Source organism: Oncorhynchus clarkii, chromosome 31 (assembly GCF_045791955.1).
Source record: "Oncorhynchus clarkii lewisi isolate Uvic-CL-2024 chromosome 31, UVic_Ocla_1.0, whole genome shotgun sequence".
Taxonomy (NCBI): domain Eukaryota; kingdom Metazoa; phylum Chordata; class Actinopteri; order Salmoniformes; family Salmonidae; genus Oncorhynchus; species Oncorhynchus clarkii.
This window is the reverse complement of record NC_092177.1, coordinates 20,556,112-20,700,290: the sequence shown is the minus strand read 5'-3', so window position 1 is coordinate 20,700,290 and position 144,179 is coordinate 20,556,112. Positions and strand designations below refer to the sequence as shown.

General features: G+C 41.5%; 5 protein-coding genes across 10 annotated transcripts; 3 read left to right on the top strand and 2 right to left on the bottom strand.

Moving 5' to 3' along the window:
- Positions 1-49,051: 49,051 nt before the first annotated feature.
- Positions 49,052-54,613, bottom strand: LOC139390589 (protein FAM199X-like). Its single transcript, XM_071137807.1, has 7 exons — positions 54,500-54,613; positions 52,936-53,120; positions 52,599-52,818; positions 52,354-52,506; positions 52,109-52,270; positions 51,696-51,956; positions 49,052-50,483 (listed from the first exon to the last, which is right to left on the bottom strand). The coding sequence occupies exons 2-7, from the start codon at positions 53,103-53,105 to the stop codon at positions 50,307-50,309; spliced, it is 1,143 nt and encodes a 380-aa protein (XP_070993908.1). The 5' UTR covers positions 53,106-53,120; positions 54,500-54,613; the 3' UTR covers positions 49,052-50,306.
- A 3,050-nt stretch (positions 54,614-57,663) lies between these two features.
- Positions 57,664-66,867, top strand: LOC139390550 (COMM domain containing 5). The gene is made up of 7 exons (XM_071137745.1): positions 57,664-57,965; positions 58,093-58,253; positions 58,391-58,419; positions 59,108-59,158; positions 63,242-63,337; positions 63,606-63,681; positions 64,345-66,867. The coding sequence occupies exons 1-7, from the start codon at positions 57,824-57,826 to the stop codon at positions 64,444-64,446; spliced, it is 657 nt and encodes a 218-aa protein (XP_070993846.1). The 5' UTR covers positions 57,664-57,823; the 3' UTR covers positions 64,447-66,867.
- On the top strand, positions 66,092-72,641 carry LOC139390549 (LON peptidase N-terminal domain and RING finger protein 3-like). The gene is made up of 10 exons (XM_071137744.1): positions 66,092-66,867; positions 67,468-67,586; positions 67,695-67,958; positions 68,074-68,296; positions 68,419-68,509; positions 68,837-69,073; positions 69,229-69,387; positions 69,722-69,884; positions 70,007-70,156; positions 70,267-72,641. Exons 1-10 carry the CDS (start codon positions 66,225-66,227, stop codon positions 70,426-70,428), a joined length of 2,211 nt encoding a protein of 736 aa, XP_070993845.1. The 5' UTR covers positions 66,092-66,224; the 3' UTR covers positions 70,429-72,641.
- A 5,464-nt stretch (positions 72,642-78,105) lies between these two features.
- Positions 78,106-105,285, bottom strand: LOC139390953 (CRACD-like protein). 6 transcript variants are annotated; one of them, XR_011629552.1, is made up of 14 exons: positions 101,573-101,823; positions 97,929-97,985; positions 95,432-95,514; positions 92,339-92,513; positions 91,658-91,790; positions 90,362-90,502; positions 89,796-89,861; positions 84,863-85,024; positions 84,465-84,555; positions 82,646-84,295; positions 82,020-82,165; positions 81,634-81,721; positions 81,105-81,326; positions 78,106-78,986 (listed from the first exon to the last, which is right to left on the bottom strand). XR_011629552.1 is itself a non-coding variant. In XM_071138383.1 (13 exons), the coding sequence occupies exons 2-13, from the start codon at positions 97,976-97,978 to the stop codon at positions 81,160-81,162; spliced, it is 2,952 nt and encodes a 983-aa protein (XP_070994484.1). In that variant the 5' UTR covers positions 97,979-97,985; positions 101,573-101,823; the 3' UTR covers positions 80,606-81,159. The 6 variants fall into 6 exon arrangements, 5 of the variants coding, with proteins under 5 accessions (XP_070994484.1, XP_070994486.1, XP_070994488.1 ...); XM_071138383.1 differs by lacking the exon at positions 78,106-78,986 and having other exon boundaries at positions 80,606-81,326; XM_071138385.1 differs by lacking the exon at positions 78,106-78,986 and having other exon boundaries at positions 80,606-81,326; positions 95,432-95,511.
- Positions 105,286-108,042: 2,757 nt separating this feature from the next.
- On the top strand, positions 108,043-116,388 carry LOC139391070 (iduronate 2-sulfatase). Its single transcript, XM_071138565.1, has 9 exons — positions 108,043-108,295; positions 108,606-108,742; positions 108,869-109,046; positions 109,547-109,635; positions 109,926-110,126; positions 110,469-110,639; positions 110,811-110,937; positions 111,272-111,439; positions 112,182-116,388. Exons 1-9 carry the CDS (start codon positions 108,220-108,222, stop codon positions 112,709-112,711), a joined length of 1,677 nt encoding a protein of 558 aa, XP_070994666.1. The 5' UTR covers positions 108,043-108,219; the 3' UTR covers positions 112,712-116,388.
- The last annotated feature ends 27,791 nt before the right edge of the window (positions 116,389-144,179 follow it).

Here is a 144,179-nt window from a genome sequence, read left to right as displayed (position 1 = left end):
ACACATCTCCTCTAACTCTGCACATCTCCTCTAACTCCACACATCTTCGCTAACTCCACACATCTCCTCTAACTCTACACATCTCCTCTAACTCTACACATCTCCTCTAACTCTACACATCTCCTCTAACTCCACACATCTTCGCTAACTCTACACATCTCCTCTAACTCTACACGTCTTCGCTAACTCCACACATCTCCTCTAACTCTACACATCTCCTCTAACTCTACACATCTCCTCTAACTCTACACATCTCCTCTAACTCTACACATCTCCTCTAACTCTACACATCTCCTCTAACTCTACACATCTCCTCTAACTCTACACATCTCCTCTAACTCCACACATCTCCTCTAACTCCACACATCTCCTCTAACTCCACACATCTCCTCTAACTCTACACATCTCCTCTAACTCCACACATCTTCGCTAACTCCACACATCTCCATGGCCAATTACAAGTCATCAAGAGTCAGCTGGGTTACGCTTCGCTCTGACACCAGATAATTAATATTGATTCCTCCCACATATTCAAACACACATAGGAGGTGGTGGAGACAAATCATCCCTTTGATGAATTAAACCTCACCAAGCATTTTGTGTGATTTTATCAATGTCTTTTGGTCTTTGCTGGCTCCCCTCTGCTCCATGCTGAATCCAGGCCATGTGTGCGAGTCATGGCCAGCCAAGCGCCAGTGGTGTTTCTCTGGCTCTGGAGCTCTGGCTATAGACCTAGAGGCCAGTGACTCAGTGGTGTTGAATCACAAAGGCCAGGCTGTGGAAAGCCACAGGCCCCACAAAGACATGCATTCTCTCCTCAGCCCTTTGTGAACCAGGCCCAGTGCATACATCTGTCAGAGAGATCTGTCCTGTTCGTGAACAACGCCCCCCTTCACGATGCATCGGCAGTGGCACAGGGCTCACAGGGAAGCTACCCTAAAGGAGACTGAAAAACAACCTCAATTAGGCACAGAAAAGTCAGGCATTGACATGCAAACACTCAACACACATAAGAACACAAGCAATTAGAGAGTAGCTAGCTTCTATGTAGGGTTGTTGAGTAATGAACACTACACAGTGCATTCAGAAGGTATTCAGACCCATTGACTTTTTCCACGTTTGTTACATTACAGCCTTATTCTAAAACGCATTAAATAAAAAAATGGCTCATCAATCTACACAATACCCCATAATGATAAAGTGAAAACAGGTTTTTAGACATTTTTGCTAATTTAATACAAATTAAAAACAAAAATGCCTTATTTACATTAATATTCAGACCCTTTGCTATGAGACTCGAAATTGAGTTCAGGTGCATCCTGTTTCTATTCATCATCCTTGAGATGTATCTTCAACTTGATTGGAGTCCACCTGTGGTAAATTCAATTGATTGGACATGATTTGGAAAGGCACACACCTTTTTAAATGTGCATATCAGAGCAAAAACCAAGCCATGAGGTTGAAGGAATTGTCCGTAGAGCTCCTGGACAGGATTGTGTCGAGGCAGAAGTTTGGAACCACCAAGATTCTTGCTAGAGCTGGCCGCCCAGCCAAACTGAGCAATCAGGGGAGAAGGGCCTTGGTCAGGGAGGTGACCAAGAACCCAATGGTCCCTCTGACAGAGCTCCAGAGTTCCTCTGTAGGGATGGGAGAACCTTCCAGAAGGACAACCATCTCTGCAGCACTACACCAAGCAGGCCTTTATGGTAGAGTGGCCAGACGGAAGCAACTCTCTCAGTAAAAGGCACATGACAGCCCGCTTGGGAGTTGGCCAAAAGGCACCTAAAGGGCTCTCAGACCAAGAGAAACAAGATTCTCTTGTCTGATGAAACCAATATTCAACTCTTTGGCCTGAATGTCAAGCGTCACGTCTGGAGGAAACCTGGCAACATCCCTACGGTGAAGCATGGTGGTGGCAGCATCATGCTGTGGGGATGTTTTTCAGTGATAGGGACTGGGAGACTAGTCAGGATGGAGGGAAAGATGAACATGGACCTCAAACTGGGGTGAAGGTTCACCCTCCAACAGAAAAATGACCCAAAGCACACAGTTAAGATAATGCAGGAGTGGCTTCGGGACAAGTTTCTGAATGTCCTTGAGTGGCCCAGCCAGAGCCCGGACTTGAACCCGATCTAACATCTCTGGAGAGATCTGAAAATAGCTGTGCCGTGACGCTCCCCATCCAACCCGACAGAGCTTGTGAGGATCTGCAGAGAAGAATGGGAGAAACTCCCCAAATACAGGTGTGCCAAGCTTGTAACATCATACCCACAAAGACTTGAGGCTGTAATCGCTGCCAAAGGTACTTCAACAAAGTACTGAGTAAAGGGTCTGAATACTTACAGTATGTGAATGTAATAAGTCCGTTTTTTTTATTTTTAATATATAAGTAATACTTCTAACAACCTGTTTTTGCTTTGTCATTATGGGGTATTGTGTGTAGATTGATAAGGAAATTGTTTTATTTAATCAATTTTAAAATAAGGCTGAAACGTAATGAAATGTGGAAAAAGTCAAGGGGTGTGAATACTTTCCGAATGCACTGTATATATTTTTTTATGTTTTGTTATACTCTTGTTTTACCAGAAAAGTTGACTGAGAACACATTATCATTTAAACAACGACCTGGGGAATAGTTACAGGGGAGAGGAGGGGTGTGAATTAGCCAATTGTCAGCACACATAGAGCAGTGGTTCCCAAACTGCGGGTACCTCCCCAAGCATTTTTTTATATATATACTCTATATACAGTACCAGTCAAAAGTTTGGACATACCTACTCATTCAAGGGGTTTTCTTTATTTTTACTATTTTCTACATTGTATAATAATAGTGAAGACATCAAAACTATGAAATAACACATATGGAATCAAGTAGTAACCAAAAAAGTGTTGGTTGCTTTTCTTCCACTCTGCGGTCCAACTCATCCAAACCATCTCAATTGGGTCGAGGTCGGGTGATTGTGGAGGCCATCTGATGCAGCATTCTATCTCCTTCTTGGTAAAATAGCCCTTACAAAGCCTGGAGGTGTGTTGGGTCATTGTCCTGTTGAAAAACAAATAAGCGCAAACCAGATGGGATGGCGTATCACTGCAGAATGCTGTGGTAGCCATGCTGGTTAAGTGTGCCTTGAATTCTAAATAAATCTCTGACAGTGTCACCAGCAAAGCACACCCACACCATCACACCTCCTCCTCCATGCTTCAAGGTGGGAACCACACATGCAGAGATCATCCATTCACCTACTCTGCGTCTGCAAAGACCCCTGTTGGAACCAAAAATCTAAAATTTGGACTCATCAGACCGAAGGACAGATTTCCACTGGTCTAATGTCAATTTTTTGTGTTTCTAGGCACAAGAAAGTCTCTTCTTATTATTGGTGTCCTTTAGTATTGGTTTCTTTGCAGCAATTCGACCAGGAAGGCCTGATTCACAGTCTCCTCTGAACAGTTGGTGTTGAGATGTGTGAACTCTGTGAAGCATTTATTTGGGCCACAATTTCTGAGGCTGGTAACTCTAATGAACTTATCCTCTTAAACAGAGGAAACTCTGGGTCTTCCTTTCCTGTGGCGGTCCTCATGAGAGCCAGTTTCATCATAGCGCTTGATGGTTTTTGCGACTGCACTTGAAGAAACTTTAAAAGTTCTTGACATTTTTGGGATTGACTATCCTTCATGTCTTAAAGTAATGATGGACTATCGTTTCTCTTTTCTTATTTTATTTTTTCTTGCCATAATATAGACTTGGTCTTTACCAAATAGAGCTATCTTCTGTATATAGTGTTACTACATATGTTACTACATGATTCCATATGTGTGGAATGTAGAGATAGCAAAAAATAAAGAAATACCCTTGAATGAGCAGGTGTGTCTAAACGTTTGACAGGTACTGTATATATATTTTTTTAAGGAACTCAGTCGGGCTTTAAACTTACTCTTGAAAGTAAAGTTGTAATAGTAGAATGCACAAGGTGCAAATTACGCGCCAAATAAATTGACATTTTGGATATATAACAACAGAATTTATCGAACAAAAGGACCATTTGTGATGTTTAATGGACATATTGGAGTGCCAAAAGAAGAAGATCTTCAAAGGTAAGGCATGCATTATATGTTATTTCTGACTTTTGTGTCGCGCCTGGCGGGTTGAATTATGATTTTCATGTGTTTGTTTGATGAGGTGCTGTCCTCAGATAATAGCATGGTTTGCTTTCGCCGTAAAGCCTTTTTGAAATCTGACACTGTGGCTGGATTAACAAGAAGTTAATCTTTAAACCCATGTATAACACTTGTATGATTTATGAATTATTATCATGAGTATTTCTGTTTTTGAATTTGGCGCTCTGCTATTTCACTGGGTGTTGTCAAATCAATCCCATTAACAGGATTGGCACGCGAAGGGATCACAAAGAAGTTAACAATGTGGTAAGCTATGCATAATTATATATGCATAAAAACCAGTCTGAGATCATAACAATTCCCACTCTCTCTTCACCTGACTCTATGCCTCCAGGATACTTTTCTGCTGGACTCCACAAAAATGAAGGCCCTAAAAAACCTCCTCATGCTTTCGCCCAGTCTTCCCCTTTCCGGCCCCAGGTTCCGAGAGGTGTTCCCAAGCCATGTCATTTTTACTTTGTTCCCCATCTCCTTCATTGACACTTGATAGGCACGTCACCTGATAGGCAAGTGCGTATCCCTAATCAACTCTACATCCTCTTGAGGTAACTCAGCACTGTATATGCTTTCACATCAATGCCTTCAAAATGTTTAGAGTACAATTACCCCAACGTCTATCCTCTTTCATATGATGCATTAACCAATAAAACAGCTAACCGAACCCAACTATGATGTTAAAGTAGCTCCTAGACGCAACCCATCTGCATGTTTACAGTGGAATCTAGTTTCTCTCTTTTTAGTTCCGCTTCCTCTGTCATGGTGTCTTCAAGCTCACCAATTATGCAGCTGGACCTCACTTCTCGTGAAAACTATGCACCCACCGAGGAGAGACATGATGATCTTTACTGCTGCAGGTGCTGTAAGGAATACTGTGTGTGGACCAGACCAACGCTGTCCCAACACCCCCCACCTGGTGTATCTTGATGTACACTCAACTTCCAGAATTCAGCCCGTGCCCTTGGTTATCTCTGCTTTCACCTGAGGATAAACACACTGCAACACATGGATCATTTCCTGACAACATAGACTCTCCTCTTATGGCAAGATCACTCATTTGTGACATTTGAATAACAGCCTCCCCTGTACTCCAATCGGTCTCCCAGTTACCAGCTACCAAGCCATGTGGCATGAGTCCTCATAAACTGATTTCCCAAAAATGCTGCTAAAATAACCCCTGATACTAGTAACATGGACCATGCATATAGCCTCCTTCAATTACAGTCTCTACAGCGACTGCCTTGAGAATAACTACTGCATGTAATCTGTCAAGTGTTCGCCGGCTGAAATTGGGAAAGAGATTAATGAGTTGGAAGAATATCCAACCTAACAAAACTCTGAGTCACAGGTTTCTTGGATGTTTACCATAGTGTCTGAAATGCCACCACTATCTCTTATACTCTCACCATGATCTGGGTATGTGTAATGTTCAATTTAACTTCATTAACTCCCTATATTGTGCACAGTTAGCTGTCCTCCCTCTATTGTAACAACATACAGTGTCTGGGAATGATACTCCTCTATTACTACAACCTTAATTTTTGAGCCCCCACAGATATTCACTGCAGTCACATTCCATCCCACTTAACAGCCCTATGTAAACATTCTGTTTCAAACACCTCCTCCTGCTACAGATACATTTGCACATTTATCATTCCATCTAACCCATAACACACTAGTCACTACTCCTAATGCACTTCTTCAGTTATAAACATACTGAAACATTCTCAAATCAATGAGTTAATATACATCAGTCCCTCCTCTGGAACAATGATCACTCTTATGTTCCACGAAACCTAAAGACATATTGACTTAAAAAGGAAAGAGAAAAAAAGTACATGTAACTTCCCACCACACGTTGATGCGACTAAAACTAGGGAAAAAAACGTCCATACGCCACGTTCTATGCCCATGTTATGCTGGTCACCATGCCCTCTCCTTCGTTTTCATCCTTGGGTGTTATCGCAAAACACAGACTATGAGCCTTGTATGCAATTAATTGTACCGTATCATCCAGCCATCTCTATGTATCGATGTGATTTAACATAAAAAAATGCTGATGACATGGTAAAACAAAAGAGAACAAAAAAATAAAACTTCATGGTTGATCCAAGTTATCATCCAGTGAGTTCTCTAACAATTTCCTTGTCGGAGGACACTTAAAAAATAAGGTTTCTGGAGCCTCCCTCGGCCTAATAACTTTAAGCAGCACCCCCACCCCTTACCATTCGAAAGCAACTCTCATTTTATAAATTATCCAACCCAAATTCAGAACGATAGTCCTTAGTGCTTACTTTGAATCTAGGACTCGAATTCCAGCTTCTCAACTTAGCACACGTCATCCCGGTTAGAATGTACATTTGTAAATGTATCCTTTAACTGCCGTTAAGCACTCTTCTCATTACAGCCCCCCTTTGTCCCTGTCGCAAGTGGCCTGGTAATGAAAGATCAGTATCACAATGCATCCTTAGTCTAAATTGTTCGCAGTGTGTAGACCCCCCTCCTTCGCCCGGCATTTATCATTGTAGCGTGTCTTTTTCAGATATTGATTACAGTTCATCTTCCCAAAGCCACATGCAATTCTTGCCTGTCCCATTTGATGGCCCTTAATAATGTCCCAATTTCAATTTCCAAATAGACACATCCATTTCTCCCACATACACGAACGAGTCTTTCATCTGAGCCGTTCTCTCTCTTCAGGCTCACTCCACTCGCGCTCTCAGTACTCCTGCCCCAGTTTATGGCTTGGACTCAGAAGTGTTAAAAATCACTGTCGCATTGCATGCCTTTGTCACTCTTTCTTCAGCTGGTAAGGGAGGGTTTTGAGGTTCACACACACTGTTTGTGGTTTGTATTCCTACCATGCATTAAGACACGATCTGACATCACCTTCCATGATAACCTCAAAAAAGCACAGATCAGATTAACAGTTTAGTTCAATTTATTTCTGTTTCAGGAAATCCAGACAAGCGTTGACTATATGAGAAATTATTACATTAGCCTTTTTTTAATAACATTATCTCTATGACAAATGTCAAAGAGCATAACAACATATTGTTACTACTAAAACCATTTTCAAAATAAGTTCATACTCCCTTATTCTACCGGCAACCTCTCGGAAGAGTTACCAGATCAGAAAGTTATCACCCTAACCCCTCGCAGAAATCCCACACTCCATGAATCCCAATCTGGTGAAATGTGTATCAAAACAACAAGAACATTTTTTTAAATCAGAAATGCACATCACACTCCATTTGGAGTACCGGTCATCCATTCTTAACCTCTCTAGGTTATGTGGGACGCTAGCGTCCCACCTGGCCAACATCCAGTGAGATTCAAATTCAAATACAGAAATACTCATTATAATAATTCAGAAAACATACAACTATTTTACATAGGTTTAAAGATGAACCTCTTGTGAATCCAACCACGGTGTCAGATTTAAAAAATGCTTTACGGCCAAAGCATACCATACAATTATTTGAGAACATAGCCCAGCAGACAAATCATTACAAACAGTAACCAGCCAAGTAGAAGAGTTACACAAGTCAGAAATAGAGATATTTTAATCACTTACCTTTGATGATCTTCATATGGATGCACTCAGAAGACATTCATTTATTCAATAAATGTTCCTTTTGTTCGATAAAGTCTCTTTATATCCAAAAACCTCAGTTTTGTTCGCGGGTTTTCTTCAGTAATCCACAGGCTCAAACGCAGTCACAACAGGCAGACAAAAATCCAAATAGTATCCGTAAAGTTCGTAGAAACATTTCAAACGATGTTCATAATCAATCCTCAGGTTGATTTTAGCCAAAAATAACCGATAATATTTCAACCGGACAATAACGTCGTCAATATAAAAGGTAAAAAGAAAGGCACTCTCTCGGTCGAGCGCATGAAAAAGCTAGTGGAAGGCATAGGAACTGCAATTTGAGTCCTAAGTTAATGGATACTGTAATGGCATTGAATAGAAAACTAAACCTTTAAAAAAATCCTACTTCCTGAATGGATTTCTCTCAATTCGAATAACTAATCACCTTAGAATTCTTTATAACTCCCTAATGAAACAATAGTATCTCATAATGTACAATTTGAATAGAGACTGGTGTTTCTCAATCATTTTATAATTAAATCCCACTTGTTTTCGATCATTTCTTGTGAGATTGATCAGGCGTCACCAGAAAGTCAGGATACAGGGCATTCGAAACCTATTAAAATATTTATTCTCCCTTTTCATTCCCTGACCTTCTGAAACCATTTAAATACCTTTCAAAACATTTCCATCCTTCTGCCTACACAATTTAAAACTGAATTGAAAAGATCCCATCCAAAATAAAACCCACTGTATCAACACCACTAATGCATATTCATAACCGGTAAATTGTGTGTACGTGCCGGTGTGTGTGTGTGGTAAACCACATGGCAAAAACTAACAAAATTGTCCAGGCCTTATTTAATTTCCTGGAGAAAATGTCAATTTCATCTATATCCACTATAGTACATCTTAATCAGCAACCCAAAGTTGTAACTACAATCAAAACATGATAATAATAAGTCCATTATATTCCCTCAAATCATTCATCTTAATGTACCCCAATGTTTATGTGCGCTTAATTTAGCATGCGCTACCTTCAGACACAATTCACTCCCATATTGAATTATATAATTGGTCTCTCTCTTCCATAACCATGTAAAATGATCCTGATACCGTTACTAGGCCATTGTCCAATCAACATACAGTTGAAGTTGGAAGTTTACATGAACCTCAGCCAAATACATTTAAACTCAGTTTTTCACAATTCCTGACATTTAATACTAGTAAAAAATCCCTGTCTTAGGTCAGTTAGGATCACCACTTTATTTTAAGAATGTGAAATGTCAGAATAATAGTAGAGAGAATGATTTATTTCAGCTTTTATTTCTTTCATCATATTCCCAGTGGGTCAGAAGTTTACATACACTCAATTAGTATTTGGTAGCATTGCCTTTAAATTGTTTAACTTGGGTCAAACGTTTTGGGTAGCCATCCACAAGCTTCCCAAAATAAGTTGGGTGGATTTTGGCCCATTCCTCCTGACAGAGCTAGTGTAACAAAGCTGGATTCATGTTTGCTTGCACACGCATTTTCAGTTCTGCCCACAAACTTTCTATGGGATTGAGGTCAGGGCTTTATGATGGCCACTCCAATACCTTGACTTTATTGTCCTTTAGCCATTTTGCCACAACTTTGGAAGTATGCTTGGGGTCATTGTCTATTTGGAAGACCCATTTGCGACCAAGCTTTAACTTCCTGACTGATGTCTTGAGATGTTGTTTCAATATATCCACATAATTTTCCCATCCTCATAATGTCATCTCTTTTGTGAAGTGCACCAGTCCCTCCTGCAGCAAAGCACCCCCACAACATGATACTGCCACCCTCGTGCTTCACGGTTGGGGTGGTGTTCTTCGGCTTGCAAGCCTCTCCCTTTTTCCTCCAAACATAATGATTGTCATTATGGCCAAACGGTTCTATTTTTGTTTCATCAGACCAGAGGACATTTCTCCAAAAAGTAGAATCTTTGTCCCCATGTGCAGTTTCAAATCGTAGTCTGGCTTTTTTATGTCAGTACTGGACTTGGGCTACAGGGCTTGCATGCCCCTCTCTCTGGAGGCAGCCTAACACAGGGCTTGCATGTCCCTCTCTCTGGAGGCAGCCTAACACAGGGCTTGCATGCCCTTCTCTCTGGAGGCAGCCTAACACAGGGCTTGCACGCCCCTCTCTCTGGAGGCAGCCTAACACAGGGCTTGCATGCCCCTCTTTCTGGAGGCAGCCTAACACAGGGCTTGCATGCCCCTCTCTCTGGAGGCAGCCTAACACAGGGCTTGCATGCCCCTCTCTCTGGAGGCAGCCTAACACAGGGCTTGCATGCCCCTCTCTCTGGAGGTAGCCTAACACAGGGCTTGCAAAATCTAATGATCCTGGGTGTTGTAAGGCATAAAAGGTAGATAGTGGATCTGACAGAAATTAAACTGAAAAATCTTTTGTTTGAGACAACTGAGGGATGATCTGAAATGGGAGTAAACAGTGCTAGACAGACAAGGTTCACCACACTGTAAGCAAGCTGGCTATTCCTTTTGTGTCAATCTTTAATAATATTGTTTTTTGACTGTTTCTTTAAAAAAAGAAAGTCTACTTGTTCTGTCAAAATCCATTAGACTTTCGCTCATGACGTTCCTTGTTTGAGAATTGACCCCATTTCTTCTTGGTCAAAATGTTCTCCAGTCAAGAGACCGGCTGGCCAAAGGGTCATGCTCTGTGTGGATTATCTCATTTCAAGACAAGTATATCCACACAGAAAGAGGAAATGACAAGCCCTGCAATATATCAATAAGTCACATTCATAACACTGCAATTACCATTTTGCCATGATGGGTATTGAACGACAGCTGAGTTGACTGAAAAATAGAAGCCTTTCATTGCAATTCTTGTTGGAATGCTCTTATTTTCATCCAAACCTGACCATAACTTTAGAGGTAGCTCTAACTTGTCTAGATTCCATCACCGTCATCATAGCTGTTTGATTTCTATCAATGTTTTATGGACATCACAATGCCTGGCTGGCTGGTGAGTGCTGTGATGTTGAAACAGGCCCTGAATGCCTACTGTGGATGGAGGGGTATAGAGACTAACTGACAGAGGCAATGATTCACTCCCATAAGTCTGATCAATTAACCCACGGGAGAGAATGTGCTGTGTTCACACAGTAATCCTTATTCAAACACTATGTGCAATTAATTTCATGTCAGAATAAAAATGTATTTGGTTTTTGGCTGCTCCAAAACAAGTAAATAAATGGTTGTTTCTTACAACCGTGGAATTTGCTGTAATCTATTTCCCAAGCAGTGTAATTATGTTTGGTGTGTGTGAGGGGTGAATTCCTGTTTTTTGACAATTGTTTCAACTTAATCTTAACTGAAGACAACAACAACAAATACCTTTCAGGCTGTAACATCCAACATCACAGCTCCCCAATGTCTCTTCATTATGTAGAATAATAGTCTTGGTGGAGTTCCTGTTTTCAGCACATTATCACATTATCCTGATGTGATACAATCATCTGTGAAAAATAGGCTACATCTCAAGACTGTAATTATATAACACCTTTGAAGAATTCACAGTGGGATTCACTGGAGCGCATGAAGTCATCCAGATAAAAAAGAATGCCCATGGTGGATGGTTAAATGCTGACTGAATGGCAGAGGGACATGCTGCTCACAAAGAGCCACAGGGTTTCCATTGTCTCAGGTGAGACCTAAACAACTATCTTGATCAATTATTACCATGTGAATATTTTAGCAAAACACATCTAATTCTTGTAGTAGATTAACGCATAACCATAGAGATGAGACCACGTTCAAATACCTTTCATCTCCTCTATCTTTTCCGTCATTCCAACAAAGGCAACTGTACAGCTCGTCAGTCGTTTCTCTACAACACAGTTGAATAGTTGCTAGTTGTCCCTAGCCCCTTTAATACACAGTGAATAATAAATAACAATAACGATTAAAAATAACATGGCTATTTGTTTTTATTAGGGATCCCCATTAGTTCCTGCCAAGGCAGCAGCTACTCTTCCTGGGGTTAATTAGGGATCCCCATTAGTTCCTTCCAAGGGAGCAGCTACTCTCCTTGGCGTTTATTATGGATCCCCATTAGTTGCTGCCAAGGAAAAAGCTACTCTTCCGGGGGTCCAAACACATTAAGGCACTTAATTCACACATAAAAAAGACAAAACAGTGCATCATATAAAATTATTACCCCACAACATATCTACAATACAAAATGTATAATACCACCATACAACAATATTACAATGTGCGTGTGTGTAGAGTGCGTGTGTCAGCGTGTGTGTACATATGCGTGTGTCTGTATATGTGTGTGTGTGTGTGTCATTTCACTGTCCCCACTGTTCCATAAAGTGTATTTTAATTTGTTTTTAAAATTTGATTCTAATGCTTGCATCAGTTACCTGATGTGGAATATAGGCATAGCTCTATAGTATGTAGTACTGTGCGCCTCCCGCAGTCTGTTCTGGACTTTGGGATAGTGAAGAGACCTCTGGTGGCATGTCTTGTTGGGTATGCATGGGTGTCTGAGCTGTGTGATAGTAGTTTAAACAGACAGCTCGGTATATTCAGCTTGTCAACACTTCTTACAAAATCAACTAGCGATGAACTCAATCTGTCCTCCACTTTGAGCCATGAGAGATTGACATGCATAGCCTTAATGTTAGCTCCCTGTGTACTTTTAAGGGCCAGCCATGCTGCCCTGTTCTGATGGTTATTGTAATTTGTCCTAATCCCTCTTTGTGGCACCTGACCACACGACTGAACAGCAGCCCAGGTGTAACAAAACTAGGGCATGTGGGACCTGCCTTGTTGATAGTGTTGTTAAGAAGGCAGAGTAGTGCTTTATTATGGACGGACTTTTCCTCTCCCCATCTTAGCTGCTGTTGTATCAACATGTTTTCACCATGACAGTTTACAATCCAGGGTTACTCCAAGCAGTTTAGTCACCTTAACTTCCTCAGTTTCCACATTATTCATTACAAGATTTAGTTGAGATTTAGGGTTTAGAGAATGATTTGTCCAAAATACAATGCTTTCAGTTTCAGAAATATTTAAGAATAACTTATTCCTTGCCACCCATTCTGAAACGAACTGCAGCTCTTTGTTAAGTGTTGCAGTCATTTCAGTCGCTGACGTGTAGCTGATGTGTAGAGTGTCGAGTCAGCCGCATAAATAGACACTCTGGCTTTACCCAAAGCCAGTGGCATGTCATTAGTAAAGATTGAAAAAGGTTAGGGGCCTAGACAGCAGCCCTGGGGAATTCCTGATTCTACCTGGATTATGTTGGAGAGGCTTCCATTAAAGAACACCCTCTGTGTTCTGTTAGACAGGTAACTCTTTATCCACAATATAGCAGGGGGTGTAAAGCCATAACACATACATGTTTTCCAACAGCAAACTATGATCGATAATGTCAAAAGCCGCATTGAAGTCTAACAAAACAGACCCCACAATCTTTTATCATCAATTTCTCTCAGCCAATCATAATTTGTGTAAGTGCTGTGCTTGTTGAATGTCCGTCCTTATAAGCGTGCTGAAAGTCTGTTGTCAATATGTTTACTGTAAAATAGCATTGTATCTGGTCAAACACATTTTTCCCCCATATGTTTATTAAGGGTTGGTAACAGGCCTGAGGGTACACACTTTCTAGTAGGTTTAGTTATGGCAAATAGGAGTGGCAATATCATCCGCTATTATCCTCAGTAATTTTCAATCCAAGTTGTCAGACCCCAGTGGCTTGTCATTGATGATAGACAACAATAATTGTATTTCATAATTTGGTCAGTTGTACTTGGATGTGTAGAGTCGGCATTTGTTGCTAATCTTGCCAATGAAAAAAAATACTAAAATAGTTGACAATATCAGAGGATTTTGTGAAGAATGAGCTATCTGATTCAATGAATGATGGAGCTGAGTTTGCCTTTCTGATGATGTGATCAAAACGTATTGATGATTTCATTCCTGTGCTGTTTGTAACTACCCTGGTAGGTTGACTGATAACTTGAACCAGTTTTCAGGCACTGATGAAAGCCAGTCAATATTGAAATGACCCAGAAAATATACCTCTCTGATGATATCGCATACATTATCAAGCATGTCACAGATATTATTCAGATACTGACAATTAGCACTTGGTGGTCTATAGCAGCTTCCCACAAGAATGGGCTTTAGGCGAGGCAGATGAACCTGTAGACATATTACTTCAACAGTATTTAACATGAGATCCTCTCTAAGCTTTACAGGAATGTGGTTCTGAATATACAGTGCCTTCAGAGACTTTTCAGACCCCTTGACTTTTTCCACATTTGTTACTTTACAGCCTTATTATAATTACCCCATAATCAGAGCAAAAACCGAGCAATGAGGTCAAATTAATTGTCCGTAGAGCTCTGAGACAGAATTGTGTCAAGGTGGCCTCCCGAGTGGCACAGTGGTCTAGAGATCCTGGTTCGAGTCCAGGCTCTGTCGCAGCCGGCCTCGAGACCGGCCTCGAGACCCATGCAGTGGAGCACAATTTGCCCAGCGTCGTCAAGGTTAAGGGAGGTTAAGGGAGGGTTTGGCCGGCAGGGATGTTCTTGTCCCATTGCACACTAGCGACTCCTGTGGTGGGCTGGACGCAATGCTTGCTAGCACGGTCGCCAGTTGTACGCTTCTGGGTTAAGCAGGCATTGTATCAAGAAGCAGTGCGGCTTGGCTGGGTTGTGTTTTGGAGGACGCAGGGCTCTCGACCTTCTCCTCTGCTGAGTCCGTACAGGAGTTGCAGCAATGGTACAAGATCATAACTACCATGAAATTGGGGAGAATAAGGGGTATAATTTAAAAATATATATGTCTGCAGCATTAAAGGTCTCCAAGAACACATTGGCCTCCATCATTCATCAATCTAAAAAGTTTGGAACCATCACGACTCTTCCTAGAGCTGGCATCCCGGCCAAACTGAGAAATCGGGGAGGTGACCCGATGGTCCCTCTGCCAGAGCGCCAAAGTTCCTCTGTGGAAATGGGAGAACCTTCCAGAAAGACAACCATCTCTGCAGCACTCCACCAATCAGGCCTTTATGGTAGAGTGGCCAGACGGAAGCCACTCCTCTAAAAAGCATGACAGCCCGCTTGGAGTTTGCCAGAAGGCACCTAAAGGACTCTCCGACCATGAGAAAGAAGATTTTCTGGTCTGATAAAACCAAGATTGAACTCTTTGGCCTGAATGCCAAGCGTCACATCTGGAGGAAACCTGGCACAATCCCTATGGGTGAAGCATGGTGGTGGTAGCATCATGCTGGGGGAGATGTTTTTCAAAACAACCAAAATATGTTTTTTTAAACAACCAAAGATTTCAATACTAAAAGCGTGAATATTCTATTGTTGTCCAACATCAAACTTGTCGTTATGAAAAAGTATAAACACAAAAACTACAGGCTACATGACATCAGCAGCCTGGTGGTCCAAAAATAGTATAACTTGTGTATTTTAACACCAATAAACCCACCTGTTTAAAAAGGAAATTAGTTTACGTCAACAAACCAGGCAACTAAAAGCAACTTTCTCAAGAATATGTTGGTTTGTTTCTAGCTTGTTAGCTAGCTAGCTAATGTTAAGTTAGCTGGCTAGCCAGTTCAACTAATGAGCATATCATATAGCTGACCTGTTTTCACTTTAGCATATTTGTATTCTTTGTATTTACAAGTTAATGGCAAGCCAATTACAGAAAATAGCTTGTGGTTGTGAGTGTGACTAATTAAAAGCAGGGAATTCTACCACAGAATTTTAGAACTTGGCCTAACGTTATATCCAAATCAGGAAGTCCAGTACCCAGTTGCACAGGGCGGGGTCGAGACCCAGGGTCTCGAGCTTGATGACGAGCTTGGAGGGCACTATGGTGTTAAATGCCGAGCTGTAGTCGATGAACAGCATTCTCACATAGGTATTCCTCTTGTCCAGATGGGTTAGGGCAGTGTGCAGTGTGGTTGAGATTGCATCGTCTGTGGACCTATTTGGGCGGTAAGCAAATTGGAGTGGGTCTAGGGTGTCAGGTAGGGTGGAGGTGATATGGTCCTTGACTAGTCTCTCAAAGCACTTCATGATGACGGAAGTGAGTGCAGTAGTCGTTTAGCTCAGTTACCTTAGCTTTCTTGGGAACAGGAACAATGGTGGCCCTCTTGAAGCACGTGGGAACAACAGACTGGGATAGGGATTGATTGAATATGTCCGTAAACACACCAGCCAGCTGGTCTGCGCATGCTCTGAGGGCGCGGCTGGGGATGCCGTCTGGGCCTGCAGCCTTGCGAGGGTTGACACGTTTAAATGTTTTCCTCACGTCGGCTGCAGTGAAGGAGAGTCCGCATGTTTTAGTTGCGGGCCGTGTCAGTGGCACTGTATTGTCCTCAAAGCGGGCAAAAAAGTTATTTAGTCTGCCTGGGAGCAAGACATCCTGATCCGTGACTGGGCTGGTTTTCTTTTTGTAATCCGTGATTGACTGTAGACCCTGCCACATACCTCTTGTGTCTGAGCCGTTGAATTGAGATTCTACTTTGTCTCTATACTGATGCACTATACTGAGCCAGACAGCTAACGTTAGCTAGCTAGCTAAGTATGCTTTAACTTGAAATTAAAACGACTTTCTGACAAAATTATTAACGTATAATATCTGAAAATGTAGCTAACTAGAGTCTAGCTAACTAGACTCTCTTACATGGATGAACTCTTCTGCCTCTGTCACTCATGCCATGGTTTCCCTTAGTATAAAGATGTAATCTGAAAACAGGTGTTTTACACAACACAGTGTGTTCTCTTTTTTTTTTTTGACTCCTTCTGCATATTTGCAATCAAACGCCAGAGTTGTATACATCTCCTTAGCTATCATACTCAAATTCCACTGATTTCAAAACTTGGTCCTACAGAAAGTGGAGAGCAACACTTTTGCAGTTCTACTACGTGATATATATTTTTTTAAAGCCTCATTAGAAAAGGATTACCTACACATACTGACCAGCTCATGTTATAGATAGAAGCGTGCTACATGGCAGACCAATCCGAACTCATCTCTCGGCATGTCCAGCCCACACATTATCTCAGCCAATCATGGCTAGCGGGAAGGTTCCTGTCTTTTTCCGTGGCTAAACCAACTAAGCTCGTAATTTAACAATTTTATTCGTATTTACAGATGGCATACAAGTTTGGCACATGAAAGTTCAAATTTTCCAGAAGGCATTTCTTCCAAAAAAATGCATTTTGATAAAAAAACAAATGTTTAAGTTCAAATGCCTCTCCTGTGAAGTAGTGATGTGCAACATATAACTAGTTTCCTGAAATGAGTCACATACTGTATCATACTAATTTGAGTGTCCCGGATTTACATTTACTATGTTACGTCTGTTCTTTGAGACCAGCCTAATTCTCCAGGCTACAATTGAGAATCCCTAACTTCAAATGGTTGAATTTAATGTCATACTACACTCAGTCTGAAGGATTGGGAGAGTTGTTTATGTACTGTGTGTAGGTACACTGTATCTGAAGGGTTAGGGTTACTATAGTCAGTCGGAAGGAGTGGGAGAACTTTCATATAATGTGTTTAGGTATACTGTATCTGAAGGGTTAGGGTTACTACAGTCAGTCTGAAGGAATGGGAGAGCTTTCCTATAATGTGTGTAGGTATACTGTATCTGAAGGTTTAGGGTAATGGTTACTATAGTCAGTCTGAAGGAATGGGATAGCTTTCCTATAATGTGTGTAGGTATACTGTATCTGAAGGTTTAGGGTAATGGTTACTATAGTCAGTCTGAAGGAATGGGAGAGCTTTCCTATAATGTGTGTAGGTATACTGTATCTGAAGGGTTAGGGTTACTACAGTCAGTCTGAAGGAATGGGAGAGTTGTAATGTGTGTAGGTATACTGTATCTGAAGAACACTTTGACTTGAACTACCTGGAAATCGATATTCCAACATAATAAAATTCCAAAAGGCTTTGATATGCAATCATTGACCTACCTTGCAGCATACTGTATGATGAGGACTGCATCCCAAATGGCACATATAGGTCCAGGTCAAAGGGAGGGCACTCTTTAGGGAATAGGGTGCCAGTTGGGACGGACCAAAGGAGCCTTTTCAAATCCAGCAAGAGTTCACTTTCCTGCTGAACACTGGATTCTGTGTTAATAGAAGTCTTGCAGGGGTGGTGTCCTCTCTGACCTTTAGATGGGAACCTCTCCAATGTACACAGCATAATGAGATATACCTGGGAACATCTGCAGGGCATCCATCACTGACAGCTCAGCCAACTACCGCTAACTGCTCTTACAGCAGGTTGAATACTGGAAACCTCTGTACTCTACTCAACTGTACAGTACAGGTTAAATAAGACAGCTCTCATGTTATTTACAGGTAATTCATTTTTTTCCCACTTCCCGTACATTTCTATTGCTGCTGATCTACAGTTGCCAACGGCAGTGCTCTGGAATAGTAATGATTAATGCCAAGCATGTCCTATGACATTGTGCTGGTAGTTACAGTAAAATCACGCACAAACAAACGTGGAATAATGATACGACATACTGAGGCACATACGTGGTTTCACTTACACATATGCAGTGCATTTGGAAAATATTCAGACCCCTTGACTTTTTCCACATTTTGTTACGTTATAGTCTTATTCTAAAATGGATCCAATAGTTTTTCCCCCTCATCAATCTACACACAAAGCCCCATAATGAGAAAGCAAAAACTGGTTTTATACATTTTTGCGCATATATATATATATATATATATATATATATATATATATATAAAACTGAAATGTCACATTTACATAAGTATTCAGACCCTTTACTCAGTACTTTGTTGAAGCACCTTTGGCAGCGATTACAGCCTCGAGTCTTCTTGGGTATGACGCTACAAGCTTGACACACCTGTGTTTGGGGAGTTTCTCCCATTCTTCAGTGCAGATCCTCTCAAGCTCTGTCAGGTTGGAGAGGGAGCGTTGCTGCATAGCTATTTTCAGGTATATCCAGAGATGTTCGATCGGGTTCAAGTCCGGGCTCTGGCTGGGCCACTCAAGGACATTCAGAGACTTGTCCCGAAGCCACTCCTGCTGTGTGCTTAGGGTCGTTGTCCTGTTGGAAGGTGAACCTTCGACCCAGTCTGAGGTCCTGAGCACTCTGGAGCAGGTTTTCATCAAGGATCTCTCTGTACTTTGCTCTGTTCATCTTTTGCTCGATCCTGACTAGTCTCCCTGTCCCTGTTGCTGAAAAACATCCCCAAAGCATGATGCTGCCACCACCATGCTTCATCGTAGGGATTGTGCCAGGTTTCCTCCAGATTGAACTCTTTGGCCTGAATGCCAAGTGTCACATCTTGGTTTCCTCAGACCAGAGAATCTTCATTCTCATGGTCAGAAAATCCTTTAGTTGCCTTTTGGCAAATTCCAAGCGGGCTGTCGTGTGTTTTTAACTGGGGAGTGGCTTCCATCTGGCCATTCTACCATAAAAGCCTGATTGGTGGAGTAGTGCAGAGTTGGTTGTCCTTCTGGAAGGTTCTCCCATTTCCACAGAGGAACTCTGTAGCTCTGGCAGAGTGTCCATCGGGTTCTTTGTCAACTCCCTAACCAAGGCCCTTCTCCCCTGATTGCTCAGTTTGGCTGGGCTGAAATTTATACAAACCTGTTTTCGCTTTGTCATTATGGGGTATTGTGTGTAGATTGATCAGGAAATGTTTTTATTTAATCAATTTTAGAATAAGGCTGTAACGTAACAAAATGTGGAAAAAGGGAAGGAGTCTGAATACCCTCTGAATGCAATGTATAAGGCAGACTAAGTCACAGACATACATGCACGCAGAGTTCGCACACACATGCACGCTCTCAAACATGCACACACATATGCACACACACACGCATGCACATGCTCACATACGCTCACCCATGCATACACAACAAATATACTACTTAGAGACTTAAAGCAATGGATTATTTCTGACAATGGGGCCATCCAATGGATTCTTCCTGACAATGGGGCCATTCAATGGATTATTTCTGACAATGGGGCCATTCAATGGATTTCTGTCCTCCAGGAAGAAAGTTTGAGTTCATTGAGAGTGAGTTGTGATGCTGGAGTGACGACCATCCTAACTCACCCAGGCATGCTGTTTCAAGTAATGGTGTGCCAGTTGGAGAGGTAGGGCAGGGTGAACTGACAGGTGCCACAACCAGCCATCCACAACTGAACCGCCGGCTAGATTCCGTGCCAATATCACATCCCCTCATGTCCCCCTCCACTCAGCTGCCAATGACAGGGATGTCTCCATAGTGTCTACCTGCAACAGACCCCTTGATCCAGGGTCCAGTTTGACAGTGATGCTGTTACAGAATCCTGACACAGTTCCACACCTCCTCAGTCCTCTGTGGGGTCTAGTCTACATTCTACACCAGAGTCCAGGGAGGGTCACTATCTCCCTTCAGACCGTCCTCCTGTATGGTTGCCACATACACAATGGATCATGTCCCATCACCTCGCTTTACAAGCCACAGTAAACTGCCATCTTTGTGAGAACCTCAACCACCACTGACTTGGATTGCTAATCATACTGTGCAAAACAACGACAAGCAAAGAGACAATAATGTTGTCATGAAACCCCTGGATAACAATATCTCATTCCAAATCACGTTTGTATACTGTAAGCCTGACATTTTCTTCATAGCAGCTTCCAGAAAGATAGCAAGACAGTGAAAACAACACATCTTCTAAATTCCCTCCCAGACATAAGTAAAAAATATTTGTACCATTGGTAGAGCACAGGAAGGACATACATGTCCTGCCCTGCTGAAGAAGCTGGCTTTCCTTTTCCCAATGATTCACTCAGTATCAGTGTTAAGCCTAGTTAGTATGTGTTTTATTACACTATGAGTACAGTCACAGGGACTTGGATATTTCACTCACGGCACAGTAAGGCACAGAACGATTAAAACTCACAATTAGAAATAATTTAGGGCGATGCTTAAACTAATTGCCACAATCTCACAGCTCCTACTTGTGGACAAGATTGCCAACATAACATCACAAATTTGATGGTCATTCCACCGGGAGGAAATCATGAGATGCTCTGCTAACTTACGGAGAAGCAATGTTGACGAAATAATTGGCATGATGATCATAGTCATGACATGAGCCGCTCATAAAACTGTTGGAGATGGTTTCGTTACCCTCTAGTTTGATATAAAACTGTTGGAGATGGTTTCGTTACCCTCTAGTTTGATATAAAACTGTTGGGAGATTGGGCCGTTACCTTCTAGTTTGATATAAAACTGTTGGAGATGGGGTCGTCACCCTCTAGTTTGATAAAAATATGGGGAATCTAAAAAGGGAATAGTGCATTATGGTTGCCTTTCAACTTTGAAACAACTTGGGCTCTGCGGCAGAGGAGAGGACAGCTCAACTGAGGGCTCTTTTGGTTGGAAGTGTTTTAACATTCCCCTCTCCCATCCACCCACCCACAGAGTAGAGGGTCTGCCACCACCTGTTCCCCACCAACACTGCAGCATCAGTCATACATCTTTAATGGGGACACAGTCACACACCCCACATGTGCCACATTTAGGCTACTGTAACATCAGAAGTATGTAACTACTGTAGATTACGTTAGACATTACACAAACTCCACTTATGAAACAATCAAATAGAAAAAACCTAGCGCTCGATAAATAATGATGCAGCATGCAGTCAGCCCTTGATTATTCCACAGTGCATCCCCATAGTTATGAAGAGAAAGATCCAGCTGGCCTCCTCCATCTGTTGAATAGAACCTGTCCATGGGTGTCACTAGCATGTTAGAGACATCACATCAAGTCAAGACAACCTTTAACCGGCACTGAAAATACCCTGGCACAAACAAAAAGGCAAGGGTGACAAGTTCTGAAGTTCTGACTCGTCTTTAGTTGGCTTTGTTGGACTTGTTTAACTTTTTAGCAGAAGTAACATAGAGGGCTTATTCACTTGTTGGGCTGTCCTTATCCTTCAATCAGTGCCCTGCCTCACCCCAGTGCATCATTCCCAATTTGTGGAGCATGACTAACGGCTCCCTGTACCACTGTGCATTTTAGGATTTGGGACAAAGAAAATGTATGATATTAGCATGTTATGGAAATCAACTTTCACCTTACTTGGTGTTATACACACTTTTTGGAATTAAATTTTAATTCAGTTGCTTCATCCTATGCAAAGACGCGTCCCCTATTCCCATCCTCAGCAGGGAAGCATCTTTTCTCTTTGTTCTAACATGCTAGAGAAGGGACGGTGTTTGTGGAGACTCTCTAAATTGTTGATTTGGAGAGAAATTTGACCATCTGGACAAAATGCAGTGGAGAACTTTTAATGAGTACAACGGACTTTCCCATTGATTCGATTACACATACCCTTTCCCTGGAGCATTTCTCATTGACACAGCCAATGGAGGGAAAACCAACATATTTCTCTCTCTCTCTCTCTCTCTCAATTCAAGGGGTTATATTGGCATGGGAAACATGTGTTACTTGCTTTGGCAATGTTGAGGTAGATAATACACAAAAGTGAAATTAACAATAAAAATGAACAGTTAATTAACATTACACAAACAGAAGTTTCAAAACAAAGACATTACAAATGTCATATTACGTATATATACAGAGTTGCAATGATGTACAAATGGTTAAGGGTACACAAGGGAAAATAAATAAGCATAAATATGGGTTGTATTTACAATGGTGTTTGTTCTTCACTGGTTGCCCTTTTCTTGTGGCAACAGGTCACAAATCTTGCTGCTGTGATGGCACACTGTGGAATTTCACCCAGTAGATATGGGAGTTTATCAAAATTGGATTTGTTTATGTCTCTCTAATATGGTCATACGTTGGACAGGAGGTTAGGAAGTGCAGCTCAGTTTCCACCTCCTTTTGTGGGCAGTGAGCACATAGCCTGTCTTCTCTTGAGAGCCATGTCTGCCTACGGCGGCCTTTCTCAATAGCAAGGCTATGCTCACTGAGTCTGTACATAGTCAAAGCTTTCCTTAAGTTTGGGTCAGTCACAGTGGTCAGGTATTCTGCCACTGTGTACTCTCTGTTTAGGGCCAAATAGCATTCTAGTTTGCTCTGTTTTTTTGTTAATTCTTTCCAATGTGTCAAGCTCTGTGGGGTGTGTTTGTGAACAGAGCCCCAGGACCAGCTTGCTTAAGGGACTCTTCTCCAGGTTCATCTCTCTGTAGGTGATGGCTTTGTTATGGAAGGTTTGGGAATCGCTTCCTATTAGGTGGTTGTAGAATTTAATAGATATTTTCTGGATTTTGATAATTTGTGGGTATTGGCCTAATTCTGCTCTGCATGCATTATTTGGTGTTCTACGTTGTACACAGAGGATATTTTTGCAGAATTCTGCATGCAGAGACTCAAATTGGTGTTTGTCCCATTTTGTGAAATCTTGGTTGGTGAGTGGAGCCCAGACCTCACAACCATAAAGGGCAATGGGCTCTATGACTGATTCAAGTATTTTTAGCCAGATCCTAATTGGTATGTTGAATTTTATGTTCTTTTTGATGGCGTAGAATGCCCTTCTTGCCTTGTCTCTCAGATCGTTCACAGCTTTTTGGAAGTTACCTGTGGCGCTGATGTTTAGGCCAAGGTATGTATAGTTTTTTGTGTGCTCTAAGGCAACGGTGTCTAGATGGAATTTGTATTTGTGGTCCTGGCGACTGGACCTTTTTTGGAACACCATTATTTTGGTCTTACTGAGATTTACTGTCAGGGCCCAGGTCTGACAGAATCTTAGCAGAAGATCTAGGTGCTGCTGTAAGCCCTCCTTGGTTGGGGACAGAAGCACCAGATCATCAGCAAACAGTAGACATTTGACTTCGGATTCTAGTAGGGTGAGGCCGGGTGCTGCAGGCTTTTCTAGTGCCCGCGCCAATTTGTTGATATATATGTTGAAGAGGGTGGGGCTTAAGCTGCATCCCAATCTCACCCCACGTGTGAAGAAATGTGTGTTTTTTGCCCATTTTAACCGCACACTTGTTGTTTCTGTACATGGATTTTATAATGTCATATGTTTTACCCCCTACTCCACTTTCCATCAATTTGTATAGCAGACCCTCATGCCAAATTGAGTCGAAGGCTTTTTTGAAATCAACAAAGCATGAGAAGACTTTGCCTTTGTTTTGTTTGGTTGTCAATTAGGGTGTGTAGGGTGAATACATGGTCTGTTGTACGGTAATTTGGTAAAAAGCCAATTTGACATTTGTTCAGTACATTGTTTTCATTGAGGAAATGTACGAGTCTGCTGTTAATGATAGTGCAGAGGATTTTCCCAAGGTTACTGTTGACGCATATTCCACGGTAGTTATTGGGGTCAAATTTGTCTCCACTTCTGTGGATTGGGGTGATCAGTCCTTGGTTCCAAATATTGGGGAAGATGCCAGAGCTAAGGATGATGTTAAAGAGTTTTAGTATAGCCAATTGGAATTTGTTGTCTGTATATTTGATCATTTCATTAAGGATACCATCAACACCACAGGCCTTTAAAAAAATGTTTTTTTATTGATTTTGTCCTGTAACTCGTTCAAGGTCATTGGAGAATCCAGTGGGTTCTGGTAGTCTTTAATAGTTGATTCTAAGATTTGTACTTGATCATGTATATGTTTTTGCTCTTTATTCTTTGTTATAGAGCCAAAAAGATTGGAGAAGTGGTTTACCCATACATCTCCATTTTGGATAGATAATTCTTCGTGTTGTTGTTTGTTTAGTGTTTTCCAATTTTCCCAGAAGTGGTTAGAGTCTATGGATTCTTCAATTACATTGAGCTGATTTCTGACGTGCTGTTCCTTCTTTTTTCGTAGTGTATTTCTGTATTGTTTTAGTGATTCACCATAGTGAAGGTGTAGACTCAAGTTTTCCGGGTCTCTATGTTTTTGGTTGGACAAGTTTCTCAATTTCTTACTTAGATTTTTGCATTATTCATCAAACCATTTGTCATTGTTGTTCCTTTTCTTTGGTTTTCTATTTGAGATTTTTAGATTTGATAGGGAAGCTGAGAGCTCAAATATACTGTTCAGATTTTCTACTGACAAGTATTCACTATTGCAGTGGAACGTTATACCCAGGAAATTGTCTAGAAGGGATTAAATTTGTTGTTGCCTAATTGTTTTTTGGTAGGTTTCCAAACTGCATTCCTTCCATCTATAGCATTTCTTAATGTTACTCAGTTCCTTTGGCTTTGATGCCTCGTGATTGAGTATTGCTCTGTTCAAGTAGACTGTGATTTTGCTGTGGTCTGATAGGGGTGTCAGTGGGTTGACTGTGAACGCTCTGAGAGACTCTGGGTTGAGGTCAGTAATAAAGTAGTCTACAGTACTAATACCAAGAGATGAGCTATAGGTGTACCTACCATAGGAGTCCCCTCGAAGCCTACCATTGACTATGTACATACCCAGCGTGCGACAGAGCTGCAGGAGTTGTGACCCGTTTTTGTTGGTTATGTTGTCATAGTTGTGCCTAGGGGGGCATATATGGGAGGGAATGCTGTCACCTGCAGGCAGGTGTTTGTCCCCCTGTGTGCGGAGGGTGTCAGGTTCTTGTCCGATTCTGCCATTTAGGTCGCCACAGACTAGTACATGTCCCTGGGCCTGGAAATGATTGATTTCCCCCTCCAGGATGGAGAAGCTGTCTTCATTAAAGTATGGGGATTCTAGTGGGGGTATATAGGTAGCACAGAGGAGCACATTTTTCTCTGTTAAGATAATTTCCTTTTGAATTTCTAGCCAAATGTCAAATGTTCATGTTTTGATTAATTTAATGGAGTGAGTTAGGTCTGCTCTATACCAAATTAGCATACCCCCTGAGTCCCTTCCCTGTTTCACACCTGGTAGTTTGGTGGATGGGACTACCAGCTCTCTGTAACCTAGAGGGCAACCAGTGGGTCCGTCTCCTCTATACCAGGTTTCTTGCAGGATGACAATGTCTGTATTACCGATTTCTTTGGTGAAGTCCGGGTTCCTGCTCTTTAGGCCAAAGGCAGATGACCTCAGGCCTTGGATATTCCAGGATGATATAGTGAAGACTTTGTGTTCCATAAAGTGTCCAATGTTGTTGTTGGTCGTGTGGTTTGGCCTCAGGCCAGTAAGTGTGAGCAGAGCCTGCTGAGCATCTGGTATATGCCATTGGCTTGGGCGAGTGTAAGAGTGGGGGTTGAGCCTGTTTGCCCGCTCACTACCTGGGCGTATGTGTGACTTCCATGTTGAGGCCCTCTTTGCGGGGGTGGGGTGCATGGGGTGGGCAGGAGTGGCATAGGTCTGATCTGAGGGGGCCTAAATGGGGTGTGGGCATGGTTGACGTGGGGGGTGTTGATTGGTTGGGGTGCGGGTGTGGATGTGTCTGGGGGTGCTGTGGTCTGGATGTAAGTCCTCTTGGCGTGGGTCCTCTATGTGCAGGTCCAGGGGGGGGTCCTGCAGGTCTTTGAGGTTGTCTCGCTGGTCTGGGTGGGGTGTCTATTGATCTGTTGCTCCTGTATGAAGTGTTGGGGATACTTTTGAGAGCGATGTCCTTTAGAGTCCGGGCAAAGGTGGGCACTGCTGCCTTGTAGAGGTGGACCTGGTCATAGAGGCTGTTCTTGTCCAGGGTGGAGTGGTGGGCCAGGAAAACATTTGGTTTTGAGGCACAGTCACGGGGAATACTTGTGTTTTCCCGCTGTATTGTGGCAGGGTGGAAGTCTTTTCGTGGTAGCAGGGTGGAGATAACCACTTGTGCGTTGGGGAAAGTAGAAGAAGCCTTTTCAATCACTCCCTTCAGTGCTGTGGCCACCCTTTCATGCTGTGCTCTCAGGTCGTTTGTTTTTTTTCTTCTATATATTTCCCATTTGAGTCCATAAGGAGTACAATCTGTGTCTTGTGTTTGTCCTCAGTGGGTGTGGGGGGGTTTGTCAGAAGGGCTATCAGAGTGACTGACAGGGGGGGTGCGAGCCGTTGGACTTGGGGTTTTTCTTTTGTCTGTTCTGCTGTGATGTTGACACTATGGTCAGGGTCTGGTGTGGACTGTTCTGCTGTGGTGTCGAGACTTTTGTCGGGTGCTGAGGTGGGCTGTTCTGCTGGCTTCTCTGTGGGGCTGGCCACCTCTCTAGTGGGTTGTTCTCTGTCACACGCCATCCCCCTCAACCTCTCCTCTAGTGCCATGTTCTTCTCCTGCTCCTGTTGTAGTTGTCTCACCACTGTGCAGCTCTCTCTCTCTCTCTCTCTCGGTTGTGGGTTCGATTGCCATAGGGGACCAGTACGATGAAAATGTATGCACTCACTACTATAAGTCACTCTGGATAATGTAGAGAGAGATACTGAACCGCTTGTTAGATGTGATCTAAAGGAACAAGTTTGAATCTCCAACCTGGCAGGAGAACCAGGGAAGTGAAGGAGCTTCAGATTACTGTCACATCTCAGGAATGATTTCACTTTCACTTTTTAAGAGCAAGAAACAAGTCTAGCTTCATGCTTCATAGTGAATTCGGAACCATAACCAAGAACCTCATGACAACAGGAGGAAGAAACATCTCATGCTCATAGGTGTCTACATATGGAACACAGTGGGCATACATGCAGTAAAGAGGTCAATGGAATGCAGATCAAAGTGGGAAAGCACAAGGACACCATTCCAAATATTTGATCTAACAAAGTGGATATTCGCTAAATCCATCATTATTTATGTATTCTAATAGGTGCACAATTTGGTTACTAAAATCCGATTTGGATATATTTGTCTGTTTTCGTTGCATAATATTTAGATGTTGTCCTTGGTTTGGTTTATAAAAAAAGTTCTGCTAAATGCTACTGTTTTGTATGAGCTGATAGCACATGGTCTCTGGTTGTGAGGCCAGTTGGATGTACTGTCAAAATCTCTAAAACAAAGTTTGAGGCGGCTTATGGTCGAGGAATTAACATTAAATTATCTGGAAACAGCTCTGGTGGACATTCCTGAGTCAGCATGCCAATTGTACACTCCCTCAAAACTTGAGACATCTGTGGCATTGTATTGTGTGACAAAACTTCACATTTTAGAGTGGACTTTTATTGTCCCCAGCACAAGGTGTACCTGTGTAATGATCATGCCGTTTAATAAGCTTCTTGATATGCCACACCTGTCAGGTGGATGGATTATCTTGGCAAAGGAGAAATGCTCACTAACAGTGAGGTAAACAAATACAACATTGCGTACAACATTTGAGAGAAATAAGCTTTTTGTGGGTATAGAACATTTCTGGGATCTTTTATGTCAGCTCATGAAACAAACACTTTACATGTTGCGATTATATTTTTGTTCAGTATAGAAATTGGGGGTGGTAGTTGAAGCCATTTTTAAATGTAATTCAGTTGATTGGTGATGATGACGATGACATGAACATACACTGAACAAAAATATAAACGCAACATGTAAAGTGTTGGTCCCATGTGTGAAATACACATATAAACAATAGCCAAAATGTAGGCTAAATGAGATGGGTGGCAATGAGGTGATTCTGAATCTTTGTGTATGTGGCGTTTCCATTGTTTTGGTCAAATTCCATTGATCTCTTTACTGCATTAATATTTGAAGGAATAAGACAATCATGTGGTGGGTATTTTCTGTCTTTAAAAAAACGCTTACAAAATAGCCTTTAATCTTTCATCTTGTCTTTCCTAGATAAATGCTCTATTGTGTTGCAATGCACTGGTGTGATTTTTTTTTATGGTAAGTCATGACCAATGATCTCCTTGCAACTCTCATCTATGAAATATGAAGGATAGCTTTTTGATCCAGAGAGAGAAAGAGAGAGAGAGTGAGAGGGCGACAGAGAGAGAGAGAGAGAGAGAAAGATAAAAAGAAAGATGGACAGAGAGAGTGAGCGAGAGAAAGAGCGTGAGTGAGAGAAAGAAAGAGCATGTTTAATCAGAGTTCAGCTAGCTGCTCTGTGTGAGGACTGAGTTCTCAACCCGACAATTAGAAGAAACCCTTAATGGTGTGTTCCTCCTGAAGGAGACAAGGGCAGATAAAACACAGCAGCCAGGATGACACACATCAACTGTGCCTGACACATTCACTTCAGCTCAACAAGCCCATCTGTTGTGCTTCTGGGAATGATTTACTAGTGTAAATAATGAAAAGGACAAAAAGTGACATTGTCTTTGAATGCTGAAGAAATAATTGTGTGTTTGTTAGAAAATATGTGTTGGTTTTGACTGGTGTGCTTCAACTGTAAATACCTGAAATGTTTCTGTAATTCTCATGACTTCCCTATAGGCTGTTACAACTATAGATAACAAGTGAAGCAAGGAGGAACCGTAGATCCCGGACAACTAAGAAAGGGCAATACAACCAGTGAGGTGCTTAGATTCATGTTCTGACCTGCAAAGTACAGCTTCCTGTAGTCTGCAAGAAATCCAAATATCAAAACATCCATCAAAAATACTGTCACGACTTGCTCTTTTTGGTTGAGGATCATAGCTCACTCTCTCTCTCCCACCACAGGTTTATGACGGTCATAAATACCTAAAACTCTTTATCCCACTCGGCCAAAATGAAGGTTGAGAATCCCTTTGTTACCACAGAAAAATACTTTGCAGTACGGTAACGTCAAAAGGTTGAATAATTGAACAGTGTTTCTGTATTCCAAGCAGTTGGAGTGGTCCGTGGACACTTAAGGAACAGTCATGTCGAGTTTGTTTCATTTGGTGACCTCATGAAGGACAGGAGACACACATTACTGTTTCTTTGTTTGTATACACTTCTCAAGTATGGGGTTTGCATCTGAATGTTGTATAAAATAAATTATTGAGTATATGAATACTTTTGACATTATGAAATGTGATGTTAGCCTTCTAAATGAGAGTATGGGTTTTCATATAAAAAGTTTGAACTAGTCAGTGACCACACCCCGTGAGCACAGACCTTTACATGGGCGTCATGGAACGCCCCCTTTTCTACTAAAAAGTATAAAACCTACTTCTGACAAAATGTACATTAGACCAAAACATGCCGGTGATGCTGGTGTGTGAAGTGGTTTAAACTACATAGGACAAAACCAGAGAACGTGGAGATCATCCCCACGCTGAAATGGTGAAGAAATCTACAAACTAAAGATCAATGACTCAGGCTGCAGCTGTTTAAATAATTTAGTCTGGTAAATGCATCCGATAAAATAATATTTCCCAATTGGTACTCGGTGACGTATCCATTATATCAACCTACAACTACGACAGACTTTGATCTCTGGTGGACAAACCAGATGCTTTCTGTTGACTAACTATCCAGCAGACGGACCGGACCGGTGATTGCAGAGGGACAACAAAAGCATGCACTCGTAAATATGTAAATTGCAATGCATTTTCGAATGAGCAGTTGTTCATGTTAAAAGTACTAGCATTTCCATGAGTGTAGTTAAAAACTCTTGAGTTTTCCCACTCTTGAGCTGACCCCACCCCTTTCCTTTGTCTACCAAGCCGTCATATTGGTTTCGTCCACTAGGGACTTTTCATTGTGTCACGTTAGTACCCAATGTATAACTAATTGTGTGTGTTCATGTAATTCTGTGATTGATTAGTTAGTAAATAAATAATTAAGCCAATGTTTATATCGCTGATTCATGATTTATGTTAGAGTTTGTGCAGATATCAAAGGGTTTGCGACATTCAGGAATGAGACTGATGAGGTAACAATACATTAATAGAAGACTGTAATCGATAAGATATGAAAATATCTGAAGAGTTCATTCGGGAAATAGAGACTCTATAAATATATTCCTGTGGTGTCCCGACTTCATAGTAATTAAAGTTACATGATTAGTTTAATCACGTAAGGAATAATTACACATAGATTTGATGATATAACAGTCTTCACATTTAATGATAGTCAATGCTACGACAATACTATCGTATATCGGATGGATACATAAAACAATACGGTGACACATAGATGTCAAATGAATTCCAGCACTATAATATACAGTACTTTACATTTACCCGAGAAGCCTTTCTCCTCTGTCATGTGTCAATCAACCAGGATGGTCTTAGCATGCATCCACTGCTTCATCACTCCTGTCAGGATTACTTTTGCCTGATGAGACTAGTGTTGACTCGTGTTGACTGGCATGACCTACAATCATCGAGGCTGGCTCTAGGCTCTAGGATTTGATCATCTCTGAGTTCAGGAACTTAAACCAGCTACTGGTAGCTAGAGGCTGGAAAAGATTCACATTCAATCAAAGCCTATATTCCCTCCGCCTGCAATTATAGTCACTGGGATTATTGCTTAATTTCACTAATAAGTGTACTCTCTCACTGTCCTAAAGGTACAGTCAATATCAGAGGACAACATTTGAAATTTATATGTAAGAGCAAGAGAATATTAAGACCCAAGCAATTCTATCCTTTATTTAGATTTGATAATAATCCTCCCCAGTCTAGCCCCTGCTAAACACTAGCCTAACAATAATTTATACCTGCCTTTTGTGATTCTACACGGTAACTGAGGAACCAGTCGAGTGATGACTATCCTCAGAGTGTGATGCCATACATCAGCCAGCGTTGGGGACCACAGTGTGCCCATTAGGTGGCCTACATCACACTGAAACTCCTATAATCAAGGAGAAAAGCAAACGCCACGTGTTTGAAGGAGCCCTCCTATTGTGCCCTCTTTGTTTCCATCCGAGAAATCAGACTCACAGGCTAATTAAGAGGAGCCTTCATGCCTCCACATTAAGTGACATTAGACCCATCTGCAGTGTCCCCTCCTCCGGTGACACCCTCCTGGGCAGGAAGCCGAGATGGTGAGGCCCACTCTGCTATCACTGGCAGCTCAGCCTGCCTGATGGATCAGTTAAGTGTGACAGGGTCTGGGCTGTTCTCAGAGACCTGCTTCCCTGTGTGATGGGCTCCGTAGGTGACTTTACTGTTGGGTTTGGAGGGGGGGATCTGTGTGTGTGTGTGTGTGTGTGTGTGTGTGTGTGTGTGTGTGTGTGTGTGTGTGAACAAGAGAAGGCTGTCATTAAGGTGTCTCTAGTTGATGTGCTGATGGTGATGACACCACATCGCCCAACACGCACGACAGCCTTGAACCACTGGCTCTTGATGCCATTAAACATGGAGCTCAAGAGGCTGGTTTTATACATACATTATAGTGTGATACATTCCTATATAGTCTAATGATTTGAATGAAAAAGACAACAACATGAACCTACCACAACAGAAGTAAACAGTCTAGCTATGTTGTACACAGTGAGACCTGAAGAGGAACAGATCTGTTGCAGTGAGAGCAGAATGTGTTTGATGGTTGTAATTAGTGTCCAATTATCTGAAACACAGACAGAACCGGTGATCAAAGGTGGCTCATAAGGTCTAAAACTCTTCTCAAACACTGGTCCCTAAAGAGCATTCAGCTAGATGTACAGCCAGTGCAACACATTTTTTTAAAGAAGCAATTGTATTTTCTTTCAGCAGACAGTGTGCTTGCTTTACCCATCTTATTGCTCTAGCTAGGAATATCACTCTAATCAAAACATAGCCACGCTTGTCATAAACTTTATTAAGTACAACAAGTAGGAGAGAAGCCCAGACTACAGTAGTTGTCTCTAGCCTAAATTGCATTTCTCTTAGATGAACAAGGAAACAGAAAGCCAGTTGGTTCAACCGCTGTGCCACAGCTGGCTTCAGAGACCACAAATTACTGTCAACATTAAGAAACATATACAGAAAATGTAATTAAATGTCTAGTTCTTCGTATCTGGCATGAGGCTAAATCCTGCTTCTGAATTCATTTTCACAGCCGTAAATATGACTATTGCTTATAAATATGACTATTACCTTTCAATCATGTCAACTTTAGCCACATTTGGGGTGTGCTTGAAGAGGAAGACCTGATGTTCTTCCAGAGGAAAACCCAATGTTCCTCCAGAAAAACCTGATGTTCTTCCAGAGGAAAACCCAATGTTCTTCCAGAGGAAAACCCAATGTTCTTCCAGAAGAGAACTCAATGTTCTTCCAGAAGAGAACTCAATGTTCTTCCAGAAGAGAACCCAATATTCTTCCAGAGAAAACACAATGTTTTTCCAGAGGAAAACCCAATGTTCTTCCAGAGGAAAACCAATGTTTTTCCAGAGAAAACCCAATGTTCCTCAAGAGGAAAACCCAATGTTCTTCAAGAGGAAAACCCAATGTTCTTCCAGAAAAAACGTATATTTTATGAGCGGAAAAGGGTACATTCTGTTCATATATCTGATGTAGATTGATTATGTAGCCTACTTTCTCCTTCCCAAAATTCCAATATCTTAAATATGCCATGAGAACATATTGAGAAAGAAGAGATAGGATGAGTCAATCTATGAAGGCTATCTGTTTCATGACAACTACGCATGTATAGATGCAACAGAGTATAATTCTCATGAAATTGAAGATAGTATTGTGAAAACTAGCATGGCCAATATAACCCTAACTTAAACAACATACTGCAAAAACTACTATGCGCTCATTTCTGTACATTTATTACACAACATGGACAATATAAGCAAACACACTGCAAACAACCCACACAGTACATAGGTAATGTACAGTTAACAGGACTCCCCATTGGGCTCTGGCTCTTACCCTGAGAGCATCTTTGGCCATTATTGCATATTAAAGACGTTGTAATGCACCATCAGGTTTATGGCCCACTAATTCTGACTCCCTGCTGCCCAGCAAATCAACACTTTACAGCCCATAAAGGGCTAATAATCGGCCCTAAACTAGTGTTAGAAAAACTGTGTCAAACACATGGCTGCCTTCCTCTATCAGACAGTGTCCAATGAATTAGCGCTGTATCTAAATCAGTGTGAACCATCAAAAAGCTGCAAAATGAAACGATATTTAAACCTACCTAACAGTTAAGAGAGACATAAATGGGTGCATAGCAAAATATAGAATGTAATTGAAACCAAGATTGCCTTGGGGCTAATCCTGTGGAAGGCCAATAATTGACAGTGGTGTTTTGAGGTCATTATTAAAGCAAACACTTGACATATGAGAGAGGGTTGTAATTGAGAAATGTGCCAGAGTGGGATTAACACCTGGGACTCATTCACATGCAAGACAACATGTTCCCACGATAAACAATATGATTATTGTTAACCATTTCATATAGAAAACTGTCATGTAGAGACATAAAACTATCTAATTCACACCAAGTTTAAAATGTTAATTCAGACAGCAAATTGGTGAATGATCAAAGTGACCTGGCAGTATTTTGAGGAGGAAGTCTCCTCTCTCTCTCTCTCTTTCTTTTCCCTTTTTCTCTCGCTCTTCCTGCCTCGGGTTCCTCAACCAGACTGCCTGGAATGGAGGGGGATGGCACCCAGTCTGGCGTTGTATGAGGAGACTCTACAGGTCAGTCCTCACAGGACTCGAATGAGGTCTCTGCAGGTCAGTCCTCACAGGACTCCAATGAGGTCTCTACAGGTCAGTCCTCACAGGACTCCAATGAGGTCTCTGCAGGTCAGTCCTCACAGGACTCCAATGAGGTCTCTACAGGTCAGTCCTCACAGGACTCTAATGAGGTCTCTACAGGTCAGTCCTCACAGGACTCCAATGAGGTCTCTACAGGTCAGTCCTCACAGGACTCTAATGAGGTCTCTACAGGCCAGTCCTCACAGGACTCTAATGAGGGAATGGTGTATGCTGATATAGGGCAATAGGCTGATCTGGACACAAACCCAAGCTGTGAAAATAGAAGAATAGCTAAAGCAAAAATAAATGTGATGATCGATTATCATCAAATGATTCCATGCTGGCTTGTAAGATTGAATTTTGAAAGATAATGAATTTGGCATTACAAAAGACATGTCAGACATTACAGGGATGAGAAGATATTACTTGTTAGATATTACTGCACTGTCAGAGCTAGAAACACAAGCATTTCGCTACACCCACAATAACATCTGCTAAAGACGTGAATGTGACCAATAACATTTGATTTGATTTTGAAGACTGAACAGTGGTAGAGTGGTGGTCAGTAGATTGAATGGGAACACAGTTTTAAAAAATCTTTTGAATTGTCAACAGGAAATAACTTGTTTTCCACAGTCTCCGAGCAAGATGTCAGAATTTATTCTCTTCCACCCGAGAAACCAAAGAGTCACCCCTTCTCTTCCTATTCTCTCGATACACATGTACACTTCTCCGCTTAACTTCTTCTGAAAAGTGAACAATTCAGGGCTGAGCACATTCTGTCCTTGTTTGTCACAAAGACCCAGATCCCAGAGGTGTTTCATTGACTGCCACATGGGCTAAATTGGGCGGAGCTGTAACGGCCGTTGACGGTGGAAGAAGAGGAGGACCAAGGTGCAGCGTGGTATGTGTCCATATTTATTAAATGAACACGGAAATAACAAAACTAACAAAGAGAACGACCGAAAACAGTTCTGGCTGGTGCAGCCACACAACAGAAAACAGAAAATAATCACCCACGAAAGACAATAGAAAACAGGCACCTAAATATGGTTCTCAATCAGGGACAACGATTAACAGCTGCCTTTGATTGAGAACCATACCAGGCCAAATACAGAAATAGCAAATCATAGAAAAACTAACATAGACAACCCACCCAACTCACCTGACCATACTAAAAGAAAGACATAACAAAAGAACTGAGGTCAGAACGTGACAGGAGCACCGCTATGGTTCTGAGCAATGATCCAACAATCGATTCAACTTTACTTGGAAGCATTCTTCTTTGGCCAAGTGTCAACATAAAGCAACGTGGTTTGCTATTACACAAGAGAAGAGACATCTAATGATGTAAACCCTTATGACCACACCCATTTTTTAATATTCATGTTTTCACTGTGTGATCAAGTCTTAAACATAGGGTTCATTCGTGTGGATTAAATATGATTGCCTAAATCTTACAAATATAGATTTAGAATGTACCTTAGATAGTTTTCCACATGGTGTACTACTGCCATCCAGTGGAATAAACCACTCAATCCGTTGTGAGGCTTCTTTTTCTCCCTGAGAGGAACATCATAGGACAAATGAATGACATAATCTGATAGAAAATGGTTCAGACTGGTTAGTTTTGAACTTGTTGATTTGAAAATCAAACATGGTGATGCAGTGCACATGCAGACACACACACACACACACACACACACACACACATTATCCTCACTGATTCATATTATGTAGAATATCCCCTCCAGTGGCATGTTAATTCAAAAATATGATTTACATAAGTGAAGCCATGCTGGTGCACATTCCCAGAGTATTGCCCAGATTAAACGAATAGGACCTGGGCATCATCACAAAGACTGCTTGGTCAATTAGTCAGTCTGCATGCTGCCATTTTCTAAGTTACAGCTAAAAGCTGTGCAGCAGGGAGCAGGCTATAGCTGGCTGACTGAAGGACAGGCTGGCTGGGATTCCAAATCAATGTGTGTGGCAATATTGACACCCGGTGTTTAAGTAAGAAAGTGAGAAATTGAGGTTTGGAGTTTCAAATAGGATCCTTTCCTGGCACTTCCCTACTAATAGTTACTGTCATAAATCATGAAGAGACTGATCTCCTGTACATTTATCAGAGCCCCCTCCATGCTTCAACTAAACCACATTTACACCAACTTGTGGGCTGGCCTCCATATGCCTGCCTCCTCATTGATTAAATTAGCTGATTTTCATAGTCCTGATATTAAATAGCCCCAGGAGAGTTTGGAAAGTATCTATCAATGTGGGTTTTGAATAATTAATGACATTTTTCTGTGCAAGTGCCACTATTGCTTGGACTGATTGGTGCTGTATGGACAACAATCAGTCACAACATTTTGAATTCTGCACCAAAGAGCAAGTAAGCCTGAGCTTATGAGCCTATGTGAGAATCCTGACTCTCCAAAATCTCTCTGCAGCACAGCAGCACTGTAGATGTTGATGGAGAATGCCGCAATGATGGAAACCTCTGTCCTGCCACTACCAGCATGACATAGCATGCTAAGATTAATCAAAAATATTTTAGAATAAGTCTGTAACGTAACAAAATGTAGGAAAAGTAATGAGGTCTGAATACTTTCCAAAGGCACTGCATGTGGTGATGAAGGTGCAACACATTTAAACAGCATCTCTTCAACCTCAGGAGGATGAAGAAATTCACCTTGGCCCCTAAGATCCTCACCAACTTCTACAGATGCACCTTCAAGAGCATTCTGTCAGGCTGTATCACAGCCTGGTACAAAAACATCTACAGCACCTGGTCTTACACGAAGGCCAAGGAGATCATCAAGGACCTCAGCCACCCGAGCCGTGGCCTGTTCACCCTGCTACCATCTAGAAGGCAGAGACAGTACAGGTGCATCACAGCTGGGACCGAGAGACTGAAAGACAGCTTCTATCTCAAGCCCATCAGAATGTTAAACAGTTATCACTAGTCAGCCTCCGCCCAGCACCCTGCCCTGAACCTTAGACACTGTCACTAGTCAGCTACCACCCGGAACTCCTACTCCTTTGCCAGGTGCAGTCCCACCCGGCAAAGCACCCCTACAACATGACGCTGCCACCCCCGTGCTTCAAGTTTGGGATGATGGTCTTCGTCTTGTAAGCCTCCCCCTTTTTCCTCCAAACATAACGATGGTCATTAGGGCCAAACAGTTCTATTTTTGTTTCATCAGACCAGAGGACATTTCTCCAAAAAGTACAATCTTTGTCCCCATGTGCAGTTGCAAACCGTAGTCTGGCTTTTTTATGGTGGTTTTGGAGCAGTGGCTTCTTCCTCGCTGAACGGCCTTTCAGTTTATGTCGATATAGGACTTGTTTTACTGTGGATATAGATAATTTTGTACCTGTTTCCTCCAGCATCTTCACGAGGTCCTTTGCTGTTGTTCTGGTATTGATTTGCACTTTTCGCACCAAAGTACGTTCATCTCTAGGAGACACACGCGTCTCTTTCCTGAGCGTTATGACGGCTGTGTGGTCCCATGGTGTTTATACTTGTGTACTATTGTTTGTACAGATGAGCGTGGTACATTTGGGCGTTTGGAAATTGCTCCCAAGGATGAACCAGACTTGTGGAGGTCTAAAAATAAAATTCTGAGGTCTTGGCTGATTTCTATTGATTTTCCCATAATGTCAAGCAAAGAGGCACTGAGTGTGAAGGTAGGCCTTGAAACACATCCTACCGATCCTCGACTTCGGCGATGTCATCTACAAAATTGCTTCCAACACTCTACTCAGCAAACTGGATGCAGTTTATCACAGTGCCATCCGTTTTGTCACTAAAGCACCTTATACCACCCACCACTGCGACTTGTATGCTCTAGTCGGCTGGCCCTCGCTACATATTCGTCGCCAGACCCACTGGCTCCAGGTCATCTACAAGTCCATGCTAGGTAAAGCTCCGCCTTATCTCAGTTCACTGGTTACGATGGCAACACCCATCCGTAGCACGCGCTCCAGCAGGTGTATCTCACTGATCATCCCTAAAGCCAACACCTAATTTGGCCGCCTTTCGTTCCAGTTCTCTGCTGCCTGTGACTGGAACGAATTGCAAAAATCGCTGAAGTTGGAGACTTTTATCTCCCTCACCAACTTCAAACATCTGCTATCTGAGCAGCTAACCGATCGCTGCAGCTGTACATAGTCTATTGGTAAATAGCCCACCCATTTTCACCTACCTCATCCCCATACTGTTTTTATTTATTTATTTTTCTGCTCTTTTGCACACCAATATCTCTACCTGTACATAACCATCTGATCATTTATCACTCTAGTGTTAATCTGCATAATTGTAATTATTCGCCTACCTTCTCATGCCTTTTGCACACAATGTATATAGACTCCCCTTTTTTCTACTGTGTTATTGACTTGTTAATTGTTTACTCCATGTGTAACTCTGTGTTGTCTGTTCACACTGCTATGCCTTATCTTGGCCAGGTCGCAGTTGCAAATGAGAACTTGTTCTCAACTAGCCTACCTGGTTAAATAAAGGTGAAATAATTTTTTTTTTTTTTAAATCCACAGGTACACCTCCAATTGACTGAAATTATGTCAAGAAGCTTCTAAAACCATGACATAATTTTCTGGAATTTTCCAAGCTGTTTAAAGGCACAGTCAACTTAGTGTATGTAAACTTCTGACCCACTGGAATTGTGATACAGTGAATTATAATTGAAATAATCTGTCTGTAAACAATTGTTGGAAAAATGACTTGTGTCATGCACAGTAGATGTCCTAACCGACTTGCCAAAACTATAGTTTGTTAACAAGAAATTTGTGGAGTGGTTGAAAAGGAGTTTTAATAACTCCAACCTAAGTATGTAAACGTCCGACTTCATTGGTATTGCTAGATATTACTGGCTGTTGGAGCTAGAAAACATAAGTATTTTGTTGCAACTGTGATAACATCTGCAAATCTGTGTAGGCAACCAATAAACTTTGATTTAATTTGATAAAAATTGCTGTTCAGACAAAGACAGTACAGTATGACGATGGGCTAAAACTGCTTCTCTAATAGACATCCCTTGTCACACTTTTAGGTGATGTCATGGTTACGTTGACTAACTAAGCTCATGCGTAAAAAACGTCATAGGGTCCAACGGTCGTCTCACGGCGAACTGCGCATGCCGTCAATTCAAAGGCACTCGTTCGATATAAAGTTATATACGTGTCAGTTTGTCACTTTTACGAGGTCGGAGTAACAACGTGCTCAACTACTTACGACGGCTCGAATCTTGGTTGTGCCTTTAGAGTTAGAGAAAATTAACAACTAAGGAAAGATTTTTCCATTCGGTCTTTGATTCTCCAACATCAAACCCCTGCCTGGTCCTGGTTGCGCCTCTGGGTTTACAAACTGTGGTTCAGATATCTTTTTCTTTCCACATTGATTTCCACAGGTGGCCACTAGAGTGCACTCATCTCCCATCATCATTGAATGTCATTTAGTGGTATAAAAATTCAAATTAAGTGTAATTACTTTATATGGTCAGTAAATTGAAGTCCTTCATAATAAAATAATTCAGGACCAATAAACACTTATATAACCTATCAACCCCCATTACAAGGATACAGCTACAGCTATCGATTACAGCTACTGTTATATTGCTAGAGCTGATACTTAAACAAATTATATTAGTATTGCTAGTAGTATTACTTATTTTTGCTCATTCATGGTAAAGTAGGGCTATCAATCTACAAATTCACAAACAACTGGACATAAAGTCTTCATCCTGCATGTTCCCTATCCTGGCAGATGGAAAAGTAAAGATGCTAATGACATTGACAACCCTACAGTGATGAACCAATAGAGAGCAGCACAGCTTCCACTATTTGAGAACCAATGCTTTGTTCACATCTAACTCTTCTGTCAGAGTACCTCAGAGATCTCATCTGTAGTGGACAGAAATGAGTGAGAGGGCTGTAAGGTGGTCTCCTAAACCACAGGATTGGGAAAATAAGAACCATCCTACAAACCAGAAGTCATCACATGGGCTACAGACATTTACATTTTCATCGTCTTATTTGATTGATTCCATTCTGGGCAAAGATGCAACCAAAGACACTGGGATCGACAGAGGAGGTACTGTACCTAAACAAAATTTAGGGAAAATTGTCAATTAACTTTTGTAAGTGGCGCAGGGGAAATTGTTTGTGAATGGTGAAATTTCTAAAAAGGTGAAAATAATTGTTACACGATAAATGACTAACTGTGCACATTTTCCAAGCAGTGGATACAATGGGTCCCACATCTCTCAAAGGGACTGAGAGTCAATCCAACAAGTCCAAGCAGATATCAGTAACACATCGTATTGCTCCTGAGGAGAACAAAAAAGCTACTTCACAGCTACAAGAAGATACCAGGATGGAGCTCCCAGTAAATACTAGTAGAGAGACAGAGGTGGGCTCCAGCAGAGACCAAACAGAGCAGCTGACAGCAGAAAGTCTAGATGGACACAACATCAACTCAAAGAAGCAACGACTTTATCGAACCACCTTTACTCATTTCCAGCTGGACCAACTGGAGAGGGCTTTCCACAAATCTCATTATCCAGACATTTTTGCCAGGTAATAATAACATTATGCTATCATTATTACTGGTTATTGACATTAGTAGTGGAGGTCTTGTTGCTATGTAGTATACCAGATACCTCACCTTTCAATCATGTTTATTCTAAAAGACAATTCAAACTGTTCATAGATCAATGGCTCTTTATTTCCCTAGAGAAGAACTGGCGACAAGTCTAACTTTGACGGAGGCAAGGGTCCAGGTACACATACTCAATCATTTGTTTTTTCCCTTTATACTGTAAATGTTGGTCTTGGAGCTGATTCTTATTTAGTGTGAGGCTGCAACACATAGTAGTCAGACATGGATCCATCAATAGGCTCCTTACATTCCTCCACCTGTGTGTCCAGGTGTGGTTCCAAAACCGCAGAGCCAAGAGGCGTAAGCTTGAGAAGGCTGGTGTTTTGAGCTCGGTCCCTGGGCTACCTCTAACCAACCCCCTGAGCCTGCACTTGGATGTCCCCCTGCACCAGGCCTCTGTGGTGGAGCCATCCTGGGGGGGAACCCCACATACAGTCTCTCTATATGGGCCTGACTCTGTGGGAACCCTGGATATTGGCACTCTAGCCTGGGTCTCACTGTGTGGACATCCTCTTATCCATCCAAACTTCAGCAGGTAGTATATATCAGTCTTCTGTTGAGCCGGACATATGTTACATAATGTGTAGCGATTAGAATTTGGATTTACTCAGTGGCTGATCTGAAAAACACTTGCATAGCTACACATCTTGGTAATGGTTAAGACAGACTAAACCCAACCCTAACGCCATGTGGGAGATGGGACTATGCATTTGGTGTTTTCATTTGTCAATATACTACACTCTTAGAAAAAAGGGTTCCAAAAGGGTTATTTGGCTGTCTCCATAAGGTTCTACATGGAATTCAAAAGGGTTCTACCTGGAACCAAAAAGGGTTCTCCAAATGGTTGTCCTATAGGGATAGTCGAGAGAGTATAGGAGAGTATAGGAACCTGAAGTTATTTTTTATCTCCTAAGGTTTTTAACTGTGATGAATCCTTTGGGTAACACTCCAACCATGATGACCAAAGCTACCAGACCATCCCAGACCAGACCAGCTGCCATACTGGGTAATGACAGGAGGCTACTGCCCACACCAAGCAGCACTCTGTCCACAGACAGTAGTCCAACAGATTAAGGGACATTATCCAGTCCATCTTGGTTTATATTGGTGCAGTGTTTTGTTAGTTGAATGTCAGCATCATCAGATTCAGTTCAAATGTTTGTAGTGTGTCCTGTATGGTTTATTGATTTAGTATTTGTAGTGTGTCCTGTATGGTTTATTGATTTAGTATTTGTAGTGTGTCCTGTATGGTTTATTGATTTAGTATTTGTAGTGTGTCCTGTATGGTTTATTGATTTAGTATTTGTAGTTTGTCCTGTATGATTTAGTATTTGTAGTTTGTCCTGTATGGTTTATTGATTTAGTATTTGTAGTGTGTCCTGTATGATTTATTGATTTAGTATTTGTAGTGTGTCCTGTATGATTTATTGATTTAGTATTTGTCCTGTATGATTTAGTATTTGTAGTGTGTCCTGTATGATTTATTGATTTAGTATTTGTAGTGTGTCCTGTATGGTTTATTGATTTAGTATTTGTCCTGTATGATTTAGTATTTGTAGTGTGTCCTGTATGGTTTATTGATTTAGTATTTGTAGTGTGTCCTGTATGATTTAGTATTTGTAGTGTGTCCTGTATGGTTTATTGATTTAGTATTTGTAGTGTGTCCTGTATGGTTTATTGATTTAGTATTTGTAGTGTGTCCTGTATGGTTTATTGATTTAGTATTTGTAGTGTGTCCTGTATGGTTTATTGATTTAGTATTTGTAGTTTGTCCTGTATGGTTTATTGATTTAGTATTTGTGGTGTGTCCTGTATGGTTTATTGATTTAGTATTTGTAGTGTGTCCTGTATGATTTATTGATTTAGTATCTGTAGTGTGTCCTGTATGGTTTATTGATTTAGTATTTGTAGTGTGTCCTGTATGGTTTATTGATTTAGTATTTGTCCTGTATGATTTAGTATTTGTAGTGTGTCCTGTATGATTTATTGATTTAGTATTTGTAGTGTGTCCTGTATGGTTTATTGATTTAGTATTTGTCCTGTATGATTTAGTATTTGTAGTGTGTCCTGTATGGTTTATTGATTTAGTATCTGTAGTGTGTCCTGTATGATTTAGTATTTGTAGTGTGTCCTGTATGATTTATTGATTTAGCATTTGTGGTGTGTCCTGTATGGTTTATTGATTTAGTATTTGTAGTGTGTCCTGTATGGTTTATTGATTTAGTATTTGTAGTGTGTCCTGTATGATTTAGTATTTGTAGTTTGTCCTGTATGGTTTATTGATTTAGTATTTGTAGTGTGTCCTGTATGATTTATTGATTTAGTATTTGTAGTGTGTCCTGTATGGTTTATTGATTTAGTATTTGTAGTGTGTCCTGTATGATTTATTGATTTAGTATTTGTAGTGTGTCCTGTATGGTTTATTGATTTAGTATTTGTAGTGTGTCCTGTATGGTTTATTGATTTAGTATTTGTAGTGTGTCCTGTATGGTTTATTGATTTAGTATTTGTAGTTTGTCCTGTATGGTTTATTGATTTAGTATTTGTAGTGTGTCCTGTATGGTTTATTGATTTAGTATTTTGTCCTGTATGGTTTAATGATTTAGTATTTTGTCCTGTATGGTTTATTGATTTAGTATTTGTAGCGTGTCCTGTATGATTTATTGATTTAGTATTTGTCCTGAATGATTTAGTATTTGTAGTGTGTCCTGTATGATTTATTGATTTAGTATTTGTAGTTTGTCCTGTATGGTTTATTGATTTAGTATTTGTAGTGTGTCCTGTATGGTTTATTGATTGAATGTAAAGATGTTGGACATCTTACAAAATACCTTTACTATATACAGTGGAGAGAATAAGTATTTGATACACTGCCGATTTTGCAGGATTTCCTTTACAAAGCATGTAGAGGTCTGTAATTTTTATCATAGGTACACTTCAACTGTGAGAGACGGAATCTAAAACAAACATCCAGAAAATCACATTGTATGATTTTTAAGTAATTAATTTATATTTTATTGCATGCCATAAGTATTTGATCACCTACCAACCAGTAAGAGTTCCGGCTCTCACAGACCTGTTAGTTTTTCTTTAAGAAGCCTTCCTGTTCTCCACTCATTACCTGTATTAACTGCACCTGTTTGAACTCGTTACCTGTTACCTGAAAAGCAGAACTTACTATGTGGTAGAGAAACCTTTATTTGCAATTACAGAGATCAAACGTTTCCTGTAGTTCTTGACCAGGTTTGCACACACTGCAGCAGGGATTTTGGCCCACTCCTCCATATAGACCTTCTCCAGATCCTTCAGGTTTCGGGGCTGTCACTGGGCAATACGGACATTCAGCTCCCTCCAAAGATTTTCTATTGGGTTCAGGTCTGGAGACTGGCTAGGCCACTCCAGGACCTTGAGATGCTTCTTACTGAGCCACTCCTTAGTTGCCCTGGCTGTGTGTTTTGGGTCGTTGTCATGCTGGAAGACCCAGCCACGACCCATCTTCAATACTCTTATTGAGGAAAGGAGGTTGTTGGCCAAGATCTCACGATACATGGCCCCATCCATCCTCCCCTCAATACGGTGCAGTCCTATCCCCTTTGCAGAAAAGCATCCCCAAAGAATGATGTTTCCACCTCCATGCTTCACGTTTGGGATGGTGTTCTTGGGGTTGTACTCATCCTTCTTCCTCCAAACACGGCGAGTGGAGTTTAGACCAAAAAGCTCTATTTTTGTCTCATCAGACCACGACCTTCTCCCATTCCTCCTCTGGATCATCCAGATGGTCATTGGCAAACTTCAGACGGGCCTGGACATGCGCTGGCTTAAGCAGGGGGACCTTGCGTGCGCTGCAGGATTTTAATCCATGATGGCGTAGTGTGTTACTAATGGTTTTCTTTGAGACTGTGGTCCCAGCTCTCTTCAGGTCATTGACCAGGTCCTGCCGTGTAGTTCTGGGCTGATCCCTCACCTTCCTCATGATCATTGATGCCCCACGAGGTGAGATCTTGCATGGAGCCCCAGACCGAGGGTGATTGACCGTCATCTTGAACTTATTAAATTTTCTAATAATTGTGCCAAAAGTTGTTGCCTTCTCACCAAGCTGCTTGCCTATTGTCCTGTAGCCCATCCCAGCCTTGTGCAGGTCTACAATTTAACCCTGATGTCCTTGCTTACACAGCTTTCTGGTCTTGGCCATTGTGGAGGTTGGAGTCTGTTTGATTGAGTGTGTGGACAGGTGTCTTTTATACAGGTAACGAGTTCAAACAGGTGCAGTTAATACAGTGAGTGGAGAACAGGAGGGCTTCTTAAAGAAAAACTAACAGGTCTGTGAGAGCCAGAACTCTTACTGGTTGGTAGGTGATCAAATACCTATGTCATGCAATAAAATGCAAATGAATTACTTAAAAATCATACAATGTGATTTTCTGGATTTTTGTTTTAGATTCTGTTTCTCACAGTTGAAGTGTACATATGATCAAAATTACAGACCTCTACATGCTTTGTCAGTAGGAAAACCTGCAAAATCGGCAGTGTATCAAATACTTGTTCTCCCCACTGTATTTTTGGTAAATATGGTAACTATATATAGACAAAAACATATATTTTGTAAACATGAAAAAAAAAAATCTCTGTACCACTTAAACATGATCTTTTCAATATGCGCCTGACATTCCTAGTGGCAAATACAGTACAGTGCATCTGGATACGTATGTCTTTTTTCAGGTTATGTTCATCCACAAATGATATTGACCAAGCTTTCAGATAACATTATTGACTTTGTTAAAAGGGATCGAGACATAACAATCACTCTAGTTGATGGTCAATCAAAACTTCCTTCAAATGTCTTGCACACAGAAAACACAATTTCAAAAGCAATAGACCAGCTAACAATGGTACACCATGATTTGACAGACTAGTCCGTTAGGCTCCTCTAAACAATAGTCAGCTTGGATTTCAGGAGCAGCCTACCTGTCAATGGGAAACCATTAAGGCAATAAATGACTGCAAAGCTTCAAACGCCTGCTGAAATCAGATGGGAATGACTTAGGTCCTGCCTTAATTTAACAGACAAATAACACACTTGTTGTTGCCATTACTGTTCAACTAGCCATGCAGACCGGGGCCACTCAAATGTTTCATGGGTGATGAGACTGAAGTTCACGACCCCATCTTGACTCAAGAGTATTTTCAAAATAAACTTTAGTCACCCTATCTGCTCTAACTGATATCATCAGCACTAGTGTTCCTACATTATGTTCTCTTAAAATAAATACATGAATGGAAGTGTATTGCTTCCGATAAGGTTTGTAAACATTGCTGGTGTGCTTAGTATTCAGTAAGAAGCACAGGGACCAATTTGTGGCTCTGATTCACCTATTCTCTTGGATGTGAACAAATACAACCATCAGAAAGGCAATGACGCATGACCAAATACTTATTTCTGCAGGACAGTCTGTCTGTGTACATACACTACAGAAAACAGAAGGTAGCGGCAACATTGGCAGTAGCTTGTTCTCATACAGATTATTTTTTCAAGTTATGCAGACTTTGCCACCCTCAGCGCAATTCAGAGAAATAGTGGGTTCATCAGTAATGTATCTGATGCTTTTCTTGGAAAAGAGGATGTGGTGATTTGAAAAGGGACTATCCTTTCTCAGTAAGATTTCTATGTTTCTTTGTAAGTATAAATAATCACAAGAAGCTCATGCTCTGGCATCCTCTGTTTCCTGCCACTGAGTTGCCCTATTATTTACATCAGTTCTTCAGCATTTCTTGCTCCATAAATTGTATACTATTCAATTGTTTGGGCCAACAGAGAATTGATTAAAAAAATACATTACATTGTTCATGATATAAGGCTTGATGCATTGGTGTTGCAGTAGTATTGTCGATGGCTCAATTGTGTAACGGTCCCATTCCATGTGGCAGCCATTCTCAGACCGTTTTTGCAAGGTAGTTAACGTTAGCTAACGCTAGTTGCTGTACCTATGCCAAAGCGTTAGTATTTCACCACCCATAGTTTGGCCTCAATCTTATTTTATGTCCAGCCAACCTTTACAGCAATTTTATTTTCATGACTGATCAAAACAAATGTTTATTATAGCTCTCTCTTGTCCCTCTGCCGCCGAACAATACATTTCCATAAAAAACGCAGTATCGAAACACAACAAATATATAGCATTTTGATAAATCGTGATACATATAGAATCTCAATACATTTCTTATCGGCACCTAAGTATCGTGATAATATCGTATCGTGAAGTGCCTGGAAATTCCCAGCCCTCCTACTCACCAGTGTATGCCTGCTAGTTAATTACAGTGAAAAGCAACTATATTGAAATCTGCACCTGCTTCCAATTAACTTCAATGTTAATTTAAAACCTCCCATCAAAAACTATGGCAGTGGAATAATGGGATACCAAAGACAACCTACTATATTGACAAGACAGCCAAGTAGCTGGTCTAACGATGGAAATACATGTACACAAAGATAGAAGGCAGGGGAGATCAGGTGGGACCATTCTAGCCAATTAGACGACAGATGCGCGTGTGAACAACAGGCACATCTAACTTACAGTCGTCGTTTTTGTCAAAGTGCCCGAAATGCCACATGCATCCACTTATATCAGTACATTCGTAACAGCCTAAACATTACAAAACGTATATTCCATCAGATAGGGCTGATGTAAATCGACACTCCATCATAGGCCTCCGTAAAAAAAGGGCTTATCTCACAAGGACAGATTGTGGGTGGAGTAAATCATCTCGCTTCGTCTCTTCCTCTTTTTTAGTTTTTTTATTTCACCTTTATTTAACCAGGAAGGCCAGTTGAGAACAAGTTCTCATTTACAACTGCGACCTGGCCAAGACAAAGCAAAGCAGTGCGACACGAACAACAGAGTTACACATGGAATAAACAAACGTACAGGCAATAACACAAAAGAAAGAAAACGATATAGTGTGTGCAAATGTAGTAAGATTAGGGAGGTAAGGCAATAAATAGGCCATAGTGGCGAAATAATTACAATTTAGCAATTAAACACTGGAGTGATAGATATACTTGCTATACCTTATTCCCATTGCAGACAAAATAAACAGATTTGATTGAGTTTCAGACATCAATTTCAGGGAAATAGGTCTCTAAATCAGTAGACGTCAGATAGGCTGCATGAACTATTACTCTCTTGATTAACATCGTATCAAGCTAAGTTTAATCAGATCATTTAGCATCCACTGTTTTTAGGTAGTGGAATAGATTTTTTTTTAGGATCCAATCCATATGATATGGCACCTCCATCACCATTACAGTCTAGCTGAGTATGTGCTTGTATCTCTTCCAGATAACGCTAATGGAGCTAAGCAAACACATTTCTAATGTACCCTGGACAGTGAGGAGTCACTAACACACTGATTAATCACAGATCAATTTCATTGCTTTCATTCACACACTATCTTCCCCTTTAGAACGGTTGTGTCAGTTTAAACCTATAATGTATTTCTTCTAATGCACTACCTATTGACCTTCAGTCTATGACAGAGGAAACTGATCTGCAATGAAGCTCAAATGATGAACTCCTTAGCCATTGCATGCTGTTACACAATGACATACAGTATATTAGTCTTAAGAAATGTCAGCCCCAGAAGAAACCAGTTCATGTAATGACTAAGTATAGGCTAGTAAAATTATATGTGCAATAGTCATTTATAAACTGGGGGGTTCGAGCCCAGAATGCTGATTGGCTGACAGCCACGGTATATCAGACCGTATACCCCAGGTATGACAAAACATTTATTTTTACTGTTGTAATTACGTTGGTAACCAGTTTATAATGGCAATAAGTCACCTCGGGTGTTTGTAGTATATGGCCGATATACCACGGCTAAGGTCTGTATCCATGCACTCCGCGTTGCAGAATGTGTGGTATATTGGCCATATACCACACCTCCTGGTGCCTTATTGCTTAAATTTAGCATGTCTTTTGTGAATACATTTATATTGAGGTGTAATTCTAATTTGTCTGAGATTCTGTAAATTGTCATTGTAACAAATATTGGACATTGCAATTTGCATTGCATAAGCCAATCAAGAAGAAATGTATCCATTGATATATTTCTCTCTAATGAAAATTAAGAGACAAGGAAAATATGATGCGTCGATGTCAATTTATTTCTCATTATGCGTTACATTACTATTGAGTACATCACACAGAAACAGTTCTGGTTTGCGTCTGTTCTGCAACACTATTTCCAACACCGCAGTCAGGTCAGTAATACATGGTTGTGGTATATACAATTTATAATTGGACTTCCAAAAAAGAACCAACAAAAACGTCCCATCTTGGTCCGTTGAACTTTCCTCCCCAGAATGAATGGTACAATATACACAGAAATAGTTGTTTTATGGCAATTCATCGCTTTCATTCAAAATAAAGATCTACTCACAATATCTAGTTGATCTATTATATTGTTTTCAGAATGACTTAAATGCGTAACTTTATACAGGAAAAAGACAAAGCGAAGTAAAGCTTCTTAAGGTAAATACATGTTCTAATGTACAGCAGTTAGTGTTAACTGTTGAAGTGGAAAGAGTAATGAGTTCTACAGGACAGGATCAGTAGCCAAGTAAGCCAAGACATCATGAAATACCTTCCCATTCAAAGACAATACAGTCATACTGAAGTTTCATGTCATTCGGGCAACATAAAAATATCTCCTGTGTGCAATGCAATGGATATCTGCATTATTTTACATGTCATGCTCAACCCTAGCCCCCATGCACAAAACACAAGAAAAAAACTAAAGACTTGTTAGCGGTGAGCACTGTGTTACCATGTTGCATTTATGAATGTGTAAGCCTTCATATTTTAACTTAAAGGGAAGACTTGATGCAAAAACTGTTCTTTATGATTAACCGCATTTATATATATAAAAAAAAATGTAAAGCGGTTTTTAAGCACTTATCACTGTTGGCATTGCGTTATCACTTCCCATGCAGTGACTCAGTGTTCCATCTATGCCTTCAACATTAAATGAACCACAGAATTAGGAAGTTAACCTCATCTTAAGATACATTTGGTAGTTTTACTTGAATACTCATTCAATATTAGTGCTCAGTGCTTTGCCTCAGCAGGATCATACTACCAATGTTTATAGATTAAGACAATAAAACTTTTTTTTAAAGAACAAAAAAAAGAACTAGATTCTTCAAAACAAGGTGCTTCATTTAAAAATAATAATTCTGTGCAGGTGTCCAATTCTAAGGATATAAACTAGAACTCAAGAATGGTCCCAATAGGGCAGCTTTGCTTCAATGTGAATGGGGCTCTAGGATGTGGGACCAGCTATGATGTTAGCGGAGGACGTTATTGTGAGGCTTAGAGGGAACACTGACTCATTCATTCTTGTCACATGAAGACGTCCACCACATCGTCTCCATGGTCCTCCTCCTCTGTGACTTTGAGTGACAGCACCTCTTCATTGAGGAACAGGCCACTCAGCCTCTCCTTGCGGGCCTGTCTCTGTTCCTTCAGCTGTCTCTTACGCAGGGCTTTCTGCTGCAGCTTCCTCTGCTTAGAGCGTTTCTTCCAACACAAATAGGACAAGAAGATAAGCAATGTGTGGCAGTGGCACACCAAGCACACACACAAGAGAACAGACAGCACACCAAGCAGTGCAAAACAAAGGCTCAGGCTACAGGTTCCATGACTCAAATGTAGGGTAATGTTTTTTTACTTGAGGCAGGAGATCCATTTTCCATTATATCTGGTCACTTCATCCTACAGTAGGTTACCTACATATTGAGAATATTTCCCTGTTATCACTGTGCAAAACTGTAGGAGTGTGTACATATCAAATAGAAACCCATTTGAATACCTCATGTAGAGTAACGCGCACCACATTGACGCCACATGGAAGTGATTGCAATAATAATGCAAGGAGGAATACATACATTGATGTCCCAAAGTATTTGGACAGTGATATATGTTTGTTTTGGCTTTGTACTCCAGCACCTTGGATTTTAAATGACTATGAGGTTAAAGTGTAAACAGTGTCAGTTTTAATCTGAGGATCTTTTCAGAATATGCTTCTAAACACTTCTACATTCATGTAACCTCAGTCATTGTATCATTTCAAAGCCAAAGTGCTGGTGTACAGAGCTAAAACAAACTGTCCAAATACTTTTGAACCTCACTGTAGCCTCCCAAGTGAACTTATGTTTTTTCAAAATGCAGGTCTCCCTCTGCCTTGTCAACATCCTCTGTTTCAGTGTTGGTTTATTTTTCCACTTGTCTATGCCTCCCATCCGTGGGTTAGTAGATAGTATGCTAGCACAGTTTTTAGCATTTTTAAGCTAACAACTCAAACAGGCAATAAATTACAGGAAGAAGAGGGAAGGAAGATTACTTCATCTAAATACTCTTCATCTCTTTATTTAAAACCTATTCGAGGGAGATTAAGCTAGCAAAACATAAAATACTGCATAATACTAGATAAAATGTGGTTTTTAATAACGCAAGATGCTGTTGGCGCTGGTAGATACTTTCCTCTCCTCTGAGCTTCCCTGTAAGGGAGATGTCCAAATCATTGGTCCATTTTTCTAGGGAGGATACCTACTTCTGTCTGTTTTTATTTAAAGCTCAGGTGCATCCTGTTTCCAAAGATCAAGGCACTGTATGTTGTTGATTTCAGTCTAATTGCAATTTCAATTTTAGTAGCTGTTTAATCTGTAGGTATGGAAAGCTATTCAAAAGCCATAGTGAACTTCAACAGTCAGAGTGAAGTCCCTGCCTTACCTTGGAGTCCCGGATGCGTTCAGCTGCACTGGAGAGGTTCCCGTCGCTGTGGGCACGGCTGATGTTAGCTGTGCTGCAGTTGGACGTGGAGTTGCCGGTGGAGCCTGTGGATCCAGTGGAGCTGCTGGCACTGCTGACCAAGCTAGCATTACTGCTGCTCACCCCACTAGTGCTAGCACTGCTGTGGCCACTCCTCTTCCAGCTGTCTCGGGTGCTGCTGGGGCGCTGCCGCGGACTGTGCTCCCGGATGTAGTTCCTCACCTGGAGGATAGGAATGTTAAAACTTCAGGTTCAACTTACATCTGAAAAGTTGTACTATTTCTTTAGATGTGAATACACTGCACAGTGTCACAATCCAATATTTTTTTTATAAAAAAAATAAAAAGTGTGTACCATATGTGCTATTCACTCACCTGTTTCAGTTTCTCATCCGTCAGGCAGTTGAGCTCAATGATGAACTCGCTGTCTGTGGGGGATATCTGTGCACACGGGTCAATGATCTTGATGATGTCCAACTGCTCTCGTAGCCCCATCTCTGTGCTGACCTTTCTGCTTAGATATTCAATATATTCCACCTGACAGAGAGACAAAGCCTATAACATCTGCAACCACTGCTTTACAATTCTGGCATTGTGAATTTGAGAGCTGGTCTCCATACCTGTTCATCATTGGTCATAGCACTCCAAGGGAGCTCATCCAGATTTCTATGTGGTTTGGTCTTTCTCTTGGAGGAGAGGCATGGGGAGCTCGGAACACTGGGTATGATGTCAGAGAGTACATCACTTCCACTGGTTATGTCACTTCCAGGCAACTGTGGATAAACAAAAAACATTAACCCAAATGGAAAAACTACCAACATAACATAAATATTTTTGTCAAGTTATCACATTGGGGGGCACATACCTGCCACTCAAATTCGCTGTCTGACCAGTCCCAGTAAGTGCTGATAGAGGAAGACACGTCGCTGCAGACGCTGCCCTCCGGGAACAGGTCAAAGGAGGTGAACTCCTGGTCATCCAAAAGGGAGTAGCAGTCCTCCTGGTCTCCCACAGAGACGGAGGAGAACAGCTCCTCACTGCATTCAGAGCTGGCCACACTAGTTCCACAAGAAGTCAGGTTCCATCTGAAAACAGTCAACAAAAGCAACATTTTGGTGTGGTTAGCTTAGCCTGTTCCACTACCGTCTTGCATTAAAAAGTGGAATGCAAGTCAAAAACAGGTAGCTAGCCATCAGCCTTACCTGTTACTATGTAAGCGGCGCAGTTGGTCTGTCCGGTGACAAGAGGATAACTGACAGCCAAAGTCACTGACATCCAATGTGCCCGTCTCACTGATGTTCCCTCGCTGAGACAGCAGCCGTGGAAAGGGCTCCTCTGGAGAGAGGAACTTTTCATAAAGAGCCTCAGACATTTTGGTTTTCTCCACCTGAGAAAAACAGTGGGAAATAAGTGTAATTAGAAAATGTTTTATAGGTAGCTAGCTAGCCAGGGAAATGTTAAACAAGGCTCTTTCCACTTGGATAATTAAGCAGATTAGCTACCTACCTACACTACATGACCAAAACTATGTGGACACCTGCTCATCAAACATCGCATTCCAAAATCATGGGCCTTAATATGGAGTGGGTCCCCCCTTTGTTGTGATAACAGCCTCCACTCTTCTGGGAAAACTTTCCACTAGATGTTGGAGCATTGCTGTGGAGACTTGATTCCGCAAGCTGTAGTATGCTGTAGCATTAAGATTCCCTTCAAAGGAACAAAAGGGCCAAGCCCAAAGCATGAAAAACAGCCCAAGACTCATCATTCCTCCTCCACAAAGGCAGGTAGGCAGGTAGCGTTCTACTCGCATTCGACCAAACCCAGATCCGTCGGACTGCCAGATAGTGAAGCGTGATTCATCATTCCAGAGAACACATTTCCACTGCTCCAGTCCATTAGCGGTGAGTTTACACCACTCCGGCCGACACCTGGCATTGCTCATGGTGATCTTAGCCTTGTATGCTGGTGCTCAGCCATGGAAACCCATTTAATGAAGCTCCCAATGAACAGTTATTGTGACTGTTGCAACAGGCGATTTTTACTCACTACAAGCTTCAGCGATCCCGTTCTGTGAGCTTGTGTGACCTACCACTTCTCTGATGAGCCGTTGTTGCTCCTAGACATTGCCACTTCACAATAACAGCACTTAGTTGACAGGGCAGCAATTTGACAAACTGACTTGTTGGAAAGGTGTCACGTTTAAAGTCACTGAGCTTTTCAGTAAGACTATTTTACTGCCAATGTTTGTCTATAGAGATTGCTGTGTGCTCGACTTTATACACCGGTCAGCAACGGGTGTGGCTGAAATTCCCGAATCAACTCATTTGAAGCGGTAGCCACATTATTTTGTACATAGTGTATCTGAGATAGGCTGGCAAGACAAATTAACTGGCAGCGTAGCGACTAGCGGTCTGTTAACAAAACATTGCTAACACCGGCTAACTACCTAGTTAGCTAGCGTCCCAAGCAAGCTTCCGAGTTAGAGTCAGTTAACTAACAAGGTACAGTAGATGGATAACTTGTCAATTTCAAATGTTAACATGTTACATGCTAATGATCTAGCTAGCTAGTTATTTTGGGACAAAAATACATCATTTTGAAGGCAAACAACGAGGCCTCGCTAGCTAAATCCTCCGCGAAATCGAAAAGGCAGAGTTAACATTAGCTGGCTTGTTCGAGATAATAATCAACTCGCTAATAATATGCCCAACATTATTTGCCACGGAAGACCTTGCCTGGTCGAAAGAAGTTGACCAAACAACAAACCTGCAGTTGTTCAGAGAAAAACAGTTATTTCCTCCTCCATTTGCAAACACTACGCAACTCCGCAATCACACACGTCAATTCGACGCTTTGAAAACGACTGCGCCCCCTTGCAAGTGAAAATAGGAAGTAGATGGCATGTCATGGAAAAGACTACTAGAAGGACAGATATCTGTTTCATTGTTCTATTTCGCCGAACGTATAAATCTGGAGCATCCACTTGGCGTTTCCAGAGGAAGCGAAGAGGTCGACAGTGGGAGAAAATGAAATTAGATGGATTTTGGCCGACAGTCTGAAAATGTTCTCATCGATGCAACATTTAATCTCAATACAACTTTCTGTTATCCAAACTATAAAACTATTACGGACATAGTGGACTAAGTTTTGTAGACTTTACCCTTTGCCAAAATACGTTGTTTAGTGCAAAGGCTAATTGCGTTATTGCGCACTTCAGAGTAGGCGTGTCCTAACGGAAATATGCAATTGAATGCTAGAACGCGCCAATAGGCTCTCGCTAGCTCGTGCTTGGCTCTGCCCACCTCCTAGTTTGTTCGGACCCCTGATCCATACTTAATGAGAGACTGAGTTGGACCCCTTTGACTAATACAAATACAAGGCAGTTAACCCACTGTTCCTAGACCGTCATTGAAAATAAGAATTTGTTCTTAACTGACTTGCCTAGTTAAATAAAGGTTAGAAAAATATGTTTAAATTGCTAAAGGCAGTGAAGTCGAAGGATTTCTATATCCAGGAGGGAGGGTCTTACAGTCTCTGAAGACCATCCTTACTGGCACCAGGTCCATGGGCAGCTCCACATTACTGGAAGGGACACTTGCTTCTTCGTTGTGTGGGCCACCAAAACCTCCATCACCATTCCCATCCAAAGTGATGACCTCTGGCAGACTCATATTGCTGGACTAGAGGAGTTTTCAAGGACCACATTCTCCTAGAGTTGGCACTGCATATCTTGTAAATAGTTTCACACAAATCAGTTCTTACCTTGAGGTTTTATTCCAATCAGCATTCTCGTTACGCCTCCTGTCAGTACCTGTTTTCAGGGAAGCCAATGGTCCACAAATATTCCACGTAGTTCATACACATTTTTTTAAAACTTGCTATATTGTATTTATTACTTCGCCACCATGGCCTTTTTTGCCTTTACCTCCCTTATCTCACCTCATTTGCTCACATTGTATATACTTATTTTTCTACTGTATTATTGACTGTATGTTTGTTTTACTCCATGTGTAACTCTGTGTTGTTGTTTGTGTCGAACTGCTTTGCTTTATCTTTGCCAGGTCGCAATTGTAAATGAGAACTTGTTCTCAACTAGCCTACCTGGTTAAATAAAGGTGAAATACAATAATTTAAAAAATGATAATTTTAAAAATAAAGTAGCTAGCTAAGTAATTTTCTAAATGCTAAACAAGAATACACACAAGAAAAACACAATATCAATTATTTACACGAGAAACTAAAAAGGCTATAATTTCTACTTGCTAGGTTACTTGTTACTTGTCAATGAGAGTTTGCATGGAGAAATGTGGAGGTTTTTCCCACACTGCACATTGAGTGATTACTTCAAAGCTAGTGAAAGGATGTGTAGTTCTGTATGATAGCCACATTAGCTGCTAATTAGCATTTAATTTGAGGAGGAGGGGTGATTACAGGTGAATATATTGATCAAATTGACATTGTCTGAGAGAGATTTGGGTAGTTATCAAAACGTCACACCAGGGTAAGCCTACATGGAGCACTGACCTTATATGAAGTAGTTCTAAAATCCCCTATAGAAAAATGAATGGTCGAAAAACAATTGGAACCATTTACTGGTTTTAATTGGTATTATGATTCTGTGGTACTCAACAGTATCCAGCTGCAGCCCCGCAGCAGCAGCAGTATATTGGCGATCGCAGAATTTAATGTGCATCCCGCCACCCACTGTGCAGGATGGAAACATGATTCTCAAAAAACGGAACAAACTACAAAATAAAATAAAAACTAAATCAAACTACTTTTCTGTAAAAAAAAATAAAACAGAGCTAGCCTGTTACTAAAACCCGCCTGTCACTAAAACCAATAAGCATTTCGCTTCACCCGTAATAACATCTGCTAATTAACAAGTGTATGTGACAAATACAATTTGATTTGGTCCGATTTAAATATGTGAACGTGACCAATATTTGTATTCTTTTGTATTATTTTTTTTTATTACTATCGCCATCTACTGACCATGTTTTACCCCTTCCACATACACGTGAACTCCTTTTATTTTGTAGATTCCTTTCCTCTCTCCCTTTCCTTTCCTCCTTTCCTAGCTTCCTTTCTATTCATATTTTCCTAGCTTCCTTTCATCCTTGCCAAGCTTCCTTTCTTTCCCTACCTCCCTTTCCTCTCCTCCTTCTCTATCTCAATTTCTTTCACTTTTTTCCTAACTAGGAAAGAAGGACAATCAAGCGAGGAAGAGGAAAGGAAGCTAGACAGGAGGAAAATAAAGGGAGCTAGGAAAGGAGTGCAGGTATCTAGGTAATAAAACGGGGGAAAGGAAAGGAAGCTAGGAAAGGAAGTCAGGAAGGATTTTTTTTATAAATATGTTTTATTGTCACATACACCAGATATGTGCAGGTATTTTTTTATATTTTTTTTATAGTGTCAGCCATAGTAGCAAATTAGGGTTAAATGCCTTGCTCACTTTGGGTATTCGAACCAGCTGGCCCAATGCTGTAATACTAGGTTACCTGCTGCCAAGGGAAGCTAAGAAAGGAGGAAAGGAAATTAGGAAAGGAGAAAAGGAAAGGGAGAGAGGAAAGAAGGAAAGTAATCTAGGAAAGAAAAGGAGTTCACATGTACAGTTTGTGTAAGGGATTAACCACGACCAGTAGATGGCGATAAATGGTATTGGGTTTAGTGACAGGCTAATATTAGTCAGAGGCTATGCTGCAAGTCTGCAGATGGATGCATCTCGTTTGGGGAGGTTGGAAGGGATTCTGGAGATACAGGAGGGTTTGTTTTTTTGTTTACTTTTTTTATTTACTTAGTAGTACATGATTAGGTAGGAGGGTTTAATTTTTATTTGTATGTTTGTTTGTTTTATTTTATTCTAGTCTGTAAATTATGCTTGACCACACCCTCCACTACAGTAGATGGCGGCAGAGGCACGGTTGTTTGCAGACCGCCATTAGAAGAAGGCATGTCATGTGATCTACCATTACAGAAATCTTCTGGAATAAATAAACCGACAAGCTAGTCAACTAAAACATCATAATTTGAAAAGAGGTTACGCTCATTTAGGTTTGTTCAATAAGTTATATCTATATATGAAGTATTATGTCGTCAAGCCATGCCAAAGTCGCGGTTGGTGCATCCAAAGACTCAAGTTTTTTGGGAGGAAGGATACCATCAGAAATCGAAATCATGGCTAAACAGCTGAAGGATTTAGACCAAGAAATGTTTAGAAAAATACTGAAAGGTTTGTTAAATTGTGCATGCCATTAACTTTGTTATATTGTTAAATTAATTAGTTTTAATTTCTCTTCCGTTTGTCCACACACACACACAAACCATTTTGACATCACTTTTCTTGTGTCTATTCCCAGCGGTGGTGAGTGCTATTGAGGGCAAGGACTGCAGAGAAGCAATGAAGGCTATCGCGGAAAATGCTGCCCTCCCTGAAGAACGGTTGAGTTATGTTGTGGCTGGAATGTACAGACTCCTGAAAGAGGCATTACGTATCCCCACATCATCTTTAAAACAAGAGGTAAAGAACTGGTTATTGTTTATGTTGTATTGAAACCATACTCTCATAGACCATGGTCAGATTGGATTTCTAGATGACGTCTGATTTCATGACTCCTACATAACATCTACAATAAAATATTTTTTTACGTCTTCTAGGTCTTCAAAGAAGATCTAAGGGAACTAAGGTAGCTTCTTCCATGTGTCACCTTCATCACCTCATCACATCTCAAAGCTGTGAAGCATCAGTTTATCTTGCCTGTATCAAGGAATTTAACAACTGCTTACAATAGGCCAGAGATCATCAACTAGATTCAGCCAAGGATGGTCGGGGGCCTAATTAAAAAATAATTTGTAGACTGCAACTTGTCCACGTGAAGCCCAAATAGATTTGACCAAAACATAATAATTTCAAACCCTGCTTGTATTTGTATATGATCAATTCTGTCACTATTATGTGTGGGAGTACTTGGAAACAGATTTCCTAAATTAAAATCACTTGAAGCTGATTTCCTGGTGTTTTTACAGTCCATTATTTGCTCAGATAACTTAGGGGGCCAAATAAAACCACATGCGGGCCAAATTTGTCCCACAGGCCGCCAGTTGGGGAACCCTGCAATAGGCAATCCAAGATCCCCATAATTTGTTTATCACAGAAGGAGCTGGCGGTATATGAGAATACACACATTATTACAAAATATTGTGTAAATGAACCCCAAAGGTTTGTTTTTTTGTTGTTGCATTTATCGTAATATGAAACACTGACTCTACACTTGGCAGTCTACATTCAAAGCAATGATTCATACTGTGCCGTCAAAATATTATCTGGACATGTTTTGAATTGTTTTCAGCTGACATTCCTTTCTTTCATTGTAGGATACCTGAGGAATTCATCACAGACTTTGCAAGTGTGGTGTTTGGCAATCGGTATGTTGACTGTTATGGATTAACATTAGCCTATATTCCCACAATTCATTTTGTTGTTATACAATGCATTCGGTAAGTATTCAGACCCCTTCCCTTTTTCCACATTTAGTTACGTTACAGCCTTATTCTAAAATGTATCAAGTAAACATTTTGCACATAAATCTAAACACAATACCCCATAATGGCAATGTGAAAACAGGTTTATGGACATTTTTGCTTATTTACATACAGTACCAGTCAAAAGTTTGGACACCTACTCATTCCAGGGTTTCTTCATTTGTACTATTTTCTACATTGTAAAGACATCAAAACTATGAAATAACATATGGAATCATGTAGTAACCAAGAAAGTGTTAAACAAATCAAAATATATTTTATATTTGAGATTCTTCAAAGTAGCCACGCTTTGCCTTGACGCCTTTGCACACTCTTGGCATTCTGTTAACCAGCTTCATGACCTGGAATGCATTTCAATTAACAGGTGTGCCTTAAGTTAATTTGTGGAATTTCTTTCCTTAATGTGTTTGAGCCAATCAGTTGTGACAAGGTAGTGGTGATATACAGAAGATAGCCCTATATGGCAAGAACAGCTCAAATAACCAAAAAGATACGACAGTCCATTACTTTAAGACGTGAAGGTCAGTCAATCTGGAAAATTTCAAGAACTTTGAAAGTTTCGTCAAGTGCAGTTTCAAAAACCATAAAGCACTATGATGAAACTGGCTCTCATGAGGACTGCCACAGGAAAGGAAGACCCAGAGTTACCTCTGCTGCAGAGAATAAATTCATTAGAATTAACTGCACCTCAGACTGTAGCCCAAATAAATGCTTCACAGAGTTCAAGTAACAGACATCTCAACATCAACTGTTCAGAGGAGACTGTGAATCAGGCCTTCATGGTCGAATTGCTGCAAAGAAACCACTACGAAAGGACAATAATAATAAGAAGATACTTGCTTGGGCCAAGAAGCACGAGCAATGGACATGGAGGAGGTGGTGTGGGGCTGCTTTGCTGGTGACACTGTTTGTGATTTATTTTGAATTCAAGGCACAGTTAACCAGCATGGCTACCACAGCATTCAGCAGCGAAATGCCATCCCATCTGGTTTGCGCTTAGTGGGACTATCATTTTGTTTTTGAACAGGACAATGACCCAAAACACACCTCCAGACTGTGTAAGGGCTATTTTACCAAGAAGGAGAGTGATGAAGTGCTGCCTCAGATGACCTGGCCTCCACAGTCACCCAACCTCAACCCAATTGAGATGGTTTGGGATGAGTTAGACTGCAGAGTGAAGGAAAAGCAGCCAACAAGTGATCAGCATTTGTGGGAACTCCTTCAAGACTTTTGGTAAAGTATTCCTCATGAAGCTGTTTGAGAGAATGCCAAGAGTGTGCAAAGCTGTAATCAAGGCAAAGGCGACGCTACTTTGAATAACTTTTTTTTGGTTACTACATGATATTATTTATATTTCATAGTTTTGATGTCTTCACTATTTTACAATGTAGAAAATAGTAAAGTAAAGAAAAACCCTTGAATGAGTAGGTGTGTCAACTTTTGACTTGTACTGTACATTTTCAGACCCTTTGCTATGAGACTTGAAGTTAAGCTCAGGTGCATCATGTTTCCATTGGTCATCCTTGAAATGTTTCCACAACTTAATTGGAGTCCACCTTTTATTTAAATTAAATTGATTGGACATGATTTGGAAAGGCACACACCTGTCTATATAAGGTCCCTCAGTTGACAGTGCATGTCAGAGCAAAAACCAAGCCCCGAGGTCGAAGGAATTGTCCGTAGCGGTCCAAGACAGGACTGTGTCGAGGGAGAGATCTGGGGAAGGGTACCAAAACATTTCTGCAGCATTGGCAGTTCTGAAGAACACAGTGGCCTCCATCATTCTTAAATGGAAGAAGTTTGGAACCACCATGACACTTCCTAGAGCTGGCCACCCGGCCAAACTGAGCAATTGTGGGAGAAGGGCCTCTGACAGAGCTCCATAGTTCCTCTGTGGAGATGGGAGAAACTTCCAGAAGGTCAACTATCTCTGCAGCACTCCACAAATCAGGCCTTTTATGGTAGAGTGGCCAGGCGGAAGCTACTCCTCAGTAAAAGTCACATGACAGCCCGCTTGGAGTTTTCCAAAAGGCACCTAAAGACTCCGATCATTAAAAACAATATTCTCTGGTCTGATGAAACCAAGATTGAACTCTTTGTCCTGAAGGCCAAGTGTCACATCTGGAAGAAAGCAGGCACCATCTCCACAGTGAAGTACTGTGGTGGCAGCATCATTCTGTTTTTCAGCGGCAAGGACTGGGAGACCAGTCAGGATTGTGGGAAGATGAACGGAGTAAAGTGCAGTGGTCCAGCCAGAGCTGGGACTTGAACCCAATCGAACATCTCTGGAGAGACCTGAAAATAGCTGTGCAGCGACCCTCCCCATCCAACCAGACAGAGCTTGAAAGGATCTGCAGAGAAGAATGGGAGAAACTCCCCAAATACAATCTTGTTGTCATACCCAAGAAGACTCTACTGTTATAGCTACCTAAGATGCTTTAGCAAAATACTGAGTAAAGGGTCTTTAAGACTTATATAAATGTAATATTTAAGTTTGGTGTTTTTTTTAAAAATAAATTTGTAAAAATGCCTAAAAACCTGTTTTTGCTTTGTCACTATGTGGTATTGTCAGTGGTTTAAAGTACTTAGGTAAAAAATACTTGAAAGTACTACTTAAATTGTTTTTGGGGGGTATAGGTACTTTTACTTTACTATTTATATTTTTGACTACTTTTGTCTTCACTAAATTCCTAAAGAAAACAATGTAATTTTTACTCCTTACATTCTCCCTAAGACCCAAAAGTACTTAAATTTTTTATGCTTAGCAAGACAGGAAAATGGTCAAATTCTCGCACTTATTAAGAGAACATCCCTGGCCATCCCTACTGCCTCTGGTCTGGTGGTCTCACTAAACACATGCTTAATTTGTAAATTCTATAATATATGGATTTTTTTTTACATTTTGCAATTATATTTGAGACAAAAGTATATTTAAAACCAAATACTTTTAGACTTTTACTCAAGTTGTATTTTAGTGGGTGACTTTTACTTGAGTAATTTTCTATTAATACCGGATCAGTGGGACCCCCGCGGGAGGGTTGAGATAACTTAGGCTAATGTGATTAGCTTGAGGTTGTATGTTACAAGAACATTTCCCAGGACATAGACATATCTGATATTGGCAGAAAGATTAATCTAACTGCACTGTCCAATTTATAGTAGCTATTACAGTGAAAGAATACCATGCTATTGTTCGAGGAGAGCGCACAGTTGTGAACTTGGAAATGTATTAATAAACCAATTAGGCACATTTGGGCAGTCTTGATACAAAATTTTAAACAGAAATGCAATGGTTCATTGGATCGATCTAAAACTTTGCACATGCACTGCTGCCATCTAGTGGCCAAAATCTAAATTCGCTCGGGCTGCACTCGGGCTGGCGTAATACATTATGGCATTTCTCTTGCATTTCAAAGATGATGGTACAACAACAAAAAATGTGTTTTTTTTCTTTATTTTATCTTTCACCAGATCTAATGTGGTGTTCTACATTTTAATTTAACATTTCCACTAACTTCAGTGTTTCTTTTCAAATGGTATCAAGAATATGCATATCCTTGCTTCAGTTCCTGAGCTACAGGCAGTTAGATTTGGGTATGTCATTTTTGGAGAATAAAAATAAAAAAAAAAGGGGGGGGGGGGGCAGATCCTTTAGAGGGAACTTTACTTTTACTCAAGTATGACTACTATTGGGTACTTTTTCCACCACTGGGTATAGATTGCTGGGGGGGACATTCAAATAAAAAAATAATAAGGCTGTAATGTAACAGTTTGGAAAAAATCAAGGGGTCTGTTTACTTTCCGAATGCACAAAATGACAAACTTAACAAAAAGGTTTGTCTTAAACTAAAATCCAGGTTTCCAGCACTTCAGTGGTGGGTTTATTGTGCACAGAGACCCCTGTGGTGCTCACTTTGTGATTGTGGATCAGCTCACTGTCCCTTGCTTTCTCTGGGGGGTTTTCAGACGAACAGCACTGGAGGCAGTGGCTACACAGCAGGGGCCTCGATTACCCTCCCTGAAGGATTTTAGATGGAGAGTGGATGTGGCCATATCAACAAGGTACACTATACTTTGTTCACTATCACATAGGAGGGTCAACTTTTTGATGGAGAAATTGAACAGAGAATTAAACTGAGAAAATATTGTGAGAACTGAAAATGTGCATGAAATGCATGCAGTGTTATCGTTATATAGTAGTACAATAAATGGTTTGATAAATAGTTAACACATTTCATTGTGTAGTGAGAATTTAAAAAGCAAACGGTATTGCTTAGAAGGCTCTGATTTAATAATACATGCATCACATTGTCTGTTATTTTCTTGGAAGCTCCCTAGCTCGTGCCTTGCAGCCCTCCATTTTAATGCAGATGAAGCTCTCAGATGGAAAGGCCCATCGCTTTGAGGTAAAAACACAAACAACTTGCTTGGTATGGCTTTCATATGCACGTCTCCTCACTGGCTTACTAGGGTGAGGGTTGATTTTAAGTTTGTCTAATGCATGTAAAGATGTGTGTAATTACTCAGCCTGTAAATATGTTGGCCTATCACAGTTGCAAGTAGGTTACTATGTAACAGTGTGTCCCTGCTTTATACAACTGTGTACAACATGGTTTAGACTAGAATATGGGCTACATCTGTTTTAGACTATCAACATCTTATGGTGAAGGATTATGGGAACTGTCTGGCATGTCCAACACTTCCCTCAAACATAAATATTGTACTGTGTTCAAACAAGTAATCAGACATTTGTATGACAGAGCTTGATATCAGCATTCATAGTGTTAATAGTGTTATTTCCTTCAATACAATTGGGTCATTTTAAAGGTAGACTCAGCAATATGACCTAGATGCAGAAAGAAAACAGCATAGTGGGTCAATTTCCGCAACAACTAAGGACGTTGACGTTGAAGCACGAGGCTCAACTTCTCCGCTGTTTTGGTTCCGTGGCTACCACGTTGTAAATGAGTGAAGAGAACACGGCATGCTGCTCATGGCAACGTCATTCTACCAGTCTACCTTTTTTTTTTTTTTTTTTTTTTTAAATATGTCTGGGTTTTTCTTCCTAGGTGCCTGTTTCCAAGTTCCAAGAACTCCGATACAACGTTGCGCTTATTCTTAAAGAGATGAACGATCTGGAGAAGAGAAGCGTTTTGAACATTCAAGATTAACCGTGCATGTCAGTAAGGTTATTAGAAGATGGTTTCATCAGGCAAGGTTTTTGCCATAAAGGATTTATATAATTTTGACATGTCATACTGTAGATATTAAATATTATCAATTGTACTAAAATGGGTGTTGTATTTTAAATATCAGATATTTTTATTAGCACTTGACTTAATAATGGTGTTAACAGTAAATGTATTGTTTGTGTTTATAACTTGTGTTTATTTAAATTACAGTTCAAAGTAAAGTTGACCTAGAATTGCTAAGGTGACATGGGGGAAAGTTATGGGTCAGCCACAGGATGAAGGATAAACCTCATCCAGGTCTAGACTGACTGGGTGACACCGATGGCCCACTTTCAGAGTCACTGTAAAAGAAGGTTGACCTGTCCCTGGCTGTCTGAAAATGGGATTGAGTTCATTTGCAAGCTCAGACGACCTACCTGTGTGGAGGAATTTGGGTAACAATGTAACCCACTAACAGTCTTTAGTCCTTGAATGAATAAAAACACATTTTCCATGTAATACTGCCTCTAGCACAGTGCCTATTAATGTGCCACGTTAATGCCGGCAGCATACCACCCGGCATGCCACTGCTGGCTTGCTTCTGAAGCTAAGCAGGGTCAGTCCCTGGATGGGAGACCAGATACTGCTGGAAGTGGTGTTGGAGGGCCAGTAGGAGGCACTCTTTCCTCTGGTCTAAAAAATATTCAAATGCCCCAGGGCAGTGATTGGGGACACTACCCTGTGTAGGGTGCCGTCTTTTGGATGGGACGTTAAACGGGTGTCCTGACTCTCTGAGGTCATTAAAGATCCCATGGCATTTATCGTAAGAGGGGCGGTGTCCTGGCTAAATTCCCAATCTGGCCCTCAAACCATCACGGTCATCTAATGATGTTTACAATTGGCTCATTCATCCCCCTCCTCTCCCCTTTAACTATTCCCCAGGTCGTTGCTGTAAACGAGAATGTGTTCTCAGTCAACCTGGTAAAATCACAAATAAAATAAAAACATTAGTAAAACAAGCTTAAGAATTTGTAATTATAATAGACTATCTATTATATCACTTTATAGCCTACTGCAACATACTCTCTCAGAGTGCTATGTAGATTTTTTTGTCCCTGTAGGAGAACCCTCTGAAAATAAGGTTCCAGATAGAACCCTTTTCAGTTCACATAAAACCTTATTTGGTAGAACATCTGCTTCCAAATATCACCCTTGAGGTGGTTCTATGTGGAACCAAAAAGGGTTCTCAGAATCCTATTTTAGAGGGTTTTAGTGGGTTAACTGCCTTGTTATGGGGCAGAACGACAGATGTTTACCATGTCTGCTCCTTTCGGTTACTGGTCCAACGCTCTAACCACTAGGCAGCCTGCCGCGCCATATGCTCTACTGTCCAAGAGACCAGTGATGGAATGCCATCAGCCTACGTACGTCTATACAAGTATTACGCATTAGACCCATTTCAGCACATTGACCGACTTCTATCCTCAGTCCAGACGCTCTGTTACAACTGAATTGTTATTAGGCAACCGCGTTAGAAACCTGTCCAATACAAACAGCTGGCTGTGGTCACATGACAGTTTATGTAACTTTTATTTATTTATTTATTTATTTAAATAAAAAAAATAGTGAGAATATTATTTATGGTGTGCTATCATATCGTCTGAGTAGTGAGCTGAACAGGGGCGAAGACCTCAGAAAATGAGATAAATAGAGAACGACCTGTTACTTCCAAAAAGGAAATATTAATTTCGCGAGAATACTACACAACAGCAGTCATCATGGGAACGGATAGTACAGATTGTATGCTGCTTCTTGCGGTAGAAGCGTTTACATCTAAAAACTTCGGGCTCGCAGCAGACATATACGAATGTCAAATGCTGCTCCTCCGTGACCCTGGTAAGCAGCAAGATCTGTTGGTGAAACGAGCCGATGCCCTGGCATTTGCTGGCAAATTGAACGAAGCTTTCGAAATCTACCGAAAAGCGGCTGAAATCGAGAGACTCCGACCAGACCATCTGGAGAATCTTATTAAATATCTCTCTAACAGTATTAAAAGAAATGATGGGACACACAGTCAAAGCAACAGGCAGGAGACGAACTCTTATTGCGTTGGATATGATGCATTTACCTGCAGAATATGTTATAGATTTCTATACGAGCCAGTTACCTTGCCTTGTGGACACTGCTTTTGCAAAAAGTGCCTGGACAGAGAAAAAACGCCTGTCTGCTGCAAAGAGTGCAATGACATGACCAAATTCAATGATGTGGACAATTATAGAGTAAATGTTGTTCTTAGTAACTTGTTATCAAAGTGGTTTCCAGTTCAATTACTTGCTGTTCATCTGAGACGTGAGGGGAATGGACTATATTCAGAGAAAATGGATTCTGCTTTGGAAAAATACAACAAAGCAATACAAATAGGTATGGTATTTTACCTTTTCATTTCAATCAATGTTCTAAATGGAATTAAATTCAATTAAATCCTATGCAATGTTGCAACCGTATGTAGGGTACTGTTTTCAGTGCCCGTGGGCTGGTTTAATTGACAGCTGAATCAGCAGCGTGTGGTGTAAACTGCGCTACATTGTAAGATTGATGGGGAAATTATTATAACAATGTATCCTGTTTTACTAGGCTATAATCCCTTAATTAGGAAAGAGTCGTGCTTTTGTCAGACATGGGCGTGTGAAGGTTAAATAAAATGTTATGTAGGCTAGGCCAGGGTTGTTTGGGAAACACTGGGCTTGGCGACCAAACATTGAGTGACATGTGAGCCATGGCATTTTGTTGTGATCGTGTAACAAACGGTAAAATACATGTGGTTCAAGGGTAATTAAAGTTCAACAGTAGACACAGGAGTATTGGTTCCACTGTCATTATTGATTAAACATATACTTCTTCAAATGTTGAACAACAATCAAAAATCCCCACATTTTCACTGTGATCTAAAGAACACTGGTCTTGTGTGACATTCAATGATAGATAGATGATCATTTTCAGTATGTTGTATTTATTTTCCAGCTCCAAGGGACCATGTTCTGTACAGCAACCGATCACAGATCAATTCCAGTCTGAAGAATTACCAGGATGCCCTCCATGATGCAGAGATGGCATGCAAGCTCATGCCTCTTTGGTCCATGGTGAGGGTTGGATGTTTTGCCATGTTTAATTTAGATCTATCATCAGAACTTCACAATGTAAAGCAATTGTAGGATTGTACTGATTACTAAACATTATTTTTCTTCCAGGGACATATTAGAAAAGCACAAGCTCTTGTCACTCTGGGGAAATGTGAAGAAGCGTTAAGAGAGTACCTGGTCGTCATTGCATTAGACCCTGAGAGTAAACTGGCAAAAACAGAGGCGCAAAATATTCTGAGTGATCTCCTGGCCCCTGTCACTGATCAAGTACACAGAAGAATCCTGGACTGCACAAGCCTACTATCTTCCAGAAGTAGATTTAAAGGTGGCGCCCTGAACACCTCAAGCTGCATCATCACCACATCTTACAAGGTAAGAGAAGTCATCTATCTTCTGACTTTTTCTATATAATACAGTACTATCATATAGTGCCTGGAGTTGAGCTCATGAACTTACTAAAATGCCCTATCATCACCCTTTCTCACAGGAATACAAGAATATCATCGCCTCTGACGAGAAGTTGACGTTGTCGCCCACGATGAGTGAATCTAAGACAGATGGCTCGTTTGAGACATGCAGCGGAAAGAAAAGAGAAAATCAGGTGAATGTCTGCCATCCCAGCGTCACCAACAGGAGCGTCTTCCTCAAACGTAGCTCGTCCGAGGACAGCCAATTGGACAGTAGCGACATCTGCAAGCGTTCCAGATATGGTAAGTTTAAATGCCTCTTGTCTCTGCTCTTCAATTCAATGGAGCTTTATTGGCATGATGTCTACTGTAAGTGAAGTAGTCGTTGAGATTCACATTCTAACTCAAATGGTTCTCCTTTACAGAAGTGACCCAGAATGAACAGGCAACTTCCTGGAGTACAGTGCTTGCTGGCCTCATAGACCCGACTGACCTGGAGTGTTCTCTGTGTATGAGGTGAGTGCTACCATCCATGACAATACTTGTAGCTAAATTGTAGTATTTGCCACTTAAGGCTAAAAAGATAGTAATATAGTGTTCTGCTTTTGATTCTGATATTCTAGGATTAAAAGTTATTTCCTCAGCCTGATACAAGTCAGTTATTTTACAAGTGAACACAAGATATCAATCTTCCTTTCTGATAGTATTAAGCAATAAAGATGAATTGGTAAACATCTAGACTTATTTTCACCATTATGCACAATAAATAAGAACCTGAAAGTAATCAACACTAGAGTAGTGTGAGACGTTCTGAGTATCCTTTCTCTCCATGATATACCCTAGGCTATTTTATGAACCAGTCACCACTCCTTGTGGACACACTTTCTGTCTGAAATGCCTCGAGCGATGTCTGGACTACAACCCCAAGTGTCCTCTCTGCAAGATGGATCTGAAAGAGTATCTGTCAGAAAGTAAATACAACAAGACTGTCTTGGTGGAGAACCTCATCTGCACGTATCTGCCATCCGAGCTCCTAGATAGGCAGAAAGTCAACGCGGAGGAGATTGCAGACTTATCGAAGTAAGAATCACGTCAGCATACAGACACTACCCCATTGATCCAGTACTGTGTAACAAAGACATGTAACATGGCATTTATGTTTCTTCACCTGTAACTTTGGATATATTATTTCCTCAAACTAATAATTTTCTCTACTTTGATTTCTTCTTTTGCAGTCTAAACAAGAACGTGCCTATATTTGTTTGCACCATGGCCTTCCCCACAGTTCCATGCCCTCTTCACGTCTTCGAGCCCTGCTACCGGCTGATGATCCGCAGGTGTATGGAGATGGGCACCAAGCAGTTTGGAATGTGCCTCGATGATAACCTCAAAGGGTGAGTAAAAGCCTGTACAAAGCAGAGAGACATTGTGTTGCATGTTCCTCAGTCAGACAGGGGATATCGGCATCATCTGGCAGTTCATGTTAACAACTCAGAAGCCCCATTGGGTCAACTCTCTTGTCTGGCCCCATTGGGTTAATTCTCTTGTTTGTCCCCATTGAGGGCCTTAGGGTATTATCAGAACTGAGCAGGTCTTGCGTGTCATTTTGTATAAGCAACTTCAGATAGTTTATATAGCCAATTTTATTGTTTGGTCCCCCTGTGAATGCCTTAAGCACATTTTTGGTCTTATTTGCTTACCATATCTACTTTTTTTCCTTCCCCATAGATTTGCAGATTACGGTTGCCTCCTGGAGATCCGAAACGTGGAATTCTTTGCAGATGGCCGCTCCGTTGTTGACACCATCGGGAAAAGAAGGTTTAAAGTCATTGAGCACCACCAGAGAGATGGGTACAACACAGCAGACATTGAATACCTGGAAGACATTAAGGTAATTTGTTAATCACATAAACTCAAGCATTTGTGTGAATGTTCTCTGAACTTGTTTGAACATGTTTAAAGTGTGTTAGTGTATCTCGCTGTGCTAATAAAGGCTGTTTTTGTTCTGTATAGGTGGAGGGTGTGACAGAGAAGGAGCTGCAGAGTCTCCATGATGCAGTGTACGATCAGGCCTTAATCTGGGTCAACTCCCTCAGAGCAGAACAGATGGAGAGGATCGTGGGTCACTTTGGGCCCATGCCAGAGAAAAACTCTGAACCACAGGTAAATATGTGAACCCTGGATACAGATCGTATTTGTGTTCACTCTATTTTGATATGACACAGTTTGTATTGAACAGGTTATGGATAGATTCTTCTGGTTGTCCCCTGTAGGCCAGCCCCAATGGGCCGTCCTGGTGCTGGTGGCTGCTGGCAGTCCTTCCTCTGCAGGGTCGAGCCCAGCTGCCCTTCCTTGCCCTGACCTCCCTGAAGGACAGACTCAGTGGCATCCGCAGAGTACTCCTCTTCATGACCCGCAACCGCTCCTCTCGGTGACTCCAACCCTCACACAACCATCCATCTCCTCCATGTGGATGTCTGTTTTGTCAGAAAGACCAAATGTTAACGAAAGCCTTCTGCGTAAATAGGTTATTGGCAAGTGGGCTTTGATTAGATTACCAAAATGTGATGCTGATTATTTCTTCCTTCCAAGGATTAGAAGAGGCTATTTATGGACTGAATCTTTTAATCAGTGTGCTTTGAAGACAATAATGATTGATTTAGTTTTTCTTTATTATTTATAAACACAGCGTGTGCATGTAACATGTTTACATCCCTGGGAGGGATGACAAACTCAACTATTACATAAATAACTTTTTTTTTTTTTTCCATAGGGTTTGTTAACCACCACAAATGACATATTATCAAAACCAAAACCCCTGAAAATGTAGAAAGTTAGTTAACAAAATGACGATACAGAACAGGTTCCGCTGCTGCTTTAACTCTATCATTCAGATAATAGGATTCCTCCTGTTCTGGTGGAGATGAGTGTGATACACCTCCTGTTGAATATGTATTGTTATTTATATGACCTACTTTGCAGCAGCAGCATAAGTGATACTCACATGGTGAGCAAAGATGGGTCGTGGGATTTGCCTTTAAGAAAGGAAAACCTTTTTATTGTTTTGTTGGACGTTACATGATTCTTTGTCTGACACTTAAAAAAAAAAAAGTTTTCTACTGTTATTTTTATGTTATGATGATCACCTTTTTATACAGACAATGTTGAACCAGGATGGTTGTTGTTGTTGTTAAATCTTGTGGAAATGTGTTAATGAACAACAATTATGTTTTGTATTCCAAGGGCCAAGTGTAAGTTATTGTATTTATATAGGGCTGCCTTGTCTCTTATTATTTGCAACATATATGGTCATAAATTAGAGATGACGCACGTGACGAACAAACTCAGAGTGATTGCAATAATGGTTACCACTTGTGCAGCGTGATTCCTGGCTTGTATACAAAAGACAACGAAATGAATGTGAACATGAAAATAACTGTAGACGAGGGAAATATCAACTTGTAGAGCGTGCAGGATTTATCAGCCTTGCCACTATTACCACTTTCCACTATTCTCAGTTTGGTTTTAGAAAAACATTTTGCATTAGGTTGTCCTGACCTAAGCTCAAAACACTCTGAAATGATTTTCTGAACACACATTACAGTCAGATGAAACAGGCAGTAGTCTAACCATTCTAAAAGCTCATGAAGGAGTTGGAATAGTTATTTCTGACATTTGAACTGTCATCTTGCCATTCCAGTTATTGTCCACTGGAAGTCCTCATAAACGGTAGCATCAAACACTCTGATTTCTAATCTTTTTCAACATTTAGTGCCTTAAGTTGGATTTCCCCCATGATGCCAGTACTATAAAGCTCAAACTATGTAGCAGAATTCAGGGTTCAAGGTAGCGTTCCATCGAGGAAGACTTGGCTTAAAGTTAAAACTATTACTGAGGAGAAAAACAGTCATTTAAACAATTCCAGTCCTGGTTTATTGTGAGTATTGTTGTTGTTACAAATATTGGTATTATATTGTGTATTTTATCCCAACTAAATGAAAATCATCTCAATGCAAGAACACAATTTGAGTATTTTCAGCTGGACTTTCAGATACAACAACAACAACATTGAGCCTTGGTTGAGTTAAAAAAATGTCAGGATAAAAGCTAATTGATTGGCATGTCAATTCAAGTAGATTATGTTTCCTCTCCAACATCACACATTTGCATGTCTATACATTTGATATGGCTGTTGCATGTAAGCCAAATTCTATGCAAAGATGCATTCTTCTCATTTACATCAGAAAATGCCAAAACAATAGAAATTCAATGGTAGTATCTTCCTGTCCTTTTTTGAATTCCACATTGAACCTTGCTCTAATGATTGAAGCCTTCTACCTCTGACACACTGACCTGTAGCTCTTCCACCACAGAACATGCTAATTAAAATGGACATGTCATTTGTTTCTATGGAGATTTGTTGACCATGGATTAAGTCTTTTTGGGGTGATTGTATAACACAGGTATAATTGCCTCTAACTGTATGTCTTTACAAAAAAAAAATGGAATGTATGTTGTAGGCATCTTATCTGACGTTATTTCTGTTTTGATGGAAATGTAGTCATTGCAATGTTATACAATGTACAGAAAACACACTTCTGAATAAAAAAGGCTCTTAATTAGTGGAATAAGAGCTAAACCGATGGTCTTTCATTTGTCTCGTCCCGTGTTCAACATTTTTCTCCTTTGGTTACGTGTTAGTCTAAAGTAGTATCAATATAGCTCTTTAGAAACGTCTAGAATGTTGGGACATAACAGAAAACTTATGTAAGGCTGCATTGACTTTACACAACAGTGTGAATGTAGGTCACGGTTCAGGAAGAAGGAAACACTATTCCACTCCCCTTGCCCCACTGCCCCACATTCTGCAGCTCTGCCTTTCTGCTGGAGGAGATGACCTTACCCATACCGAACCGCACCTCCCTGACTGGGAGGGATAATGGACTCCGAGGAAGAGGGGACAAGTAGCACCAATGTAATTAGCAGTCTGTCTGTCTGGTGGGAGTGAGGGAGGGAGAAGCCATGGGGATATATTTAATAGGGCTTACATAACGGGGCAGTCAGACGTTACGTAAACTTTGAAATGGGGTTAGCATCTGCAGAGGATCAGGGTATCTTGTTCCGCCTTTGAGAGAGGGCATTTTTCAGCAGTCGGTACAGGAATCGTGCCAAAATGGCAAGGGACTCTTCCCCCCCCCCCCCCCCCATCTTTGTTATTTTGAATAAGGTGTCATGCTTTGTTTGTTCAGGACAGAAAAATGTATAAACAAACTTCAGTGAGTGACAAATGGGATCTCAAAGGTGTGAAGCGACAAAGGCCAGATATTATTCAACTGTACTGAGAGCCCCACTGGAACTAGAGAGTATAAAAGATACTCTTTCTCAGCAAAGGCCTTAAAACCGATCCCTCATCAGCGTGCCCTAGCCAGACTGGCCACATAACACTAGTCCTATGTTACACGCCAAGTAAGGTTATGTAACTGAAATGATAAGGCCACTAGAGGGGTTGCTATTGGAACTTGGCGGATACACCTTCCCCCAATTTTATAAAACATGTAGCACACTGACAGAAGTAGGGCAAAGCAGTGCATTGTGGGAAAACTGGTTACCTAACTTACCCAGAAAAGGCATCTGGGAGGTTAAGTGCCTGTCTGTGTTCTGATGTGACGACAGAACTCACACTTAGTGCTAGATCGTCCATTGTAAACAGTGTGGGAAACTGCGTGGGAGGGCAGTGTGTCAAAGGGCTAGAGTGTGCCCATGTGAGAAGTGTGTGACTGTGTGTGCCACAAGCTCATATGATACAGTGTTAGGTGCTCCATGTATAGCCCTGAGATGCTGCTGCCTGTGGCTGGTAGCTCTGAGATGCTGCCAGTGGATGGATGGCACAGAGGGTGGGCTCTGGCTTCGATACTGTCTCCTATCGCTTCAATGCTGCCAACACTTCCATGCTGTCACACTGGGCTGGCTGTGCTTGTAATGTGCAGACAGCCTGCCCTCAGCCTTAAGCTGCTGCGAATAAATGCATGCTATTTTAATGTGCCTAATCAAAGTGTTGTATAATGGTTATCATATTGTAACGGATATTCCAGGGTTTGTCTTTGTATCCCTCAAAGCTTTGTCTGTGATGAGGAATAGTCAAACTAAAGAGTATACATCCTAGTTTACAACATGTGACAACAGTTGTGATACAACAGAGAGTTTGTCCGCAAAAACATTTTTACACAGGCAATGTGGAGACACCACCCAATGATTATGCAATGATTTTTGTGCAGGCAGACTGTTGTATCGCAACCATTGTGTCAAATGCATTTTACATCAGTTGTACAAATTGTATTGTGTATTTGGCCATAGTCTTATCTTGCATTACACTTGTCTACTCTAATTCAATTAAATAAATACACATTCTTTAAACACCAGATGAGGGGGCCATTAGATTGCAAAGGCTTTTCAAAAGCAACGTTTGAGAGGGCTATCAACATGAGCTGAAACACAGGAAACATCTCTGCCACTGAAACATTCCTGACTCTTGGGAATGTGTGGTCTGTGCCTCCAACAAAACACCCCATGCACACGAGCTTAACCCATGGGCTGAAATGGAAGGTTGCGGAACACAAAAGAGATTTCATGAGTCAGTGCCTCGGTTATCTCCCCTCTCCGAACCACTTTTGTAATCTGGAAGAATAATGCCATGAAAAAGCATTTCCCTGTCTGGTTCTCTGTCTTGGCATATTTTTTATACTGAATGTTATCAGATCTTCAACAAAAACTTAATATTAGATAAAGGGAACTTGAGTTTACAAATAACAAAAAAATATACTTATTTTATTTATTTAATTAACAAAGTTATGCAACACCCAATGCCCCTGTGTGAAAAAGGAATTGCCCCATTACATTCAATAACTGGTTGTTCCACCTTTAGCTGCAATCAAATCAAACTGTATTTTTCACATGCGCCGGATACAGCATGTGTAGTTGTTGATCAGTCTCTCACATCGCTGTGGAGGAATTTGTGCCCACTCTTACATGCAGAACTGCTTTAACTCAGTGATATTTGTGGGGTTTTAAGCATGAATTGCTCGTTTCAAGTTCTGCCACAACATCTCAATTAGGATTAGATCTGCACTTTGAGTCGGCCATTCCAAAACTTCACATTTAGTTTTCGCCAGACATAATGGTGGCGGTAGTGTGATTGTTTGGGGATGCTTTGCTTCCTCAAGACCGGGACGACTTGCCTTAATAGAAGGAATCATGAATTCTGCTCTGTATCAGAGAGTTCTACAGAAGAATGTCAGGCCATCCATCTGTTAGCTGAAGTTGAAGCGCAGCTGAGTCATGCAGCAAGACAATGATCCAAAACACACACTCAAGTCTACATGAAAATGGCTAAAAAGCAACAAATGTGAAGTTTTGAAATGGCTTGGTCAAAGTCCAGACCTAATCACAATTGAGATGTTGTGGCAGGACTTGAAATGAGCAATTCATGATTGAAAACCCACAAATGTCCCTGAGTTAAAGCAATTCTGCATGGAAGAGTGGGCCAAAATTCCTCCACAGCGACGTGAGAGACTGACCAACAACTACAGGAAGCATTTGGTTGGAATTGCAGCTTAAGGTGGCACAACAAGTTATTGAGTGTAAGGGGGCAATTACTTTTACACACAGGGGCATTGGGTGTTGCATAACTTTGTTTATGAAATAAGTAAGTCATTGTTGTGTTATTTGTTCACTCAGGTTTCCTTTATCTAATATTAGGTTTTGGTTGAAGATCTGATAACATTCAGTATCAAACATATTCTAAAGTAGAGAAAATTAGAAGGGGGCAAATACTTTTTCACAGCACTGTACATGCTTTTATGTGCATGATGTAACAAATACCCCCTCTGCAGCCAGGTCACTGTCAGTGCGGTCCAGTAGTCAAAAAGTGGACATCAGGAAAACTGTAGAATCACACTTCTTTAGTGAGGTGAAGCTCAATTCACTAAGTTGTCAAAAATAAATAATACCTAGCATTTAATAAGGTTTGTAACCCTTCAACACTCTGACCATAGAAGCAAATGGCTGGGCTGACATATCTGCACCTAGACAGCTGCAGCTGAACAGCCTTTATATAACAGTACCTGGCCCGGGCCATCCACTGGGTGTGTAGGTGCCTTATTCACTAGACATAATAAAGCCCTTGATGTGAGTAATGTGCTTGTGTAACACAGGAGAAAATGGCACAGAGGTTTGCAATGGCAGCGCAGCCCAAGAAGGTCAAGCGAGCCAAGCCGTTCCAAGTGTGGTTGTATAACATGTAATTGGGTACAGTAGGCTGCTTAGTTATAAATACTAGTACACAGGAAGGAAGATAGTGTGCCTGCTTAATCATATCATGTAAAATTAAGTTCCATCTAAGTCATTACAAACTGAAGGGTATTTTCAGGTACAGTATGTGGAATGTGTACTGTGCAATGCAGGAATGGCTTAATAGCAACAGGCAGTGTTAATGCTCCCTCTGACTTCGTTTCCATGCTACTGCAGTTCTAATGGATCAACAAGGCATGCTTTGAGTTTTATAACCAGTACCAGTCAAAATGTTGGACACACCTACTCATTCAAGGCTTTTTAAAATATTTGGATTATTTTCTACATTGTAGAATAATAGTGAAGAGATCAGACTATGAAATAACACATATGGAATCATGTAGTAACTAAAAAAGTGTTAAACAAATCAAAACATCTTTTATATTTGAGATTCTTCAAAGTAGCCACCCTTTGCCTTGATGACAGCTTTGCACACTCTTGGCATTCTCTCAACCAGCTTCATGAGGTAGTCACCTGGAATGCATTTCAATTAACAGGTGTGCCTTGTTAAAAGTTAATTTATGGAATTTATTTCCTTCTTAATGCGTTTGAGCCAATCATTTGTGTTGTGACATGGTAGGGGTCATATACAGAAGATAGCCCTATTTGATGAAAGACCAAATCCATATTATGGCAACAACAGCTCAAATAATCAAAGAGAAACAACATTCCATCATTACTTTAAGACATGAAGGTCAGTCAATACGGAACATTTTAAGAACTCTGAAAGTTTCTTCAAGTGCAGTCACAAAAACCATCAAGCGCTATGATGAAACTGGCTCTCAAGAGGACCGCCACAGGAAAGGAAGACTGAGAGTTACCTCTGCTGCAAGGGATACGTTCATTAGAGTTAACTGCACCTCAGATTGCAGCACCAATAAAAGCATCACAGAGTTCAAGTAACAGACACCTCAACATCAACTGTTCAGAGAGGACTGCGTGAATCAGGCCTTCATGGTCGAATTGCTGCAAAGAAACCACTACTAAAGGACACCAATAAGAAGAAGAGACTTGCTTTGGCCAAGAAACACGAGCAATGAACATTAGACTGGTGGAAATCTGTCCTTTGGTCTGATGACTCCAAATTTGAGATTTTTGGAACCAATTGCCGTGTCTTTGTGAGACGCAGAGTAGGTGAACGGATGATCTCCGCATGTGTGGCTCCCACCATGGAGGTGTGATGGTGCTTTGCTGGTGACACTGTGTGATTTATTTAGAATTAGAGCCACACTTAACCAGCATGGCTACATCCGTATTCTACAGCGATACGCCATCCCATCTGGTTTGCTCTTAGTGGGATATCATTTGTTTTTCAACAGAACAAATGACCCAACATACACCTCCAGGCTGTGTAAGGGTTATATGACCAAGGAGAGTGATGGAATGCTGCATCAGATGACCTGGCCTCCACAATCACCTGACCTCAACCCAATTGAGATGGTTTTGGATTAGTTGGACTACAGAGTGAAAGAAAAGCAGTCAACACCTGCTCAGCATATGTGGGAACTCAGACTGTTGGAAAAGCATTCCACATGAAGCTGGTTGAGAGAACGCCAAGAGTGTGCAAAGCTGTCGTCAAGGCAAAGGGTGGCTACTTTGAGGAATCTGAAATATATTTTGATTTAACACTTTTTTGGTTGCCACATGATTCCATGTGTGTTATTTCATGGTTTTGATGTCGTCACTATTATTCTACAATGCAGAAAATAGTAAAATAAAGAAAAACCCTTGAATGAGTAGGTGTCCAAACCTTTGACTGGTACTGTAGATCCGTCCAGCTAATCAGACTCTGCTTTAAATTGAGGTAATAGTATTTAATCAACATTTCTTGGTAATTCAGAAGAATTTTTGTAGTTCAATAAAATAATTTTGGGTTGCATAAAATGAGTCAAAGCTAGAGTTAGTCAATCTGTACCTTGAATAGAAACTCTCAAAACAAAGATTTGTTTGTTTTTATTGCAATGCTCAAGCATGTTTTATTGGGTTTTCCCCTTTACTATTTTTGTATTATGTTTGCGTTGCAACCTTGGCTGCAACCACATCAAATAGCAAACCTTGCCAGTGACCGTAGATACTGAAGAACGCTTCAGGGTGACAGTTCTGCAGCCGAACAATGACGATAATGATGAAACCCTCACTTAACAGCCTTTTGAAGATGAGGTTGAGCACCAACATATAGTAGAAGCAAGCTAACCCCAGGACAACATCCTCAGAGTGGCAGTAGCTCTGCTGTGTGTGCTAGTGGTCATCCTGCGATGGGAAGGAGAGAGAAGAGTTGCAGTTGCACTAATCTCGATGCTCTGCTGGACCGATACGGATCTAGCAGCAAGTCCTCCCATGCTCTGAGCTGAAACAGTTATTTGGCTTTTGTTGATGCTCAGATTCCATCCTTCACCTGGCAGCTCTGTCTCTCTGTCAACCTCTGTATTTTTATCAGCCTGGTGGCCCACATCAGGAGCTGGCTGGGTTCCTAGGTGGGTGTTCAGTCAGTGTTCCATGTCACTGTCTCTTCAATTCTCCCTCAGCACCTGCAGTACGTCACAGCACCTTCAGTCTGGACTCCGCTGGTGGGCAGAATGATATCACTAAGTTCCGCTGCCACTGAATCTAGATGGTATCTGAGTCCCAATGATCTGTTCCCTTGTTTCTGAAAAAATAACAATATTTGATTGCTTAGATTCTCCCTCAACGTCAATGTTTGACAAAGATTTGATGACTACAAAACGCATGGGTACATCAACTCTCAAGACACCCTGTAATGGAGTCACATCATTTGTGTATAAATTGTTTCTTTTTTTACCTAGAAAGTTAGTGAAAATATCTAGATGAAGAAGGTGGTAAAAGTAATGGTTGTTGTGGGTCATGAAGGACAGCTCTCGATAATGAAGTGTCAAACTCACAGGGCTATAAATACTCCCAGGGCACTAAAGCATGTGCTGCCGATGCAAAGTGTCCACTGAAGTGTGTGCTGCCGATGCAAAGTGTCCACTGAAGTGTGTGCTGCCAATTGAAAGTGTCCACTGAAGTGTGGGCTGCCGATGCAAAGTGTCCACTGAAGTGTGGGCTGCCGATGCAAAGTGTCCACTGAAGTGTGGGCTGCCGATGCAAAGTGTCCACTGAAGTGTGGGCTGCCGATGCAAAGTGTCCACTGAAGTGTGGGCTGCCGATGCAAAGTGTCCACTGAAGTGTGGGCTGCCGATGCAAAGTGTCCACTGAAGTGTGGGCTGCCGATGCAAAGTGTCCACTGAAGTGTGGGCTGCCGATGCAAAGTGTCCACTGAAGTGTGGGCTGCCGATGCAAAGTGTCCACTGAAGTGTGGGCTGCCGATGCAAAGTGTCCACTGAAGTGTGGGCTGCCGATGCAAAGTGTCCACTCTATGCAAACATCCTTTCTTGGTCCCACAAGGACACTGAAGAGATCGATCTGGGAGAGCAGCAGCATTTTAAAGGTCTCCGGACCTGAACCTTAATGAAAACCTGTGGTTTGAATTGAAGAGGGCAGGCCATAAGCACAGACGGATATCAAGGATCTGGAAAGATTCTGTATGGAGGACTGGTCTAAGATCCCTCCCAACGTGTTCTCCAAAATCATAAAACTTTTCCAATTGTATTAGTAAAAAATTATATAATTTAACTTTATTTTCATACAATATAGCTCAGTATTTTTATAGTATTTTTTGCTCTTTATCAATGAATTCAATAATTCCGGACCCCACTGTATATTCACAAATTCATTAATTGAGCCAAAAGGTTGAGGGAACAAGCTCACTCTCCCTGCCTGTTTCATTACACTGGTGTGGTGTCAGAAGTGGGATATTCACTGTGCCACAAAATAATTCTAGTGGCAGAGTTCTCATCCACGCTTATAAAACACAGGGTCACTACAGTAAGGTTGTCCCACTGTTATACATTATAAAATTAGTTCATTTTTAGAACAGTGAGGCGAGTGAGCGAATAAATAAATAAAATACAATTTGAATGCCTTGTAAAAACAAAAATACTAGGGTTACTGTTAGGAATCACTACCCATGATTTGGTCCAACACGATTTAACCGAATCCGAACTACCACACAAAAGCGAAGTGAATCTTTCGATTCGTCAAAAATAATAGTTTAAAATAAATCGGTTTCCATTTTGGGGGAGGAGGGGGGGGGTTAAAATGTGAAGTGGGGCATCAGCTAAACAGTAAAAAAAAATATCCATCTGTGATAAACTATATTTGCCAGCTCGATTGTCAGTAGGTACAAAGAGGAGCAACTGTCAGATGTAACTTCCTTGTTTTTTACTGTTCTTGAGTTCAGATGACAAAGAGAAACAGCATTTGTTCATTACCGAACATTTTATGTGCAAGTCATGTACACACGTTTAAAGGTAATACAAAAAATAAAAAAATACATCAAACATGAGATTTAATAAATAAAAAGAAGAAACCTTCATCTCTTTCTTTCCATCCCCAAATCAAAGATCAAGGCTAGGTTTAAGGTTTTGACACACCTGAACCTCACCTCATACAGACCGACATTGTCAGTTAAGAAATTAAAACCAATAACTAATTTAGTCATGGGTCTGTCTTACTTAAAGACATATCATGTCAACTGAATCCAATTGTATGCCGTATCAATCAATAATTCAAAACCTTTACTCATTTGGCCCAATTCCCAACTCACTCATTTCACTGCAGCGTGTGATTTGAGGGTTTCAGTGTCTGACCAATCAGAAGCTTGAAGGTATTAGAACAGCAGAAGAAGTAGAAAACAAAATTATACTCTGGGTGTGCAAATGCATTCTGATCCATCAGCGGACGGATGGTTTGGCCCATCTTCACTGCACTATCTGGGGCATCTCGCTCCAGGCTTTGGCCTTCTTCTTAGCCAGGGCCAACCACGGGGGCTCGTTCTGAGCCAGGGCTGTAGGGGCTGGGTGAGCCAGGGCTCTCTTCCCTTCCTTCTCAACCACGACAGGCTTGGAAATCTCCAGGGAACACAACACTATGGACAACGAGCAGAGAACATCTTTAAAGATACGACTTTTAGCATTGTCCCCCCAAAAGTAGTCCTACCACAAAGTACATTTTTATCAAAATTGCCTATAGTATTTTTTTGAGTCTTATTTCAAGCATGTAATTGAAGATTAGTATTGATCAGGTATGGATTATTATCAATGGGATCATTCTATTTGCAGGTGTGGTCCACAAGGGGGCAGCAGTGGATCAATCACACTTATGAGAACAATGAAAACTCTTCAATAAGAAAGCGATGCATGTGTGTGGCAGAGTGGGATACTGATGAGTCTAACCTTTAACAGGAGATCCTGGAGGCTTGGCTTGGTCTTTGTTGACAGGCCTTGTCAATGTACGAATGGATTTTTTTCTGTTAAGCTCCTCCTGGAAATGTAGGTTTTGTGAAGAGTTTGAATTATGTACTAATTCATTCCAATATAACAAAGTAAATTGAACCTATACAACTTTATAGCCAGTCATAAAAGATCTAGTCATTGTCAAAATAAATGATAAAGAGCTGCCCAGTGTGCACAGGATCAAAAATACGTATTTTGCTCAAGTGTGAGGACTGGATTAACAAATGAATGAATGGATTGATTGACGAGTCAACTGTTTTCCTCTCTCAAACAGTAGGCTTCTCGGTAAACAAAAGAACACATGAAACAATATGCACCATCCCTACCATCTCTGCAGGGTCTTTGTTATCCGTGGTTTCCTCCAATGAGTTCTCTTTTAAGATCCTCTGCTTTTGTCTGGCCACTGAGATCCAGCTTGGCGATTGAGATCCCCCACCAGGTCCCCCACTAGGCTCTCGACCCACAGACAGATCTGAAACAAAAGAACACAGGAGAAATGTCTTCAACTGGTGTGGAATATATAGGAGCTGCCTGGTAACTTCATTTGGCATAATGATTTTCTTTGGAGTGGAAATGGAAGATAGAGGTGCGAATGAATGAAAGGCAAAATGTAGAAAAGCAATATTATTCCAACTAATTTGTTGCTCTAAATAGTCATATGGAGGAATCTCTCCTTGGTGTTAATTAGTCTATGTTTAGATAGCTCTCAATAAGTCAGCTCTCAACAGCACTCATGGCCCTGTTTCAGTATGAATTGTTAGTCCAAAGTTAGAACAGCATGAGTCCATATTCCTATAACATACACAGGCTAAATGTTTTGTCATCTGAAGTCTTAAGCTCAACATTGTAAAATAGATATAAACAAAGATGACCTTGCAAGTGAAGGATATGCCAAATAGCACACGTCTGGAAACACTGACTGGTGTGATGGTGACTAAGATGGTTTTAGTACCTGGTATTCTCTTTGGCTTGACCATACCATCCAGCTCTGAGGGCTTTCTGGGCAGGGCAGGTTTGCTGTTTGACTGTGGTTCAGTGAACGAGGCCCTCTGTGGCTCTATGGGAAGTGAGTGTACTGGGGATGCAGGGGGAGTTTCACTCTCTGAGCCTAAGCGAAGCATACCCACAGAGGTCTTCCTCAGCCTGACACCAAACAGATTCTCAGGGGTCTCTTCCTCCTGGGCTGCAGGGGGAGTGTCTTCAGGTGATATGATGGGTGCTGTGGTGCTCTGTGTTGGGATGGGAATAGCAGGGACATCAGCCCCCACAGGGCTAAGTGGCTCCACTCCACTTGGGGGATCTCTTTTTGCTTCCACAGCCCCAGGCACAGTGACCGAGGGAGATGGAGAAGGGGAGGTTAGCTCTTTGGTAGCCAACCTTTGCCAGGCAGGGGCAATGGTGTACCTGGGTCTATTATGTTCAGAACCACCAGATGGTTTCCCAGGATCCTCGGTGGCAGTTGGTCCCCTGCAGTGCTCCTGGGGGCTCTGCTCTGGGCCGGCGGCTGCACTGGGACTGGTTATACAGGGCTGGTCAGTTGTTACACTGGGCTCTTCCTGGTCCTGTGTGGTGTGTGCAGGGGCCTCAGGCTGGTCCAGGGACTCTGGAGGAGGTGTACTGCTGTTTGGCAGCTGGGGGAGACAGGCTTGGTCTGTAACTGTTTGGTCAGACAGTTCAGTGGTGCACTCAGGGCTCTCACAAGCTCTCTCAGGGTCTCTGTCTGGAACCTGCTGGAAATCATCCTCCACAGACGTTGACATTACATCCTCTTCCTCCCCTGGCTCCAATAAGGCTGTCTGCACTGGCACATCTGAGTCTGGCTCCATTTTGTCCTCCTCTTCCCTCCTCTCATCTTCCACAACCTCCTCTGTTTCCTTCTCCTCTACCTCTGCCCCCTCCTCCCTCTCCCCTTCATTCTCTTCTTCTTCTTCCTCCTTTTCCACTGAAGGCATGTCCGGATCTTCTTTGGTTAAGTACTCAGGGTTGATTTCCTCTGCATCTTCCTCTTCCTCCTTTGGATTGAAACGTTCCACCACTAACTCCTCCTCAGATTCATAAGGCTCATCTTCCACCTCCTCTCGGGGCTCTGCTGGGTAGTCCGGTCTATCACTGGGGAGACACGCTTCTTCCTGTGGGTTCAATGCCAGCTCATCCACCCCGCTCTCAGCCTCTGACCCCTCCATGTTCACCTCCACCTCCAGGAGCACAGCTTCTGTCTCCAGTCCCAGGACAGATGTCAGTGGACCCTTGAGGGAGATCAACACCTCCTGGAGTAGAGAGCCTCCCTCCACAGCCACCTCACACCCAGGAGGGGTCAGGAGAAAGTCATCTCCAGTAGGGGGCTCCAGAGACTTCATGGAGCCAAGCAGTGGGGCGGTCTGGAGCCGGGGAGCTGAAACCTCAGCCTGGCATGAAAGACATTCCTCAGAGTCAGAGTCATTCTGTATGGAGAGGGAGAGGGCATCCTGAGCATGAGACAATTCCTGTTGGACACTCTGCTTATCCTCTTCATCTGAGGCTGACCGCTCGGCCTGCTGGGACACCACGACCCCATCTGTCTGCTCCTCCTCCTCCGCAACACCAGCCTGCTCGCGTTTCACATCTGGAACATACATAACTACATCAGAGCAGAGCCCCACTAAGTTCCTATATCATTATCCTGTCATCAGTCATTGTATTGGGTAAGAATGATCATCTTTCTGATATTTTACTAATATTTACGCTTTTGTACATCTGTGTAATGTTACTGTGATAAGGATAATTTATATTACCTTCCTCCTCATCCTCCTCCACAGATTCTGGAATGATACAATTCTGTCTTTCCTCCTGGAATGATTCTCCCTCAGCCCTGCCATCAACCCTCTAAACAGAGAAGAGTCATTTCATCTTAATAACAATACAGTTCCTTTAAAGATTATTAAGCTTTCCAGCTTTCCATGTTTTATTTACACAGATCTCGTAGACTCATGAGCCACGCACCCTGATGGCAGGCTGGTGTGTTGTGTTTGGGCTACATGGGCTGGACTCTCTTGACTCATTGGATATATTTTTTGAGGGGTTCTGCTCTAGTGATCAGATTTAGGCTAGGTGTGGAACAGGGGTGGTGGGGGTGTGTTGGCTAGGGAAGTGGAGCGGATGGTTGTGTTGGAAGGGGATGGACATATCTTACAGTGGTGGGTTTCCTCGTCTTGGCACAGGCCTTGTGTCGGACAGCCAGGCGGTGGCGAGCGGCAGTGTTGTCCAGACAGCCCATGGGACTGGCAGGCTGGCTGAAGTCTACAGGCAGGAAGACCAGGGGACTGACCGATCTGGAGCCTGTCTCACAGGACATCTACACATGACAGGAGAGGCCATTTTGATACAGTAAATAAACTTATTACAACCTCAATGTCTTCAGACATCTCTGTCTACACACATCACAGCTTTCTGCTGATGCCAGATACCAGCTAAACAGATTCAAGAGTGCTGTATTGTGGTTCTCCTGATACAGATGAACCCTATCCTGAGACATGGCTCAGTTTCCTACTCAAGACGAAGGAAAAGCATTCAGACAAACAGAGGGGGGACTGGCTGTCTAAACAGCTGGATAAACAATGTCAAACAGAGGGAGGACTGGCTGTCTAAACAGCTGGATAAACAATGTCAAACAAAGGGAGGACTGGCTGTCTAAACAGCTGGATAAACAATGTCAAACAGAGGGAGGACTGACTGTCTAAACAGCTGGATAAACAATGTCAAACAGAGGGAGGACTGGCTGTCTAAACAGCTGGATAAACAATGTCAAACAAAGGGAGGACTGGCTGTCTAAACAGCTGGATAAACAATGTCAAACAGAGGGAGGACTGACTGTCTAAACAGCTGGATAAACAATGTCAAACAGAGGGAGGACTGGCTGTCTAAACAGCTGGATAAACAATGTCAATCAGAGGGAGGACTGGCTGTCTAAACAGCTGGATAAACAATGTCAAACAGAGGGAGGACTGACTGTCTAAACAGCTGGATAAACAATGTCAAACAGAGGGAGGACTGGCTGTCTAAACAGCTGGATAAACAATGTCAAACAGAGGGAGGACTGGCTGTCTAAACAGCTGGATAAACAATGTCAAACAGAGGGAGGACTGGCTGTCTAAACAGCTGGATAAACAATGTCAAACAGAGGGAGGACTGACTGTCTAAACAGCTGGATAAACAATGTCAAACAGAGGGAGGACTGACTGTCTAAACAGCTGGATAAACAATGTCAAACAGAGGGAGGACTGGCTGTCTAAACAGCTGGATAAACAATGTCAATCAGAGGGAGGACTGGCTGTCTAAACAGCTGGATAAACAATGTCAATCAGAGGGAGGACTGGCTGTCTAAACAGCTGGATAAACAATGTCAAACAGAGGGAGGACTGGCTGTCTAAACAGCTGGATAAACAATGTCAAACAGAGGGAGGACTGGCTGTCTAAACAGCTGGATAAACAATGTCAAACAGAGGGAGGACTGGCTGTCTAAACAATGTCAAACAGAGGGAGGACTGGCTGTCTAAACAGCTGGATAAACAATGTCAATCAGAGGGAGGACTGGCTGTCTAAACAGCTGGATAAACAATGTCAAACAGAGGGAGGACTGGCTGTCTAAACAGCTGGATAAACAATGTCAAACAGAGGGAGGACTGGCTGTCTAAACAGCTGGATAAACAATGTCAGGGACGCCATTATCAAGACCTCTCAGCAGCTAAAAATACCCAGCCATTGAAGTCCCAGGCAGACCTACATCCTGGCATTTTTCTGCCTGGCTCCCCCATACATTAGCTGAACAAATACAGGCCTCTGCTCTCAGCCCACTGGAATGTAGGTCTAATCTACGGTTTCTGACAACAATTCTCCCTAAAAGGTAAAGAGATGGAGGGGAGACAGGAGGGTGAATGACCTTCAGCGACACCCTGACTTACTTTAAGTGATCTGATATGACAACCTGTCAATCCGACAGTGAGGAATAGTGAGCTCAAAAGAAGACGCCAATGGGCCACCTCTGATCTTGCTTTCATACTAAAAATGGATGCTTAGGAGAAATAGCTATCTGGTATATACTATACAGATTTAACACAAACATGAACATATTACCAAACAGGATTGCTCCGATTATGGGCATAACAGTGTATTTGCCCTGTGTAACCTGCAGAGTGGGTTAGATCATTAGATATATAGTAAATTAAATGTGTTGTGTTTGTTATTGTATCCAGCAGAGTGGATTAGATCATCAGATATATAGTAAATTAAATGTGTTGTGTTTGTTATTGTATCCAGTCGTGTGGATTAGATCATTAGATATATAGTAAATTCATGTTGTGTTTGTTATTGTATCCAGCAGTGGGTTAGATCATTAGATATATAGTCAATTAAATGTATTGTGTTGGGTATTGTATCCAGCTGAGTGGATTAGATCATTAGACATAGTAAATGAATGTTTTGTTTGTTCTATAGCCAGACTATAACCAGAGCTCAACTTGGCAGAGTTGTGTTATGTCCCCATTTGTAGCAGACAGTCTGAATGCAAGAGAAAACCATTGGAATGAATTCAGACCACACAGGAGACACAAACCCTCCCCTCCTCTCTCCTAGTTAAACAATACATCCTGCAGAAACAGAGCAGTAGAATGACATGCAGCAATATTACTGTCAGGTCAACATCTTCAACTAAAGATTTGTGCTGGGCTTCTCAGTGGTGCTCACTGCACACAGAGGAGGTAAAACCAACAAGCCTCTTATGGCTTGTTCAACAGTACGCTCCCTCTTATGGCTTGTTCAACAGTAATCTCCCTCTTATGGCTTGTTCAACAGTACGCTCCCTCTTATGGCTTGTTCAACAGTACGCTCCCTCTTATGGCTTGTTCAACAGTAATCTCCCTCTTATGGCTTGTTCAACAGTAATCTCCCTCTTATGGCTTGTTCAACAGTAATCTCCCTCTTATGGCTTGTTCAACAGTACGCTCCCTCTTATGGCTTGTTCAACAGTAATCTCCCTCTTATGGCTTGTTCAACAGTAATCTCCCTCTTATGGCTTGTTCAACAGTAATCTCCCTCTTATGGCTTGTTCAACAGTAATCTCCCTCTTATGGCTTGTTCAACAGTAATCTCCCTCTTATGGCTTGTTCAACAGTAATCTCCCTCTTATGGCTTGTTCAACAGTAATCTCCCTCTTATGGCTTGTTCAACAGTAATCTCCCTTTTATGGCTTGTTCAACAGTACGCTCCCTCTTATGGCTTGTTCAACAGTAATCTCCCTCTTATGGCTTGTTCAACAGTAATCTCCCTCTTATGGCTTGTTCAACAGTAATCTCCCTCTTATGGCTTGTTCAACAGTAATCTCCCTCTTATGGCTTGTTCAACAGTAATCTCCCTCTTATGGCTTGTTCAACAGTAATCTCCCTCTTATGGCTTGTTCAACAGTAATCTCCCTCTTATGGCTTGTTCAACAGTAATTTCCCTCTTATGGCTTGTTCAACAGTAATCTCCCTCTTATGGCTTGTTCAACAGTAATCTCCCTCTTATGGCTTGTTCAACAGTACGCTCCCTCTTATGGCTTGTTCAACAGTAATCTCCCTCTTATGGCTTGTTCAACAGTAATCTCCCTCTTATGGCTTGTTCAACAGTAATCTCCCTCTTATGGCTTGTTCAACAGTAATCTCCCTCTTATGGCTTGTTCAACAGTAATCTCCCTCTTATGGCTTGTTCAACAGTAATCTCCCTCTTATGCCTTGTTCAACAGTAATCTCCCTCTTATGCCTTGTTCAACAGTACGCTCCCTCTTATTTATTTTATTTTTATTGTATTTTTTTACCTTTATTTAACTAGGCAAGTCAGTTAAGAACAAATTCTTATTTTCAATGTTCAGGGGCAGAACGACAGATTTGTACCTTGTCAGCTCGGGGATTTGAACTTGCAACCTTCCGGTTACTAGTCCAACGCTCTAGGCGTTGGCAAAACACAAGCACATGACAACTATTTGGAGGTTCAGGCACAAACTATTGCATCGGTCTGTGTGTGTGTGTGTGTGTGTGTGTGTGTGTCATTGAGGATGAACAGTCAGCAACTTCTGAAAATCACACAAGTTATAGTAGTCCTGTTTTATGTGCCCATGGGACTATCCCCCATCTTTCTGACATCCCACAAGGCATCAGTTAAGACGTTATCCCTACCTATATGTCCATAGCTATCTCAACTACCCGATATCCCTGTACATCCACTGGTAATGGCACCCCATGTATATATCCAATCGTTACTCATTGTGGATTTATTCCTTGTGTTATAATTTTTCTATTATTTCTCTCTGCATTGTTGGGAAGGACTGTAAGCATTTTATTGTTAGTCTACACTGGTTGTTTACAAACCAAATTAGATTTTAAAATGCCGAATGGAGTCAGGTACTCTCTGGAGGTTTTCCCCCTCCATTCTGACCTCCTGTTAAACTCATGGCTATGTGGAAAAGACAGCGGAAGAGAAAAATGGTCTGCCATCATTGATAGAAAAGTAATAGAAGCTACGTGCAATTCTACACATTTTGCCATAGTGTGGAGGCAAAGATTTGCCGTTTTTAATATGATAACTGATGATCAATGGGCCCCTGCCCGGTCGGGTAATTTGACCATGCTTACTACAAGTTTAGATAGCTGGCCGCTAGACTAACTTACCAATCACACACTTTTTTTTGCTGACATGGGCTAATTGAGTGACTGGTGATGCACAACCAAACTTCGAAATTGCACCCCGGACCACCAGTGGCCCATCACTGGTCTACATATTGTGGATGTATGAAGCTCAACAATGTCTCCATCCTGATTCACTCCTATTGCTCAACACTGCATCTGACATGAAAGCTTTCATACCTCATCAAAAGACACACAGCTTTCATACTTCATCAAAAGAAAGATGTGCTCGGAGACATCAACTCATGGACATTAATTTATTCTTAAAATCAAATGACAAAATAGCCCACTCATATTCTGATTGGTCATGGTGATCAAATGATCAGGAAGATTGTTCACCGCGTCCACTGAACAGGAAGCGCATAACAAAAACAAAGAAGTAAACTAGAGACATGGATAACTGGTTATTACCTGGTCTTCATCACTGTCGGTCCCTTCCAGACTCAGGGAGTTGTTCCTCTGCACCGGTTTGGAAGACTGGAATTAGAGACAGATGGGATGAGACACAATGCAGTTAGAAAAAGGGTGATCGGCAGTAATAGATCTGTAGACCGCAGGTGGCTGGGGGCACCTTAATTGGGGAGGACGGGCTCATTGTAATGGCTGGAACGAAATTCCTGGAATGATATCAAACACATGGTTTCCATACGTTTTAATACCATTCACTGCATTCCAGGCATTATTATGAGCCATCCTCCCCTCAACAGCCTCCTGTGCTGTAGAAGTAAGCATGACTGCATGGAGTCATCCTCTTGGTAGCTTTCATGAAGCATGAATGTGTGGTATGTATTGTATATCTATTGTATGTGCCAGGGACCGTGTGACTGCAGTCACATAGTACATACCACACAATTATAATAGGGTCTGAAGACAAGAATTAGCTACGTAGCTAATCTGGTACAATGATTGCTAACATGAAGTTGACCGCACAGACCCCATGAATACTATGCCAGTCCTGACTGCATAATGATGCGTACCCTGTGGGACACCCCAGCCAGGACAGTGTGCAGGGTGGAGTACTCTGGTGGGCTGCAGGGCAGGCCGTCATCTTCTGAAAGAGTTCCTGCGTCATCCATCTTCTTCACACACAGAGACGGAGGAGAGCCTAGCCTGATGACCTGTTTCAACAGAGACGGAGGAGAGCCTAGAATGATGACCTGTTTCAACAGAGACGGAGGAGAGCCTAGCCTGATGACCTGTTTCAACAGAGACGGAGGAGAGCCTAGAATGATGACCTGTTTCAACAGAGACGGAGGAGAGCCTAGCCTGATGACCTGTTTCAACAGAGAAGGAGGAGAGCCTAGCCTGATGACCTGTTTCAACAGAGACGGAGGAGAGCCTAACCTGATGACCTGTTTCAACAGAGACGGAGGAGATCCTAGCCTGATGACCTGTTTCAACAGAGACGGAGGAGAGCCTAGCCTGATGACCTGTTTCAACAGAGACGGAGGAGAGCCTGATGACCTGTTACAACAGAGACGGAAGAGAGCCTGATTGTTTCAGCTGGAGCTGCAGGGGAATAACATACTTATCAACCACTCCTATCAGCTATTTTCAAGTGTTTTCAGTATTTTAATGTGTTCATAGGGAGTGGCTATCATGATGTGTGTGCAGGATTAGTTTACTAAGCAGAGTGGCTTTTCCTGTCAGACCAAGTGTTCTCCAAGACCATGCTATCCAACCCATTGGTAGAGAACTCTTCTCAAAGTGGAATGATAAGTGAAAGTGTGTTAAAGAAATAATAGGTCCTCTCTAGCTGAGAAATAGACTGTGTGTGGTGAAAGACAGCGGTACCACAGACACACAAACTGAAAATACTCTATTAGTATGAGCTCAGCTGCTCCCTAGGACACAGTCTCAGGTCTGTTTCCTCCAAGGCTTTAGAATCCAAATCCTTCTCCAAAATGACTGAACACCACCAGCCAAGTCTCTCTCTCGATTATCTCCTCCTTGTTCTAGCATGTTGTTGTGCCTAGACAACACTAGCTGTATTGTGCTTCAGAGTTCTGTACGTACACTCTTGACCTTCGGTGGGATGCTGTCTAGAACAGGTGACAACTAAGGATGAGCCTTGGCTAACTAGCGCCCAGTCTAACCGGCTTATGACCAGACGGGCTAATTTTATACCCGGGTTCTACAGACGGAGTGGCAATGCTAACACCGATGGAGAGACCTGAATGTCGGAGATAGTAAAGTATAGGACCATAGCTACAACAGGTCATATTACAGCCAGTCCCAGTATGGAGGAATAGGACAGAGGCTCTACTACCCACCTGTAGAGACTTGACTTTCCCATGGATGCTGTCCTGAGAGACTCCCAGACCCTCAGTCACCTCTGACAGGGGAGATTCAGAGACAAAGACACTGTCATGTGACAGAGCCTTATTACCCATATTTATTTTTGACCTTTGAAAGAAAGAAATAGAAAAAAAAAAGACAGATCAGAACATTTGCGCTTCTAGGCAGTGGCTGGGTCATCTCCATTCAATCATGTAGGACTAAGTCTAATAAAGTTTGTAGAAAAACCTAAAAAGCAGAATGACAAGTCCCTAGCCCTGCCTCTGTCCCAAATGGCACCCTACTCCCTGTATGGTGCACTATATTTGACCAGAACCCTATGGACCCTGGTCAAACATAGTGCATCAAATAGGGAGCCATTTGGGACGCAAACCCTGAATCTGCAGCAGGTAGCCTATAAGGCTGCATGCTTAAAAAATTAATATTCACTAAGCTCTAGAATGAGCGGAGAAGACTGGGTTTATTATTCAGGTGACTAAGTGGTAGGGAGAACGTTCATTTCCAGCAGTCCACTCTAAATTAGGACAAATATGTACCTTCAAAGTTGTAAACATTTGTAGAGGAGACTTCACACTACCCGGTAGAAATTCAATGACGCATTTGTTCCTTGGGAATAAAATTAAATTGCCTGTATTGTGAAAAGAAAATCATCTTACCCAGAGCCCTCGTCTTTCTCAGAGCGGATGAGAAGTGCAGGTTCGGGGACGTTGACATTGTCACTAGACTGGCTACACTTCAACCCACTGTCCCCCCCGGCAGGAGCAGCGGCCTCCTTTCTCTTCTTCTTAGAAAATAAGTTCTTGAAGGTCTGGAACTTGGACTTCTTTTTGCCTACATTGAAGATCATATCAAGAATAGAGCATGGCAGAGGTTATTCATCTCCAGTTAACAAATGGGACCTATTCCTTCACTACCAGTTTTCACCAGTTTTTAACCATATTCTTTATCATTTTCCTTCACATCTTTCCACCACTGAACAAATAAGACCACCTAACTGAAAGCTTTGTAATGAACCTCAATCACTATTTGAAATGTAACTATTCCCTCATGTGAAGTCAAGTGAGAGTAGTTACCCTGCTGGTCATAAACCCAGGTAGCATTAATGAGATAGTAAAAATACTCCCACTGTTCCATTTACATTAGCACCACAGTAGAAATTCTCAACACCTCTTTTTAACTACTTCAAGTGTTTTTTTGTGAGTGTAAACTCTCTCAACTCCTTTGTTGAGAATAATAGCAGGCCAAGATCTGAGACATTTGCTAGGTGATAAGGGTGGTGCCTACAGCTCATGAATACAACACATCAAGCTATTTTAGAAACAATATGTCGATTATGCCAAAGTAGCAGCATAACCAGAAACAAAGCAGAATGGCCAATTCTTAAAAGAGAAGGTCAAGTCAGTTGGATCCATAGAAATGTTGCCAATATTTGGGAGGGGATGACTGCAACGTGAACAATCCTCGGATGGAGCCCTTCAGCAGCCAGGAATGCAATCGTCTGATTAAAGAGTGAGTGCTGCTTGGAGGATTGAAGATTGCTAGTGAGAGACTATTTATATATAAAGCCACACCATCCCGTGACTGGCTCACATGCTCTGGAAAAGACTGAGATCCAACTGTAGTCAAGGCCTAGAGCTAGTATGATCACACACTTTAAACTGGCCCATTCCGTATGGCTGGAAAAGTCAACAATTCATGGAAAACGTCATCCCAATAGGAGAGGTACTACATATTTTGGATGCATACTGTACATATAGCTGTAAATGTAAACACGAAGACATTCTGTTCAGAGAGGGTCTTTTTGTCAAACAGGCTAAATGTAGGCCTAGATGGGACACATGAAGGAGATGCATGACCAGGAGATAAACAGTCAGAAACAGAAACTGAATTTACTTGTTGATCTGGAGACCACTGCCGTACCCAACCACAACTTACTCGCCTTGAGCTGATGTTAAACCTATTACAAACTGTTATCCCAGGTAAAAGTGGTCCTTTGTAGCTCAGTTGGTATAGCATGGCGCTTGTAATGGCAGGGTACGTGGTCTATTCCCGGGACCAGCCATAAAGAAAATGTATGCACACATGACTAAGTCACTTTGGATAAAGGCGTCTGCTAATTGACATATTATTATTATTATTATTTACACTCACTGCTCAGTTTATTGTTAGGTACACCAGACAGTGAGTCACGTGGCCGTGGCTTGCTATATGAAGCAGGCAGACAGACATCGAGGCATTCAGTTACTGTTCCATTGAACGTTAGAATGGGAAAAACGAGTGACCTAAGCGACTGAGCGTGGTATGATCGTCGGTGCCTGGACTTTTCAAGCACGAAAGTGTCTAGGGTTTACCGAGAAGGTTGTTGATGACAGAGGTGGAAGGAGAATGGAAAGAATCATGCAAGCTAACAGGCAGACCATAAACAAACAAATAATGATGCAGTACAACAATGGTGTGTAGAACGGCATCTTGGAACGCACAATTCGTCAGTCCTCGTCACGGATGGGCTATTACCCGAGGACGACCACACTAGGTTCCACTCCTATCAGATAAAAACAAGAAGTGTCTCCAGTGGGCACACGATCACCAACACTGGACAATTGAGTAGTGGAAAAACATTGCCTGGTTCGACAAAATTCCAGTTCCTGTAGCATCATGCTGATGGCAGAGTCAGGATTTGGTGTAAGCAGCACGAGTCCATGGACCCATCCTGCCTCGTACAGGCTGGTGCCGGTGGTATACTGGTGTGGGGAATATTTCCTGGGACACTCCCAATCACATCCGGGTTTGATACAGCCTGGATTTGAATCAGGGTGTCAGTAGTGATGACTCAAGCACAGAGGCAGTACCTTAGACCGCTGCGCCACTCGGGAGTATTAGATGGTTGTACCTAATAAACTGTGTATTATAAATAAAAAAAATCTTGGGAAGAGTCATCTGTAGTACACAAAGAACTACTATCTTGACTGAAGATGAACTCCTTGGAATATTCACCCCTGTCCCCCACTATCCTCCCAGGTCATCACGAGGATACAGCCGCCCATCAGGGTATTCCAAATGATCCCCCGGCCAGCACACCGCCAGCCATTGACAAATTATTTATTTGAATGGACTTCGCCCTCCGTGCTCTGCTTTACAAATTCAATCTGATAGAGTAGATTACTCCCCTTTTCAGTGGGAGCTATTCCTGAAGGAAAGGGCTAATCCACGTCCCAGCTAGCCCTCCAGAGACGCTTCCCAGCCTGACCTTGCAGATCCTGACTTCCTTGTTCCCAGAGCGCATCACAGCAGGGTGAAGGGTTGGCAGACAGACAGTGGGAAAATGTGTTCTTATGTTCTTATTTTTTGTACTTCATTTCCTGCCAATAAAACTGTAAGAAAATATCCTTCCTAAGCTTGATCTGATCCTCCCTGAAGCCCAGTGCTCTCTGCAATAAAGAGATAATAGCACACTGGTCTAGAAGAAACACTGATACTTTAGCATGGATCTTGTGGAAGGATTCTCATCATGATAAAATCATCTCACTTCAACTTGCAATGAACCACAAGGCTTCTCAGACGCAAATCTTCAGGGGAGGCATAGATCCACAGATTAGATACTGTAAAGATTAGATACTGTAAATCTGATCAAATAGAATCTGCTGTCACACATTGACCATAGCACTACCACAGACAGACAGAGTTCCATGACCAGAGAAAAGTGAAGAGCCCCTTTAAAGGGCTAGCAATTAGTTAAAGTATGGGTTTACCTGTGCAGTCTTCGGTGGTGTCTGTTGGATCCTGGTTGGTCAACACATCTGATGGTCCAGAGGCCATGATACTGCAGTCACTGCTGGGAGATAGAGAGTCATTGACTAAGGAGCAGGGAGAGAGTCATTTTTTTAAACCTTTATTTAACTAGGCAAGCCAGTTAAGAACACATTCTTATTTACAATGACGGCCTAGGAACAGAAGGAGAACGACAGATTTGTACCTTGTCAGCTCGGGGATTCAATCTAGCAATCTTTCGGTTACTGGCACAACGCTCTAACCACTAAGCTACCTGCCACCCCATTGACTATGGAGCAGAGGGAGAGAGCCATTGACTATGGAGCAGAGGGAGAGAGCCATTGACTATGGAGCAGAGGGAGAGAGCCATTGACTATGGAGCAGAGGGAGAGAGCCATTGACTATGGAGCACGGGGAGAGAGCCATTGACTATGGAGCAGAGGGGGAGATAATTAGCTATATTATAGAAGGAAGCCTTCCAGGGATTTGGGCAACTAATAATGAGACCACAGTCAGTTTGGGCTGAGTACAATGTAGATTCAATCAGGCACCATTTCATTCATCCCTATTTACTGTAACTCAGCTGTGTGCATCTCCACTGAGGGCAACAACCACATCCATAACCCTGCTCTCTATAGAAGGAGAGATCAGGGATGGTCTCAGCCTACCAATCTCTCTCTACTACAATGCCGTCAGTGACACCGCCCTGTCATGTCACAGGATGAGGCGGAGATAAGCAGCCTGTGCCTGGGGCAAATTATTGGAGGGGGCTGCCTGGGGCTGGAGCTAGCGCTGGTCTGGAGCTCCCAGCAGGATAGCTTCAGACACGCCATGCCGACCCAGCAGGAGGAAGCCATCAGCGGTCAGTGACAGCTAGTCTCAACCCCTGGCTCCACGGAATGGTTAAACAGGATGTGGAGGCAATTTGGATTTCGACCGCACATGCAAAACGAGTTACTCCGTTAATAAGGTAATTACCTCCTCCGCCTATATGGCTTCATGCCAACTCTGTCAAGAACCTGATGAGCTCAGAGAGGCTATGTTTGTCAAAATCTATATCCATGTCTCGGGGGCGGTCTTAATGAAGAATTCTCAAATATAATATCTTAGGATTGACTTGTTTATTTCCACATTAGCTTAAGTCTGGATGTGATGATTATAAGAGCAAGGAACACTCAACAAAAACAGTGAACGAAATGATTAGAAGTTACAATACTAAAACTTGTAACCATTACACCCAGAAGCGTAGTACAAATACCGGAGGCAGTCAGAGAATAAATATAAACCCAGCTGAGAAAATTCAAAGGCAGTTCTTGGACTCTGCTTCCTGGTGTGACATAAGCTGCTGGAAGCCTCCTGTGTCTGCGGTTACATAACATCTACAGTTACATCCCTGCTGAAGTCCAAGGCCCTGTCCCAATAGCTCGAAGCTATTCAACTCAGCCTGAGACTGACCCATCCACGTCATTGTTGTTCAATAACAACAGAATGTTCCTTGTGTGACATAAAACATGAGCCTTCTGTTTCTGACATCTTCTTCAATAATCAATAAACACATGGCAACATCATTATTCCAGCTGTGAGAATATCATATGTTGAACTCCTAACTGCAGGCCTTTTTCAGTGCATTTGATTACATTGGTTGAAATAAACAAATTAAACTATTTACAAACCCTTGACAGTTATAAATAAAACATACATTCAAACTGGCTTCCCCGTTCCCCTGGCATTGCTTGTACAAAACAGTACAACAGACAGGCCCACTCCAGACTAGCTAAAGTTACTACTAGACAACACATTGTCTGAGAAACTGAACCTACTCTCAGGTGTGTTCTGTTAGAATAGTTCTGAAAACTGTTATGAAAACCAATCTAACAGAAAGCACCGGAGAAAAAGTTCAGTTTCTCAGACAATGTGTTGTCTAGTAGTAACTTTACTGAACTAAAGATATTATATAAACATTGTAAGTGTTATTTTGTGAGTTGAAACATTCCACAATGTTTGTCAGCCCTTTGAATTGAGAGAGAGAGAGAGAAAGAGATCCAATCGGCCTCTTCATTTCCTCTGTATCTCTGAGTAAATGTTACCTGCTTCACAGAGAAATAACACTTCAGAGATAGACTGAAACCCCCCACTACCAATACATCTACAACACAAACACATCACACACACAGTCAATTAAGACCAGGGGATAATAAGAGAGAGACTGGGGATCTGTATAGACTAGACCATGGGAAGGAGTACTACTTGTGACCAACAGAGAGCATTCTGGGGAGAATGAAGCCTGGGGTTGTTGTCACAGCTAGCCTATGAACCATAACCTCCCAGGGTCTGACCATGTGACCAACCCCAGTCACACAGCTCTGCTTCCACAGACTAACATCCTCTAGAAAAGGAGAGAACACAACTGAGTACGCACGACGCATTGGGGCAACATGGTTCAGGGGCAGGAAGGTTCAGCTGGGCTAATGGACTGACCTTGGACTGACTCCAATACTGACCAACAGCGATGACGTCCTCTGTTTCATGTCTTAACTTTTCAGGGGTTGAAAGGGAAGAGAGTTGGTGGGAAGGAGCAGTATTACATTATGAGAACAAAAGAGCTTGTTAGATAAACAAAACCATTATTTAGAAGATGAGAAAATACTTGATCACAGGGAGTTCAACAGTTGAGTCGGCCAGTTCCAAGACACAGCTAGGTTTGAGTATTGTTTTTGTACTAGGCTATCCCCTATTTCAGTACTGGGCGATCCCCTATTTCAGTACTGGGCGATCCCCTATTTCAGTACTGGGCGATCCCCTATTTCAGAGCCAGATATGAGGAGTCACCTATGTTTTGCAATCAAGCAACTAGCAAGGTATATGAGACAGACAACACCTTGATTCTAATGTTCACACACTCTCAGTGTCCTCGGAGACCGTATTCTTCTCAACATCCAAGATACTTCTAGTATTTGTGGAAAAGGAAATAGGGAGTTTGTAGGAGTTCACATTATTTTATATCAAACCATATCTGAAGTCAATCCAATATAGACTAATATGCCTATGTAACAGCGCAAATAATTAAATAAATTAGCAATTACATTATCTTAAGTAGGGACGGTACACAACACATTCCACTCAGTTATGTTGAACACAAAAATTCTCAGAAACGCCAAGGTTTTTATGCATGTTTTTTTAAAGGTAAAAAATAAAACGCACCATGTGAATATATTTAGCAGTAATGCCAAGCAATGATACTGGCCATTTTGTTTGATAGTTTATACAGGCATGCCTTTAAATTATAACTGGCGCAAGAGTCCTCTGGCAGTCTAAATTATACACATAGCCTGTGGAGCATGGAGCACCGAGGACAGATATACTGTGTATTTAGAAAGTATTCAGACCCCTTGACTTTTTCCATATCTTCTTACGTTACAGCCTTCCTCATTAATCTACACACAATACCCCATAATGACAAAGCGAGCTGCCCGACTGGCCAAACTGAGCAATCGTGGGAGGAGGGCCTTGGTCAGGGAGGTGACCAAGAACGCGATGTTCCTCTGTGGAGAAACAACCATCTCTGCAGCACTCCACCAATCAGGCCTTTATGGTAGAGTGGCCAGACGGAAGCCACTCCTCAGTAAAATGCACATGACAGCCCGCTTGGAGTTCGCCAAAAGGCACCTAAAAACTCTCAGACCATGAGAAACAAGATTCTCTGGTCTAATGAAACCAAGATTGAACTCTTTAGCCTGAATGCCAAGCGTCATGTCTGGAGGAAACCTGACACCATCCCTACGGTGAAGCATGGGGGTGGCAGCATCATGCTCTGGGGATGTTTTTCAGCGGCAGGGACTGGGAGTCTAGCCAGGATCGAGGGGAAGATGAAAGAAGCAAAGAGAGATCCTTGATGAAAACCTGCTCCAGAGCGCTCAGGACCTCAGACTGGGGTGAAGGTTCACCTTCCAACAGGACAACGACCCTAAGCACACAGCTAAGACAACGCAGAAGTGGCTTCGGGACAAGTCTCTGAATGTCCTTGAGTGGCCCAGCCAGAGCTCGGACATGAACCTGATCTAACGTCTCTGGAGACCCCCGAAAATAGCTGTGCAGCAACGCTCCCCATCCAACCTGGCAAAGCTTGAGAAGATCTGCAGAGAAGAACGGGAGAAACTCCCCAAATACAGGTGTGCCAAGCTTGTAGAGTCATACCCAAGAAGACTTGAGGCTGTAATCACTGACAAAGGTGCTTCACAGTATTTAGTAAAGGGTCAGAATACTTATGTAAATGTGAGATTTCAGGGTTTAATAATGTTTTTGCTTTGTCATTATGGGGTATTGTGTATAGATTGATGAGTGAATTTAAAAAATCCATTTTTAGAATAATAATACCAAATGTGGACAAAGTCAAGGGGTCTGAATACTTTCCGAAGGCACCGTAGATGATGTGCAGTGTAGTTCATTAGTAGTGGGTGTAGTAGGCCAGTAGCCCTACATAAAGATGTCCAAACTGAATGCAATCTGGCTAAACCATCGATTCCCCAGAACATACAAGATGATCACAGCAACCAAACAGGAGCTCCAATGAAACTTAACAGGAGAAGCACAGTACCCAGGACAAGGCTACTGCAGGGCACAGCTGCCTGGAAGGAAGAACTCCTAGAGTAGTTACAATGGGCGGACTTTCAGGATATCAAGGAAGGATGTGCTGTCTTTTTTTATTGGAGGTTCAACCCACCATTCTCTGCTATGCTGAGTGAACACTTTTCATTGGGTGGCGCCCCCATATATGAGGCTGCACATCCAAGTGGATGGTCTGCTCATCACAGTACAGTTTTGTTTTTTCACAGTTTTTTTCAGCTGTTGAGTAAAACCTCACATACCTTAATGTTTGTCTTGAACCAGAGCCACAAACCCATGGAATTTCCTCTCCTCACTCTTTCTAAATGAGAGGAGTGACTAAGTCTGACTTTGAAAAAAAGCTTATTGAATTTATAAGTTGTATCAAGGGTGCATTCAGTGCGGTTAGGCTACACATCTGTCCCAAATACGAGTTGTGTGTCGCAAGAGAGACATTCTGTGTGTTGCGCTCACATGATGTTGTGTGCAACAGGGCTTAACATGCGTGAATGCATTAATCTTCAATAATAGCTTGAACATATGAATCCAACAAGAGGAAAAATAAACATTTTGGTGTTAGTAGTAGAGCATAGTTCAACGCAGCCTTCCTTACCCCTGTTCTGTAGGACAAGGAGGATTAAACCAGATCAGACAAGTTCCATCTGGAAAAAGTGAGGCTTTACGGTCCAATGTCAAGGAAGGATGGCTGTTTAAACGAGAACCATGTGAAACGGTGCAGGTGTTCCACACATCTGAGCCAAGCTGTTTACACTAGCATGTTATGTTTTGTACTCATCTATACTGTATGTCATACATTCTCCATTTCTAAGTCAGTCTGTGTACAAGATGTCACATGAAAGCCATTACTTAGCCAGACTTCTGCTAAGAGGAACTTAGTTGGGACAGCTGACAGACACAAACCATGAAATGGATGTTTGGGATGTGGATGGATGTGAATAAACCGTGGCAGTCAGTTACTCACTCTGGGGGAGAGGAGCTGATCCCTTTCAGGCGGAGTTACTGTTAAGTGGGTCAGTTCACAGTTTAAGAAAAGGCTGCCTGGCTCTCTTTCTCACATTTTATCAATGAACTGAGTGAGGGGTCAATAAAGCTTTTATTGTCTTTTTAATGTCTTGAGACGGAAGGATAAAGGGGGAGATGGTTCTTTAACACTGAGAATAAACAGCCCCTATACAGAGCATTTACAATCTAGTCCACGAGGCTACAACAGTGGTCTTAGTTACAAATTAACTATTTATTCATCTTTTTTGACTTGCCGAATCAATGCAGGCCTACTGCGTCCTAATATTAGGGTTCAGAATCAGAACATAACTATTGCCCTTCTCTAAAGACAGACATGTACACATGCCATGTACATTAAGAAGACTGCCTGGGACAAATAGCATACATGACTATGTTCACTTCAGATAAATGCTCTGGCGATACATATTTCCTCTGTCTTCATACCTTGCCAGGATATCAAACAAGTTGAACCAGAAAAGCAGAGAGGACAGACTTACTTCTTTCCCTGCAAGCAGCCGTAAAATCCAGCCATGGTTTCTAGTTGGGAATGTTCAAGAGATCCAGCAGGCAGTACAGTACATCCTTTCCCAGCTTGTCTGAGTGATGGCGGCAAGTGGAAGAGTCCCTGTGCAAGCACCAACTGCAACGTTAAAGGCCACCAGTCCACTACACACAAACACCCCTCTTCTTCATGTACATGAATTAAGACAGAACGGCAGAAAGACAACCATAAAGACACAGAGCTAACTTTGAGGCTACCTGCCCTCCCTCCCTCCCAGTGACCTGCCTACAGTGAGAGGACACTAGTGTGAACTAACAGCCCGCCCCAAGCTACTTTTCCCACCCATCTCCACCTCCCTCCTCCCACTCCCTCCCCCGTCATTAGCCTAATCCCGAGCGGCAGCCTGCAGCTATTGTCTCAACCAGGCAGCTTACTTCCAGCCGATCTGACCCGTGTCTCTGTGATAATTAGATAGGGGGTGTCGTGAGGAGACATGAGGATTGTCCTGGCTAGGAACTCTATCCTATCCCCATCAGAAAAACAAAACAGCCCAATCAAGAGTACCACCCTGCCATAGAGTCTGAGTCAACACAGACAACAGATGTCTAAATCTTAACCTCTAACTATGGCTAACTATGGTTCAACCTTTGTGTCATTCATGTTGGGATGTCAATTCATATGGACGACTAAGTAGAAAATCAATATGGGCTACTGATCCACAGGTTGGATAATAAGGCCTAATTATCAGATAAACAGTACAAACCTTCATTCTGTTACCAAACTTTGCATCTGCACTGTTCAAGTAAAATGTGTTTTTGTAACTTTTTCTGTGGGAATTGTTAACAGTTGTCCTTGTGCATAGACTTGTATGGTTTGTTTAACTTTCCAATCAGTGGATTTTATTTGACATTTTAAAGTGAAAAATCTAAGTCTCAGCATCATTCTGTCACCATGGAATTGCCCAGAAGTATGTTATGGCAGAATGCTAACTTGTGCAAAACAATAAACCTTTTACTACAACAATAGTCAAATGAATCGAATGCAACATTTTACTCATGAATAACTCAAGTCAGTCTGAAAGTTTTTAACTGAACATCTCTATGTGAGATTGGGGTCTGTGAAGGATTTGGTAAAGCTGGATCAGAATACAACCAAAATGTCCAGAACTGCTTGGAATCTATCCAAGTGGAGCCATTTTCCTAGGAATAAAGAATGTGTTCACGTAAACAATCCACTGAAACTCTATTAGCTCCAGACCTCTGAGACTCCATTTCAAAATGAAATATTTCCCTCATCCTGAAAGTGTAAACACATTAGACGCCTGTGTCACAGAGAGTAACCACAGCACTACCATAGCGTTTACTCTACTTAATGACATTCCAAAGGAATATGACTTGGGTGATAACAAATAATTGATCAAATACATCATTAGAATCAATAGACTTAGCTTATCAACTCAATGTATACAATCTGGTGTCTTCTATACACCGACAGCAATCATCATCTTAGTAAGGAAACATCCAGACAGACTGACAGACACAGAGTAGATCATCACACATGGGAAATCTCCATTCATACAAACTATATGTGGACTCATTTCAAAAACACATGTCAGTTTTACTCCTGGATATTTTTGCGGTATTTCCGGAACCATTTTTAAACTGCCCCCACAGAAACCCACTGCTTTGCTCAGGACTGAGAAAGTAAAGCAGCTAACGATGGTGGACAGTATGTCAATTGGAGTTAGTTCAGGAGATAATTTCTCAGTGCAAATGCAAATATCAAGCATTGTGATTGTCCTCAACTTTGTGGTTTACCAAGATACTGTAGTTGAAATTCAGAGTAAAATAACACTGATTTCAACTATAGTTACTCATATAAAGTTGAATTCTGAAGAATTAAATATTTGCCCATGATTGAGCAGGAGGCCCTTTTCCCCCTGATCTCTTGAATCCCTCATCCCCTCAACAGTTCTCTCTGACTCAGGTTTCTTTAGATAACCCCTGCAGAGTACTGTTTATTTTCTTTACAAAGCGCTCGGAATTCCTGCTCACATCTGGGACACATCTTCTACGAGCAGCGATCTCTCTGGCTCTAATCAACTCGAATTAAGGCCATGTATGCAGCAGAACTGTAAATAACAAAAACATTATACTGTAGAACTGAGCTAGTGAGCTAGCGATGCTGGGTGGGAGGCTGAGGCTGAATGTGTCACAGACAGACAGGGATGTCTATACAGCAGCAACAACACACAGTTCTCCTCTCGGTCTGGCCTGGTTCTCTTCTCATGGTGCTGGAAACCTTTTAGAGCTGACCCTTGAAACGACCCACTCTGCTCTCCCACTCTCCACGTGAAAAGGGATCCTGCTGGGTTTTACTGCTAGATTAAACTGCTAAAGGCCCTCTAGTCTGCCTTTAACCTACAGTTGTTGCTGTTTTCACAAGGCATTCCTTCCATTCCAAATCATTTGCTCCACAGCATGTGTGAGCCTTAAGGGCACATGAGAAGGTATTTATCTGAAGGGTTTAATTGCATGGTGATAATCAACTAATTGTGCTTTAAAAAAATGGTTTAAGTGTTGTGCTCTTAGTGATATCCTCTATTGAAAACATGGAATTAGTGCCATGGCTCAATCTGGTTGGTCCTACTGGTCGAATGGGTGTGGTTGAGAACTGACCCCTATTAAAAACGTTGTGGACCAGCTGCCAAAGCCAATACACTTTCTTCATGCCATTATGTTCAGAAATAATGCCATATATCGTTGTTAGAAAAACTAATGGTAATCAAAACATCACGCCAGGGTAAGCCTACATGAGACACAGACCTTATTTTAAGTGTTTCTAAAATTCCCTATGGGAAAATGAATGGTAGAAAAACGATTGGAACCATTTATTTTTCTTGCTGAGTTGGTGGTTGTGTTTGATTAAGGTTTTATTCAAAAGTATGGATTTCAGCAAACAAAGGCATGCTACAACAGAGATAAGGGTTTAAGAATGTACATTCTTTAAGTATCATGTAAAGGGACTGAGTCAGAGGTTCGTTAAAAAAAGTTTTTATTTTTAACTCTAGTAGCCTATGCGCTAGAGGTACTTGGCAATAGTGAACAGCATTTTATATCCCTCAAATGGGGCGTTATTTGTATTCTAATAAGGAATGTAAAGTTATTAATGGACAGATCATACCAGATAGCTATTGGCAATAAGCAACTGGACTAAATTGTATTGACCACAGCCTATTGAAACAGCAAAAATACTCATCACCACTATCCTTGTGTTGCAATAATAGGATATTGTAAAAAATGTTTTAAAAAAAAGATTGTTTAAAATATATTTAAGAGGATAATGAGTCGCAAACTAAATAACATCGAATTGTGTCCCAGGATATTCTTCAAATGAGGTATAATTCAATAACAACGCTTCGGTGAAGTTGAAGAAACCATCAACTGAATTCAACAAGCTTTTTGCGAATCTAACACAAAGCAAAATAGAAAACTGGAGCGAACCATATGGAAGCTTCGCATATCAATCAAACAATTGTCTCTAAGTTCGTCTTGAAGAAAATGGTACTTACAAACTGAGTTATATATTTCAGAGTACGCAGTCATCCATCAAAGTCAAGAAGACCTCGGTGATTTGTGATGATTAGATCTGGCCCATTGAGGTCTCGTGTCTTCAACTAGCTTGCAGAAGCACTGGAGTACCGCCCATGCCGTCCGCGAGAAAGTCGACGAGTTGTATGCACCAGTTGACTCACTGGGAATTTTCTTTAGATAAATATCAACTGTAAAATTAACCAAACAATTTAATCAAACAGTATCAGTCAAAGATGCAACATTTTCAAGTGTACTGTCCGCTAGCGTCCCTAGCTATTGCTTTTTGTATGATTTGTGTCTCAATTCCATCTGTATTTTTAAAAAAAAATAATCTTTATGGATTTTCTGGTCAAATAATTTTATGTCCATAGATAATCAGTGTTTGACTCGGACTGAAATAGTTGCGGGTGCTGGTACTGTTTCTATAGGTGCAGGAGCTCGAAAGTACTTTTGAGCTAATATTCTATAAATGGTACAGGTACTCAGCTCCAGTGAGCTCCTGCCCAAATCAAACACCGTGTATAATCTGTGCTGGGGAACTAGGAGAATTGATGGGAAAATATATGGCCAGCAATGCTCTCTAGTGGTAGTTTTTTGTATGGATCTTAAATGATTCTGGTTTAAAATTTGACAAATCTATGCATTATAAAAGTTGACCACACACCAATTATATGATGGTTTTATTCGGAAACTAGATAGAATACATGTATTCTACATTTAGATGTTAGCAATTTGGCATAGTATTTTATCCAAAGAGACTAACATGCAGTTAAACTAAGTCCAACTAAACAACCACACATCAGTCATTGCAATTAGCTTGAAAGAGATGGAGATATTTTCACCATAGGCAGACTCAAAGACAGGTGGTAAAGGCCTACAGTAGGGGGGAAAGTACGAGACAGTGGTAGGAAGTAGGATCTGGCAACAACGTCACTGGAATAGTCACCCCCGGACTCTTCAATAACCCTGGCTTTTGAACCATTGAGATCTGGCAACGACTCATTGGAATAGTCACCCCCGGTGGTGCCCATGTCCATTATCTCATAGGTGCCTACATTTTTGTCCCTGGCCTTGTAGGCTGAAATCCCACCTGAAAAGACACAAACAATAGATTTTTGCCATGGTATGCATGCATTCGCAAACATAACAAACATGCAACTCGTCACTTCTATCCAGTGGTGTAAAGTATTTAAGTCGTTTTTGGGGGGGTATCTGTACTTTATTATTTATATTTTTCCAACTTTTACTTCACTACATTCCCAAAGAAAATACCATTTTCCCTGACACCCAAAAGTACCTTTTACATTTGGACAGGAAAATGGTCTAAATTCACACACTTATCAAGAGAACATCCCTGGCATCCCTACTGCCTCTGATCTGGCGGACTCACTAAACACATGCTTCGTTTGTAAATTATGTCTGAGTGATGGAGTGTGCCCCTGGCTATCTGCCAATAAAAATGTTAATAAATACAATTGTGCCTTCTGGCTTCCTAAATATAAGGAATTTGAAATGGGTTATACTTTTGATACTTAAGTACATTTTAGCAATTCCATTGACGTTTTATACTTAAGTAGGCCTATATTTAAAACCAAATACTTTTAGACTTTCACTCTAGTTATTTTCTATTAAGGTATCTTTACTTTTACTCAAGTATGACAATTGAGTACTTTTTCCAGCACTGCTTCTATCAAACTATAAAGTAGAGTTGTGGGTGAGACACACCTTTCAGCTGGTGCTCCTTGGGCCATGCTGGGAATTTCGCCTGGATCCTACGAAAAGAAAATATTTATATATCAATCAAACCACTTTTTAATGCTTTCCTAAAATACAATTCAAGCCACTGATTATAGCATCACTGCAATTCAAAATCATGAAATGTTGTGTTTCTAGCTCCATGGAGCAATTATCAAATGCAATGTAATATGAATGAATAGCCTACCGAAAAGAAGAATAGGAAGATGCTATTAAAACCTGTCAGATTTAAACAGAAATCTCCTTGGTAAAATCTGTTTCCTTATTCTCACACAATCAACAACATATGCACACAAGTCAACCTACATCAGCCCAAAGCCGTTCCCATTGTCTTCCCAGCCATGGTCAAAATTAATTATGTGGTAAATGGAGGTGAAAACTCCTTTCGTGCCAAAGTTGACACAATAACCATAATCGACGTTAAATGTTGAGTCTCGTGATGATATGGTGTGTGGTCCTCCCACTACGACCCGGGAAACCATGCAGTTTATTAGGCTACAGATAAAATAAATTATGATAAACTTCACAGGGTGGTGAAAGTGCACGATGATGCGCTTGATGCTACTTTCCAATAGCCTATCAAGGGTCTTATTCTGTTGACATGATCATCGATGCTTGACTGCCGTTTGACAAATACAAATATTGTCCGCCTTATCCATAATAATCTCTTCATGTAGAAGAACCTACATGAAGAGCCTAGAAGAGCACTGCATCTGCGAGCTGTTGACACATTTGCGATGTGTTTTTGTGACAAAACTATCCGTAGAGTTGAAAATGCGATGGAAACACATTGCACTTTAGCTTTTTATTCCGTCCATGAACAAGTACATTGCGTACATTACGTCATCATTCACTGTAACTGCAACAAGTCCATTTTGTGGAAACATACCACTGGTGGGAAAATGCCAAATGTGTTATGCGGATTCTAGAATATTCGCATGAAAATCCGTCGCCAATTGGATGGATGGATGGAAAGGTAGATACTCACTCATTTTATTTGTATGGAATACATTTGTGCATATTGAAAATTATAGGATTACCTGTCAACTACATAAATAAAGGCGGGGCGTCTAGGTTTCAGAGCATGACGTGACTTTCCAACGACCAATGGAAATAGAAAGAGGGGAGGTCCTTTCACCAGGAAGGTATTTCAGCAGACACGATGCGATCAATGTTTTGACCCAGTCATTAGTTGTCGCGTGTGTATATATGTCCATGCACTACATTTATAGACCACGCACGAGCTTCATTAGCTTACAATTGTTTTAGCTTGGCGAAGCTGTGTTGCCTCACGATGTCTCTCTCTGTCCAGAAATGGTTTTGGGTCCTGATTCTGTGTATGTTCTCTCATGACGTTGTTGCAAAAACAGGTAACTTACTTTTCAAAAACCTTTTATAGTAAATCGCTTCTTGTTGATGTTGAGTTTCTGTGAGAACGTATTATTGATCAGTAACATTGTTACAACTTTAGTCATGTTGCCCAATGTATGGCGTTCGTTCAAAGCTTGCTACGTTGTAGCTGATTTTTAAGGCGGGGCAATTATGGCTTCCAAATTCTGATCTTTTGCGAAATACCTGATCTGATTGGTCAAAATAACAATTTTAGTGGCGATTGAATCAGAATTGGGCTCCCTGTGTTAACGCAGCCATTGTAACCTTGACTAATATGTTTTTCTTTAGTTCGGCGCAATGTTCTCTTCATCATGGCTGACGATTTGAGACCAACATTAGGATGCTACGGGGATCCTATTGTAAAGTCACCAAACATTGATCAACTTGCCTCTAAAAGTAACGTCTTTCTCAACGCATATGCCCAGGTAGTCCTACAACAAAGTGATTTAACTCTGTAGCGAGCCTACATTAGTTGGCAATTCATTTTCTACCAGTGACTGTAACTATATAGACAAAATGGGACATTAATTTATCTCTCATTCAATTTGTAGCAAGCAGTGTGTGGACCAAGTCGGACCTCCTTACTAACAAGTCGTAGACCTGACACAACCCGGTTATATGACTTTAACTCCTACTGGAGAGTGCATGCGGGGAACTACACCACTCTCCCTCAGTACTTCAAGTCAAAGGGCTACACCACCATGTCGGTTGGAAAGGTTTTTCACCCAGGTAAAAGGATCCTAGACATTTTGTCAGCAGGTTGACATTTTATTGGGATGAATCTATTCCTGAAGGCTGAGTGGTTTCTGCTTGATGGGCCAGACGCAGTCAAAATTGTCTATATAGTATTTAAAAAAAATGCATTCACAAATGTTTGTTTTGGTCCTAATTGAAAGTTGCGTGTAAAGTTAGCAGTGTGTTTAGTTTTCAAATCTGACTTTGTGGCTATTGACCAACCAACAGAGCTGCCGCCAGGACAGGATTCATCCCAATAAATGCCAACCTGCCGTTTGTCTTAGACCCACTTAATGTTATTGGTTGGTGAATTCTTAGAAGTCTACATTGACAAATTAGTAACAATTATCTTCTGTGCTTCTGTGTTCAATGTTTTAAAACCCCTTATTGCACAAAATAAGCAATCTCTTGTCATGTGATGTGAATCTATCAAATTGCCAGAGGCTGTTTCCCATGTCGTCTTAATACTAATATCGCTGTGTTTTGTGCTGAAGGCATAGCCTCTAATCACTCAGATGATTACCCGTACAGCTGGTCTGTACCTCCTTATCATCCTCCCTCTTTCAAGTATGAAAATATGAAGGTCAGTGTTTGTCTTGACTGCTGCCAAAACTCCATGGTCTACAGATGCTTTAGCCATATATGGCTTAAATGATGTCGGTATACTGAATAGTCTATTTACTTTAGTGAATGGATTCCATTCAGTAGACATTAATTTTAAGAAATTGCTACAGGTGCTTATGAATGTTGTCTGATTTGAGCCCTTTGTGTATTATGTCTAGTTTAACTGCCTAATGTAAATGTTTCTCATGCATTTAAAAAAATCTGAAGGGTTTAATGTTTAGCATGAATGAAATGTACTGCTTTGTTTAGGTTTGCAAGGGCAGTGATGGCAAACTGCATGCCAACCTGTTGTGCTCAGTTAATGTGTCTGAAACCCCTCTTGGGACACTGCCAGACATGGAGAGCACAGAGGAGGCCATCAGGCTGCTCAAGTCCACCAGGGATTCTGGCAAGAATTTCTTTCTGGCTGTTGGATTCCACAAACCTCACATTCCCTTCAGAATCCCACAGGTACTGCAGCTGCCTGGCTTACTTCACCATAACACCAGGAGCGGTTAAACCAGGGTTTTCCGTACTCGGTCCTCAGATCCCAAGGGGTGCATGTTTTTTTAATTTTTTCTCTACACTGCTGACTCAAATCAACTAATCAAGCTTTGATAATTTGGATCAGCTGTGTAGTGTTAAGATAAAAAAAAAACTAAAGGTTCACTCCTTGGAGTCCTGAGGACGGCGTTTGGAATACGCTGGGTTAAACCATGATGTAGATGGTATGATTTGTAACATACTGATGAAACTGCCTTTGCACTTGTAAACTGTAATTTCGTTCTTAAATTGCCTAATTCTGTGTATTAGGATTTCTTGACACTCTATCCCCTGGATAAGATGAGCCTGCCTCCAGACCCTGACGTTCCTAAAGGCCTCCCCAGCGTGGCCTACAATCCCTGGACTGACATCAGGAAAAGGGAAGATGTCCAAGCTCTTAACATCAGCTTCCCATATGGGCCAATCCCAAAAGATTTCCAGGTTGGTTTGGATTTCTTTACTTCCAATCTGTTACATGAGGTGGTATGATGCAGATAAATGTTGAACTATTTAAACATTCTTACAGAAACATACAGGTAGAAGCAGCATATTATACTACAGCAGGTTGCATACTGTTATGTATTATTGATATACCATAAATGTTGGCTTCAGCTCCAGATTCAACAGCACTATTATGCATCTGTGTCATACATGGACTCCCAAGTGGGTCGGTTGTTGAATACTCTGGATTATCTTGGCCTGGCTGAAGACACTGTTGTGGTCTTTACATCTGACCATGGTACGTCAATTCTTCCTTCTGTTTCAATACGTTATGTACTGTAGAGATGTGAAATCTGCTGCATGCATCAAACTGCTGTCTAGCCTATAATAGTTTGTCAACGGGTACATTTCTTGTGTAGTTTGTCCACTAGATGGGGCTGTGACAAAACAAATTCTGCCTTTACACTCCTGAGTTGACATACTTCACCAGCCTCAAGCTTGGATCCCTTCAAACCTTATGTTAACTTGACTAGGAACTGTTTATCCATGTTGTATAGCGATAATTAAATGTTAGTCTTGTTTAAATATATTGTTTGGGTATGTATTTGTAATAGGAGTAATTTCTCTTACAGGCTGGTCACTTGGGGAGCATGGAGAATGGGCCAAATACAGCAACTTTGACGTGGCCACTCGCATTCCACTAATGTTCTACGTAGCAGGTGTGACTGCAGTCCGTCCTTGGCCCGAGACCTTCCCTTACATTAATGTGTTTGGCCCAACACCGCATCGCTTCACACGAGGTATACTATATACTCCTATAGTCAATAACTAGTTTTCATTCCTCGTGCACTTTTTATCACTGATCTGGCAAGATGTGGTGATGATGAAGGCAGTATGGTGGAAACCGATCCAGTTTTTTTCTTCCCATCAGTGGTAGTGAAGGAGAGGAAGCCATTAGGAAGATTGAATTGCATACTCCTCTTGTCTTCTCCTCTTGTCTTCTCAAAACCCATTGGCGGAGGCAGAGGGGAGGGACCTCTGGCGTTCTCATCCAATGGGTTCTGAGAAGGATAGGACGTGAGGAGTATGTAAATGGACTGTGTTTAGACAGGTATCTCAATTCTGCTAAAAAAAAAAAATCAGGAATTGGTCTTTTGACTTATCAGATCAGCCCTGGAAAAAGAGCTGATGTGAAAAGACTTATTGTGATTGGTCAGAAGACCTATTAGTGAAAACGCTAGAATTGGGCTGGCTGTGTAAATGCAGCCTTTGAGACATACTATTCTATTCTCTCTGCAAGTCATTCTCCCAGGACAGATTGCAGGAAGTTTGTGCTCCACTATGGCTGCGTCTACACAATACTGATATTTTTTCACTAATTGGGCTTTTGATCAATCACATCTTTTTCAGTGCTTTTTTTTTGGTGAAAAATATCAGCATTAGGCTGCCTGTAAATGCAGCCTATGTAACATTGTTATTCCCCATATAATGTAGTAGACTATCGGTTGTGGGGCTGTGACTCACACGACCTCTTCTCCACAGGACGAACAGTGAGCAACGTGAACGAGCTGCTAGATATCTTCCCCACTGTGTCTGTCCTGGCTGGGCTGAAGCCCCCGCTCCCCTGTCCCGACAACTCCTTTGACGTGGAGCTCTGCACCGAGGGACACGACCGGACCTACACCTTCAACAACGACGACAACCGCAAGAAGTCTGAGGCCATTGCCTTCAGCCAGTACCCCCGGCCCGCCGACACCCCCCAGGAAAACTCCGACCTGCCCGACCTGAAGGACATCCGGATAATGGGCTATTCTCTGCGCTCCTGGGACTATCGCTTCACCGTGTGGGCGGGCTTCGACCCAGCTAGCTTCCAGGCTAACCTGTCAGACGTGCATGGTGGGGAGCTGTACCTCCTGGAGGAAGACCCAGGCCAGGACCACAACCTGTACAACACCTCTGAGCACAGCCTGCTGCTCTGCAAGCTGGGCCAGGGCCAGCAGCCCTGGGCACAGACCCTCAAACAACACCTCCTATACCTCACTGCAGGGAATAAATCTAAAGGGATGGAATAATGCTTTGTGTAATGAACTATTTTGCTGTGTTCATACGGGATGTTTCCATTCTAGGCAAGTGCCTATATCTAGATTGTTTCAGCTTCTATTGGCACTTTAGGTTTTTAGGTGTAATCCTTGTCTTAGCAGTTCAGGTTTCTGATTGTTGATGGTGAATTTCAATGGCAAGAATTTGACACCAGCTCTAAATCGAACCTAAACTCCAATGGATCCCTGTTCACTGGTTATCAGTATGTTAGTTTGAGATCAGACTTATTTTTCAAGCATAAGGTAATGTACTGTAACAAACTGATGGTGAAATGTGTATTTATATAGGGAAAGATCATTAGGGCCAACATGGAGGTGTTGGTGAACATGCTGTACTGTAAAACTGTCCACGTTCATACTTCGCACAAAGATTTTTTGAAATGTTGTACCAAGTAAGCATACCTTTTTTTTGGGTGGTGGGGGGGATAATCTTGTCAATGTACAGTAGAAGGAAAATACTGGTCCTCACGGAGGATCCACCCCAGTGTGTTCAGGGCCAGCAGACAGGCTTCATTGCCAGCTGGGCTGGAAAATTCCATTCTTGTTTTTTGCAGTCTGAACGTGAGGTCAGGCCAGTTGGAGATGGATCCATGGGCTGATTGAAGCTTATTTTAATTGCTTGCGCCAAAGGGGAATTGCATTTGTGCTGAAACTTTATCTGTGATTTTAATTCTCTTTCAACTCCTGTTTCTAAGTTCAGCTAGAAAATGTTCCCCATTTAGGTTCCTTCCCCTGTGAATGAGGCAGTGTCTTTCAGCTCCCAGACAGTGTTATCTGGAGAGAATTTGCAACTCAAACATATTGTCCAAAAATAATTATTCTTACCACTCAACTAGTCCTATATACAAATGTGTATTCTTCACTACTTCTTTCATAAGAGTGGATCTACTAAGTTAAGGTAGTGCGTACACTAAAATTTGTTAATTTAACTTTAATCTGTCAGGCACTGACACTCAACCTTGAGTTGCACCACCATCCTGATGTAATTGGACAGGGGAGCGCTTCATTGACTCCCACAGGAATGTTATTCCCCTTAAGTAGACAATGTGACCTAACACTGATAGACGATGGACTTTAACCATGCAAACCTGTTAATATGATTACACAAGGAATCAATGTGGATGTGGTAATGGGTCACTGCTTAAGATAATTATTACTTTGATACAACCATGTGATATGTGTGGTGACTGAATCTGTTACATCCAGGGTTGTTTTTGAAAATCACATGCAGATTGGTCGGTTGTGTTTAGGAATCAATCCCCATTTGTTGGTATTTAACAAATCCATATCAACTTAGTGTTACTTTGTCTTGCTGATTCAGATGCACCTTATTAGGGTAGCGGGTAATGGCAATTTATTCATGAAAAAAATGCTTGATGACGATTAATGAATTGAGAGAATGTTGCTGAAAAACCGATCTTGGTTTTAGAAACGCAACTCCCAAGTTGCAGCAGCAGGACCCTGCTGGAGGAGGGAGAGTAAAGACTTGTATATCAGCCCAATGTCAAACCCATACAAGCCAGCTGGACTGTTAGGAACTAGTCTGACAACTATTACACTGGCAATCAGAGCGACTTGGAGATCATGAGCAAGCTCTCGCTCATAATGAAGTGCTCATTCTTTTGAACGCTGCCTGTCTCCACAGTCTGGTATTGAGATTGGTTATGGCTCACAGCAACTATTCAAAACAACTGGCCTACACCAGCAATTCAATATTAACTCAGATTTACAAAAATGCCCAATGTTATGTTTTATCATTGATCTAGTGTATCTTATTTTCTGTCCTTGCCTGCAGAATATGGTAATTAGAAACAATATTATTCCTCAAACTCAAAACTGCATTATACGTACAGTATGTATATCTGTCTCGAGGGCAAATGTGCCTTGTCCTTGTAGCTTGGCTGAGAGGAGCAGCTGGTAGACAGTTTTTTTTCTCCAGAGGGTGTTGTACTGTAGGATATGGCTTGTAGACAGTGTTTCTCTCCAGAGGGTGTTGTACTGTAGGATATGGCTGGTAGACAGTGTTTCTCTCCAGAGGGTGTTGTACTGTAGGATATGGCTGGTAGACAGTGTTTCTCTCCAGAGGGTGTTGTACTGTAGGATATGGCTGGTAGACAGTGTTTCTCTCCAGAGAGTGTTGTACTGTAGGATATGGCTGGTAGACTGTTTCTCTCCAGAGGGTGTTGTACTGTAGGATATGGCTGGTAGACAGTGTTTCTCTCCAGAGAGTGTTGTACTGTAGGATATGGCTGGTAGACAGTGTTTCTCTCCAGAGGGTGTTGTACTGTAGGATATGGCTGGTAGACAGTGTTTCTCTCCAGAGAGTGTTGTACTGTAGGATATGGCTGGTAGACAGTGTTTCTCTCCAGAGGGTGTTGTACTGTAGGATATGGTTGGTAGAGAGCAGTGCTCCAGTGAATGGTGTGGCAGATATTACATCCCAGGATCTGATGCCCTCCATCTGGCCTAGTGAGGCAGAGCGCCAGCCAGGCCAGCAGAGAGTCTATGCCCCCCTCCTCCCCTCCCTTTTCATCACCCTCTCTCCTGGCACAGTGAAGCTGAGATGTAGCCCACAGCCAGAGCAGAGGACTATCTCAGTAGTGATCATGTTGACAGCTGTGTTTAACAGAGCCGTCTGGGATAGGAGACAAGTGGTCACTACTATGCTCTCAACATACAGTAGCAATAAGGGGATATTTCAGTGTTGATAATGGATGGCTTCCAAAAGCCCTTTATACGTCTCAAATAATACAATGCTTTTGTTTGTAAGATTTTATTTATTTATGTATATATATATATATATCCTGAACAAAAATATAAAGGCAACATTCTACAATTTCAAAGGATTTATGGAGTTATAGTTCATGCAAGGAATTCATGTCAGTCAATTGAAATAAATTCATTGGGCCCTAATCTATGAATTTCACATGACAGGGAAGGGGCGCAGCCATGGGTGGGCCTGGGGAGGGCATAGGGCCTACCCACTTGGGAGCCAGGCCCAGCCAATCAGAATTTGTTTTTCCCTTAAAAAAGGGCTTTATTACAGACAGAAATACTCCTTAGCACCCCCCTCCCCCACACACAAACACACACAATTCCCTAAAACTATGTTGGAGGTGGCTTATGGTAGAGAAAACAACATTACATTCTCTGGCAACATCTCTTGCAGTCAGCATGCCAATTGCACAGTCCCTCAATTTGAGACATCTGTGGCATTGTGTTGTGTGACAAAAAAACTCCACTTACACCATTGTACTGGTCAGTCCTTTAAATAGACCTACTATCTGTGATTCTTGTTTACCTGACTGTCTGTGTATTTAATAAGAGTAACTTCAAAGATGCATAATTCATATTTTTTTTACCTCCTTTTCTACTGACAGCTGCCATATGTTTAATTTCAGTCATAAACATTTCCATGGAGATGCATTACAAAGTAAAACTGATCCAGAGTTGACGCTCCATGTGAAAACCATATCAGACAATTACGTGAAGTTTCTAATGAAACCCTCTAAGATTTTCATACAAACATAATATTGCTGTCTGAAATTGTTATTCAAATGTGTATGCCAATATCAATTAATATGCACATGTATTTTTTTGTGGTGAATTTGCTATAGGTTTTATGAATAAAGATGACCCTATTTCCGAAACCTGTCGATCTACTTAAATGAATCGATTTAATTGTATAGTTTCTACTAGGGTGCTATGTGAAAGCATCCCACTGGACCTTAGGAACACTGGGAGGAAAGGTGTAAGATCACTTGAGGCGTAAGATCATTACCCCAAGGTTCAGTCCCTCCTCTCCTCCCTCTATCCTCAGCATGGTGATGTTGGGGTCTGTGTCCTTCAGACTGCCATCTGCTGTGATGTGCTGTAATCTCTGATGGTACAGGGCCATCTGTTTACGCTTTACCAAGTCAGAAAAGGAAGTGCTGGTGCAGGCAGGGTGCTAAAACAGGAATCATAACGACCTGAGTTAGAATGAGGACACTACTTCTGAAAAAACACTGTGGCTAATCATAATAATAATAATACTATGAGATTGTGGAATTAGAGGGAGATGCATCCCAGGGGCATTGCTAGATTGCTTAAATCACTCCAGCACATTAAGTGCAATGAAATAGTTGTATATCACACTGCTTTAAAGGACAGCTAGTCGCTTCTGTCTTAAACATGCAATTAAAAGAGCTTTTGTGGTGGTGGAACTGAAAATTACAGCACAACATTACAGCACATAGCCATGATGTAATTGGTGGAAATGCATGATTTATCTTTGCAGCAGCAGCTCAAGCACTTATCATCAAGGGAAGACTATCCAATATATTATTGAAAGAATGAAAGTATGGCTACAAAATATTATTTATACCATACACAGTTATTGTTCAGGAAAATAACATCCTAATGGGAGTAGAGAAATGTTTATATCAATTTGCAGCCTGTGATAAATGTCATCCCCTAAAGCTAAACTGAGGAGACTGATTTGCTCTTGTTAATTGGCCCAAACTCATTTGCATTATTCAGCTGAACATAAATACGTATTTTCTAATTCAAGAAGAACATGTTTCCATTTCACTGCATGGTTTGGTGTTACTCATCTGTACAGTATATAGTCGTAATGTGACAGATAAGAGATGCTTCCTTCTTCTTTGCCTGGTTGATGAGATAATACAGAAATGACTGATGGGAAATTTCATCTTCAATAAACAGGGGTCGAGGGTGAAAGGTTGATTGTGACTCATTAGTGACGGTAAGAGAAGTGTCTACACTGTGACAGTAACATAACTACTATCATCACCACCACTCTGAGAATAACATAGTGAACCTGAAGGGACTGGTGTTCATTATCTGTTCCTCTGAGTGGATGCTGTTTGATCTGGTGGGATCTGGTTCTATCTCATATATAATTGCCATTGGTGCAACATGACCTTGTGCTCATCCATTTAGGCCCATTCCCCTTTTAATATTTTAGGAATCCTTTAAAAACATATTATCCATGGTGGTGAATACCAGAGCTCATCCTCTAAGCAGGCTTGCCCAGAGGGGACAATTATCAAGCAGACACTTTACATTTTCTCTGCTTCTATGCTGGAGGTGTCTCCCTTTTGCAACTTAAACCAGATAGATTTTTGATTAACTTTACCTACGACTGCTCTTCTTTTTGTTCAACTGGAAATTTCTATTACACACTTATCCTGCATAGGAGACCTGGAGTCCCTTTATAACATGTTATCCTGCATAGGAGACCTGGAGTCCCTTTATAACATGTTATCCTGCATAGGAGACCTGGAGTCCCTTTATAACATGTTATCCTGCATAGGAGACCTGGAGTCCCTTTATAACATGTTATCCTATATGACGCTGGAGTCCCTTTATAACATGTTATCCTGCATAGGAGACCTGGAGTCCCTTTATAACATGTTATCCTGCATAGGAGACCTGGAGTCCCTTTATAACATGTTATCCTGCATAGGAGACCTGGAGTCCCTTTATAACATGTTATCCTTCATAGGAGACCTGGGGTCCCTTTATAACATGTTATCCTATATGATGCTGGAGTCCCTTTATAACATGTTATCCTATATGAAGCTGGAGTCCCTTTATAACATGTTATCCTATATGAAGCTGGAGTCCCTTTATAACATGTTATCCTGCATAGGAGACCTGGAGTCCCTTTATAACATGTTATCCTGCATAGGAGACCTGGAGTCCCTTTATAACATGTTATCCTGTATAGGAGACCTGGAGTCCCTTTATAACATGTTATCCTGCATAGGAGACCTGGAGTCCCTTTATAACATGTTATCCTGCATAGGATACCTGGAGTCGCTTTATAACATGTTATCCTACATAGGAGACCTGGAGTCCCTTTATAACATGTTATCCTGCATAGGAGACCTGGAGTCCCTTTATAACATGTTATCCTGCATAGGAGACCTGGAGTCCCTTTATAACATGTTATCCTGCATAGGAGACCCGGAGTCCCTTTATAACATGTTATCCTGCATAGGAGACCCGGAGTCCCTTTATAACATGTTATCCTGCATAGGAGACCTGGAGTCCCTTTATAACATGTTATCCTGCATAGGAGACCTGGAGTCCCTTTATAACATGTTATCCTGCATAGGAGACCTGGAGTCCCTTTATAACATGTTATCCTGCATAGGAGACCTGGAGTCCCTTTATAACATGTTATCCTGCATAGGAGACCTGGAGTCCCTTTATAACATGTTATCCTGCATAGGAGACCTGGAGTCCCTTTATAACATGTTATCCTGCATAGGAGACCTGGAGTCCCTTTATAACATGTTATCCTGCATAGGAGACCTGGAGTCCCTTTATAACATGTTATCCTGCATACTAGACCTGGAGTCCCTTTATAACATGTTATCCTGCATAGGAGACCTGGAGTCCCTTTATAACACGTTATCCTATATGAAGCTGGAGTCCCTTTATAACATGTTATCCTATATGACGCTGGATTCCCTTTATAACATGTTATCCTGCATAGGAGACCTGGAGTCGCTTTATAACGCGTTTTCCTATATGACGCTGGAGTATAACGAGTCCATCCTTTAAAAGCTCACCCAGAGGGGACGTGTCTGAAAGAAGGAAAATGGCAGAAACACATGTATTCTACCCGGTTGCTTTTAATGTTAAGAATCATACTGTAAGAAAACACTTTTAAAGCCTCATAAAATTATCCAACTTTCAAAACAAGTCCTTTTTGACTAGCCACAGCAGTCAACTAGCTATCTAGGTGGCTGTTTAGCTTTCTAGCACATTCACTAATTTCTTTGTAAACAATGAACAAGCTAGTTAGCTACCACATGTTCTTATCAAACTGTCAACAGAGTAAGTAGCTTGCAAGGAACATAATGTGCCGAATAACAGTATAAAAACCAAATAAATCAGATTTAACCATTCAGACACAAGTCACACGGCCAGAAATCTGATTTTTATCTGACTTCAAACCACCTACAAAGGTGGTTGGAAATGTGGCTTCAAATATCCGATTCCATATGTTTGTTGGCTGTTCAGACTAAAATAACAAGAACAGATTTGAGACGGATATGCAAAAAAAAAAATGGATTTGAGTCACTTCAAAATGTGAATGTGAACAAGGCTAAAGCTCCTTCCACAACATTTGCCCATTAGCCTTTTCAAAATTCTATAAGCTCTGTCATAATCATTGGTAATTATTGCTAGACAACCATTTTTAGGTCTTGTCATTCATGTAGATAAAAGTCAAAACTGTAACTCTTCCACTCAGGAACATTTACTGTCTTCTTGGTAACAACTCCAGTGTAGATTTGGCCTTGTGTTTTAGGTTATTGTCCTGCTGAAAGGTGAATTAATCTCCCAGTGTTTGGTGAAAAGCAAACCAAAGCAGGTTTTCCTCTAGGATTTTGCCTGTGCTTAGCTCCATTCCGTAAATATTTTATCCTGAAAAACTCCCCAGTTCTTAACGATTATAAGCATAACCATAACATGATGCAGCCACCACTATGCTTGAAAATATGGAGAGTGATACACAGAAATGTGTTGTATTGAATTTGCCCCATACATAACTTTGTATTCAGGACAACAAGTAATTTTTTTGCAGTATTACTTTAAAGCCTTGTTGCAAACAGGGTGCATGTTTTGGAATATTTGTTTACTCTACAGGCTTCCTTCTTTTCACTCTGTCAATTAGGTTATTATTGAGGAGTAACTACAATGTTGTTGATCCTATCACAGCCATTAAACTCTGTAACTGTTTTAGAGTCACTTTTGACGGTTTCCTTCCTCTCCGGCAACTGAGTTAGGAAGGATTCCTGTGTCTTTGTAGTGACTGGGTGTATTGATACACATTCCAAAATGTAAGTAATAACTTCACCATACTCAAAGAGATATTCAATGTCTGCTTTTCTTTATTTTGACTCTTCTACCAATAGGAGCCATTCTTTGTTAGCTATTTGAAAACCTCCCTGGTATTTGTGGTTGAATCTCTGTTTGAAATTCATTGCTCGACTGAGGGACCTTAAAGATAATTATGTGTGGGGTACAGAGATGAGGTAGTCATTCAAAAATCAGGTTAAACACTATTATTGCACACAGAGTGAGTCCATTCAACTTATTATGTGACTTGTTAAACACATTTTTACTCCTGAACTTATTTAGACTTGCTATAACAAAGGGGTGGAATACAGTTGAAGTCAGAAGTTTACATACACCTTAGCCAAATACATTTAAACTCACTTTTTCACAATTCCTGACATTTAATCCTAGTAGAAATTCCCTGTCTTAGGCCAGTTAGGATCACTACTTTATTTTAAGAATGTGAAATGTCAGAATAATAGTAGAGAGAATTATTTATTTCAGCTTTTATTTCTTTCATCACATTCCCAGTGGGTCAGAAGTTTACAAACACTCAATTAGTATTTGGTAGCATTGCCTTTAAATTGTTTAACTTGGGTCAAACGTTTTGGGTAACCTTCCACAAGCTTCCCACAATTAATTGGGTGAATTTTGGCCCATTCCTCCTGACAGAGCTGGTGTACCTAAGTCAGGTTTGTAGGCCTCCTTGCTCTCACACTCTTTTTCAGTTCTGCCCACAACTTTTCTATGGGATTGAGGTCAGAGCTTTGTGGTGGCCACTACAAAACCTTGACTTTGTTGTCCTTAAGACACTTTGCCACAACTTTGGAAGTATGCTTGGGGTCATTGTCCATTTGGAAGACCCATTTGCGACCAAGATTTGACTTCCTGACTGATGTCTTGAGATGTTGCTTCACGTTTGGGATGGTGTTCTTCGGCTTGCAAGCCTCCCCATTTTTCCTCCAAACATAATGATGGTCATTATGCCCAAACAATTCTATTTTCGTTTCATCAGACCAGAGGACATTTCTCCAAAAAGTACGATCTTTGTCCCCATGTGCAGTTGCAAACCATAGTCTGGCATTTTTATGGTGGTTTTGGAGCAGTGGCTTCTTCCTTGCTGAGCGGCCTTACAGGTTATGTCGATATAGGACTCGTTTTACTGTGGATATAGATACTTTGTACCTGTTTCCTCCAGCATCTTCACAAGGTCCTTTGCTGTTGTACTGAGATTGATTTGCACTTTTCACACTAATGTACGTTCATCTCTAGGAGACAGAACGCATCTCCTTCCTGAGCGGTATGATGGCTGAGTTGTCCCATGGTGTTTATACTTGCGTACTATTGTTTGTACAGATGAACGTGGTACCTTCAGGCGTTTAGAAATTGCTCCCGGCGCAGTGGTTAAGGGCGCTGTACTGCAGCGCCAGCTGTGCCATCAGAGTCCTGGGTTCGCGCCCAGGCTCTGTCGTAACCGGCCGCGACCGGGAGGTCCGTGGGGCGACGCACAATTGGCCTAGCGTTGCCCGGGTTAGGGAGGGCTTGGTCGGTAGGGGTGTCCTTGTCTCATCGCGCACCAGCGACTCCTGTGGCGGGCTGGGCGCAGTGTACGCTAGCCAAGGTGGCCAGGTGCACGGTGTTTCCTCCGGCGCATTGGTGCGGCTGGCTTCCGGGTTGGATGTGCGCTGTGTTAAAGAAGCAGCGGCTTGGTTGGTTGTGTATCGGAGGACGCGTGACTTTCAACCTTCGTCTCTCCCGAGCCCGTACGGGAGTTGTAGCGATGAGACAAGATAGTAGCTACTACAACAATTGGATACTACGAAATTGGGGAGAAAAAGGGGTAAAATTCAAAAAAAATAAAAAAAATAAAAAAAGAAATTGCTCCCAAGGATGAACCAGATTTGTGGAGGTTTTTCTGAGGTCCTGGCTGATTTATTTAGATTTTTCCATGATGTCAAGCAAAGAGGCACAGAGCTTGAAGGTAGTCCTTGAAATACATCCACAGGTACACCTACAATTAACTCAAATGATGTCAATTAGCCTATCAGAAGCTTCTAAAGCCATGACATAATTTTCTGTAATTTTCCAAGCTGTTTAAAGGCACAGTCAACTGGTTGAAAACGAGTTTTAATGACTCCAACCTAAGTGTATGTAAACTTCCAACTTCAACTGTACTTATTGACTCAAGACATTTACACTTTTCAACATAATTTCATCTTGACATTATGGGATAAATCTCAATTTAATCCATTTTAAATGCAGGCTGAAAGCCTGTAACAAAACAAAATGTGGAAAAAGTCAAGGGGTTTGAATACTTTCTGAAGTTACTTTATGTAACAGTGGCCATGCAATTTACTTTTTGTTTTAAATGGATTTGAGGATAATGTAGTTGAGCTACAAACCAGTGTCCAATTCCCGTCACTCTCATGCCTGCCCACACAAATGATGTTCTCTCCTCACGCTAGCATAGCAGGACATGGCAAACGTGCTGTCTGTGGAAGGATGTTCTGTCCTCACGCTAGCACCGCAGGACATGGCTAACATGCCATCTATGGAATGAGGTTCTGTCCTCATGCTAGCACAGAGTGACATGGCTAACATGCCATCTGTGGAAGAATGCTCTGTCCTCACGCTAGCACAGAGTGACATGGCTAACATGCCGTCTGTGGAATGATGTTCTGTCCACACGCTAGCACCGCAGGACATGGCTAACATGCCATCTATGGAATGAGGTTCTGTCCTCATGCTAGCACAGAGTGACATGGCTAACATGCCATCTGTGGAAGAATGCTCTGTCCTCACGCTAGCACAGAGTGACATGGCTAACATGCCGTCTGTGGAATGATGTTCTGTCCACACGCTAGCACAGCAGGACATGGCTAACATGCCGTCTGTGGAATGATGTTCTGCCCTCATGCTAGCACAGAGTGACATGGCTGTGGTATAAGTGAACCAGCGCCAAGATTAACAGGCTGGGAATGTGATTAAGATCACTTTATTGGTCCAACTAAAATTTGACTTCCGCTTTTAACCGAATCCCTCCGAAAGACATACAGTATAGATGTTTTGGAGAGGTGCAGTTCACACTGGGCACCCAGGGAGCTGTTGTGGGAGGTTAAGTGCCTTGCTGAAGGGCACAACAGCAGGCAATGGCAACTAGGATTTAATGCCAGCAACCCTCTGGTTGCCAGCTCACGTCCTGTTAGATTTTTCTGATCAGACCAGTGATTTGAACTGGCAACCCCCCGGTTGCTGGCTCGGCTCGCCTCTAACTGCTGGACTACCAGCGTGAGTGTGACTGTGACAGAGGCCACCCTTCTTCTAATGGCACTTTAAACTGTTCCTGAACAGGATCACTCCTCTGGCAGAGCAGAGACAAGACAGTGTGATTAGCAAGTCCCTGAATCTGATTATGTCCTTCGCTCATTATCAACCTCTTTCCCAGCGCCAAGTGTGATCATTACAACTGAAAGCAATAGAAATGCCAGTGAACCAAGAAACAATCACTTCAATGGCATTGGAGTATCTTTGGATATAATGAGACTGGAGGGGTCAGAGCTTTCCCCTTGGGCACGGGCCAGATATCAAAACAATTCAATAACTATTAGGAGTGTTTTGCAGTCACTCGAGGACTACACATTGCCATGCCGCCCAAGTAGATCGCATACTGCACGTACTACACACCCCAACTCCCTTCTTACTCTTCAAATTGAAAACAAATTCAGAATTTATTGGACCTTTATCGCTCAAAGGCGCCTCTTTGACGAGTGATGAAAGAAAACTCTGCTCTTGATAAATATTTAATTCCCACATCAAAGAGGGAAATTACACTATTTACTGTTCTCTTGATTTTGATAATTTGGAATCTTTAAGAACTATGAGCTAATTTGTTTTTTCATGTTGAACCTTTTATCTGGTTCCATCAGAACCATGTATCTAGAGAGTTGGGCCAATGTGGTTTCTGCATCATGATGCATTTACATGACACTACAACATTATATGGCAGCCATGTTAGCTCTCCATTAACATTACATGGGGAACATTTAAACAATACCATGTCACTGAATGTCTAAAATTAAAACAAAATTCAAAATGTAAACATTTGGCCCAACAATCTAAATACAGTTGAAGTCGGAAGTTTACATACACCTTAGCCAAATACACTTCAACTAAGTTTTTCACAATTCCTGACATTTAATCCTAGTAAAAATTCACTGTCTTAGGCCAGTTAGGATCACCACTTTATTTTAAGAATGTGAAATGTCAGAATGAGAGTAGAAAGTAATTTATTTCCGCTTTTATTTCTTTCATCACATTCCCAGTGGGTCAGAAGTTTACAAACACTCAATTAGTATTTGGTAGCATTGCCTTTAAATTGTTTAACTTGGGTCAAATGTTTTGGGTAGCCTTCTACAAGCTTCCCACAGTAAGTTGGGTGAATTTCGGCCCATTCCTCCTGACAGAGCTGGTGTACCAAAGTCAGGTTTGTTGGCCTCCTTGCTCTCACACACTTTTTCAGTTCTGCCCACAAATTTTCTATGGGATTGAGGTCAGAGCTTTGTGATGGCCATTCCAATACCTTGACTTTGTTGTCCTTAAGCCATTTTGCCACAACTTTGGAAGTATGCTTGGGGTCATTGTCCATTTGGAAGACCCATTTGCGACCAAGCTTTAACTTCCTGACTGATGTCTTGAGAGGCTGCGTGGTCCCATGGTGTTTATACTTGCGTACTATTGTTTGTACAGATGAACGTGGTACCTTCAGGCGTTTGGAAATTGCTCCCAATGATGAACCAGACTTTTTTTCTGAGGTCTTGGCTGATTTCTATTGATTTTTCCATGATGTCAAGCAAAGAGTCACTGAGTTTGAAGGTAGGCCTTGAAATACATCCACAAGTACACATCCAATTGACTCAAATTATGTCAATTAGCCTATCAGAAGCTTCTAAAGCCATGACATAATTTTCTGGAATTTTCCAAGCTGTTTAATGGCACAGTCAACTTAGTGTATTTAAACTTCTGACCCAACTGGAATTGTGATACAGTGAATAATCTGTCTGTAAACAACTGTTGGAAAAATGACTTGTGTCATGCACAAAGTAGATGTCCTAACCGACGTGCCAAAACTATAGTTTGTTAACAAGAAATTTGTGGAGTGGGAGAAAAACAAGTTTTAATGACTCCAACCTAAGTGTATGTAAACTTCTGACTTCAACTGTATACGTTATCTGGCTGACTTGAGTAATGTCTCTCCCTGCAGGAGATGACCCACTCTTGGCCTCCTCCCTTGACTGCCATCCACACTCCAGGCAAGGCTGAGCAAACCCGGTTCCCTATTCCCTGCAAGGTGAGTCCTAAAGCATGTAGCCTACAACACTGGACTTCAAAATTATATGGCTCTGTTTCTCATCAAAGCATGGTGATGGTGGTAAAGCAGGATTAAACACATGGGCATTAATCATCACTCTACCTGGACTAAACACATAGGCATTAACAATCATTCTACCTGTATTAAACACATAGGCATTATTATCACCCTACCTGGACTAAACACATAGGCATTAACAATCACTCTAACTGTATTAAACACACAGGCATTAACAATCACTCTAACTGTATTAAACACATCTGCATTAATCATCACTCTACCTGGACTAAACACATAGGCATTAACAATCACTCTACCTGGACTAAACACATCTGCATTAACAATCACTCTACCTGGACTAAACACATAGGCATTAACAATCACTCTACCTGGACTAAACACATAGGCATTAACAATCACTCTACCTGGACTAAACACATAGGCATTAACAATCACTCTACCTGGACAAAACACATAAGCAGGATTTAACAATAACTCTAACCTGATTAAACACATAGTCACTAACAATCACTCTAACTGTATTAAACACATAGGCATTAACAATCACTCTAACTGTATTAAACACATAGGCACTAACAATCACTCTAACTGTATTTAACACAAGCATTGACAATCACTCTACCTGTATTAAACACATAGGCATTGACAATCACTCTAACTGTATTAAACACATCTGCATTAACAATCACTCTAACTGTATTAAACACATAGGCATTAACAATCACTCTAACTGTATTAAACACATAGGCATTAACAATCACTCTAACTGTATTAAACACATCTGCATTAACAATCACTCTAACTGTATTAAACACATAGGCACTAACAATCACTCTAACTGTATTAAACACACAATCATTGACAATCACTCTACCTGTATTAAACACATAGGCATTGACAATCACTATAACTGTATTAAACACATAGGCACTAACAATCACTCTAACTGTATTAAACACATCTGCATTAACAATCACTCTAACTGTATTAAACACATAGGCACTAACAATCACTCTAACTGTATTAAACACACAATCATTGACAATCACTCTACCTGTATTAAACACATAGGCATTGACAATCACTCTAACTGTATTAAACACATAGGCATTAACAATCACTCTAACTGTATTAAACACATCTGCATTAACAATCACTCTAACTGTATTAAACACATAGGCACTAACAATCACTCTAACTGTATTAAACACACAATCATTGACAATCACTCTACCTGTATTAAACACATAGGCATTGACAATCACTCTAACTGTATTAAACACATAGGCACTAACAATCACTCTAACTGTATTAAACACATCTGCATTAACAATCACTCTAACTGTATTAAACACATAGGCATTAACAATCACTCTAACTGTATTAAACACATAGGCATTAACAATCACTCTAACTGTATTAAACACATAGGCATTAACAATCACTCTAACTGTATTAAACACATAGGCATTAACAATCACTCTAACTGGATTAAACACATAGGCATTAACAATCACTCTAACTGTATTAAACACATAGTCACTAACAATCACTCTAACTGTATTAAACACATAGGCATTAACAATCACTCTAACTGTATTAACAATCACTCTAACTGTATTAAACACATAGGCACTAACAATCACTCTAACTGTATTAAACACACAATCATTGACAATCACTCTACCTGTATTAAACACATAGGCATTGACAATCACTCTAACTGTATTAAACACATAGGCACTAACAATCACTCTAACTGTATTAAACACATCTGCATTAACAATCACTCTAACTGTATTAAACACATAGGCACTAACAATCACTCTAACTGTATTAAACACACAATCATTGACAATCACTCTACCTGTATTAAACACATAGGCATTGACAATCACTCTAACTGTATTAAACACATAGGCATTAACAATCACTCTAACTGTATTAAACACATCTGCATTAACAATCACTCTAACTGTATTAAACACATAGGCACTAACAATCACTCTAACTGTATTAAACACACAATCATTGACAATCACTCTACCTGTATTAAACACATAGGCATTGACAATCACTCTAACTGTATTAAACACATAGGCACTAACAATCACTCTAACTGTATTAAACACATCTGCATTAACAATCACTCTAACTGTATTAAACACATAGGCATTAACAATCACTCTAACTGTATTAAACACATAGGCATTAACAATCACTCTAACTGTATTAAACACATAGGCATTAACAATCACTCTAACTGTATTAAACACATAGGCATTAACAATCACTCTAACTGGATTAAACACATAGGCATTAACAATCACTCTAACTGTATTAAACACATAGTCACTAACAATCACTCTAACTGTATTAAACACATAGGCATTAACAATCACTCTAACTATTAACAATCACTCTAACTGTATTAAACACATAGGCACTAACAATCACTCTAACTGTATTAAACACACAAGCATTGACAATCACTCTACCTGTATTAAACACATAGGCATTGACAATCACTCTAACTGTATTAAACACATAGGCATTAACAATCACTCTAACTGTATTAAACACATAGGCATTAACAATCACTCTAACTGTATTAAAAATCACTCTAACTGTATTAAACACATAGGCATTAACAATCACTCTAACTGTATTAAACACATAGGCATTAACAATCACTCTAACTGTATTAAACACATAGGCATTAACAATCACTCTAACTGTATTAAACACATAGGCATTAACAATCACTCTAACTGTATTAAACACATAGGCATTAATTAACAATCACTCTAACTGTATTAAACACATAGCCATTAACAATCACTCTAACTGTATTAAACACATAGGCATTAACAATCACTCTAACTGTATTTAACACATAGGCACTAACAATCACTCTAACTGTATTACACACATAGGCATTAACAATCACTCTAACTGTATTAAACACATAGGCATTAACAATCACTCTAACTGTATTAAAAATCACTCTAACTGTATTAAACACATAGGCATTAACAATCACTCTAACTGTATTAAACACATAGGCATTAACAATCACTCTAACTGTATTTAACACATAGGCACTAACAATCACTCTAACTGTATTAAACACATAGGCACTAACAATCACTCTAACTGTATTAAACACATAGGCTGTCATTAACAATCACTCTAACTGTATTAAACACATAGGCACTAACAATCACTCTAACTGTATTAAACACATAGGCTGTCATTAACAATCACTCTAACTGTATTAAACACATAGGCACTAACAATCACTCTAACTGTATTAAACACATAGGCTGTCATTAACAATCACTCTAACTGTATTAAACACATAGGCACTAACAATCACTCTAACTGTATTAAACACATAGGCTGTCATTAACAATCACTCTAACTGTATTAAACACATAGGCATTAACAATCACTCTAACTGTATTTAACACATAGGCACTAACAATCACTCTAACTGTATTAAACACATAGGCACTAACAATCACTCTAACTGTATTAAACACATAGGCTGTCATTAACAATCACTCTAACTGTATTAAACACATAGGCACTAACAATCACTCTAACTGTATTAAACACATAGGCTGTCATTAACAATCACTCTAACTGTATTAAACACATAGGCATTAACAATCACTCTAACTGTATTAAACACATAGGCATTAACAATCACTCTAACTGTATTAAACACATCTGCATTAACAATCACTCTAACTGTATTAAACACATAGGCTGTCATTAACAATCACTCTAACTGTATTAAACACATAGGCATTAACAATCACTCTAACTGTATTAAACACATAGGCACTAACAATCACTCTAACTGTATTAAACACATAGGCACTAACAATCACTCTAACTGTATTAAACACATAGGCATTAACAATCACTCTAACTGGATTAAACACATCTGCATTAACATTCACTCTAACTGGATTAAAGCCATTCTGGGTTGTTACAAACTCCCACAAATGTCCTGCATTGCACAGTGTGAGGGGAAATGGATAAAATTAATATAAATGAACTTGAGAGTCAAATAATCTCCTGCATATTCCTCCAATACTCCACACTCTAATATGTAACTTAATTCTTGATGTTTTCATACCAAGTGCTGTTGCGTCATCCTAGCTATATTGTTCATGTTATTGTCCAAAGAGTGATTGCTTTGACATTTTGGGTCGGCGGCCAGAGACGTTTTGGCCTCTCTGAGAATTTCTGTGATTGGAATCAAATGTTGAAATGTGATCCCTGGATTGGTTCACTGGAAAATAGCTTTTCTCCAGTGATTAAACTGGAACTCTGTGGTCTGGAAAGGATTCACTATGGCGTCTTGATGTACAGTATTTTGCTCACACAATAACACCAACAACGTGTTACGTTTACTCAAGCCAAAGAGACAACCAACTGGATGATGCTACCAGAAACAACTGAATGATGCTACCAGAAACAACTGGATGATGCTACCAGAAACATCTCTCTCTCTCTCTCTCTCTCTCTCTCTCTCTCTCTCTCTCTCTCTCTCTCTCTCTCTCTCTCTCTCTCTCTCTCTCCCCCACATGCACATATTGGCTTCTTTCTCTCTCTTGGCTCTCATGCCTCCAGCATGTGCATTTGACATATTGTTTTGGAGAATGGCTGCAGGCCTTTTCCTCTGTGGCCTATCACCAGTCAATTTCTCCCCAATCAACAAACCTCCCCCCAGCTCTTCAGACACTTACTGTCCCGTAATCTTTAGCTGTCACTTCCTGAGTAGGTGAAAATATGGGACAGAGAGAGAGACATAGAGAGAGAGAGAATGAGAGAGAGAGTATGTACAAAGGGGTACATTGCTAATTGGACACCACAGATCCAGTTCCAAAGTGCATCACAGGTTTAATTGTTATTATCCAATTATGACTGTGTGTTGTGACTGGTAAGGTGAATAGGGGTGCCATTAAAACCTGTCAGTGGTTAAGCAGTACTGAAGGTTCCGTCAAAGGTATGATGTTCTCACATGCCTCCCTAATAAATCTGAATCCTTATTAATTGATGAACTGTCACAACAGCTGTGAGGAGGATTTAATTGGGTGCAGGAAAGTCATGCTGTAATGGAAACCTCTGGGACCTGCTGGCAAAAAGTATTTGTTATTGGCAGGTGGTCTGTCAGCATAGGCTACTTCTCTCCTGCAAGTCATTAGTCATTCTGATTGATAAGTGTGGAGTAAATAAACAAACTTATGAACGATAAGGTATATGCAAAAGGCCACTGTGTCTGGGGATATCTGTGATTAGCTAATTCAATTTTTGAATAATCAGCGGCGATTTTAGCATGTAAATCTTGGTGGGGGAAAAAAAGATGTGGGATAAATGCCAGAAAAGCCACAACACAACACAAAAAAATACATGAATTGTACTATAACGCTGACAAACTGTGCCCACAAATTGTTAGGGCCTACATCAGCAGAGTCCCAACAGTCCCAACAGCAGTCCCAACACCTGACCACTGCTATGTCGTGTCTTGACTGTCATTAATGTGTTTGACTTATTTTATAAAATAATTACATACCACGTTCAATTATTATGCGATTAAATTAATCATATAACAATTAATGAATTAGTAATCTGGGGCACCACGGGAAAAGTTATTTAACATGTTACTATCTCCTGACTAATCTTTAAAGATATAAATATCTCTTACATCAGTCACAGTCAATTCATTAATTCTTATTTACCTGATCAGTCTCATCCTGAATGTTGCAAAATTCTTGGATATCTGCATGATTCCTAGCATGAATTATGAATCAGCGATATTCAAATTGGCTGAATTATTTATTTACTAACTAACTATATAATCATACAGAAATACATGAACACACACACACATGGAATAGTTATTGGTTTCTAACACAAGGTAATGGAAGGTCCCTTGACGACTAAACCAATATGACGGCTTATTACACAAAATGGAGGATTCAAAAGAGAGGGAAAGGGAGAGACAAAAAGGAATTCCACTATCGTACATACAGCTGATAACTATGCTCATGGAAATGCAATACTTTGCACATGAATGGCCACAGTGCTATCAGTAGCACAGTCAATGCTGTACAAAAAAGTTTGCAAACAAGCACACACCGGCCACGAACAATGTCTTTACAATACAGCGTTGGTGAAAATAATGATTAGGGTGAGGCACATGGGCTACTAACAGCTTACTACACAACATACCCTTAGTATTACTTTCTTAGCTACAGTATACATACATCTCCCTTGCATTTTACATCATTTATCAAGCAGCATGCAATACATTTTTGGACTCACCTTGTGAAGGTGGCGTTGCAGGCCCTTTGTGGGCAAATTTTGTCATCAAACTTTGTTATCAAAGTCTTGCACTTTCTGGATTTATTGTGGGAACTCAAAGAAAAGAAAACATCCCATTGAATAGCAGGCTAACGTTAGAGGTTGCTTTGCAATGCTTGCAGTTAGCCAAAGATTCCTTACAAACCACTCATTGTTGAATTTGCGATTTCCAACTTGTTGTGTAATCTTTATGGCAAATGAGCACCGATAGGTTTAATCTATAATTTCTCTTCTTTATTTCTCTTCATATCACAAGGATTAAAAATAATTTGCCAGTAGATTGTAGACTTGATTCATGATGATGACTGCTAACTAAGACTTTGAAAGTAAGATGTTGACATAATCATTCCAATCAAAGCTACTGTACATACAGTTGAAGTCGGAAGTTTACATACACTTAGGTTGGAGTCATTAAAATTTGTTTTTCAACCACTCCACAAATGTCTTGTTAACAAACTATAGTTTCAGCAAGTCGGTTAGGACATCTACTTTGTGCATGACACAATACATTTTTCCAACAATTGTTTAAAGACAGATTATTTCACTTATAATTCAGTGTATCACAATTCCAGTGGGTCAGAAGTTTAGATACACTGAGTTTACTGTGCCTTTAAACAGCCTGGAAAATTCAAGAAAATTATGTCACGGCTTTAGAAGCTTCTGATAAGCTTCTGACATGATGCTGCACGGGGGTGGCAGCATCATGTTGTGGGGGTGCTTTGCTGCAGGAGGGACTGGTGCTCTTCACAAAATAGATGGCATCATGAGGGAGGAAAATGATGTGGATATATTGAAGCAACATCTCAAGACATCAGTCTGGAAGTTAAATCTTGGATGCAAATGGGTCTTCCAAATGGACAGTGACCCCAAGCATACTTCCAAAGTTGTGGTAAAATGGCTTAAGGACAACAAAGTCAAGGTATTAGAGTGGCCATCAGAAAGCCCTGACCTCAATCTTATAGAACATTTGTGGGAAGAACTGAAAAGGCGTGTGTAAGCAAGAAGGCCTACAAACCTGACGCAGTTACAACAGCTCTATCAGGAGGAATGGGCCAAAATTCACCAACTTATTGTGAGAAGCTTGTGGAAGGCTATCCAAAACGTTCGACCCAAGTTAAAACATTTTAAGGCTTAAAATAAAGTGATGATCCTAATTGATCTAAAACAGGGATTTTTTACTAGGATTAAATGTCAGGAATTGTAAAAAACGTTGAAACTTCAGACTTCAACTGTATAACGTGATTTGACATAATTTTATCTGTGGCCAATGACCTTGAGCCTTCTTGGAAGGGCACTTTTAATATAACTCTATGGCAGGACTCAAACGTCTGAAATTTTGGATGTCTACCCTTACTAAGGACTTAAACTTAGCGATGACGTACAGTAATGAGTGACAGAACACTGAGCCAATCACAGCACAATGCTGCCATTTTCTGCTTGCTTGCCCCACCACTACAGAAAGCACTGAGCTAGGCTGAAACACCTGCATTTTGGAGCTGCCTCACTCAAGAAAACAAAAAAGAGACCATGTTTGTATGCAGCTTTATTAACTCAATGATATATTTATTTTTACATTGTTTGCAAACTGATATGTGACACATACACATAACATGCAAAACAGGAAAGCCCACTTGTATATATACATATTTGTCTGAATCTTTTTATTTTTACATTTTTGCTGAAAAATTGGTCCTCCTGAATGACGGGTCGCCACATATCATGATATAGATAATGAAGCTTGCGCTAAATGTGGTGCAATCCAATGCCATGCATTTTATTAGATCATTCACAACATAGATTATCCATAGTTTTTAATGATTCTTTGAGCAACATACTGACATCACACCATAAAGAACGGTATCCTCTTTCTTTGACTGTTGCTACCATTGTCCTTGTCGTTTTGGAGGAGGTAGCTAGTCTACTCAATTTAATTCAAGGGTCTTTATTGGCATGGGAAACATATGTTAACAGAACTGAAAAACCATGTGCGAGCAAGAGGCCTACAAATCTGTCTCAGTTACACCAGCTCTGTCAGGAGGAATGGGCCAAAATTCACCCAACTTATTGTGGGAAGCTTGTGGAAGGCTACCCGAAACGTTTGACCCAAGTTAAACAATTTTAAGGCAATGCTACCAAATACTAATTGAGTGTATGTAAACTTCTGACCCACTGGGAATGTGATGAAAGAAATAAAAGCTGAAATAAATCATTCTCTCAACTATTATTCTGACATTTCACATTCTTAAAATAAAGTGGTGATCCTAACTGACCTAAGACAGGGAATTTTTACTAGGATTAAATGTCAGGAATTATGAAAAACTGAGTTTAAATGTATTTGGCTAAGGTGTATGTAAACTTCCAACTTCAACTGTATTTATATTTTTTTGTGTGCTCTAGGGCAATGGTATCTAGATGGAATTTGTATTTGTGGTCCTGGTGACTAGACCTTTTTTGGAACACCATTATTTTGTCTTACTGAGATATACTGTCAGGGCTCACGTCTGACAGAATCTGTGCAGAAGATCTAGGTGCTGCTGTAAGCCCTCTTTGGTTGGTGACAGAAGCACCAGATCATCAGCAAACAGTAGACATTTGACTTCAGATTCTAGTAAGGTGAGGCTGGGTGCTGCAGGCTGTTCTAGTGCCCTCGCCAACTCGTTGATATATATGTAGAAGAGAGTGGGGCTTAAGATGCATCCCTGTCTCACCACACGACCCTGTGGAAGGAAATGTGTGTGTTTTTAATTTTAACCTCAGACCTGTTATTTGTGTATTCATTTATAGCAGACCCTCATGTCAAATTGAGTCGAAGGCTTTTTGAAATCAACAAAGCATGAGAACACTGCCTTTGTTTTGTTTTGTTTGTTTGTCAATAGGGTTGTGAAAGGTGAATATGTGCTCTGTCGTAGGATAATTTGGTAAAAAGCCAATTTGACATTTGCTCAGTACCTTGTTTCACTGAGGAAATGTATGAGTCTGCTGTTAATGAGAATGCAGATGATTTCCCCAAGGTTGCAGTTGACGCATATCCAACCGTAGTTATTGGGGTCAAATTTGTCTCCACTTTTGTGGATTGGGGTGATCAGTCCTTGGGGAAGATGTCAGAGCTGAGGATGATGCTAAAGAGTTTAGGTATAGCCAATTTACATTTGATGTCTGTATATTTTATCATTTCATTGAGGATACCATCAACACCACAGGCCTTTTTGGGTTGGAGGGTTTTTATTTTGTCCTGTAGTTCATTTAAGGTAATTGGAGAATTCAGTGGGTTCTGGTAGTCTTTAAGAGTTGATTCTAAGATTTGTATTTGATTATGTATATGTTTTTCCTGTTAGTTCTTTGTTATAGAGCTAAAAAGATTGGAGAAGTGGTTTACCCATACATATCCATTTTGGATAGATAACTCTTTGTGTTGTTATTTGTTTAGTGTCTTAATGCATTAGCATCGTATAGCCCCCGCGATATGCAACTTTTCAGGGAAGTTAGGAACCAACTAACAAGCAGTTAGGAAAGCAAAAGCTAGCTTTTTCAAACAAAAATTAGCTCCCTGTATGTTACGGATACAGGTATCCTGTGTGTGTGTGTGTATCCTGAGTGTCTATTTCTTTTCTCTCCTTCTCCCCTCCTCACAGGTCGCAATCATCATTCCCCAATCACTCATCAATCAGAAGACACACCTCCTCCTTTTTCCATTACCCAATCACATCCCCTTTCCCTTGGTTCATTCAGTTGTTTTCTCTGGAGCTCAGTCTCTGTGTTTCAATCTCTCTGTGTCTCTCTCCATCTCTATTTGTATGCAGAGATCTCTCTTTTGGTTTTTGCAACTACATTTCACTTGGTCCTTTATCCTGTGAGTATTGTTTTGTTATGGTGTTTGACTGTTTGTTTGATGGTGGGAAAGGGGGTACCAAGACAAGTTGCCCATGGGCATACACTACCCGTAGGTAAACTTTGTCTAAATACACTAGTTAGAACTGGGCGGACTACCCACTGTATTTTTGGTTAGTTAGCTAGCTGTTGTTGAAGCAGGTAGACTAGCTTAGGGGTGTTTTTGAATGCCTATTATTTCTTTCCTTGGGTCCAGCTCAGCCCCTTTTCCCGTTCCCCTTTTCCGTCTGTTTCAAAATAAACCATGAGTGTTTGACGGTAATTTAGTTGTCTGTGGTTTTTCATTCTCACTGTTACTTTTTCACTACTATACTTTGCATGAGTTACGTTGTGGGTCTCGTTACCATCCCCCCCTAGACTGCCTGGCCAAAGGGATTTGTAACACTGTAGCACAAACTCCAAAAAGTTCTGGGACACTGTAACGTCCATGGAGAATAAGAGCACCTCCTCCCAGCTGCCCACTGCACTGAGGCTGGGAAACACTGTCACCACTGATAAATCCACGATAATTGAACATTTCAATAATAATTTTCTATGGCTGGCCATGCTTTCCACTTGGCTACCCCTACCCCGGTCAACAGCTCTGCATCCCCCACAGCAACTTGTCCAAACCTCCCCATTTCTCCTTCACCCAAATCCAGATAGCTGATGTTCTGAAAGAGCTGCAAAATCTGGACCCCTACAAATCAACTGGGCTAGACAACCCCTATTACTAGCCTGTTTAACATCTCTTTCGTATCATCTGAGATCCCCAAAGATTTGAAAGCTGCCACAGACCCAAACTGTTACAGACCTATATCTATCCTACCCTGCCTTTCTAAGGTCTTCGAAAGCCAAGTTAACCAACAGATCACCGAACATTTCGAATCCCAATTTACCTTCTCCGCTATGCAATCTGGTTTCCGAGCTGGTCATGGGTGCACCTCAGCCACGCTCAAGGTCCTAAACAATATCATAACCGCCATCGATAAAAGACAATACTGTGCAGCTGTATTCATCGACCTGGCCAAGGCTTTTAGACTCTGCCAATGACCACATTCTTATCGGCAGACTCAACAGCCTTGGTTTCTCAAATGACTGCCTCACCTGGTTCACCAACTATTTCTCAGACAGAGTTCAGTGTGTCAAATCGTAGGGCCTGTTGTCTGGACCTCTGGCAGTCTCTATGGGGGTGCCACAAGGTTCAATTCTCGGGCCGACTCTATTCTCTGTATACATCATTGATGTAGCTCTTGCTGCTGGTGATTATCTGATCCACCTCTACGCATATGACACCATTCTGTAAACTTCTGGCCCTTCTTTGGACACTGTGTTAACTAACCCCCAGACGAGCTTCAATGCCATACAACTGGTCTTAAATGCAAGTAAAACTAAATTCATGCTCTTAAACCGATCACTGCCCACACCTGCCCGCCCGTCCAGCATCACTACTCTGGACGGTTCTAACTCAGAATATGTGGACAACTATAAATACCTAGGTGTCTGGTTAGACTGTAAACTCTCCTTCCAGACTCACATTAAGCATCTCCAATCCAAAGTTAAATCTAGAATCTGCTTCCTATTTCGCAACAAATCCTCCTTCACTCATGCTGCCAAACTTACCCTAGTTAAACTGACTATCCTGCCGATCCAAGACTTCGACGATGTCATTTACAAATTAGCCTCCAACATTCCACTCAGCAAATTGGATGCAGTCTATCACAGTGCCATCTGTTTTGTCACCAACATACTACCCACCACTGTGACCTGTATGCTCTCGTTGGCTCGCCCTTGTTTCATATTCGTCGCCGGACCCACTGGCTCCAGGTCATCTATAAGTTTTTGCTAGGTAAAGCCCCGCCTTATCTCAGCTCACTTGTCACCATAGCAGCACCCACCCATAGCACGTGCTCCAGCAGGTATATTTCACTAGTGATCCCCAAAGCCTATTCCTCCTTTGGCCGCCTTTCCTTCCAGTTCTCTGCTGCCAATGACTGGAACGAATTGCAAAAATCACTGAAGCTGGAAACTCAAATATCCCTCTCAGAGCAGCTCACAGATCAGTGCACCTGTACATAGCCTATCTGTAAATAGCCCATCCAACTACCTCATCCTCATATATATATATTTTTTTTGCTCCATTGCACCCCAATATCTCTACTTGCACATTCATCTTCTGCACATCTATCACTCCAGTGTTGAATTGATAAATATTAATTCCTTTGCCACTACGGCCTATTTATTGCCTTACCTCCCTAATCTTACCTCAATTGCACACACTGTATATAGATTAGTTATTGACTTTTTGTTTATTCCATGTGTAACTCTGTGTTGTTGTTTGTGTTGCACTGCTTTGCTTTATCTTGGCCAGGTCGCAGTTGTAAATGAAAACTTGTTCTCAACTGGCCTGCCTGGTTAAATTAAGTTGAAATAAAAAAACGTGTTTTCCAATTTTCCCAGAAGTGGTTAGAGGCTATGAATTCTTCACTTACATTGTGTCACATTCGTTGAACCAAGGTGCAGCGTGGTAGGCGTACATTATACTTTTATTAAAATGAACCGAAAAACAACAAAATACAAAAACGATCAAATCCCACAATCTAAGGTGGGAAAAAGGGCTGCCTAAGTATGATCCCCAATCAGAGACAATGATAAACAGCTGCCTCTGATTGGGAACCATACTAGGCCAACAAAGAAATAGAAACATTGATTTGCCGACCCAAGTCACACCCTGACCTAACCAAATAGAGAATATACAAGTCTCTCTAAGGTCAGGGCGTGATACATTGTGTTGATTTCTTACGTGCTGTTCCTTCTTTTTCCATAGTGTATTTCTGTATTGTTTTACTGATTCACCATAGTGAAGGCGTAGACTCAGGTTTTCTGGATCTCTATGTTTTTGGTTGGACAGGTTTCCCAATTTCTTTCTTAGGCTTTTGCATTTTTCATCAAACCATTTGTCATTGTTGTTCATTTTCTTCGTTTTTTTGGTTGACATTTTTAGATTTGATAGGGAAGCTGAGAGGTCAAATATACTGTTTAGATTTTCTTGTCACAACTTCCACTGATGTCGAGTCCTCTCCTTGTTGCTCGGCGTCGCCGGTCTTCTAGCCATCGTCGATCCACTTTTCATTTTCCATCTGTTTTGTCTTGTTTTTCCTCACACCTGGTTTCAATTCCCTCATTATCTTGTTGTGTATTTAACCCTCTGTTCCCCCCCATGTCTTTGTGTGGGATTGTTTATTGTGGTGCTTGTGCACGTTCCCCTGGAGCGCACAACGGGTTATTTTGTGCCCATTTATTCTTGTTGTTCTGGATGCCGTTGGTTTTGCTTAATAAATCTCCGATTATTACCAAGTTCTGCTCTCCTGCGCCTGACTTCTCTGCCGCCCATTTTGCACCCTGCTACATTTCTACTGACAAAGTTTACACCTTCACTATTACAGTGGAACGTTTTGTTCAGGAAGTTGTCTAAAAGGGATTGAATTTGTTGTTGCCTAATTGTTTTTTGGTAGGTTTCCACACTACATTCCTTCCATCTATAGCATTTCTTAATATTACTCAGTTCCCTTGGCTTTGATGCCTCATGATTAAGTTTTGCTCTGTTCAAGTAGACTGTGATTTTGCTGTCATCTGATAGGGGTGTCAGTGGGCTGACTGTGAACGCTCTGAGAGACTCTGGGTTGAGGTCAGTGATAAAGTAGTCTACAGTACTACTTCCAAGAGATGAGCTATAGGTGTACCTACCATAGGAGTCCCCTCAAAGCCTACCATTTACTATGTACTTTCCAAGCATGCGACAGAGTTGCAGGAGTTGTGACCCGTTTTTGTTGGTTATGTTATCATAGTTGTGCCTAAGGGGGCATATGGGGGAGGGAATGCTGTCACCTCCAGGCAGGTGTTTGTTTCCCTGTGTGTTGAGGGTGTCAGGTTCATGTCCGGTTCTGGCATTTAGGTCGCCACAGACTAGTACATGTCCCTGGGCATGGAAATGATAGCTTCTCTGTCCTGGAGGGGGAAATCAATCTTCATTAAAGTATGGGGATTATAGTGGGGGGATAAAGGTAGAAACTACTCTCTGTGTATTAGTGTTTTGGAGGAGGTATCTAGTCTACTCTCTGTGTATAAGTGTTTTGGAGGAGGTATCTAGTCTACTCTCTGTGTATAAGTGTTTTGGAGGAGGTATCTAGTCTACTCTCTGTGTATAAGTGTTTTGGAGGAGGTATCTCGTCTACTCTCTGTGTATAAGTGTTAAGAGTGCAGTTTCATTAGGGCCTGCTAAATGAGCACCATTATAAGGGACCCAAGGGCCCAGCCTGGGAGTCTAATCAGTCTGCAGCACCCAGCCCCCGCCTGCAGCCACAACCATGTCTCCCTTCCCTTCCCGGGTGTAATTAACCAAGTGGCATGCCATGGAGTGGAGGAGCGGAGAACGCTGATGTTCCAAAGCCCAGTAATGAGCCGCTGCTGCTCTCGCAACACACATTAAACATTTACTGGCAGAGCAAAAACATTCATCTCCCTCTCCCTTTCCTCTCACACCAGAAAACGGAAAGGCTGTGTTTTGTATTTAGTGTTTGTATAATCAGGGAACCATTACTTTAACAGGATATTTAGTCACTGTTTGTGTGATCGTATGCAATATGTGTGTATGCTCAGTCATTTCTTTCACCTTATGGAAACTTGTAGAAAAGCTGTCAACTCACTTGATGTCAAGGTCAGGTGAGACACTATTTCTTGAATAGCAACACAAAGGTAAAATCCTTTACTCACCTCTCACCTTAGCAACCGGTTAATGGTAATTCTAAGAAGATGGTGTCAAAAACAATGCATAAAGGATTGCGATACACAAACTAGTTTGCTGTCCTTGTATCTGGTCAAAAATAGTACAACTAGGACTACTTAACAATGCTCTAATGTGCATCGAGTCACCAGTAGACAGTCCATAAATACAGTCTATAAACAGGTAGGCTATAATATAGGATTGCTTTAGACATAGACCCATGACTACTTTAGACCATGTCTGGAAAGCATACAGGCCTCTCCTGTGTTCCCATCATCTATAGATAATAAAACATTTGGAAAACCTAGCTTAGGAGTGAAGTAGCAGTTGAGCCTGTCTTTCACAAGGGGGAGTAGAGAATATTGACCTGGCATCGTGGCAGACTTCTGTCTTGCTCAACTAGAGAACAGAAGAGGCAAGAGGTTTCCATGGCAACAACGCAGAAAGCATATCTGTTTTTCCAAGAGTAGCAAACCCTCCTTGTGTTTCATTGTCTGAAGATGCCTGAGTAATGCAGCAGCAGTTAATAGGGGAAAAAAGAGAGATTTGCAGTTTCATGTTCCTCAAAGGAATTTGGCCTAATTAAGTGCACAGCCTCAATCAAAGTGTCGTTGTCAGAAAACGGCTTTAGAGGGAGAGAAATAGTAATTATGAATGAATCACTGGTTGTCTGCCAGAATGATATATTACAGACTCTGGTCTCTATTCAACCAAAGTCGCACAACGGTATTTATTGTAAAATACTGTAGATTCCCCTAATAGGTAGATGCTTACAGTTTTCAATATAAGATATGTGTGCACACAGGCAGTAGTTTGTAAAGAATTATACTTCATAAACATTAAGGTAGTTCTGATTTAATCCTGAACGCCCTTTAACAACCATTAACACTGTCCATCAAGGCATTGAAATAATGTGATGGCCAGTGTTATCTACATATTACTCTTCATTTGACCCGCTAGGTCAGTTACAGCAATGAGACAGTGAATGTTTGATCAAGTTCATTTCTAGAACTGCAAAGTGTTTACAGCTTCACCAATCCATTGTCATCGATCTCAGCCCCACTCTGCCAGTGTGTATCTCAGCCCCTCTCTGCCAGTGTGTATCTCAGCCCCTCTCTGCCAGTGTGTATCTCAGCCCCTCTCTGCCTGTGTGTATCTCAGCCCCTCTCTGCCTGTGTGTATCTCAGCCCCTCTCTGTCTGTGTGTATCTCAACCCCTCTCTGCCAGTGTGTATCTCAGCCACTCTCTGCCAGTGTGTATCTCAGCCCCTCTCTGCCTGTGTGTATCTCAGCCCCACTCTGCCAGTGTGTATCTCAGCCCCTCTCTGCCAGTGTGTATCTCAACCCCTCTTTGCCAGTGTGTATCTCAGCCCCACTCTGCCAGTGTGTATCTCAGCCCCTCTCTGCCTGTGTGTATCTCAGCCCCACTCTGCCTGTGTGTATCTCAGCCCCACTCTGCCAGTGTGTATCTCAGCCCCACTCTGCCAGTGTGTATCTCAGCCCCTCTCTGCCTGTGTGTATCTCAGCCCCTCTCTACCAGTATGTATCTCAACCCCTCTCTGCCAGTGTGTATCTCAGCCCCACTCTGCCAGTGTGTACCTCAGCCCCTCTCTGCCTGTGTGTATCTCAGCCCCTCTCTGCCAGGGTGTATCTCAGCCCCTCTCTGCCAGTGTGTATCTCAGCCGCTCTCTGCCTGTGTGTATCTCAGCCGCTCTCTGCCAGTGTGTATCTCAGTCCCTCTCTGCCAGTGTGTATCTCAAACCGTATCTGCCATTGTGTATCCCCGCCTCTCTCTGCCAGTGTGTATCCCTGCCCCCCTCTGCCAGTTTGTATCTCAGCCCCTCTCTGCCAGTGTGTATCTCTGCCCCTCTCTGCCAGTGTGTATCTCAGCCCCTCTCTGCCAGTGTGTATCTCTTCCCCTCTCTGCCAGTGTGTATCCCTGCCCCTCTCCACCAGTTTGTATCCCTGCCCCTCTCTGCCAGTGTGTATCTCAGCCCCTCTCTGCTAGTCTGTATCTCAACCCCTCTCTGCCAGTGTGTATCTCAGCCCCTCTCTGCTAGTCTGTATCTCAACCCCTCTCTGCCAGTGTGTATCTCAACCCCTCTCTGCTAGTCTGCATCTCAACCCCTCTCTGCCAGTGTGTATCTCAAACCATTTCTGCCAGTGTGTATCTCAGCCCCTCTCTGCCAGTGTGTATCCCTGACCCTCTCTGCCAGTGTGTGTCCTGCCCCTCTCTGCCAGTGTGTATCTCAACCCCTCTCTGCCAGTGTGTATCTCAGCCCCTCTCTGCAGTGTGTACCTCAACCCCTCTCTGCCAGTGTGTATCTCAGCCCCTCTGCCAGTGTGTATCTCAGCCCCTCTCTGCCAGTGTGTATCTCAGCCCCTCTCTGCCAGTGTGTATCTCAGCCCCTCTCTGCCAGTGTGTATCTCAGCCCCTCTCTGCCAGTGTGTATCTCTGCCCCACTCTGCCAGTGTGTATCTCAGCCCCTCTCTGCCAGTGTGTATCTCAGCCCCTCCCTGCCACTGGGTATCTCAGCCCCTCTCTGCCAGTGTGTATCCCTGCCCATCTATGCAGTGTGTATCTCTGCCCCACTCTGCCAGTGTGTATCTCAGCCCCTCTCTGCCAGTGTGTATCTCAACCCCTCTCTGCCAGTGTGTATCTCAACCCCTCTCTGCCAGTGTGTATCTCAACCCCTCTCTGCCAGTGTGTATCTCAGCCCCTCTCTGCCAGTGTGTATCTCAGCCCCTCTCTGCCAGTGTGTATCTCAGCCCCTCTCTGCTAGTGTGTATCTCAGCCCCTCTCTGCCTGTGTGTATCTCAGCCCCTCTCTGCCTGTGTGTATCTCAGCCCCTCTCTGCCAGTGTGTATCTCAGCCCCTCTCTGCCAGTGTGTATCTCAGCCCCTCTCTGCCAGTGTGTATCTCAGCCCCTCTCTGCCAGTGTGTATCTCAGCCCCTCTCTGCCAGTGTGTGTCCTGCCCCTCTCTGCCAGTGTGTGTCCTGCCCCTCTCTGCCAGTGTGTATCTCAACCCCTCTCTGCTAGTCTGTATCTCAACCACTCTCTGCCAGTGTGTATCTCAGCCCATCTCTGCTAGTCTGCATCTCAACCCCTCTCTGCCAGTGTGTATCTCAACCCCTCTCTGCCAGTGTGTATCTCAACCCCTCTC

What these genes read in the sequence shown, in the direction of transcription:
- LOC139390549 (XM_071137744.1), top strand. Translation starts at nt 66,225, where the DNA reads ATGGGAACGGATAGTACAGATTGTATGCTGCTTCTTGCGGTAGAAGCG. An exon ending in TCATCACCACATCTTACAAG is followed by an intron (nt 67,959 to 68,073) that starts GTAAGAGAAGTC and finishes CCTTTCTCACAG; the next exon opens with GAATACAAGAATATCATCGC. An exon ending in GAGTGTTCTCTGTGTATGAG is followed by an intron (nt 68,510 to 68,836) that starts GTGAGTGCTACC and finishes GATATACCCTAG; the next exon opens with GCTATTTTATGAACCAGTCA.
- LOC139390953 (XM_071138383.1), bottom strand. Translation starts at nt 97,978, where the DNA reads ATGAAACAGAGGACGTCATCGCTGTTGGTCAGTATTGGAGTCAGTCCA. An exon ending in GGAGGAGGATGAGGAGGAAG is followed by an intron (nt 84,296 to 84,464) that starts GTAATATAAATT and finishes TGTATGTTCCAG; the next exon opens with ATGTGAAACGCGAGCAGGCT. An exon ending in CAAGCCAAAGAGAATACCAG is followed by an intron (nt 82,166 to 82,645) that starts GTACTAAAACCA and finishes CTTTTGTTTCAG; the next exon opens with ATCTGTCTGTGGGTCGAGAG.
- LOC139390550 (XM_071137745.1), top strand. Translation starts at nt 57,824, where the DNA reads ATGTCGTCAAGCCATGCCAAAGTCGCGGTTGGTGCATCCAAAGACTCA. An exon ending in GTTTAGAAAAATACTGAAAG is followed by an intron (nt 57,966 to 58,092) that starts GTTTGTTAAATT and finishes GTCTATTCCCAG; the next exon opens with CGGTGGTGAGTGCTATTGAG. An exon ending in GAAAGGCCCATCGCTTTGAG is followed by an intron (nt 63,682 to 64,344) that starts GTAAAAACACAA and finishes TTTTCTTCCTAG; the next exon opens with GTGCCTGTTTCCAAGTTCCA.
- LOC139390589 (XM_071137807.1), bottom strand. Translation starts at nt 53,105, where the DNA reads ATGTCTGAGGCTCTTTATGAAAAGTTCCTCTCTCCAGAGGAGCCCTTT. An exon ending in CTATGACCAATGATGAACAG is followed by an intron (nt 52,271 to 52,353) that starts GTATGGAGACCA and finishes TCTCTCTGTCAG; the next exon opens with GTGGAATATATTGAATATCT. An exon ending in CGGATGAGAAACTGAAACAG is followed by an intron (nt 51,957 to 52,108) that starts GTGAGTGAATAG and finishes CCTATCCTCCAG; the next exon opens with GTGAGGAACTACATCCGGGA.
- LOC139391070 (XM_071138565.1), top strand. Translation starts at nt 108,220, where the DNA reads ATGTCTCTCTCTGTCCAGAAATGGTTTTGGGTCCTGATTCTGTGTATG. An exon ending in TTCTCAACGCATATGCCCAG is followed by an intron (nt 108,743 to 108,868) that starts GTAGTCCTACAA and finishes TTCAATTTGTAG; the next exon opens with CAAGCAGTGTGTGGACCAAG. An exon ending in TTCCCTTCAGAATCCCACAG is followed by an intron (nt 110,127 to 110,468) that starts GTACTGCAGCTG and finishes TCTGTGTATTAG; the next exon opens with GATTTCTTGACACTCTATCC.